Genomic DNA, 137,073 nt, shown 5'->3' with positions numbered 1-137,073 from the left:
GAATAAATATTAATTTAACTATTAGCAATAATTATTTTAAAAAAAAACTTGACCATCTTATAGGTATTTTCAAAAATTGTTTTCTAATAAATTTTTGAAAAATGCCTGTTTTCACGTTACAATTTGTGTTTTCTTTTTAAAAATGTCATCTGAAAATAGGCTCTAGGTGCTGAATATATATATTTATTATTTGTCTAAGTTTTTGAGAAATACAAGACTTAATTTTTAAAAAGCCTTCTTTTATTCGAGTTATTACCAAACTGACACCTAGAAAATTACTTACAGTTTTATGTTCATTATATCAAGTTAATATTGCCGTAGGATTTGACAGAAAGCATATTTAAGTTTCTGATTATTACTGCTTGAAACTACCGTAATTTTCCAGGAATTACTGCTGGAATTTTTTTAGAATCCACCGGAAGCCACTCCCGAAGAGACAACTCAAATATACTCAGCAATCGTTTCACGTTGGTATAGAATTAGAAAAAGGGCCAAGCCTATATTATATATTAAACAGCGAAGAAATATTCTCTTCATAAGGGTTTATTCTAGACAATAAAATAAATAAGAAAATATTTTTGATTCGTAATCATCGACCCTAAACACCTCCGAGAAAGGATTTTAAAAAAAATTTAATTACTTAGCCATGTTTTCAGCATTTGGAACCATTTGTGATTTGGTAAATATAATGGAAAATATTTTATTTCTTTATTATTTTTACTATTATTAAGATTATTTAAAAGTTTTGAAAGCTTATTTTCATCATTTTACTCATTTTGAACCTACTTTTAGAATTTTACTTATTTTTAGATAATTAAATTTTATTTTAACAATAAGGTAAGTTAACATGTGCCATAATGGGAAGTTAAAACTAATAAGTTGTCTATCCAGTGATTTAGTTTATTAAATTTACAAAAAAAATTATTTTTATCTAGCGGCAGGATATTTTACGCACCAAAATAGCCAAAATATTGGTTGGTGTACAGTTTTTCTAAAACTTTTTTTTCTAATAATGGTGAATTTCTAAAAAAAATTTTTCCAATGAAGGTGATTTTCTACTTTACTTTCTTCTAATAAAGATCATTTTCTAAAAATTTCTTTTTCTAATAAAGGCAATTTTCAAATTTCTTTTTCTTCTAACAATGTTTAATTTATGTAATGTCGATCAATAGGCATATGATTAAAAAAAAAGAGATTTATGAAAATTTTTTAATTCTTTAAAAAAATATTTGAGATTTCGTAACTTAAATATTAACTTGTAAATTATTTATACGCTATTTCTATCAGGACGTAACAAGATTCTGAGAACCAATACAAATCAGAGCAAAATTAATGACGAAATAAATCGATTCAAAGAAAGACTAACATGTTCTGTCATATAAACTATAAATTGAACATTGCGAATTTAGAGAAGAATCAAGGAAATAATTTAAACTGAAAAAACATTGTTAAATTTAGTTATAAAGAAGTTATATTAGTTATTAATCAAGAATCAATTGAAACCGAATTATTGAATTATTTGACATGGTGCAATCAAGCATCTCATCTATACAGAAACACCTTTCCCGCTCACTTGGCGGGGAAGGAGATGCGAAACTTCTTTTGATTTCACTCTCCTTTAGTCTTCGGAAAGAACTCAGAACGTTAGAAGGCTTTGAGAATTCGAAAGGTGCATATAGGCAAGGCCCTCGCAATGAGGGGACAGAGAACACGTTATCGAAATGTGTATGTTTTGACAGTTCATTGAAATGTTATTTAATGCGTTAAAAAATGAGGATGTAATTGACAACTTAATTTTTTTCAATTTGTCATATTTTCTCGTTTATATTTTAATGAATGTGGTTTTTTTTTTGACTGATTGTGGATTGATTAATTTTGTGCAAATAGTATTTTTTTTATCGTGCAGTGCTTAAAAAAGTGAAAGTTGGTAAACAAGATCAGATTATAAGTAGTTGCATTGTACAAGAAATGCTATACCAATTAGTTTTTTTGGTGGAAAATAAAAAATTATGAAAAATGCGAAATACATCTTCGATCTATTGGAATTCGTCGATAGACTCACAACGGTCATCGGGTGACAGTTCCGGTGAGGCCAACTACGGAAATGGACGGAGCTATGTAGATCCTTGGGATTTGGAGAATTATGCCTATCTTAGGCGACATAATGTACCGCAGCCTATTTATCAATCACCATCGCGATTTGGACAGAGTCGCTCATCATATTACTCACGTGTCGAGCCTGATTATTGGTAAATAAATAAATTATATTTTATAAGTAATTTTCAGTTAAAACCTTTTGGCCTCTTTTATTTTACCTAAGTTTAATTATTGTGTCATTCATAATTATTAACCCCTTCACTGTTTACGACCCATACGTTGGGTCGTTAGCATCTTATCTAAAAATAAATATAATTTGTATATAGATCGAAAGATTTTTGTCTGTTTATTAATATTTTAAGACTAAGCTTCACTGATGCTATTTTTTGTAATAATTAAGTAATTAGTTAGTATTTAAATATGTTATTTGATTTTTAAAGAGCATGAAATTTTGTTGAACAGATTTTGCTGGCCATTTTTGAACAAACATGAAAATTTCTCTCAAACAGTGAAGAGTTTAATTATGCATAGTAAAACTTAATTAAATTCATTTAAAACTAGTATTAAGGGGTTGGGCCACCGTGAACTTTTATATAAATCAATCCTTCTTTTTCATATTACAAAAGTAGGTCTCAAAAATATGAAACTTGGCAGTCTATTATAGATATTAATGTAACTTAAAATCTTAGCCATATTTGGTTAAGAAATATTAAACTAAACGAAAATTATGATTATTTTTCAAAAAAATTTAAAAAATTGCAAATTTTTTATTTTTTGGCAGAATGATGCGACATTAACCGTTTTAGATAAATACAACCCATTTTTACTAACATGTATTTAAAAACCACAAATTTGAATGTCTAAGTCAAAATCAAATTTTTGATTTTTAGAAATTAAAAAAAATTGTTTTCCAGTTAAATATTGTTTAATTCTTTACTTTAAGGTATGTTTGTCAGTAATAGGAAGCTGGTTTTCTCATAAGTTTCAAAAGAAATTTATAAAAAAAGAGGCAAAAAAAAGATCTTAAAATTTTTAATATGTTATAAAATTTAGACCTGATAAAATTTGAATGTATATTAAAATATAAATTGATTAAATTATAATTTATATATAAATTGAAAATTATATAATATTATAGATAGATTAATAAATAATCTAATTATGCCTAAATTTAAGGTATTAATAGATTTAGTAAATAATTATATAAATAAATTAAACATATAAATAAAATTTTTCTCTGAAAAGACACTTTATAAATAAATTTAAATAACTTTTTAAAATATTTTCAAAAATTTTAGTTTAAAACCTTCCGAAGCTAAATTATTTCTGAAAATTGCAACAGTTTTTAATTAAAATCTTTTCTATTAGACAATAATTATAATTTATTTAAATATTTAGTAAATAATTTATTTAAAGTTATTCTAGAATTTAATTATTTAAGATGAATTTAATAATTTTGGTACAGAAATAAAAAAAGGTCAAGGTGTTATTTAAAATTCACTGTCATTTAAAAGTTTTTATGATGAAAAAAATTCAAGGAGATTTCCTTAACTATTCCTTGACTTTGTGACAACCCTGTTTTTTATTTTGTTGAGAAATATTATTTTTAAATTTTATTTATATAAAATTAAAAATTTATGAATTATCTTTAAGGTATTCTTCCTGTAAAAGAGAACCTGGTTACGATACTCCAGCTTCTGTGGAAGAAATATACTTTGGAACATCAAGCAGACCCAGTAATGGCTATCAACCCATCTATGAAGATGAAGTTTCATATGCCGCACCAATTTCCATCTATTCTCCATTCTCTGGTATGTCACTTAATATTATCATTTTTATTTACCGTTAAAATACTTTTTTGTCCCATTGCAACTTTATTTTGTAATAGTTAAAATAACTTTTAATTAAAATTCCTTTCTTTCTAAACTATTTTCCACTTTTTATATAGGTATAAAAACTGGGAAATAGTTTCAATTATCTTAACCTACGAAATTATTTAATGTTTTTAAATTTATAAAATATTTTCACATAGAGTTGTTTCACAAGCTGCTGGGGGACATTAAAGATGGCACAAAAAATGTGATTAGTTTTTATATTTCTGATACAATTATTATTTCAAAATTTATAAAACTTATAAAAATTGCATTTCTCAATGGTAAAGTACTTAATTAATGTCCTTTTAAGCTATTAAACACATTAAATTTTTTACATTTATTTCAAAAAGGAATTAAGTGTGATGTCAATTTCCTCTAAGCCACTTTCATTCGAAGAAATTAGTTTGACATATTTTCATGTTACATAGCAGTTAGTGATTAAAGACACAAATTTTGAGCACTTAACTTAAATTGTTCGAAAAAAATTATTCAAAGTTACTTGTAAAGATAAATTCAGTTAGATTGAAATTAATATTTCCTGTAAATTCTTTTGAAACAATTGAAAAAATATTTAAATGAATATGATTCCTATATTTAAACCAATATTTTGCGTATGTAAAATCTTTGAATTCAGTAGCTTAATCAAATGATTTTCTGTTAAGAATTTGAAAGTTCTTCCAAATCGAAAGTATATTTAAGCAAACCTATCTCTAAAATTATGTGAGGCGGTGACATTTGACTTTGATGTTTTATATGTGCTCGTTAAATCGTACCCCAACTTTTCTTTTCGATTGACCAACATTCGAAGCAGCAAAATTTTATTTTTAATTTATTCCACAAATCGCATTTGCAAATTTTATCTTTTTGATGACATTCTTAACAAAATTATAATTTTTTGTTGTCAAATTATAATTCTGTTTTAAGACTTTTATCAAATAAGAATATGATACACTAAATATCGACAAATAAGGAGTTGTTTAAAATTAGTATTTTACCAAATATAAATTTAATTATATAAAAGTTCTGCTAATTTTAAATTGTATTAAATAATAGTATTGAATAATAATATTCGTACATTAAATTTCGTAAGACTTGCCATTATCATAAAAGATAAGGTTACTTTGTTTAATGTAATTTTGGCATAAACATACTCTCTTTGATCGAGAATAAATTAAAGAAGTGAATTTTTTATTAATATTATCATTTAAAGTGCAACCGTTCCGGTGAATACGCACACAAGAAGGTGTGGACTAAATAAACAATAAAAATTTTCGCTCACTGCTTGTCTACTTTTCTTTCTCGGATAATTATTACTATTCACTTTTCTAATTATTAAAACGTTTGTCAGGGAATTGAAGTGAAATCTCAAATTTAAAATGTCCTGCTCTGTTTCTAAATATCATCATTACTGCACATTGCGAACACATTCAGAATAATTAAATGAAAGCGAAAATTACACAGCGACACAAAACAAAATTCAATTATTTTCAAAAATTTATCGAAAAATTTAATTATTTTCAGTGTCTATTTTCATAAAATTTTCCAAAAGAATTCAATTATTTAAAAGAATTTTATAATTAAATTCTTGACAAACATTCAATTATTTTAATAAAATTTCCCAAAAGAAGTCAATTATTTGAAACAATTTTAGTTAAACTTTTGGTAAACATTCAATTATTTTTATAACATTTCCCAATAGAATTCAATTATTTAAAAGAATTTTAATTAAATTTTTGGTAAACATTCAATTATTTTCATAAATAATAATAATATATTTTTACAGGCATTCAATTATTTAAAATACAATTTTCATTAACTGTTTTCGAAAAAAAACAATTATTTAAAAGAATTTTTGTAAAATTCTTCACGGGAATTGAATTATTTTTAATGCAATTTTCATAAAATTTCTTGAAAGAATTTAATTAATTAAAAAAAATTTTAATGCAATTCTTCGCAGAAATTCAATTATTTAATTATTTTGAATAAAATTTTTATTAAATTCGTCGAAAAAAATGTGTAAGAATTCAATTATTCTCATAAATAATAAAATTCTTTGCAGGAATTAAATTATTTTCAAAAGTAATTACATTCTCATATAGGAATTGAATTATTTAAAATTCAATTTTCATAAAATTATTGCGAAAAATCAGTTTTTTTACGATTTTGAAAATTATTCAAAACTTAAAAATTTTCGTTTATTTTCTATAAAAAATTTCAAAAGCGTAAAATTCATCAATTTTTTACAGAAAATTAGATTAAATTTTATGCAAAAATTCAGTCTTTGAACGATTTTGAAAATTTTTCAATAATTAAAATTTGTCGATTTTTTTTCTACAGAAAATTTAAAAATCTTGAAATTCGACTAAATTCATGAAATTTTCCATTTTCCAACTAAATTATACGCAAAAAATCAGTTTTTAAACGATTTTGAAAATTTTTCAAAATATAAAAATCGTCTTTTTTGGTTTTTTTTCTATAGAAAATTTCAAAATCGTGAAATTCGTCGATTTTTTCAATTTTTTTTTCTACACAGTATGTATTAAAAATATTGTAACTCCTATGAAAAAATAAATAAGTATTTAAATATTTATTGAACAAAAGTTATTGGAGTTTTGTATATATAATTTAATTTGTACTTTATGAAAAAAATTTTAAAAAATTTAGTAAACTATAAAATGTAAATTTCCCATGTAATTTCAAAGTATTTAGATAAATTTGATTTTATAAAAAATTATTGAATCCGTCATTTTGAATTTTTAAAAACTGTTGTCAGATTCGTAATCAGGCAAAAAATTTCAAGCCAATCCGGTTAATTTTTTATTTTGCAGTCCGACATATTGGATCCGTTATTTACAATTTTGAAAAGCTGATGTCAAATTCGTAATTAGCGACCCCAAAAATCTCCGAGTAGCCAATTTCAGGATTTTTTTAACTTCTTAAATTTGTAATATTCTATATAATTGAAAAAGACCCAAGGTAACAAAACAAACTGCGTGAATGATACAGAAAGAATTTATTCTAATCAATTCTCAACCTGAATGTCTACAAAAAGCAGTGACAAAAAGCTTTAAAACCAATTGTTCAGAGTTTAGAGCCTTGAAAAGTCTTAAAATCCAGGGTATGTCATCCTCGACACAAAGGAAGAAGTTTCTTATGTCTACATTTATATACGCGTGAGTTGCATGGCACAGAGAATAACAAGTTAATTCGTGGGAGTGTTTCGAATCCCTACGAAGGTGATTGTTTGGTCTCTTTCTCTCTCTCTCTCTCTTGGTGTTTGCCATTGTTTTCAGAGTGTGAGTTTCCGAGTAAAGAATACAAGATAAAATTAGATATGTATACAAAAATGTTAGATTCCTAAAAACAGACGCAAGTACAGAGAAAGAAACGTGTGTGATGTTATTTTCCGTTTCTTTTGATAAAAATCTTGTCCCAACCTATCTCTGGTTGAAAGTATATTCAAATAAACTTTTAAGTACCGAGAGTCTTTTGTTTTTGTGCAACTGGTGCAAGATCATCTAATCTACACTGTCATAAAGATGTCACACGTCAGCTTTTGTTAGCTTGAAATTTCCGACAATTTCAAACAGTCACTGACACAAATAAAAAAAAATTTGCTGCAAAAAGTTAAAGCTGAAATCTTTGTGTTCATTTTGTTAAAAATGAATTTTATATTTTACATGTGAAAAAAAAATCTGAAACCGACTGGCGCCTAAAATCATCTTTCGTAGGTAATCTTTTATTATTTTAGAAAAATATTAAGGTTTCACCGTATTAATAATATACTTTCTAGTACTTTATAAGCTTTATAATATTCATTTCTTCGCTTTGAAATAATTTTTTTCAGACCAACAAAAGTATATTCCACGAATATCCGCAGGATATACTGACATAAGAGTAGAATTACGATTTCTATTAAAATTTATTATTTTGCAATAAAACTTTTTTGTCAGGAAAATTTTCCCAATTTTGTTTTATATTTCTTTAAATTTCTAACTATATAGTTAGAAATTTCGGAAGTACATCCGAAGTTATATATTATTATAATTATCCATTTTTTAAATATTATAAAAATACACATTTTAGTTTCATAATAAAACTATATACTATAATGTCATTAACATTTAAAATTTCAAAAGGATTCGTAACATTATTATCATTCATCTGAACTCTGTTTACAACATGCTTTCTGAACAAGCAAAAAAGAAGGGAGCGCGTATAGCGTATATTGGTTTGTTCCAGTAATACTAATTTAATGTCAGATTGTTTTAACTCTCCAAGGCACAGTTACATTTATAGAGAATTACATTTCACTTACGTTTAATAATACGAAGAGATATACAAGTCTACTTATTAGGACAGAGAAATTGTAAGAGAAATCTCACTTGCGTATTTATTATATCGTGTATTCATATAAATATATGCGTAATTTTATTAAATAACTGATAATGATACGTGTAATTACATTTGATATAACTATATAGAACTAGGGCGTATAATAAATTGTTATTAATTTATTCTAAAATTAATTTAACATAAATGCAGGCCTCGGATTGACTTTTAGACACAAAAAAAGTCGCTGCAGTCGATTAAAAATACAAAAAAATCGAAATAGTCGTTTATTTAATTCAGTGTTGTCACAAAAATTTTATTTTGTATGTCCCTGACCTTTCACTGATTTCTAAATTTAGTTATTTTAAACTGTAATAATGTTGTTAAATTAATATTTAAATACTTATTTGTATTTTCCCTGAAAATAAAATTTTTAAAATTTCAATTTATTAAGATCTTTTGAAATTTAATAATTTCTAATAATTACAACTGTTAATAACTCTTCCAAACTTAAATTATTTTCTACAATTTTTAACTAAACTTCATCCCTAAATTAATTATTTTTAATAATTTTCTGAAAGTTCTTCGAGAATTCAATTATTTAAATTCAAAAATTCAGTTTTTTATAATAATTGTAATTGTAACTATATTTTTTTAAAAAGTTATTAAGATATAATAATTTCAAAAAATTATATTAAAGAAATTCTTAAAATTAATTTTTTAAAAGTATTTTTAAAATAATTTTTGAAAGATAATAGATTTTCAATTATAGGATACTTACAAAAATTTCCAATTAATTAAAATTTGGTAAAACCTTTTAAAAATAATTAACATTTGCATAATTTCAATTAGAAATATGAACTTGATTTCTCAAAAATTTTAAAATGTCTAAAAAAGTATGTAAATTTAAAAAAAAATTTAATTTACCTTGTTCGAAGATAATTGAATCTTAAAAAATTGTGATAAAATAATTTTAAGAATTAGTTTTTTAAAAATATTGTAATGTAACTTTTCAAAAATAATTGAATTTCTTAAAATAATTTTTGTATAATATTTTGTTGCAATATTTGGAGGAAAAGGCGAAAAATTCGCAATTTATGAAAATTATTCGAAAAAAGTAGAAAAAGTCATAATATCCGAGGGCTGTAAATCTTTTGCATTTTGTCATGTTCTGTATTGTTAAAATTGTTCACAAATGTTAATAAAAATAGAAAATACTATTTCCGCAAAGTTCCATATTTTTAATTTAGTTAAAAATTTTAATTAAAAATTATTCAATCTAAATTTGTCTATAAAGAGAATATTTTCTAAACTATTCTAAAATAATTTATAAATTTCTCATTTTAGTGAAAATATTTTCTAAAATACGACCTAAATAATTTTTTGAAATAAATTACTATGTCAATAAAAAGTAACTTCCCTATTAAGATTATATATAATACTGTTTTCACCTTATAAGAAAATGCTCTATTGTACATTAAAGAAACTATGATTAATGGATTTATCACACTTATTTAATGGTTGAAAAATAATATTTCGCTTTCCTTGTGGCTTTTTTGTTATTATTACACGCTTCACGTTTATAGGAACACAATAATGTTTTTCCAGGTAATAAAGTAAAACTCATCACTTTCTGCAATAATCAGGCGAGAGTGACAGATGTTTTACTTTGCGGGTTTCTCCGTAATTAATTATAAACGATATCTTGTTAGAAGAAAGTATTGCTATTTTACTTTTTAAATAATGCGTACTAAAAAAAAGTTTTTTTTAAAAATAGGTCTTAATTATTTTCGTCAAAATATAACACACTAAAAATATATGAATATTTCAAAATTAATGTAATATGGAAATTTTTATCGAAAATGTAAAGTAGGAAAGAATAAATGAAAACCTGATTTGGTACCAAATTTTCGAATCGATATAGGGCTAATTTTTTCAAGATATTTTTAGTGCATGGAAAGAAATTTTATTCAAAAATTTAACAAACCCGCAGGTTTAATAATAACCTGCTTTATTAAATTTTAAAATAAAATTTCTTTCCATGTGGCTAGAAATTTTGAATTTAAACAAGAAAACTAGTCACAAAAATTAATCGACTGAAATTTTTTCGATATACATAAATTTATACTTCAGTTATTATTCGGTAGCACTGAAAATGACATTTTAAATTTAATCACCGATTCCTCTTTATCGGACGTAACTGAAATCGCTAAGTTTGTGCCTTTGGAATAAAAAGTATCGTAACCATCACGAGAATTAATTGAGTCTATTAAATTTATGTAGATTTTTCTATCTTTAACTGAAGGACTTTCTAGAAACATCAACATAATTAATAAATTACTATTAGCCCTTTGTTGCTTAATAGGTAAACAATTTTCGTAAATTTAGTACCAAATTATAAAAGTTTAAAAAAACTGTTTTTTTCCTTCTGTCTTTATTAGTTAATTCTATAGAACTTAATGAATCTATTAGTATAATATATACTTTAGTATTAATATATACTGTCCACTTGAGATGTTTTAACGTGAAAGTGGGAAAAATGTGAAAGGAAGACGTATATTATTCGCAATTAAGAAACTTTTCCAAACCACTTTTGACGATGACACATGAGAGTATATGCGTGGATTGAATTCTTTCATTGAGATTTCTGTTGTACAAAGTTGATTGAATTTTTTCATTTGTGAATGTCTAGGTCACGGTCTCTATGTATTATTACACAGTAAGCGTCACCTAAACAAAAAGTAAAAGAGAAATCCGAATGCTATAGAGAATTCAAAATGCACGTCGCACACAGTTGTGCGAGACGTGTGGAAAGGAAATGTGCGAGAGGAAATGTGAAATTTTTTTTAAAAAGTGAAATGTGACGGGAATGACTGGATTTATCAATTACCATATAAGCCGGTGTGATAACACATTAGAATTTCTAACAAGTGCAATCCAATCATTCCTATCATATTTATAAGCCAACTGCTGTACTCGCGTCTCCGACCGCCGACGGATATAATATTGGGATTTTCTAATTTTTAAAATTTATGATTACACCCAATATTATACGTGTTTTTGTGTATTGAATTATTCTCTGATTAATTTGGAATTATTCTTTAGCCAATTTCAAGTAAACTTACACTATCTATAAAAATTCAATCTATAAACAATTATATGTATTAATTAAGATTTTTTCCCTTGTGATGACCCAGATAGTCTTATCTTTTTTTTAATGAATAAGTTGTTCTTTTATCCGAGTTCATTCCCCGAGCGCATTCAAATTCGCGCGCCAAAGTAGCGCGCATGACTGCACTTAGCAGACGACTCGCACAACGCCGGCGAGACTTGTTGCTCTCGTCAGATAGATGCGACCCTTTGCGAGATTACATTATAATTACCGCGTTGTAATTATCGCTATTACGATATTGTATTCGCGCCTTTTCTTGGTATTAATAATTAATAAACGTATCGTTAAATAATTCTTAATGAACTGTTCATTTTTTTGGATTACTAATCGACGTTGTCTAGGATTAGCCGCCACGAGGACCATCCGTCGACCGGTAAGTTCGCTCGCTGTACCATTCGCTCTTTCTTCTGGACGATTGGAACTTTCGCTCAAGCTTTGTGTCTCGAGTCGTTCCCATACCCGAGAACTCTTTAATTAATATTGCTCTAAACTCAATTCTCGCGACCGGGTTGTCACACCCTCTAAGTCACTAAAATTTATTAGAACTTTTTAAAAATTAAACCACAAACAAAAAAATTTAATCAATTGTCTAGAAACATGAATACAATTTTTGAGTTTGCCCTGTTTTATAAAAATCAAAAGAATTATGTTATTTTCAAAAATTTTAATGAAACATACTTTGAAAGAATTCAATTATTTTTATAAACAGTAAAATTTATTGCAGAAATTCAATTATTTTTAAAACAATTTTAATAAAATTTCACGAAAAGATTCAATTATTTTAAAACATTCTTGATAAGAATTAAATTATTTTCAAAAATTTTACTATCATTAAGCATTAAACATTAATTAAATTTTCTCGAAAGAATTCAATTATTTAAAACAATGTTAATAAAAGTCAAATTTAAAAAAATCAAAATTTCAAAATATTGTTCAACCATGAAGGATCATTCATTTTATACTTTTCCTATTATCAAAATTTGGATCTGTTCTTTCAACATTTTATAAACTTGACATCAAAGTCGGATTCATCGACCCCAAAAACCAGAAAGAAAGTAACCCCTAAGAAATAAGTTTCAAGGAAATGTGTTCAATTTTTAAAATGTTTGATTACCATATTGAATTCACCATTTAATTTAAAATCAAATATGGTTAATATTTTAAGTCAGTAGACTAATACCTAAAAGGAATGTAAAGTTTCACTTCAACGGTTTCAAAGCCGTTTTTCCATATCCACGAGGAAAAACTTGCAGACATACATACTGACGCAAAATTTTTTTAACTGTCATTTCTGAATTCTCTTTTTGTTCAAAAAATCAAAACGATAAATTATTCAAGAAAAAATTAATTTGAGCAATGTACAAACAAATGTCTGATTTTATTAATATATAAATAAGAAATTTCTTCTTTAGAATGAATTGAATGATCTTTAATTTTATTGGATTCGCACTACTTCTAAACTGGACATTAACCTTATAATCATATATATTATTGTAATTATTAAGCTCATAAATATTTTTTTTGATGATTTGTCCTTGCGTTCCTGCACTAATGATCGTTTTAGAATACATACCTTAACTAATGATATGATATAATAATAATCGAAAAAAAGACGCGTAACTCTTACATCACAGTTTGCATCAAGAATAAATAATATATATTAGACTTAAGGTGACATAAATAGTTTCGAAAACTAATAGTATAGAAAAATAAATATACCCTTGTTATTTGTGTATAATTTACTGTTTTTCATTTGAGAAGATCAGTAATGAACGTTATTATACATACATAAAAGAAATATTTTTATGCTAATTGGAACAAGAACTGTGAAGAGGAATGTAAAATACAAGGTAACGATCGAATCAAAGTAAGAAAGAAATATTGTGACACTGTTATTACATTTAAATTTATTCAAATGAACTTCAAATGTGCACTGATGAAAGAATCAAAAGAATGCAATTAAAAAATGAAAGTTGCTCTCATTTCCTAATAAATCGACTCATATTGTGGATGATTTGTGTTGCACGCTTTTTAGTTTATTCTAAATAGGAATTTTTCATTTTATAAGATATTCTACTTTATGAATTCAGCTTCATTACCTACATCGCTTAATGAAAATTAAGGTAGACTATAAAATTGTATTTATGGAATCCCTTGAAACTAATTAAATTGAGTCTTTTTGGGGTCACTGTGAGGTGAAAATGATTCGTACGATATTTATTTGGATATCTTTCGGAATTCGTATAAAAAATTTGTCTTAAATACATATTTATTTTAATAAAGCTGCAGTTTAAAACATGAAGATATTTATCACTCCGAGTCTTCGACTCGGAGTAGTTAGTATATAGAATACTAAATATTAGTTCTCAATATCTTTATGTTTTACAATATTCTTAAAAGTTATTGAATTACGAATCTGATGTCAGATTTTAAAATTCAAAATGGCGGATAATTTTAAAATTGATGCGTTTCGAACGAAATTCATTTCTCAGGGGCTTTCGGGGTCGCTGATTACGAATCTGATGTCAGATTTTCAAAATTCATAAAGACGGATCCAATCGAACAAATTTTGTCTAAAACTATTTGCTCAGGAGTTTTTAAAGTTACGGAATTCTTTGCTAAATAAGCAAAGTTTATCTCTTTCTCAAGATAGTAGGTAAGCTAATTAAGAAAAGTAATTAAGTCCAACGGATTTACATTGTCCGACTAGTAGAAATCAAATAGAATCATCTGGTAATAAGTTCATATACAAAAACTGATAATATCTTGAAATTGCAGTAATTCTCTTTAACCTTCATGCATATATAGAAAATAAACCTACTTTGTCTTATTATCAAGATTACTTGAATTATTTTAAAATAAAATAGAATAGGAGGGAAATTTTGAAGAATAAAAAGTGGGGGGGGGGGTAAAATCTTAAAAATTAAAAAATAATAAAATAGAATAAGATAAAATTGAATTAGATTTAAGAGAAATAATATTATTTTGATAATAAATATCTTGATAAATATCTAAACTATGCTAGTTGCTAATTAAGAATATGGTGCGTATGTTTATAAAGTCTATCTGGATTTTGTTGTTATTAAGATAACATGTTTGCTTTATTTATCTCCGTAATAAGTTTTTGTAGATGCATAATTGAATAATTGTAATCTGCATTTAAATTTAATTACAAACACGTTTCTTATACAATCTGAAGTTGCTTCTAATTCGCAAAGCGAACTTTTCTGTTCGTTTTAACTTGATAAAATGCGTATGAAATGAAAGAAAGTATATATATATATATATATATATATATATATATACATCTAACACTAGAATTTACCTCATGAAGAGTTGTTTCCCTCCAATCTCAGTCTCCCTTCTGGCTATTTATTGGTAATAGTTCCAAATATGGAAGTACCAGGTTTCAACTATTACTTAATCTTTTATAAAAATCATTGCAAATTCAACATTTTTTTTTGTTACATCTTAGTTAAAAATTAAACCAGTCATTTCGTTTGGAGCTAATTTGTTGCGTAATGTTACTAATTTTTAATAACATAACTTTAAAAATTTTTTTAAATTAACGATTTTTTGTTGATAACTCTGGCTTGTAAAATTGTCTAGCACAACAGGATTTTGAGAAAAGTAGGTGTAAAGACCAAGATTCATATAAGACAAAAATAAAAATGGAAGATTTGGAAAAAAATGTGTGCAAATATTCCAAAAACGTGTTTTTAGGGATTTTCAAGATACTTTTTTCTATTTTTGATAAATAAATTTTTCCTATTTCTAATAATAAATTAAATAACTTAATTCTCAAATAACTTTAATTATAAAATTATTACTTGTAAAATATTTCATGAATAATTTTACTTAAATATATTTCAAAATTAATTGAATTTTAAAAAAAGGGAGTTTACAATATTCATAAATAGATGAACTTTAAAAGATTTCAATTTGAAATTTTATAAAATTTCAATTTTGATTGAATTTAATAAGAAATTTTAAAGAACTTGAATTTTTGAAAAATTTTATTAAATTCAAATTCTTCTTTAGAATTTCTTAGTTAAAAACACTAAAAAAAAGTGAATTTTTGAGAAGTTGCAAATGATTGCAGATAAATTCAATGATTTTCAAAATTAATAAAATTCTTCTCCAAAATTCAATTATTTTTAAAGATTTTGATAAAATTCTTGGCAAAATTTCAATCATTTTCAAAAATTTCCCTCAATTCAATGATTTTTAATATCTATTTAATAAAATTTTTCAAAATAATTCAATTATTATTTTAAAAAAATTGAATAAAATTCTATACAAACATTTAATTAGTTTCATAAATAATAACATTCTTTTTAGGAATTCAATTATTTTTAATAAAATTTTTATCGAATTTTTCAAAAACGGAAAAATTCTTTATAAGAATAATTTAGTTTTAAGAAACATTAGATTATTCAATAAATTACATATTTATTTTTGTATTTAAATCATTGAATTCTCGTAGAATTTTTAAATAAAAATTGATCTAAAAATTGATTTTGGTTAAAATTTTAGATATTAATAATTTAGTAACTAACAAGTCTATAGAACTAATTTTTTTGAAAAAGTTTGATTTAATTTTTTTTTAAATTATTTGAAGTTTTTTATTTTCTAATATTATTTAATTGAAAAATTTCCAAAATTGAATTGTAAAAGAGTGTATTTGAAAATCCTAAAAGGATTTCGTCGAAAATTATTTAAAAAATAATAAATTTAAAGAAGAATTTTAGTTAAAAATCCCAGAAAAGAATATAACTGAATATCACTCAGAGTTTCGAAATTTTATTTTTTGAAAAAATTACATTTTTTCAAAATCTATATACGATTGATTGTTCAGAATCATTATAAAAGTCTATAAAAAATTCGGTAACGAAAAGTAATAAAATTACTTACACTATAAAAAATTTATTATTTAAAATAGTGAAAAAAATTTCAAACAAAAGTAATTTTTAACTGATTTCCAATTTTTTTTATTTTCCAAAAAATTTGATTTTTTAAAAAAATTAAAATTTTGGAATATCTATACGATTGATTGTTCAGAATCATTATATAAGTGTAGAGAAATCGTCAGCGAAAATTAATAAAAATTACGAGAATTGTTCAAATTTTTGGTTTTTGAAAAATTTGATATTTGTTTTTAAAAAGTTATTATCAAATTAATTTTTTTTAATTTTTTGAAGCATATTATAATTTTAAATACTAAAATTTATCAGAAAAAACATTGACCACCCATAAACAATAAAAAATTTAGATGAGTTGAAATTTAGCGATCCCTCCAAATATAGAAATTATTAATGTTTTCGATTCATTTTAAAATTAAAGAAATTCGTAAATAAATGTAATAGAACATTTTTTTTGAGTATCTAATAATTTTTAGAGTAAATCAGAATATTCTTAAGAGTCAGGGAAAAAGTCCAAATTTTCTCTGGAAATCAAGGAAAAACAAAATTAAATTTTTGTGGCAACCCTGTTGTCGACCTATTGTACATCTGATTTTTTAAATTCAAGAATTTATAAATTTATAAATTTCTTTAAACGTTAAAATTATTGCATTATTATTAAGAAGAGTGAAATTTATTTCACTATTAACTTAAAAGTATCAAATTGCAACGAAATGATTCCAAAAATGCTAATCAAATTAAAAAATTAATCCCAATTTTTGGCATCAATTTGATCCACTTTAGTATTAATTTGATACTTTCAAGAAAACTGTGAATTCTTAAGAATTTGAGTAAAGGAGAGAAATTTTGAAAAGCGTATAATTGATTGTAAATAAATTTGTTGCACGTACGAGAAAGGCCTGACTTTTAATGGACGGAACTAAACCAAAACAACTCTAGAAGGAAATTCATTACAAAGTCGGCTTATTACTCGTTTGATATGCTTGCAACTAGAAAGAAAGTACTTTCAAATGTTACTCGATCACGGTCATGTAAGCGAAAAAAAAATGCAAATATTATATTATAAAGAGAAATTTGCATTTCAAATGATACCTCGTAAGCGCCTCATTTGCAAACTAACAATTTTCAAATTTAAAATGAAAATATCTTTAAACTTCCTATTTTCTATACTTCCTTACGATCCAAAATAATTACAATTATATATTAATTTATCTTCTAGAAAATCTTTTACCGCTAAATTAGTATATTTGAAAAATATAAAAAAATGAATTTTAATTTTATCTACAACTTAATATTTACTTTAAAAAAGATTTCACAAAACTATGTGTTCAATTTTTAAGGAATGTCCGCTTTTTTCTTGCCTATTATAAATTTATATTTTTTTATATACCGGCGTTAATACTACAGAGCAAAACTTGTTATTAATTCGATTCTGAATTGATTTATACCAGATTATTGCGAAATTTCTTAAAATCTTGTCCTTGTTGCGCAAACTTATTTCGCAAATTTTCAAATTCCCAGAGTTACTTTCTTGTATGTCAATTTGAATATTCATCAAAATAAATTGAAATCGTAGTTAATATTCCCAACGATGACCAAATTACTGAAACGGTTTTTCGAAATTGATTAATTTTTATAATTGTATTTTGAAATTACTTTTTCATAAATATTAATAAGTAAAATATATTAAGGGCATCCGGGAAAAATCGAGCCCAAAAAGTGTTTTACCGCGTGTCGTCTCACTCCTAAATAATTAGAGATATTTAGTTCGGATTTATCATGATAATTAGGGGAATTCATGATGATAAAGAATATTCTCGAAATTTGCAAGTAATTTTTGAAATAAATATTGAAAAACGAAATTACAAAAGTTGGATTTTTGGCGAAAGTGAGAGACAATATGGCGGCGAGCACACAGACAAGTGGATCTATGTGTCAGTGGTCAAGGAGGTGGCGCCAATTCTCGGAAGTGGTCGCGAGTTGAACTGAGGGAAATGTATTAACCTCAAAATACTCCACTTTCAATCGTTAATAAAATAATTTCCTCGCAAAATTATTGCAAAAACGGAGAGGGCCGCTCCTCGGAGAGTCTTCCTCTATCACCCCTCCAAATATGAACCCGAAATATTTTATCCTTTCAAAATGAGACGTCTATACTGAGCCGTGAAAAACCCCCTTTTTCCGTATATTTCAACAATTTTTTTCAATAATTATTTATTAAAATTTTTTTAAATTCCGAGAGGACCGCTGGTCCCAGAGCATTTCTCTATATTTACCAAAAATTCCCGACTCAAAATATTCTTTTCTTTTTAAATGAGACGTCTATCACGAAACCAGTATTTTTTCCCGGATGCCCTTAACAAATATATTTTTTGGTATATTTTTCTTCTTTAATTGTATTAATGTATTTTTAATTAATTTTCATTTGATGTTTCAGAACTTGGATATGGCAAGTCTATTGAAGAGTATCGGATGAATGAAATCCAAAGACGTAGGTTGAGAATAGAACGTGCCAGAGGTCGTCGGCGAATAAGGCAAAATAACATGTAATTAATTAATTATTATTATTATTATTATTATATAGTAAGGAACGACGATTTCATTATACTATTCAATTATCTCACTTTCAAAATTTATTATTGTTCATTAATTTTGTTGATTGTAGTGTTTCAAAATTTTTTTTCAAGCATTTAACTAAGGTAATTTTTATAATTACTATTATTATTATTATTATTATTATTATTATTATTATTATTATTATTATTATTATTATTATTATTATTATTATTTTATTTACTATTGGATTTAAATAAAGTTTGATACAAGAAAAAAGTACAGATTTCGCACTCGATAATTAATTTTAAAAAAGTAGCAAAAAGAAGCTTTCAAACCAAAAAAAGTAGTAAAAAAGTAGCTATCGAAAAATTAAACTTGACGACCAAAAAAAACTCGTTTTAGACACTTCACGAAACTGACAAAAATTCAATTCTATATTTTTTATTTTCCGGACTTTTTCCTAATTTTCATCAAAATATTAATTTTTTTCTTATCCTACTAATAAATTGAATACCTGCAACGAATTTTATTATTCACCATAAAGAATTTCAATATTTATAAAAATAATTTAATTCTTGCCAAGAATTTTATAAAAATTTCTAAATAATTCATTTCTTTCGACTCATTTTAAGCAAATTCTAATTTAAATAATTCAATTCTTGAGAAATTTTTATTATTCATAAAACATGAAAATAATTCAATTCTTACGGAGATTTTTACAAAAATTTTTTTAAAAAATTGAATTCTGTTTGAAAATTTTATGAAAATAGTAGATATTGAAAATCATTGAATTGAGAAAAGTTTTTAAAAATAATTAAATTTTACAAAGAATTCTATTAAAATATTTACCAACAATTGAATATCTGTGTGGTATTTTATTACATTCTTTTGAAAATAATTGAATTTTAAAAAAGCATTTTATTATTTATGAAAATAATTGAATTCTTGCGAACGATTTTATTAGAATTCTTAAAAATAATTGAATTTCCAAAAAGAAATGTTTTTTAAAAATAATTTAATTCTTGTCCTGAATATTGTTATTTATGAAAATAATTGAATTTTGCAAAGAATTTTATTAAAATGCCTCAAAATAATGGAATTTACAGGAATAATTTTGTTATTTATCGTTATAATTGAATTTTTTTTAAGAATTGATTTCTTTTTTGAAATTTTATTATTTATGAAAATAATTGAATTCTTGCGAACGATTTTATTAGAATTTTTAAAAATAATTGAATTTACAAGAAGAAATGTTTTTAAAAATAATTGAATTCTTGTGATGAATATTGTTATTTATGAAAATAATAGAATTTTGCAAAAAATTTTATTAAAATGCTTCAAAATAAGTGAATTCTCAGGAATCGTTTTGATATTTATCGACGTAATTGAATTCTTTCGAAGAATTGTTTATGTAAATAATTGGATTTTTGGAAAGAACTTTATTAAAATCGAAAAGAATAATTGAAATATTTTTAAAAAATTCAATTTAACTTGTATTTAAAGTAATTGATTAATCGAACAATATTATTAAAATATTTGAAAATAATTGAATTTCTGTGAAAAATTCTAATTTTTTTTTAATAATTGAATTCTTCCAAAGAATTGAAAAAAACCTTTTTTTAAATAATTGATTTTTACGAGGAATTGGAATTAAATTTTTAAGAATAATTACTATTTTCGATCAATTCTTGCAAAATTGTATTAAAAATAATTGAAATCCCGCGATGAATTTTATTATTCATAAAAATAATTGAATAGTTGCAGAGAATTTTATTAAAATTTTACAAATTAATTAAATTCCTGAGAAGAATGTTATTATTTATGAAAATAATTGAATTATTGCTAAAAATTTTATTAAAATGTTTAAAAAGAAAAAAGAATTGAATTTCTGTTAAAAAAAGTTAAATTGAATTCTCGTGGAAAATTTTATTTGTGAAAATAATTGAATTTTTCTATTAATTATTTTAAAATAGTATTAAAAATAATTGAAATTCTTCGATGAGTTTTATTATTTATGAAAATAATTGAATTCTTGCTTAGAATTTTATCAAAAATGTTTTTAAATAATTGAATTTCCATGAAAAATGTTATTATTAGTGAAAGTACAATGAATTATTGGAAAATTTCGAAATTTTTTTTGAAAATGCTATTCTAAATTGATTGAATTTTGGATGAATTTTATCAAAAATTTGATAAAAATACCAGATATTGAAAATAATTGAATTTGAAATATTTTTTGAAAATATTTGAATCGTTTTAAAGATTTTGATTATAATTTTTGAGAATAGTTTTTTCATTTCTAGTATTAACGAATTTAAAGTAGTGGGACTTCTAAAAAAAGCAGAAATAGTAGCTTTTAGTAGCTGAAATCTAAAAAAAAGTACATTTCTGTAATACATTTCTGTAATACAGAAAATCGGTCCAATGGAATTTGATGATTTTTATTCGTTAAATTAAATTTCTTGATAGCTTCTTTTTAGCTACTTTTCTTCAGCCTTAGATCCAAGTGTTTTTCTTACTATTTAACGAGTGCGAAGTCTGACCCCTGTCACTACCGAATTTATTGAATAAAATGATTCTAATCGTTATTTTATTTTGACAGAGACGAATGCCTCTATCATGGTTTCGCAATTGAAGCGCCACGACGCCAGCACATTGAAGTGATGGTTCCCTCTCGGAAAACGAAGGTCGAGGATAAGAGATACATTGAAGTGATACCGCCAAACCGTCTCGGATTGAACACATACGGACATCTCAAGATCGATTACACAAATAGTTGGAACTCACTGTGCAGCATGATTAGCAAATGAGGACAGAAACGTGGGGTTTCGAAGTAACACTATAGACTGTAACAACGGTGGGCGTCGTGATTTTCTAATTAATGTACTTCTTTGAACATCACTCGAATCCTCTTTCCGATCTTGTCTCTAATAGACATTACAATCACTACAATTATACATAGTTGTACAGAAATCTTACCTCTTCGAATAACAAAAAAAAAATCTCTATTTATAGTTCAATGCATTTCAATTTATAAGTTTGTTTAACATTATAAATAAGTAAACTGTATATATCGTTGCATTTTATAAATTTGTATTATACTTTTAAATAATAAATATTTCGTTAGGATAATTAATATTTTTTATAAAAAAAAACGTGCCGCTCCAAAGTTTCTACACTTATAAGGATTCAAAATCCTTAAATTCACTCGGAGTGATCGATTTCTTCGTTTTATAATAATTGTTATTTTCAAGAATTTTTAACTAAAATTCTCCTTTAAATCGATTATTTTCAATAATATTCAAAAAAGTTCTATGACAATTTTCAAATTCATTTGTTTACAATTCAGTTTTACAAAATTTCAATTATTCTAAAGTTCTTCAATTAAATGTATAATAGAAAATAAAAACTTCAAACAATATAAAAAAATTCAATTAAACTTTTTCAAAAAAATTAATTTCAAAATTCAAATATTATTCTACAATTTTAACTGAAATTCATTTTTCAATCAATTTTTATTAGAAAATTCTACAAAAATTCAATTATTTAAATTTTTCTTAAAATTTAATTTACATAAAAAATTGTATCAACAAATTTTCAAATAATTGAATTCTATCGACGAATTTTAATAAAATTTTTAATAATAATTACATTTTTTGAGAAATTTGATTAAAACAATATTAAAAATAATTGAATTCCTGAGATGAATTTTAATATTTGTGAAAATTATTAAATTAGTTCGAAAAATTTTATTAAATAGTTGAAATTAAAATTTTTTTTGGAAGTACAATAAATTTTAATATTTGTGAAAATTATTAAATTAGTTCGAAAAATTTTATTAAATAGTTGAAATTAAAATTTTTTTTGGAAGTACAATAAATATTATGAAAATTTTATTTTAAATTATTGAATTTTTGTGGAAAATTTTATTTGCGAAAATAATTGAATATTTCTATTTAAAATAGTATTAAAAATAATTAAAATTCTTCGATGAGTTTTATTATTTAAGAAAATAATTAAATCCCTGAAAAGAATTTTTATTCTTATGAAAAGAATTGAATTATTGCAAAGAATTTTCTAAAATTTTGTTGAATAATTGATTTTTTTGAAAAAATGTATACAAATCTTCTTTAAATAATTGAATTTTCAGTGAAATTTTTATTATTTATGAAAATAATTAAATATTTACGTAAAATTATATTACATTTTTTTTTACAAAATTGAATTCTTTTGGGGATTTTTTTTAAATTGTATGTAAATATCGAAAATCATTGAATTGAGAAAAAAGTTTTTTTGAATAATTGAAATGTTGCCAAAGAATTTTATTAAAATTTTTTAAAATAATTGAATTTCGACGAAGAATATTGCTATTTTTAAAAATAATTGACATCTTAAAGAGAACTTTTAAAAAAATTTTGAAAATAAATTAAATTGTTGCAAAGAATTTGTTAGGTACTTTTGAAAATAATTGAAATTTGCATTAAAATTTATTAAAATTCCTGACAATAATTGAATTTCTGTGAAGAATTTTGATATTTGTCGAAAGATAATTGATTGAAAATAAATGAAATCCCTGAAAGGAATTTTAATACCTATGAAAATAATGTTTGTGTAGAATTTTCTGTAAATTTTTTCTTGAAATAAAATTGAATTCTTTCGGGACATTTTATGAAAATAGTAGATATTGAAAATTATTGAATTCTACAAATCTTTTTGAAAATAATTGAAATTTTGACAAGAATTTTATTATTTATTAAGATAATTGAAATTTGCCAAGAATTTTATAAAAATGTTTAAAAAGAATGGAGTTTCTGTGAAAAATTTTGCTATTTTTGAAAATAATTGAATTTTTTATAAGAATTTTATAAACATTCTTTTAAATAATTAATTTTTTCAAAATATATTTATTATGAAATTTTTTTTTTCTTTTAAATTAAATTCTCGTGGAAAATTTTATTTGTGAAAATAATTGAATTTTTAGATGAATTAATAAAAAAGAATTAAAAATAAATAAAATTCTTCGATGAGTTTTATTATTTTTGAAAATAATTGAATTTTGCAAAGAATTTTATTAAAATGCCTTAAAATAATTGAATTTACGGGAATAATAATTGAATTTTTTCAGAGAATTATTTATGTAAATAATTTAATTCTTTGAAAGAATTTTATTAAAATCTAAAAAAATAATTGAATTATTTCAAAAAAATTTAATGAAAATTGTATTTAAAAAAATTTTATTTCTTTCGAACAATTTTATTAAAATATTTGCAAATAATTAAATTCCTGTGAAAAATTCTAATTTTTTTTGAATAATTGAATTCTTCTAAAGAATTGAAAAAAACATTTTTTTAAATACAATTGATTTTTACGAGGAATTGAAATTAAATTTTTAAGAATAATAATAATAATTATTTAAAAATTTTTGTGCTTATAAAAATTTTAGTTTTCACTGAACAGGAAAAATAAATGAGATGTAAAACTTCTATTAAAACTTCTATAAAAGTGGGAAATTCAAATGAACAAACAGAATAAATGTTTTCGTAATATAAAAATATATTATGTAACGTGTTAAATAATACAATATTTTTTTAAAAAAATTAACACTTAAAATTCGCATAATACTATGCAGGCAAAGCAAGTTAACTACTCTTTAGAAAAATGATTTTGAAGTTATCTTAATTCTTCATATATTCATTAATCAAAGTCTTAATGTTTATAACTAAAAATTTCTTAATGCTCAGCACTAGTAGTTTTGTTAACTTGATTCTTTTGGTAACGGTAACATTTAAAATACGAATTCTATAAAACAGAATATTTACTGTGTTTCCAAATCTACAATTGTATCATTATCGAGTAGAAAAAGTTTCTTTCTTTTCATAGGTTGCTCTGGAGTTTTAAGTGTTTCCTCTCCTTTTATTGAAGTTATGTTTAACTTAGGCCATCTAAAAATCGATTTCAATTATTATTCATTTAAATTTCTTCTTTAGTTCACGAAATTTTTAATTGTAAAAAATAATTTACCTATTATCCAGACTTTTTCTCTTCTTAACTGAAAACTTTTTTTGAGGAGTGTCATTTTCATTGTCGCTCAAAGCTGGATGATTACTGTATGATTTTCTGCTTTTGTTCTTCAACTCTATTTCTTGATTCAATTGTTCCTTCAGTTTTTCGATCTTGAAAATTTGAATTTTATTATCAACGAAAATTTTCTAATTTACTTTAATTTCAGGCAAATTTTATTTAAAAAAAATTTTTCCTATAGTGTAAGTGTACTGATTGCTGAGAGTTTAGCGTGAAAACAACTTTTGAAAATAAAATGCTGAATTTATTTGGAAGAAAGTCAACTTTACTTAATAATTCTATTTAATAGGAAAAGGGAAAAAGGAGACTAACTGTGATCTCTGTACATAATTCAGTTTTAAGAATAAAAATAAGTAATAAAAAATGTTAGTTTCCAAAGAAGCTAAATAAGACTTTCCAGACAATTATTTTATTTTACTTTAATTTAATTAATTAAAATAAAGTTGAGCAATTCCATGTGAAATGATCGATGATTTTTCTATATTGTTAGCAATTTTCTTGAAACTTTTTTTCCTTGTAGCTATATGGATTTTATAGATTATAATTTTATAAAAAAAATTGTTATTTACCTCGGCATTTGCAGAATCAAGTTTAACTTGATATTGAGCGATTTCTCTATTTTTCTCAATTCGGTTGCGATTTAAAATATTTTCAACGTCCTTCTTGTGATTATCAGCTTGTAAATCAAACTTGGCTCTTAGTATTTCCATCTCTTCTTCCATATTAGTAACTATATGATAAAAATTAAATAAAATAAATTATATTACATATTTTATTGTTTACTTATAATTAGACTGAAACAAAAAATGTATTTCATTCAAATTACCGATTACTAGTCTATTATCAAAGAAATATTTACTTGAATCAAAGAAATATTTACTTGAATCAAATAAAATTTGCTGAAATCAAATAAATTGTATTTGAACTAATAATTTCAATACCTATATTTGAAGCAAATGCAATTTAATTGATTATATTTAAATAAAAATTATTTGACTCAATTTTTTTAGAAGCAAGGAAAGAGTTTATTGATGAAAAGAACAGGCCTCGGATGTAAACTACTTTAAAATTATAACGGTTAAATTTGAAAAAATGAAATAAAATTAGATTAATTATAAATAAATACTCACAGAGATTCTCTTTATTTTTCATCTCGGAAGTTTGACTAGTAAGCTGTGTTTGCAAATCTTCAACGACTTGTCGCAAATAATTTAATTCACTATTTAAACCAGAGTTGTTTTCCATAATACTTTTATATTTTGCAGTAAATAGATCCATTAATTTTTGGCAACGATTTTTGGATTTGTCTAATTGTAATTTTTGTTTCTCCGATTGTTTAAATAGAGTTGCATGTTCAATTTTCAAATTGACAAATGCCTAAAATACAAAATATAATAAAAAAAACTTTGTAAAAATTAAAATTGGTTTTATTTTAAACTTTATAAATTCGTTTATGCATCATTCGCAGTGATACTTTAAACAAAAGAACATCTTGTATAAATGAATTTTAGAATATGAAAATACCTTAAGATTTTACCCTTGTGTACCTTTGGATTTGTTTACACAAAGTAAAAATAATAGAAAATTGTAAAACTTTGTCTACAATGTCAGAATATAGTTTTTAATTCTAATGGGAGAAATAGAAAGTTTGAAATTCCATATTGACAAATAAAAGTAACTCACCTTTCGCAGTTTGCTCATTTCACTAAAGATAATTTTCAAATCCGGCGAAAATTGATCCATTTTGGAAGATATTCTGTTTTTATTTATTATAAAATTGACATGTGAAATAATAAATTAAATACTGTTTCAGGTAGATTTTTGATTACTATCATAATAGTATTTTTCAATATTTCTCTTATCTATGTAAATAACAACTTTTTAAAAAAAATTTTATTATTTATAAATAAATAATACAACATATTAAAACATTATGTATTTTTGATTAGTAAAATTTAATCTATTTTTTTGTTATTTGTTCTTTGAGGAAAATGTAAATAACAACAGATGAGAAAAATTGTGGGGCAAAGGAATAACTTCATAATAAACTAAGGCTGCGGTTACACCTCTGCAGGCAGCCTGCCTGCCTGCAGGTTGTCATGGTAACGTACAAGAGTAAGAGAGTCAGTGACTTCAAACTTCTCCCTTACTCTCGTTGCTCCTGCCTGCGCAGGCAGGCAGCCTGCAGAGGTGTAACCGCAGCCTTAAGGTGTTTACACAAGAGTTTTTGCAGTTCCATGTGAGCAGAAAACGTAAACACAAAGGCCAGAAAAACCGAACTGCAAGAGAGATAAAGATAATGCTACCTAACTATCTCTCTTGCACTCATGAAATTCTGCTCACATATGATCGCACCCTACTGGAGCATTTACATTTTCGGTAAAAATTGTCCAGAACCGAAAATTTACATTGGAGTAAGAGAGACAGATACATAGTCTGTCTCTCTTACTCCAATATAAATTTTCCATTCTGCACAATTTTTACCATTTTTACCGAAGATGTAAGGGTGCAGTCACATGCTAACGTTTTTCGTTGCGTTTTGTAACTAGTCCATGAGTGCAAATTTAGCAAACATATATTTCCATCTCTCTCACACTCATGGCCTAGTTTACAAAATGCAACGCAAAACGGTGAGTAAAGGTACCGTCCCATGACGGCGTAAAGCAGAAATCGTGCGATAGAAAGAGATGAACAGATATCACGTTCTCACTCTCTCACATGGTTTACGCTTTACGCCGACGCTTTCACGCCATCATGGGACGGTACCTTAACTTTTGCAAATCCATTGTGCGATGGTCTTTATCAGTCTTTATAGAGAATTCCAGTTTATAGTGCTTTATTGCTACTATACATACTATACAACAGACAGAAAATAGTTGAAAAAGAAATACATAATCAGAGACAATTTTAACATTTTTATTTAGAAAAAGAAAATTAACTATAAGCTTAAGGTATGAATCAGTTTATATAAATGTTTGACATCTTGCAATATTTCAATTTATTAGAAATAAGTAAAAGAAAATTGCATATATATTTCTATTTTTTAATCACGATTTTTAACAAAATTCTATTTGCTTTGAATAAATGAAAAGAGTTAGCATAATTTTTATTTTATAATCCAATGTGTCCAGCGGTCAGAGAAGTCAGGGCAGTCAGGGAATTTTATTTAAAGTCAGGGAAATTTCTAGAAATTTATAAAATAAAAATTTTTTTTTAATTAAGTCAGTATTCATATTTTTGTCTCATGAAAGCAGAAATAAGGTTAGTAAATAGTCAAGGAAAAGTCAGGGAATTTTTTCTCAATCAGCAAGATCTTACGAACAATAGAAAAAAATGGCGCTAATGTATATGTAAAATATTTTACGAGAGGGAGAGGGAGGGTCAAGTTTTCCAAAAAAATGTCTAACGTTATTTATAGACAGTCCCTATAAGGTCGAAAATATTTTAAACATTGCACATCAATTAAAATTATTATTTTCTTATTACATAATATTTATTATAATTATTATTGTTGCAGGTTATATTAATTTCAAAAAGAATATATTTTTTGAAATTATGGCAACGGTTGTTAATATTTCAAGCTTGGACAGGAAAATCAATTCTAATTCATTAAATTCTAATGAACATGATAATGAATGTACTTCTCTTTTAATAACAATTCCAGACGAAACTTTGTGTAATTCCAATGAATTTGAAGTTAGCTCAATTCTACAAGAAAGTCCAATGATTTCTTGTGTTTTAAGGTTTCAGAAAATATATGATAGTTCATTGCAAGGACAAATAATATTTTCAGAGCAATCATTAAGTCGACAATTTGTAGTATCCCTTTACTACTTAAATTCAGAGTGTAAAATTGCTTTATTTGAAACAATTTATCTAACTTCAGATAGCCAAAAGAGTGCTCACTTTCAAAAAACTTATCAAATTTGGATTCGACGAGGGATGTTTGATATTGCTGAAAAATTTTTTAACAAAAATTTATACATATACTGCAAAATAGTAATAAAAAATATTTCACCTGCAAAACTGAATGTTCCAGAAACTAAAAAGCCAACAAAACTCGTCTCAATTTACAAAGAGAAGCTGTTCACTGATTTCAAGATTATTTGCAAAAATAAGGAATTTTTGGTTCATAAAGCAATTCTTGCATGTTCATCGCCAGTTTTTCGAAAGATGCTCGAAATTCCAATGAAGGAATCAGAAGAAAATCAGGTCGAAATTGACGGTTTTGAATCCGCAGTTATTGAATTAATGATAGATTACTTGTACTCTGAAGAAATTAAAAAAAATTTATCTCAAGAAATATTAAAACAACTTTTTAGGATCGCACACATGTATGAATTGGAGAGTTTAAAAAAGTCTTGCTTAGATGATTTGTGTAAATCCGCAAATGATACCAGCAGTATAGTAGATGTTATTTCATTCGCTGGATCCGAATGTAAAGAGGAGATGACAAAATTCTTAGATGATATTTTTCAAAAGTTATCATTACACAAATAGTTAATGTAATGTTAGCTTTTTCCAAGATTTTGATAAAAATCTTAATTCTATTTACTATTTTTTAAGATTGTTATAAAAATCATAATTCTCTTATTTACTATTATGTATCTACATTATCTTAATGTTTAAAATTTAATGTTAATACAGTTATCATTTACAAATTATTTTTCGTTCTAAAAATATTTTTGTAAATATTACTAATAAAATTATTGCTCTTTAATTTGCAATTTGAGTATTATTTATTTTATTGCCTAAACAAAGAGAAAATATTCTTTTCATTCATAATTCTATATATCTCCCGCTTATATGCATCTAAGATCGAAGTGTGGATTCCCCATAAGAATGAGTTAAAGAAGGATAGGTATATTGTTTATCCTTCTCTAACCCATTCTTACGCTTACGGTTTCGATTGCGGTTCCGGTTAAAGATTCTATTCTGCGTTGGCCTTAAGGTCATGTTATTCAGTGGATTCAGTGTGACGTACTCCTAACCTTAATTAAAAGGATAAATATCGTTGTCGTTGTTTGAAGGAGTCTGAAAATTTGTTGTTCGTTGAATTGAGAAATATACTGGAGATGTGAGCAGAATGTGGAGGGCACCTTTACGTTGCGTTATGTGCTATGAGTGCAAATATAGCGAACATATATCTCCATCTCTCTCATATTTATGGCCTAGTTACACAATGCAACGCAATATGTTGAAAAATGTTGTAGAAACACCTTTACAGAACAACCAACCAGACAGAAGAGAGAACAAGAGAGAAAAAAAGATTTGTGTCATTTTCTATAAGCGCCTTTTTGTAAGAAATGTTAATTTAGTATTTATAAAATGAAGCAGAAGTAAAAAATCATTCAATTTACATAATTTATCTCTTTACAATTTATATTTATGAGTTGAATGTTTTCTCTCGACGATTTATAAATCAGTTATTCTACTTTGAATCTATTCGTGCAATGGTTTGTGTTATTTTTATCCTAATTAAAATTAAGTTTATGTATTTACTCGCGTGTAAAACTAGAATCAGTTTTTATTAATTATTTTAAATGCATCTAAGACTTAAAAAATTAACAATTTATAATGAGAGAGGATCCTCTTTGTGTATTAAAAAATTACAGACATAACCTAAAATTGCAAAAAATTAATTCCTTTCTATTTCAAAATATGCATCTGATTCCATTAAAGGAATATTTTATAAATTTTTAATCTCAAAAACTTTGTTAAATAATTTATAAAAATAGACGACTTAGACTAAAAGTAAAAAAATTTTTTCATATTCTTCAATAAGTTACACAAGCCTGCAAAAAATAAAAATTTCCGTTGTCTGAGATCGAGAAGTCATTTCCCGCAGTATTTGGTGCACTGAATCCGAATCTGGCAACGAAAACCTCCCATCACGTCAGGATTTTGAAAAAGTGGGGGTAAATTACCAAAAATCATGTTTTTCGCTGTTTTTGTAAATTTCTACCGGGTAAATCCGACGTGCTAGAGACTTGTCATAGGTTGAGTCAAATTAAAACCTGAACCCTGTACTTTATGAAAATAAAGCGATATTGCTGACACAACAAATTAAATTAGCCGTCAAAAATGATTTTTTTAACAGTTAGCAATCATAAAAATTGACTGACACAGTCAGTAAATACAACTATTTCAAAAAATTATTGGATTCGTTTAGAATTTATTGCTTTGGGGTTTTCGGGGTCGTTGCTTACAAATATTGGGAACCGCAGAGCTGCGTAGGCCCTCTGGTGTCGACCCACTTGCGGTAGTTGTCTTTTCATTTCGTCTCTCTCTAACATATGTAAAAAAAAGAGATAAAAAACCAAGATGTCGGACGCAAGTGGGTACAGGGGTGGGTCAGTTTCACATGATTTCGGATCCCAATGATGTCAAAATAAAAAATCTGTATAAAATACCTTTTAATGATGTAATGAAGAAATTTACTTTCATATATTTAGTCTCACTGAATTTTCAAATTCCATTCAGTTCCAGTCTTTTTACCGGGTAATAAAAAACAAAAATCTAACGTAAAAATTTTATTTAATCAAAGTTATTATAGACATTTTATTCACTTATGACATTTATTTTAAAAACAAAGTGTTTTCACCAAAAAGATAATACAGTTTTTTATAATTTTTGTTACAGAATTTATAATCGAGTCAAACACTTGTAATCTATCTTTTTGCGATTATGGATAACACGAAGGATTGCAGTAATAACCCTTCTGAGAAGGACCCACTGGTTTTTCCTGATCAGGATCACAAATTAAATCTTATTCAAACTTTTCTCAAGCAGTATTCAGACAAGGAGACAATAAGGGAAAGTACGTCAATGCATATAGCCGAGGGACAGAAGGAAATAGTTCTCTTCATTGCAAAACGAGACAGTGATGGAAACACTCTACTACACCTTGCGATACAGGAAAACCAGACGAAGGTATTCAATCAAATTATCAAAGAATGTAACGTAAACGCGAAAAATAACAAGGGTGAAAGTCCCCTCCATTATGCTGCCGCTAATAATAGAGTTGAATTTACAAAAGCTCTTGTGGAAAATGGTGCCATAGTTAACGTAGAAGACAATGATGGAAAAACACCACTTCACCTTGCTTTGACAAATCAAAACGTTCAGTTATCAGAAATTCTGTTTGAGAATCGCGCTGTTGTTAGTAAGAAATATTCTAAAGAATCTGGACCTCTTTATGATGCTGCTAAAAGCGGGAATTTAGAAATGGTTAAATTGCTAATGATGAACGGATTCAAAACAGTCGATGGTAATGGAGACTCTAATTGTCCTCTTGTGGCAGCAGTATGGAACGGTCACTTAGAAGTTGTAAAATATCTAATGAGGAAAGGCAATAAGCACATTAAAACCATTACTGTAGATCGTTTTGAATTACTTAAATATTGTGTGAAACCAGATCGAGCCGATATATTTAAATATTTAGTCGATGTGGGTGTGAAAACAACAATAATCAATCTGTTAACTTATGCTAGACAATATTGCTGCTATAACGTTTGGAAATATTTATTGACGTCTGGCTCTAAAGTGAATGCAAATACATGTTCTCAAGAGACAGAGCTTCATTGGGCTTTACGTGCAGGACAAATGGAAACTGTTAAAATAATAGTGAATAGTCCAGCAAACTATTTTGAAAATGACTCTCTAGTTTGCAAATTAGCCGTTCATATTGCTGTTGAAAATGGCAATGAAGATATTCTAGAGCTTCTTCTAAATGAGGGTTTTTCATTTGAGGGTTGTTTTGAAAATATAAAACCTATTCACGTTGCTGCAACATTCGAGAGCACGAGGTTAGTAGAGTTACTCTTGAAAGCTGGAGCTGACATTAATTCAATAGTTGATCATAGTCTCACCCCATTGCATTTCGCAGCAAGTACAGTACAGCCCACTGTTGTTAAGTTTCTATTAGAAAAGGGTGCAGATCCTCACAAGACGTGTGATTATGATTCCTCACCATTAACACATGCGTTAGATATGCTTAAAGGACTATATGGAAACCATCCGACTATTAGTACTCTAATGTACAAAAATATTTTAAAAATTATGGAAATGCTTATCCCGAAAGTAGCAGTAACACCAGATTACTGGAATTACGCAATTGAAATAGAGGTTTCGAGAGACAAAAGTGACGCAAAATCAGAGCAAGATATTAATAATTCAAAATTTCAACTTGCAATGATTAAAATCGTATTTAATTACCTAAAACAAGATGAAGTGACAAGTTTATCCCTATGCGCTTTAAATGGAAAGAAGGATAAATTAATAGATTCTCCTGAACTCTTACATATTGTTATGGAATACAATGACTTAAAATCTTGTTCTGATATCGAAATTCGACTTTGGAAAAATACCTACGAGTGTAATTTACTTCTAATCAGTTACGCCGACAGTGTTAAAAATCTTACGAACATAGAAATTGAATTTAAGGACGACGCATCTTATCAACTACACGGAAAAGATAAAACCGTCTTCTTGAAACTAATAATCGCACGTCTAGTATTGATAGTCACTAATTATAACTCGAAAGTCGTCAAATTTTGCAAGAAACACAATTTAAATGATTGGAGAAAAGAATGCAGAAAACAGAAATTTAGCTTGCAAGAGACAAAAGTTGATGATAATTTAAACTTAACTTTCTACGATGTATTAACTTTACCTGTCGGTAAATTCGCAAAGTGCACAAGGAACGAGAGCTTTCTTCAAAACATAGCATCTTCCCACAGTAAGTTTCCAGCGTATGCTGAATTTTTGAGAGTCAGTATCGAAAAAGGACAGAGAAGAAATGATTTAATAAACGATTGTGTGAATCATATAATCAGTCTGGTTGACAGAAGCTACAAAATTCGAATTTCAAAATCCGATATCCATGAAATCTTTCACTATCTTTCCGTATTTGATTTACGAAGATTTTCAGCAGCGTGCTCAACAAATTTTTTCAGATTGTAAAAAAATTATTTTTCTATATGTAATTTGTAGTTATGAATCTACAAATCTCATTATGCTATATTGTTTAAGCAAAATTTAATGTCAGAATGAAAATATTTTGTTAAAAAACAAATAAAATGTATTGAAAACATCGTGAAAAAATTTAATTTTATTACAAGAACTAAAAAAAAGTTCTTATATACTATATATGGGTGATTCTTCTGAAAGTGTCATTTTTGATGTCTCGATTAATTTTTACAAAATCTACTCTCTAATAATTATTATCAATTTCAGTAGTAAAAATTTAGCACTTATCATTTTAAAAAAAAAATTAAACAATTTTATTCATTTGCATTTATGCGCAGTAACTAAAATAATTTCATCTCCGAAGCCTTTTTAGCTTGGTTCCAATAGAGGACTTCTATAAGAAAACTAAATTTTTATAGTTTTTTTCGAACTCTTAAAAACTTTTTAAAAACAGTGTCAGAAAGTAAAATGTTTTTTCTATGATTATTTATAAATTTAAAAGAATTTTAGACCTCAGTTTTATTTTTCATAAAAATGTTTCAACTTTGTCTTCAGTTTTAGGTTAAAAATTACTTCACGAATGATTCATGATATTTTTATACACTAAAAATATCCTAAACAAAATTTTAATGCACATTAAAATAAAGCTGAGAATCTGATGTTTAATTTCCCTATATAGGTATTATTTATAAAAAGTAGGAAAATTAATGCTTTTATAAATAATCAAATCAAATTTCAATCAGTCTTCCTAATATATTTTTTATAGTACTTGAACATATAAAAATCTCAACTAAATTTGAGAAATTTTTTTTTTTATTAATAACAATTCATAATTTTATTAAAATTATCAAGTTTATAACTTGAATGTTTTGTTAATTGTTGATTAGTAAAATATTTATAAAATAAAATTAAAGCACATGAAGGGCTACATAAAATAAGTGTAGAAATTTCCCCATTTGTCCCTATCTCTAGTAGGGACCTCGCTAGATTCTGACTAGAATCTCTAGTCTAGAAAAACTAGTCGGGCTTCAATCAAATTCTAGTTAGATAATTCAGACTGGAAAAAACTCACTAGGACCTTATCGATTTCAAACTAGACAAACTAGTGTACAAGTATGACATACATAAATTATCTTTCTATAGATATAAATAATTCAGATTAATAGATAGAAAAACTTACTAGCATTATTTATTAAAAAATTTTGCATATTATTTAATTATTTAATTTTTTAACATTTTTTAAACAAAATTTTAAATATTGTAGAATATTTTTACAAAAAATTCCAATAAAGCAATTTTATTAAATAAAAATCTTTTATTTAATATGTAAATTAAAAGAATAAAACATAAATAAATATTAATTATGTGGGTATAACTAATTTTTATTACCTAAATATTGTAATATTATTCGTAAAAATAATTTTTTTTTAAAAAGATATGTATGTGCAATTATACTTTAAAATGTTTTTCACAATTAATGCAAGTATTTAATAATAATTAAAAAGATGCTATAATATTATAATTACAATAATAAATTGAATAATATAATTATAATAATTATAGTAAATATAAAAAGCACTGCAATTAGTAATGTTTAATTTTTCAATAATGTCATAATTAATTATTATTAACTATCATTAGGAATGCAGAGTTAAATAAGAGTGATGAATAATAACTCCCTAAAATTCAAAATATTATGAATTAATTATATCTATAACGTTATTGAAAAATTAAACATAACTAATTTATTACATTAATTTTTATATTTTTATATTTACTATAATTGTTTTAATAAATAATAATAATAATAATAAATAATATATTACAATATTTAGTTAATAAAAATTAATTATATCCACATAATTAATATTTATTTATGGTTTATTCTTTTTTAATTTACTTAATAAATAAAAGATTTTGTTTAAATAATTAAAAAATTAAGTAATCAAATAATATGCAAACTTTTTTAATAAATAATGCTTGTAAGAATCATCTAACTAGAATTAGATTGGAACCCGACTAGTTTTTCTCGACTAGAGATTCTAGTCAGAATCTAGCGAGAGCCCTACTAGAGATAGGGACAAATGGCGGAATTTCCAAACGGGATGTACTTTAAGCGGAAGTCCATCCAACCTATCATGGCCGAGAGGTATGTGTATCCGTCTGGTGTCCCCAAGGTCCAAGGTTCGAACCCTCATAGGCACGAGATTTTTCGTGTGCAACAATCATTAATAATGTTAATATGAATGGAGAATTCAATTATAAATAAGTTAAGTTGAAAAATAATAATTTTTAAAACCGGTAGAAGTGAACTAGAACTTCTAGTCGGGGCCCTATCAACTAGAGCGTGACAAAATCGACTAGAACCCCACCAGTTTCTCTAGTTGGAGCCTTTTTTCAAATGGGGTAAACTGGTGAGGTCCCCACTAGAACCCGACCTCCATTTCTACACGGGAGGGGACGAACGCGAGGCTTGGAAGGGATAGTACCAGTCGGGTAGCAGTGACAAGCCTTGAGCCGCTCGCTGCTACCTGACTGATATTATCCCTTTCAACCACGCGTTCGTTCCCTTATTTTATGTAGCCCTTCACATTTACACTGGTGGTCCAAAAATGTTGTTGGTTTGTTGACTGCATCGTATAAAAGTGGCACGTCGAGGTAATTCTTTAAGACGTTCGGCACCCACATAAGTGCACGCTGAACGTAAACCGCCAAATATATCGAAAAGTGTATGTTCAACAGATCCTCGATAAGTAATGTCCACAGATTTTCCCTCCACGGCTCTAAAAATTTAATTCGATTTGAAATTAAATTTTAACTAAAATTACATCACATTCTTGTTTTAAAACTATTTTCTTAAAACAGAAGTTTTTATTTTTATATAAATCAAAATTATCATCATCAATAAAAATGAATAACGATAATAAATAATTTATTATCGTTATTCATTTTTATTGAGGATGATAATTTTGATTTATATATAAAAATAAATTTGACAATATAGGTATGTATTGTTTTACCTGTACTTAGCAACTCCTCCAAAGCGTTTCTCCATTGAAATCCTTGATGAATTGCCATAAAATAATTTCACCATTTTACCATCTTTTTCGGTTAGTTCACCGTGACATTCATCATGTCCTGCCATCAAGCCACCAATCATGACAAAGTCAGCACCGGCACCGAAAGCTTTTGCAATGTCACCAGAACATGTACAGCCGCCATCCTTTAAAAATTACAACTTTATTTTACATTACATTATTATTATTATTCTGAAATATTAAACTTATTATTATGCAAATTACAAAATTTTTTTGTAATTCGCAAGCGAATCAATTAAAATTCGCTAGCAAATTTAATTGATATTTTTAAAAATAATTGTATTCTTTCGAGAAATTTTATTTAAATTGTATATTGAAAATAATTAAATTGCTCTAAAGAATTTCATTATTCATGTGAGAATAATAAAATTCTTGCTTAAAATTTTATCAAAATTTTTGAAAAATAATAAACAAAAATATTTATTATCATGTACTTAATAAGTGAATTTAAAAAATTTTAAATCTCTAATAATTCAAAAATTGATGTTTATTCTTGAAAATATAAAATTTATGAATTTACAAAATAATATCATTTGCTAGTTAATTAAGATTAAATAGAAAAAGATTGAGAAAAAGATGAAACTTACTGAAATAATGTGACCATTCAAGCCATGAGCAGCATCGGCACATTCAATTACACAACTTAATTGTGGATACCCAACGCCAGCTTTCAATCGTGTTGTACAAACGGATCCACCACCAATGCCAACTTTAACAATATCGGCTCCTGAGAGAATTAATTCCTCCACCATTTCGCGTGTGCAAACATTTCCTGCCTTATAAATATAAATGAATAATTTTTATTCCCACACTAATTTTTACCAAAAAAAATTATCATTGTCACTTGTTTATTAAAAATAAAAAAATAGTTATCCCGAATTATAATTACTAAATAGTAATTGAAAACAATTATTTATTAATTATTATATATGGGGCATTCCACGCCAAGTCGGACACCTTTTGACTTTTGCATCTCCGATTTTTTTCAAATATTTTTTTTCTTTTAGTGCTCGTTGAAATGAGCTACCATGATTTTTTTCAAATTTTTTCATCAAGCGGTTTAAGAGATACAGGTTTTTGAAAAATCACGTTTTTTACGTAAATTTTTTTCTGAAATGCTTAAACTCGGACAAAAATTGATCAATTTTGACGTTCGATATATGAAAATTTTTGTTTTTACACGTAGTTTTTGATAAAAATATTAAAAAATTTTTTTTTTAAATTTACCAAAAAAATTTTAAATTTTAAAAATAAAATTTAATTTTTAAGAATGTATGTATCGATCGATTTTTTTCAAAATTTTTTGTAAGAAACTGGTACTAAATTAAGAATTTTTAAGCCTAGTCTGATGATGGGCAAACGATGGGATCTATTTCCCAGTAAAAAAAAACTAATTCAAATGAATTGAAACGAATTAACATTTTTGGTAGGCTCCAATTCGTATTTGTCACAAAGCGGGATTCACTCAAGCTCTTTGTATATTCAATTGAATTTAATTCAATATGTACCAATTTGTCCAAACGAATTCGCATTCGAAAGAAATGGCCAAGGAATGCATTGAATTCGTGCTAACGAATTGAAAAAAATTAAAGGCTCAAAACTTGTCCAGTGAATTGGTACGGATAGAAGGTTCGGAAGTTCAATACAGTTTCACGAATTCGGGAAAATTGCATCATTGCTCCAATTCGTATTTGTCACAAAGCGGGATTCACGAAAGCTCTTTGTGAATTCTTTTTAATTCATTTCAATTTGTTTTCGTTTACTGGGTTGTTTCTGATTTTTCAATTTTTATATTTATAGCTAAAAGTATGAAAAATGAATTACAAGACGTTCAGGATATTAATTACTTTATTGTAATTTTGAGAAAGCATATTCATATGTAGAAAAACATTTAATTTCGTGACCGTTTAAATATTTTAAAGGTTTGAGATGTAGCGGATGAACGCAGCGCGTAAAATAGAAAAAGGCCAACGCACAATGAAATCTTAAGACGTGAACTTATAACAAAACAATGAGATAGAAGAGGACAGGAGCTTTGTCTGTCCTTCTCTATCGCATTCTTACGATAATTCATTCATTTTTCATACTTTTAGCTATAAATATAAAAATTGAAAAATCAGAAACAAATAGATCCCATCGTTTGCCCATCATCAGACTATGCTTAAAAATTCTTAATTTAGTACCAGTTTCTCACAAAAAATTTTGAAAAAAATCGATCGATACATACATTCTTAAAAATTAAATTTTATTTTTAAAATTTAAATTTTTTTTGGTAAATTTAAAAAAAAAATTTTTTAATATTTTTATCAAAAACTACGTGTAAAAACAAAAATTTTCATATATCGAACGTCAAAATTGATCAATTTTTGTCCGAGTTTAAGCATTTCAGAAAAAAATTTACGTAAAAAACGTGATTTTTCAAAAACCTGTATCTCTTAAACCGCTTGATGAAAAAATTTGAAAAAAATCATGGTAGCTCATTTCAACGAGCACTAAAAGAAAAAAAATATTTGAAAAAAATCGGAGATGCAAAAGTCAAAAGGTGTCCGACTTGGCGTGGAATGCCCCATATATAAATTCAGATAATTTTAATTTTTTAAAAATAGACTTACTATTATTGTATGATTAGGATATTCTTCCCTGAGGTTCTTCACACTTTCAACGAAATATTGCGAGTAGCCGTTGGCGACATCAGCCACTATATACGAAATCTCCGGCACTGCTTGTAAAATAGATGACAAACGTCTATTATCTTCTTCAGTAATTCCTGTACAAACGGCAACATAGTCCAAGCAATTCGGATGATCTACAGCAAAATTTTTCCAATCCACAACTGTGTAATATTTATGCACAGCTGTAAAAACTCCATGCTGAAACAAATTTTTGAAAATTCAAATTTTATAGTAAAGTCTTTTAACGTCCGAGTGCTTTTTCTGTCTTAGTATAAATTTTAGTTTTCAATAAATTATTTCGCTTAAATTGTAAAATTTCTAATCTATCAATCAATATTAATAATAATCGTTGTAAGTTTTTTTTAAATAATAGAGTTTTTTCAATAATTTTAAGTAAAATGTTTTAAAATAATTGAATTTTATGAACAATTTCTTTAAAGTTTTTAAAATAATCGTGTTTGTTAATATCTGAAATTTAAACATTTAATTATTGAATTTTATTAAAATTTTATTTTTATTTATTTATTTTTATTTTTTAATTTTTTTAAAATTTTTTTTATTTTTTTGAATGCTTTCGAAAAATATTATTAAAAATTAAAAAAATGAATTCTTTCTTGAAATTTTATTAAAATTGTATTTAAAAATAATTAAATTTCTGCAAAGAATTTTACCATTTATAAATATGTATAATTGAATTGTTTTGAAGAATTTAATAAAATTTTAGAAAATAATTAAAATTTTCCATAAATTTATTAAAATTTTTTGAAAATAATTGAATTTTTTATTCTTTTTGAAGTATTTTATAATTGAATTTTTTTAAAATTTGAATCTGAAATTATTTGAAAATAAAGAATTTTGTAATTTGCATAATAATAATAATAAAATTTTCTAGTTAATTAATAAATTTATTTAATTATAAATTATAAATTTCTTTAATTAATAAATTTTTTTTATTTATTAATTTTGAAAAAATAATAAAAAAATAGTGAATTTAACATTTATTTAATAATTAATTGATTTCATTTCGGATTAAACTTTTTTTTTAATTTTAAAAAATCGTTAATTTTCTTTAATTTTATAAATTTTTTTTTCTCTTTACAAAAGAAATTATTTTTTATTTTAAATTAAAAAAATAAATTTTTAATTATTTCATCAATTTACGTTTATCTAGAAAAAATAATAATGGTGAGAATTTGTATTTTGTTTGAATTTATATAATAGAAAATTCAATTTTTAAACGAGTGGAATGAATTATTTTGTAGAAAAAATAATCAAAATATGTATTTACTAACCTTTGCCAAAGCAACGGCCATTTCAAATGTTCCAACGCTGTCCATGTTTGCGACCATCAATGGTACTCCTTTAAATGTTCTTTTTGAATGCCTAAATGTCATCTCTCTTTGCAAATGCACCTGGAAAGAATAAATATATTTTGTTTCTTTCAGTAAAATTCTATAAAATTTCAATTATTTTCAAAATTTACAATATTTAATTTAATAAAAAATGTAAAAGATGAAGAAAATAAAATTTTAATTAATACTTACATCAGCTCTGCTTTTTATTGTACTTCTTTTAGGAAGGAGAAAAACGTCTTTAAAATCTAGTTTCTCTTCATTTATTATGTTCGGCATTTTTACTATTAAAATTAATGCTTCTACTTGTGTTATTATTTTTTTATTTATTATTATTATTATTGTTATTTATTTTATTATATTTATTTATTGATTTATTATATTTTATTTATTTATTATTTTTATTATTATTATTTTTTTATTTTTTTTCTATTTTTTTTCCTTCTTCTTTGGCCTGTATTAACTAAAAATTTTTATAAACATTAAAATATTATTTGACTTATATACTGTGTTTTATTATTTTCATTTTATTACTATTATTAATATAAGTAATTTTATTTAAATTACTAATTTTAATAATAAGATTTTTAATTTATTTTTTCTAGATAAATTAAACAACGAAATAAATTATTTAAGAAAATGAGTTAAAAATGTTTATTTATGAATTTATTATGTGTCAGTGGATAAATAAATTTATCGTTGTGAAGAAAATAATATCGTTAAATTCTGTCATAAAAGCAAAATTTGTAAATGTAATTTAATAAACGCAATATGTACAATCGCTAATTATCTCGTTACCTTATGTTTTGTTTTTATTATTTCTTCTACCTTTCTTGTAGGCATGCAAAATGAATATGAAATAAGAAAATTTTTTGATAAAAATTAAATTAAGATTGAGTAACTCTTTCAAAATATCACGTTTCTCATAAATATTATCTTTTATTTAGAGTTTATGAAATGTATAAAAGGATTATAAAATTGGAAAAACGAATTATAGAATCCTTATTTTTATTACTGTCATTTTATTTGTAACATAAAAGTAAATTTTTCCTGCGTAAAATAATGTTGTTCACAATGTTAATTGTTTTTATAACTCTTTCAAATATTCGAGGAGTTCCTCTAGAAGATCATTATAGAAATGTAAGTTCAAATATTTATATTTTTCTATTTCATTTCTTTAAATATTGTTTCCTCGTGGAAGAAGTATTTTAATACCAAAATTTTTAGAATTCGATTTTTGAAATTTTAATTTTATATAATAAAAAAAAAATAAATTGATTGAAAAATATTTTGCCTCCCTATTATAAGCCTTTTTTAATTTTTTAGCCAGAAATGAATCATTTCATTATAATAGTTATCAACAACAACAAACAAAAATAAAATCAACAATGTCAAACAAAAAATTTTCGTATTACAAAATCAATTATTTATCAACAATATTTTTATTTTCCAGAGTACATTAAACTTATTGAGACAAAAACGACATCCTTGTCATATTGATGAACCTAGTTGTGAAGGTGAATTGATTTTTGATGAAATAGAATTTTGTATTTTTCTTTTTAGTAGACTTTGGGTTCATATTACTTAATTTTTTATTTTTCACAGTGAAATTAGTAGTGGAAATTAATGTGGAAATTGACGATTGCAAACCAGAAATTTGCAGCTCCTTATGCAAATGTCATGACGACTGTGTATTGGAAATTGAAATTAGGTACCTACACGGAGAGAAAAATCAAGCGTTTGTAGTATGGAGACTTCCTATGCTAATTTTGTATGAACGTCCTGCTAAAGAGGCATGTTTTTATACCTCAGTTGCATGAAACATATACTAAAAAAGCATGGATCTCTTGCAATCGTAGTATACTGACGTCCCATACGTTACAGGTAGAACTTTTATGCTGATAACGTAGAAATTTATACAAATACAGCAGAAGTTTTACGCATATTGCGCATGTGCATTCTTTTACGAAATAAGCTTAACTGTCCATACTACAAACGCTTGATTTTTCTCTCCGTGTATAATAAAAAATTGTTTTCCATCCTAATATAATTTAATTATACTAAGTAAATTTATAAATTTAATAACAAATTTATAATTAAATAATTATTAACTATTAAATTGAGTTTTTCTAGGATGAAAAATATTGTTTTATAAAATTAAACTATATTTAGTAATTTTAACTTAATTTTATAATTTTTTTTATTTCAGTGATAACAGTGATAGCCAAGCAGTGAATGCAGCAAAAAGTGCTCCAACTGCCATTGCAACAGAAAGTGTGAATGTGCAACATTATTTGTAGAATGTTGATTAATTGTATTAACTATATTATTAATAATGATGATAATTATTTATTTAAATTTAAGAATGAAATATTATTACAAATATGTAGTAAGCATTTTAGCAATTTTTTTTTCATGTAAACAGTTGATTTTTCAGATTAAATTAAAGATAAAAGATAAAATTCAATTAGACAATATTTTAACCTTAGCTCACCTGAAAGAAGTTCTGAGTATTGTCAATATTTTGTTTTGACAATTGCTCAATTAAAACAAAATAGATTAAAACTCTGCGTGTTAAGTCAAAATTAAAACTGAACTCCAAACACTATTATATATTATAACTATTATATTTTTTTGAAATTTATATATTTTTTAAATTTTATAATTTTTTTGAGTATATATTTTTTTGTATATTATTTTATATTTTTTTGTATATTATTTTATTTTATATTTGTTGTATATTAATTTATATATATTTTTTGTATATTATTTGCATATTATTGTTATTATTTTGTTGTACATTATTTTTATTTTTTTGTATATTATTTTATATTTTTATAGACTCCCTGAAGAGGAAATCATTTAGATTTCGAAACGTTGGAGTAAACTAATTTTTAAAAACTATTTGTTCATCGAATGTTTTCGTTTTATTCTCCTTCACTATAATTACTATTTCTCGGACGTAAAAGATTGATTAATGAAAGTAATTGAATTTTTGCGAAAAATTTTATTACTTTTAAATGTAATTGAATTTCTGCAATCATTTATAACTTCGACAAAATTAATTGCTTTTAACTAAAATCCCTCTATAAATTCATTATTTTGAATAATTAATTAAATTTATATCAAAGATTTTAACTAATTTCATAAGAATTTGAATTATTACCATTTAGAAAAAAAAAATTTCAAAATTTCTATAAATAAATTCATTTAAAATTGAGATTTTATAAAATTTCAAATTGAAACCTTTACAATTTCAATTATTTTTAAAAGTTTAAATCAATTTTTATTAGAATATTCTACGAGAATTAAATTATTTAAAAAAAATTTTATTATTTATAAAAATATAATTAAATCCCAGTAAAGAAAATGATTATTTATTAAAATAATTGAATTATTGCATATGGAAATTTATAAAAAAAAATTTTAAATACTTGAAATTATGTGAAATTTTGATTATTTATGAAAATAATTAAATGTTTGCGTAGAATTTTATCAACATTTTTTTAAGTAATTGAATTCATTAAAAAATTTTTATTTAAATAGTAGATATTGAAAATATGAAAATTATTGAATTCAGAAAAATTTTTGAAAATAATTCCAATTTTGCAAAGAATTTTATTTTTAATGAAAATAATTGAATTTCAGATGAAGAATTTTGTTATTTTTATAAAGATAATTGGATTTTTAAAAATTTTTGAATATATGTAATTGAATTTCTGCGAAGAATTTTATTATTTTTGAAAATAATTGAATTTCTGCAACCATTTATAACTTCGACAAAAGCAAATTTATTTTAGTGTTTTTAACTAACATCCCAAGATAAATCCATTATTTTTAATAATTAGTTTTAAAAAATTAATTAATTCCAGAAGAATTTTAATTATTAAAATTTTTCTAAAGTGTAAGCTTTTAAAATTTCTAATTAAATTAATACTGAAATTTTATAAACATTTAAATTGAAGATATGTGGACAAGAAATTTTTTAATCCAGGAGAATGTATATTGAGAATTTTCCCATGAATATTATTTTTAATTTTAGTCTAGAAGATATTCAACGCCATCTGTATTATTAGTCAACATTAATGACACTTTTAACTCAAGAGAACCAATGGGAGCGCGTCACAAATATTAAAACATTTGTACTGGTTTTCTTCTGAATTAATTAATGAAATTAATTAATTAATTAAACAATATATTTAATTTTTTCCACAGGGAAATTAATCGACAACTTTTGAATTCATTAGAAAATTTATTGAAATTAACTCTTATTATTTAGGTACAGTAAAAAGAACAAAAAACAGTCGTTTATAAAAAAGAAACGGATAAAATTGATTCATTTTCTGTCGTATTGTTGTAATTGTGCATTTGTTTTTTTTTTCACTAGCCGCGATTGCATGTTACGAAACGATATTACAATTCCCTTCCTTTTTTTCTCATCTTCAAATAAATGCTTAGAGCAGGGAAGAAAAGTTGAAAACTTTTACATCCACAAATTGCCTTTTTTTTCTTTCTTTATAAATGGGTCCCTATGTACAAAAAGAAAATTATAAATATTTACAAGCAAAAATTATTGTCAAACAAATTTGAAATTATAAGCGATTTTAAATTTTGTCCTGTTAAAAAAATGAAATTTGTATATATCTTGTAACAAAATTTTTTTTTTAATTACTATTTTACTGTAGATTGCATTTAGGCAGTAGTTTTCAATTTTATTTAACAAAGACGATAATCTATTTTCTAGAAATGTGGCAGTAGAAAATTTTCCTACGGGAAAAGTGGTGTAAATGACAATTTTACGTCTTTGGTTTTTCCCATAGCCTGCTACAGAGAAATGAACCTGAGTTTGTGAGAATTTTTATTTACAGTAAATTTCCTGTTGTACAAAGACGGAATGATTGTGCGCGGCATTAATAATACTTTTATCTTGAGAATACTTGTATTATTAATTTAATATTATTCTACTTAAATTTATCCAAAAAAAAACTATTTTTATTATTAGATATCAGTATCATATTCTCGTAAATTTAATTGCTCTTCCTTACAAAATTAAATGCCTAAATTTAAATTCCCTCTTGGTTCGCTTTTTTATAGCGATAATTTCTGTTAAATTAATTTTATTAAAAATAGTTTATTTTTCGAAAAACCCGGGGGGGGGGAGGAAATTAGCTTTCATCATAAAGGGGGGTTTGGTCTCCACTCATAACCATATCGCGAGGTGATTTTGCACTTGTGAACGGATTATCGGATTTGTCATTATCATATCTGTTGGTGTCGCTCGAGGAACCGATTGCAAATGGATTGTCATCGTCTAGAGGTGCAGAGCTACCGAAACGAGGATTCGAATTCCCTTTGGAATGAAAGCCGGAACCGCGATTGCCTCTTCCACCACCTCTGTTGAAAGATCTGTTGCCTGAGAAATCATTGTCGTCGCTGCGACTGCGATCGTTGGATGATCCGATAGCGAACGGATTGTCATCGTCCAATGGAGCGGGACCGGAATCGTAGTTCCCTTTATTGAAGTTTCCACCTCTTCCTCCTCCTCGTCCTCCACCTCTTTCTCCTCTTCCTCTCCCACCTCTTCCTCCCCTTCCACCGCGATTATTGAACCTGTTGTCATCGTTCCCGGACTTGAACGGATTGTCCCCGTCCCTAGAGTCGTCGTTTCTACCGCGATTGTACCTGTTGTCATCATTTCCGGACTTGAATGGATTGTCCCCGTCGTCGTTTCTGCTGCGATCGTTGGAGGACCCGACCGAGAACGGATTGTCATCGTCCGCAGGTGCGTCGTATCTAGAAGTTCTTGGCGGAAATTCTTTGTTTCGGAAATTCGAACCGCGATTTCCGCCTCGGCCTCCTCTGCCGCCTTTGAACGATCTGTTGTCATCATTGGAGAAGGGATTACTGTCGGTGTCCATCGCCTCGTCCTCGTGTCTGCTGCGATCGTTCGAGGACCCGATCGCGAACGGATTGTCCTCGTCCATAGGCGGGGCACTCTGCCTAGGACCGGAATCGTAACCTCCTCTTCCTCCTCGTCCTCCACCTCTTTCTCCTCTTCCTCTCCCACCTCTTCCTCCCCTTCCACCGCGATTATTGAACCTGTCATCATTTCCGGACTTGTAGGAACTGTCCCCGTCCCTAGAGTCTTCGTTTCTACTCCGATCGTTCGAAGATCCGACCGAGAAGGGATTATCCTCATCCATTGGAGTGTCGTATCTAGAACCGGAGTCGCCTCCCTTGGGCCGGAAGTTGCCGCCTCTTCCTCCTCCTCTCCCTCCCCTTCCGCCCCTGCGGTCCCCATTGAAGGACCTATTCGTCCCACTCGAGTATGTCGAACTATTATCTTCGTCGTCATTTCTACTCCGATCGTTCGACGATCCAACCGAGAAGGGATTATCATTATCAGGTGGAGCAGAATCGCGACGCGAATTCGAATAGTTGTCTCTATTGTACCCACCACGCCCCCTTCCTCTCTTGTTAAACGAACCGCTCGAATTTGACGAGAAGGAATTATCGTTCCTACTCCGTTCGTTCGAGGACCCGACCGAAAATGGATTATCATCATCCGGAGGGTTGAAACTATTATCCCGATTCGAATTCTGGTTTCTGCCCCGACCTCTATTATTAAACCCCCTACTTCCGGTATCCCGTTCCCTGGACGCTTCCCTGGATGATCCGACACTGAACGGATTATCGTCCATATCACTCGGTTCGTTCTGCGGAGTTCTGTTCTTGTACCGTCCGTTTCTGTCCTGCGGCGTGGAAGTATACTTATGACCGCGGTGACTCCCGTTCAATTGGGACTGATCGGAAGGAGTGTAAGGCGTCATAGACTGCATTCCATCGTAAGTAGTCGCCGGAGTATGCGGATAAGTTTGGTTCGCCACCTGCGACAGGGAGCTCAACATATGATGGGGCATGCTCTGAGCCACTCGCTGAATCGCCTCCTGGGTCATCGTAATAGGTCCGGGTGTCGTCGGCATGTAGGGAGTCCTGAAGATCATTCCATGCGGCGTGCCCGGAGTGGTGTGTCCGGTCATTGGACTCGGCACCTGTGACATCGAGCTCATCATCGGATGAGGCATCGTCTGAGCAAACGTTCCATTCATCGTTCCCGGTGTCGCCATGTACGGGGTTCTTGCACTCATCATTCCGCGTGGGGTGCTAGGCGTCGCTTGTCCGGGAATCGGGTCACGGAAATGCTCCTTGAACCACTTGACAGTGTCCGGTAGTCTGCTGAACATTTGTCCTCTGAATTTGAAACCCTCCGGAGTGACGGTCACGTATTCGTGTCTGCATTGCGCTCGCGGGAGGTATGATAATAGAAATTTGCCCGGATAGTTTTTAGCCGCTGATAAAATGTACGGAATACCGGATGGATTCGCCTTCTTCTGGGCTTTGATGATTTCCTCAGCTTTGTCTTTCATACCGTCGATTCCGGCTTTGTAGTATTTGAAGTCGAGAATTTCGGATACGTACGCGGCCATTGGATTTATATGTCTGGCTAGAATTTCGTCGAGGTCTTCAAACTCCTCGCCGCCGATCCAAAGGCGAGATCCGAGGGAGAAATCGTTCGCTTTTCCCTCCTCCTTGACGTCGATATGCTGATGGATGTTGTCCACAACTTTCCAGGTGACGGTCAAATGGTCCGCGCCTTTACTACTCGGACGGATGATAGCGTCCCCTTGTTTCACGTCTTTCATCAGTTTCTCCGCGTCTACGAATCCGACGTTATGAAAAGAGGGATGAACAATAACTCTCTTGATGTAAATCTGCTTTTGTTTCGTTTTCTTAGCATCCTCTTCTTCTCTGTAGTCCTTCTCCTCAGCCTCATTGTCATAGAACGGATCTTTCTGAGGTCTGAATTCATGATTCTTATCCGCTAGATCGCTACTCTTGCTCGTACATTCGACGGAAAATTTCTCCACCTCTATCTTTGTGATGCGACAATGAATCGGTTGGTTGATAGCAACTCGTTCTTTAGGATTAGCGACATGTTTATCGGACAAGTTCTTTATGTGTATGTAACCCGAAACTCCATTGTCGAGTCGTAGTCTTATCCCGGTCGCTTTTCCCGGACACGATCCAGCGTCAAAGTGATTCCACACTTCCGAAAGTTCGGGAAAATCGTTCTTCAAGCAGAAGGGACACTGCCAAAGTCCGGTTTCGTCATTACGAACCGGATTTGCCTGATCGAGTTGTTCCCCCTGCGGTTTCTTGTGAGTGATGCCGACTACTTTGGCCAAAACCAACTTACCAGTGTGGAAAGTTTCCATCGTTTCCTTAGTCAGCATATCGAATAGAGTCTCGGGATTAGGGGACTGATACGGAGCTCTCAAGTCTTTGTATCTAGAATTAAGTTCCGCTCTGATGTCATAAAGAGTGATACTCTTGTTACCAAAACCCTGCCTATCGAGCTCTTCCGCAAATGCATCTAAATCGAGATCTTTTAATCGTTCGGGAGCTTCTAAAATTTCTTCCAAAGCGCCCGCGGGATTCGCGTCTTCATCGTCGTATTCCAAAGCGTCGACTGCCATTTTTCGGGCCCATTCGTAAGTTTCGGGATGGACCCTAGAACCGTCTAAAACCTCCACATAGGCTTCGGTACTATCACCCAGACTGTTCGTGTCAATTTTTATAAAACCGGCACAATTGATAAAAACCTTAGGTCCCATATGACAAACAGTAACCAGTTGAGTTCTATTCTCCAGTCTCTGATTCGTCTGTTTCATTATTTTGAGCAAAGCCTGTCCCTTTCTAGCACCCAGACCACAAACAAACTGTACGATATTACTAAAATAAGCCTGTTGAACTGCCTTATTTATATCAACCCCCACTTCATTGACTCGATTAACAAATTCTAAATAAAGATTCTCCAATAAATCCTCAGGAGGAAACTGATCTTGCAAAGGATGGTATTTCAAACAAAGTATTTCATTATCAGGAGTACAGAGCTGAGAAAATTCCAAAAGTGGATCTTGCATTCTCCGCGCGAGAGATATGGCTTGACGCAATTGAAGGGAATAGTCACGAAAATCTGTGATGCCTTTATTACTATTCGCGTAAACTTTCGAGAATTCGTTATCACAAATCTCGACCTGAATATTAGGGAATTGTTCTTCATCAACGAGGTTTAAAATTATATCGCGAAGATCGGCTTGAATCATTTGGGAGTCTCTTGTTTCGCCACCAATTACAATGAGATGAGGTTTCTTCGTTGCTATAAAATTACGAACCGCTAGGAGATCAGCCTCCTTCATTACCTTTTCACTTTCTCTTAAGCTATTTTTACGTTTAAGTATATGAGGTATTTTCAAGAAGTCTGTACATTCACCGTCAGGCGCTACTATGCAAGCGAATGGAGCTTCGGATTCGTCGGGAATGTAAGCCACGCCCATAACTCGCAAACCTTTAGTTGTATCCCAATCGTCATCTTCTTCATCGGGAAACTCGCAAGTGTAGGGTGCAATTTTTAACCAATTGTACATCTTACGACAACATGCACGCATAACGCATTCTTTTGCTTCGGCGATAAGTGTTATCTTGAGTTCTTTCTTCAAATCGGGTATGACCTGGAAAATAAAAATTAATTGCAATCAAATAAAGGCAAGTGGATTCTCAACTCTATAATTCGCCTGAAAAGGGAGGAGGGAATTTTTAAAAATCAAACATGTTAGGGACGCTGATTATGAATTCAAGGAGTTTCTTAAAATTCAAAATAACGAAAATTTTTTTTTTGAGTAATTGAATTAGTTTGAAATTTAATATTTGGGAGTTTTTAGGGTCGCTGATTATGAATAAGATGTTGGTTTTTGAATCCGTGATTTTGAATTTTAAAAAAGTAGCATCAGCAACGAGTTTCATGCGAATCCAAAATATTTTAAAAATTCGGAAATTTTAACAATGGTTTATACATTTTTTTAAACAATAGCAAATTTTAGATACTTTCTGGTCAATATATCTTTAAAGCCCTCTTTTTGCCGAAGAAAACGCACCGAATTTGAATGAAAAATATTAATTTCGTTTATAAATATTGAGCTTTTTGTAAGTGGGACATTAATGTCCCAGATGCGTTAAACAGTTAAATTTCAAATAAAATTTAGGTTCAACGACTCTTAAAAGTCTCTAAATAATATTTCAAGCAAATCGAATTAAAAAAGTACAGTTTAGACATTGTGGTAATTACTATAATGTTAACAAAAAGTTTCCAGTGACAAAGGTAAATAAGGGGGTTCAATTTAAAAATGAAAATTCTTCAAATTAACTAAAATCTTAGTAGTGGATTTTTCTGAAGTAAATTTCAGTCAAATTAGTAATATCTCCCATATTCAATTTTTAAAAACTGATATTAAATTCATAATCAACCTCAAAAAGAAATCGTCAATAATTTTTAAGAAAAAACGGGACATTTATTTTATTAATTTTTTTGAAAAGGGCTACGAATAATTTCCAATAATTTAGTTCAAAATTAGATGTCTCAATCGTACTAGGACCCTCCCCCCTCCTTAAATTTTCTACGATTTTATCATTTTTTAATTTTGCAGGAAATAAATTTATAATTTTGTTAAAATTAATTTTGATTATTTTAGTTTTACTTTGATATTATAAATACAACTATATATTTTAAATATTTATGTAGGTTCTCTAGTTTATCATTTTAGTCGATAGCGAAAATATTATTTTCAACCAACGCTCATTTCACGCTGGGTGCACCGGTTCTCGTTGAGTACCTTTCTAACTATTGAAGGGATAAGTTGTACCTTGGAGCAGGTAGAGCCAGCTCACCGATCCCAAGTTTTCAAAAATTCTAAAATACGAAATTTAAAATAACCCGCCATCACGGCGGCCCATAGGCCGAGTTTCGCGCCCGCGCGAATGATAACAGCCGATATACCGCGTAATTCAAATTCAAAAAGTGATAGTGATAAAATAAAAAATACTGACAGTGAAAAGTGGAGTAAAATCTATCATAAATCAGTGAGTGAAAATGGACCAACATTTTTCTTACAAAATACTATCATGGTGAAAAATGAAGCAATGCCAAAACCACCTAAAAAAGAATCAAAAGCAACGACACTAAAGGCGCAAAAAATAACCCCGAAGAAGACGGAGACTCAGAAACCGTATGTTAAACCAAACATTAGCCCAGATAAAAAATCATCACTTGATTCCTCTGCAAAAGATTCTCTGATAGTACCAATCAATGCAGCAAAAATGACGAATAACACGCAAATATCAAGTCAAGAATATCAGGAGATGTTTAACAACAATATAACCCAACAAAAAATTATTGATGAATTATTACAAACAATTCATCAACAATCTCAAAGAATAGAAAAATTGGAAAAAATGCAGAACAAAAACTTCAACACTGAAATGGAAACAGATGTGGGACAAATAAAATCAGCCAACGATCCAGTGACGGGTTTTCCCCAACCTCATAAAAATCAAGAAAGTGAAAAAAATGGAAATAAAAATTCCCCATCATCCTCAACCAAGGCCACTGCGACCAGCAACAATAAGCAGATCAACAACCCTCAGGACAATACATCCAATAAACCAATTTCGACCAGCAGCAGCAAGGATTCATCAGCAGGTAAACCACCACCGATCATTATCTACGGACAAGATCAGACAACAACGGTAAGCCTCATAAAAGAACATTTAAAAACAGACAAATTTCACATCAAAAGAATAAACAAAGATAAACACTCTTTATACACAGAAAACATTGTAGATTTCAAAAATGCCAAAGTACAACTCGAAGCTACGAGTTCAAAATTCTTTACCTACACAATAAAAGACGAAAAAATAAAATCCTTTCTCTTGAAAGGTTTAGATTCAAGTACAGATCCCGCGGACATACTTGAAAATCTTAAACAATTTGAATCAGAAAATATTCAATTTTTTAAAGTTACTAGATTCACAACTCCTAGATCTCAAAAAGAAAATAAAATCTTACCCTTGTTTTTAGTACAATTGACTCCAAACAGTCAGACAAACTTGCTTCATAAAATTAAATATGTTAACTACCAAACTATCAGGTGGGAAAAATTGAAAAAGAGAGATAGCATACAGTGTAAAAAGTGTCAAAGATTGGGGCACGTAGCTTCGAATTGTAACTTAGATTATAGATGCGTAAAATGCAGCGAAAATCATGAACCGGGTAATTGTAAACTACCGGAGCCCACGAATGCAATAGAAAGAGAAAAAGTATATTGTGTATCATGTAAAAAATATGGTCATCCAGCTTCTTATAGGGGATGTGAAAAACAAATAGAATTAAAACAAAGAATGCATGAGAAATTGGAAACAATTAGAAAAAATAGGATTGCAAAAGATAGAATGTACAACAATTTTACAACAAAAGAAACAAGCTTCTCAAACATCTTACAAAAAAAACACTTCACAACACAGAAAATAACTACCCACATATAGAACAACAAATAAACAATAAACAACATACATTAAATAATGCACAAAACCTACAAGAAACCTTAAACAACTTAACAAAACAGATACTTCAAATTACACAATTAGTAGAAAAAAATAGCAAAAGAATAGACGATTTATTTGAACTACTAACTGATTCTAATTCTGTTCAAAATGGATAGTAAATTAAATCCTAACCTAAAAAATACTATTACTGTCAAAAATTTAAAAATAATATCAATAAACGTCAATTCAATTGTAACAAATGAAAGGCGAAATAATCTTTTAAACTTCATAAAAAAACATAATCCAGATATAATTACTTTAAGTGAAACAAAACTAAATCCTATACATAAACTAGATTTCCAAAATTTCACTTTAATTAGAAGAGATAGACCAAATACAATATTAGGCGGAGGAGTTGCAATACTCATAAGAAAAGACCTTAAATTTAAACAAATAATTCTATCGGAAATAGAACAGTTTCAGAACTTAGAAACTGTTATCATAAAAATCCCTTTACCAAACAATCAAAGGCTTTTTGTCATATCTGCTTACGCTGCATACGGAAACAGATTAAATTTTAATCAAGAAATTGATAAATTATTTCAAATTCTCAATTTAGACGATCCTGACAACTTTTTTATAATGACAGGTGACTTAAATGCTAAACACACTAGTTGGTTAAATGAAAATTTCAACACAAGAGGAACTTTTTTACGAAAATGGATAGATGACAATGAAATAAATTATAAACTAAAATTATACACTCCAAGTCTCCCCTCCTTCCCCCGAGGAAATTCATATCTTGACTTAGGAATATTAGACTCCAGACTTAAGGTACAAAAATACAATAACACAGACAAACTTGAAACTTTACAATATGACAGCGATCACAACGCAATTCTATTGAATGTTTCTTACAACACACAAATAGATTTTATTTTAGAAAAAGCTACACATAACCACAATTTTAATTATAGACGAGCAAATTGGGAAAAATTTGAAAATAATTTAGACCAAATTTCTGACATTAGAATACCATCCAATAAAAATCTATCAAATGATGAAATTGATAATTATTTAAAGGATATTAATGAATGTATAACAATAGCAATGAGTAACTCATTACCAAAAATTAAAAGTAAAAACTCTATGGAAATTTACCAAACACCCGTTATAAAAAGAATTCAAAAAGCAAAAAGTAAAATAATAACACAAATAAATATTATCTATAGAAATTTTCAAAATCAGAATAAAATAAGAGAATTAAACTCTCTAAAAAACAAACTAATAGCATTAAAAGCTCTCCTCAAACAAGAATTCATTAAATCCATAAATAATTATTGGTCAGAAAAAATAAAAAATATTCCTGCAAACGATCCAAAAAACATGTTTCCTCAAGTGAATAAATTATTCAGAACCAAAGGTAAAGTTGCCATACCCCAACTTAAAATTGATAATCAAAATGCAACCCTACTACTAGAGTCGGGAATACCTGCACAAAACTTACCAATTGACAACAATAACAAATACATAATTTCCAATAATAAAGATAAACTCAAAATAATCGGTACACACTTTAAAAATACACACACAAAATTTTCCAACTACGGAAGAGAAGGACTAAATAAAATCATTAAACAAAAAATTACCACTTTAGAACAAGAAATTGAAAATGATAAAATAAATAATAACTCAATAGTTAACTTTGATAATAACTTGAAAGCAAATGACATTCAGTTACTTGACGAAAAACTTCCAAATTATTTTACATCAGGATACAAATTATCAAAAATTTTTAGAAACTTAAATAATAAAAAATCATCAGGCATTGATGGAATTCCTAATATTGTATTAAAGCATTTAACACCAAAAATAATAGAGAATTATTGCATTCTTTTCAATAATATACTTAACAACAGTCATTTTCCAACTGACTGGAAAAAGTCAAAAATTATTCCTATCCCCAAGAAAGGAAAAAACAGTATACAACCGAGTGACTTTAGACCTATAAGCCTTCTTCCCAATATAAGTAAAGTTTTCGAAAAAATTGTTAAAGACCCTTTAATACAAATATGTAGAGAAAAAAAACATTATCCCTGAACAACAATATGGCTTTAGACACAAGCACTCCACAATCCATGCTATTAACAAATTAACGTCAGACATTTCTCAAGCTCTTAACAATAAAAAATGTGTAGGAGCTTGTTTAATTGATCTTGAAAAGGCCTTTGACACTGTTTGGACAGATGGATTAATATTTAAGTTATTAAAAAATTCTTTCCCTAAACATCTAATAAAATTATTAAAAAATATGATAACAAACAAAAGTTTTATAGTAACGGACGGTACCACAACATTAAATAAAGAGTTCTTAGATAAAAACGGTTTACAACAGGGAACAGTTCTATCTCCGATATTATTTAACATCTTTATTTACGAAATACTAAAAATGTATGACATAAATATAGATGAAAACAAAAAAGGTATCGCATTTGCAGACGATATGATAATATACGTCGTTGGAAAAAAAGTCTCAGAAATACAAGAAACATTACAACAACTTTTTGAAAATGTACAATATTACCTTTACACGTGGAAATTAAAAGTTAACGTCTCCAAATGCGAAACTATTTTGTTTAGAGGTCCCCTCTCCGAAGCCAATCGAAACGTAAAAAAATGCTGGAAAAACTTTCAAATAAAAGAAAGAAAAGATGATGGCGAACCAGTGCCTAATAAGAAAATTGTAAAATATTTAGGACTAAACATAGACCAAACACTCTACTTTATAAAACACATAGACACACAAATAGAACATGCAAAACAAGTTTTCAATAAATTAAGAAGATTAATGTATAGTAAACATTTAAATTATAAAATAAAAATCAACTGTTACATGTTATTCATAAGACCCATATTACTATATGCATGTCCTATTTGGTACAATTTAAGTGCATCCATTGTAGAAAGAATAAGAGTATTCGAAAGAAAATGCCTAAGAGTATGTCTAGGAAAATATAGATCAGCTGAGTCGAATTTCCAAAAATACATATCGAGTAAAGTTATTTACAACCTAGCTAATATTAATAAAATTGACACACAAATAATTAAAATAACAAGGAATTATTTTGCGAGTATAAGAAATGTAACTGACAATAGCTTAATTTATTCTATGTACTATCCAAATGACAACTATTTTGAAAACGTAATAAAAACCAATTTTGTCCCTCCAGAAGCGTTTCCTTACCTGGACAAAAATGGTTATATACAGGACACCCACGGTGCCCCAGTAATATACCATTACAAAAGAAATGCTAGGAAGAAATCGTTTCTGTACGACAAACACTTAGACACTACTATACCAAATGATGAATGGCGATATACCACTTTCATCACAAACAAGGAAATTAAAGACAAACACAGACAAAACATCAAAAAATATTTTTGGTTAGACGAATAGCTAATTAAAATCCCATTCTTAAAATCAAAAACAAAAAATTAAATTTATAACTATTAAGATATTGTAAATAGTTATTATTCTAAGTAAAACTGTAAATAAGAATTAGAAACAATATAAATCTACCCTTATACTTCTAATTATTGTAAATATTATCCATTATGTAAAATATGTATTAACTATTAGCCAACCAATTATATTAATTGTATCTTATTAAAAGAAAATCATCGATTAACATTGTAAATATTCTTAGTTCATAAATTAGTTTAATTATTTATCTCATTTTTTTCTTATTCATTGTTATTGTTAAATTTAATTATTATAATATAGTTTATTCAGGTTATTTTCTTTCATTATTATCCATAAAATAAAAACAAAAATAGCGAAATGATCAGTTTTCTTAAGCCCTTTCTGATCGATAAAAAGCAAATTGAATATTTCTCCTGGGAATTAGAAAAAATATCTTTAATATAGAATAAAAATATTAACTAATATATGCATTCGTGGGCATAAAATATTGTACGCGACTTCGAGAGCTTTGTATTAGCCAGTAAGTCCTTTATAATAATGTAAAAATGATTTCATCGTTTATTGTGAAACCTTGTATTATTATTAATTTTGGCAATAAATAAACAATTACAAATGCAAAAAATGCACCGGTTCTCGTTCGATCACCGAAGTTAAGCAGCGTTGAGCGCGGTTAGTACTTGGATGGGTGACCGCTTGGGAATACCGCGTAGTGTTGGTTTCATTTTTTTTCTTTTTATTAACATTTTTCCCAATGAATTACTTGTGAATCGTAATTCAAATCAAATCAAATATTTTTACTAATTCTTGAAAAAATTCTTTGAGAAATTTCAATTTAATTTATTTACAATTCAATTTTACGAAATTTCATCGATTATTCGAAAATTCTTCAATTAAATAATATAATAGAAAATAAAAACTTCAAATAATTTCAAGAATAATTCAATTAAATTTTTTCTAAAATATAATTTTACAGAATTGTTTGTTAAAAGTGTATAGAAAAATTCAGATTTTCATAGATTATAATTTGAAACCTTTTCAAAATTCAGTTATTTCTAAAAATTCACGCTATAATGCGCTATAATTATTTTAAATAATTGAATTCCTTAGAAAATTTTATTATTTATGAAAATAGTAGAATTATTGCGAAGAAATTTATAATTGAATTCTTTTGGAAAATTTTATAAAAATAGTAGAGCATTAAAAATTATGGAATTATGAAAAATTTTTGTAAATAATTGAAATTTTGCAATATTATTAAAATTTTTGAAAATAATTGAATTCTTATGATGAATATTATTATTTATGAAAATAATTGAATTTTGCAATGAATTTTATTATAAAGTTTTTGAAAATAATTAAATGTTGACGACAATTTTTTTCAGATTTTTTGAAAATAATTGAATTTTTGCGAAGAATTTTATTAATTTTGAAAATAATTGAATTTTCTGGTGGGAAATTTTATTAAAATAGTAAAAATATTGAAAATAATTTGAAAGAAGAAAATTTTTTGAAAATAAAATTGAAATTTTGCAAGGAATTTTATTAAAATTTTTGAAAATAATTTACTTTTATTACTACTTTTAAAAATAATTGAATTTTTGTGATGAATATTGTTATTTATGAAAATAATTGAATTTTGCAAAGAATTTTATTAAATTGACTCAAAATAATTGAATTTTCAGGAATAATTTTGTTATTTATCTTTAATAATTGAATTCTTTCAAAGAATTAAAAAAAATATTTTTTTAAATAATTGATTTTTTCGGGGAATTGAATTTTTATAAAGGAAATGTTTAATGTTACACCAACGTTTCGAAATCGAAACATTAAATATGAATCTTTGTCTAAATGTCTTCGTTTTTCTGTCTTATTATCAAAACTACTCGGACGTTAAAGACTTTATTATATAATTTTGGAAAGGAATTTTTTTTTAGCAATTCCTGTATAAAATTGAATTACAAATAATTGACATCCGTCGATGAATTTTATTTATTATTATTTATGAAAATAATTGAATTATTGGGAAAAATTTTCATAAAATTTGTCAAAAGAATTCAATTATTCAAAAAACAATTAATAAAATTTATTCAAAATTCAATTATTTTTACAAATAAAGTTTTCCACAAGAATTCAATTATTTAAAATAAAATCTTCATAAAAGTATATTTCAAAAAAAATAATTATTTAAAACAATGTTTATAAAATTCTCATGAATAATTCAATTATTTTCAAAAATAACAAAATTTAAAAAGAATTTAATTTCTATGAAAACTTTTGTAATTTTTGAGAATAATTGAATTCTTCATAAGAAATTTATAAACATTGTTTTAAATAATTATTTTTTTTGAAATATACTTTTATGAAGATTTTATTTTAAATAATTGAATTCTTGTGGAAAACTTTATTTGTGAAAATAATTGTATTTTATTAATTATTTTTGAATAATTGAATTCTTTTGAGAAATTTAATGAAAATACTAGATATTGAAAATAGAATTTCGAATATTTTTTGAAAATAATTGAATAGCTTTAAACTTTAAAGAATTTGATTATAATTTTTGAGAATAGTTTTTTGATTTCTAGTATTAACGAATTTAAAGCAGTGGAAATTATAAAAAAAAAACAGAAATAGTAGCTTTTAGTGGCTGAAATCTAAAAAAAGTACCTAAATAGTAACGTAAAAAAAGTAGTAAATAGTAGATTTTAGTAGATGAGTACGACACCTGCAACTAACATTCTTCCCTTTTTTAAAAATGTTAATTTGAACTGTAGAAAAATGAAAAAACTTACCATTTTTGTCAAAGCCATTTCCACACTGCCGACTCGAAGTGTATTCCAGTCTTGAACAGTTTTACTGAACTCGTCTCTGTAGTAAAGTTGTTTAACTTCATCAATATAATTACTGGTGGTATTGCCTTCAAACGAATCACTAAATGACATGGTTATCAACTTATCTTGCTCAGCAATGACAAGTTTAAGAAACTGATCACCAACAAAATCTCTGACCGGTTTATCCTTCAAGTATTTCATACTATAAACCGGATGATTCTCGTCAATCTCCTTAATTCCCTTCTTCGTCGGTCGTACGGACAATTTCGCCCTCTCCATGTACATATCCCTCACGGATTTACGAACCAACGGTTCGCGAGCCAATTGAATTGCGACCATTAACTGTGCAGCTTTTATCGTTTCCTCGGGAGTTGTGAATTTTTGTCCACAATATTCACCGGCAACTGTCAATGGATCTGCAATTTCCTGATCGACCTCGTGACGCTGATAATTATCACGTAGATTTTCGGCAAAGTGCTCTGGAGTGAGACCAAATCTTTTCGAAAGTGAATGTAGACCCGCTTTCTTACAAACCGAATAAGGATCATTTCTCACTGGTTTCTTGATGACATCGTCAACTTCATTCTCCTCTTCATCTGCGTCTTCCTCCGGAGGTGGATCCTCGCCGTTCTCTTCGGCTTCGGCTATGAGTTGCTTTCGTCTTTCGAGCTTCTCTTGCCTTCGCATCTCGCGCTCCTTTATTCTCACCGATTCTTGCATCAATTCAATGTCCTCACTGTAGTACAATTTGAAGTGACGATACATGTCGTTGAGCTCCTCGGGAGTTTGAGCATTTTCAAGACGATCGATATCATCGTCTTTGATGATTCTTATTCCGTCCGGTAAGGGCGCGTCGGGATTTTTCATTATCTCCTCCAGTTGGTAGTTCTTCATTTTATCGAAAAGCTTTATTAGATCTTCTTTACGCTGTCTCAGCTGACACCATTTTGCATTGAATTTATAGACCTTCCACAAGTCGTTGATGTTCAGTTCGGGTAAAACGTATTCCTTTCGATAGAATGAAATAAAAGGCACTTCAAAGTGTTGATTTCTCATGAAATCGAGAGCTTTCTTGATTTTTCCAATTGTCTGCGGTCCATTACTTGCTCGTTCCCTAGCACGCTCCTTGGCTTCATCGTTCAAGTGCGCATCTTGAACGGAAAGTGTCGGTTTGCAGAAGGCTTGCTCGTAAATCCACTTCGCCTCATTATCTAATTCGTCTGAACCTTCTGGCACCGAAGTCACTGGCACTGAACGAAGTTGCATTCGCTCTGGAATGTCAGTAATCCGAACCTTTAAAAGAAAGTGTAGTTTAAAAAATCTTAAAAGTAAAAGAAAAGTAAAAGAAAGTAAGTAAAAAAATCTTGAAACATAATCACTTGAACATAATTAACTTGAAAACTTTATCAAAATTAAAATGAATACCTCATTATCTTGATCGGTAAAGTGTCCACGTCTAAGTTCACTGGGTTCGTAAATTTCGAAAATACTCTTTCTAGTTGTCTTCTTTTTCGGTTGTTTCTTTGATCTTCTCGGTCTCTCAACATCGCCTTCTTCTTCATACTCATCCTCCTCTTCCTCTTCTTCGTCTTCGTCGCCATATTTTTCAAATTCATCATAATCAAAGTCCACGCCGAAAATATCTTGAGCTTCTTGAAGTGCCCTATAATAAAAATATTTAATTGTTGTTTAATTAAGTTTATAGAAAATTACAAAAATATTTAATATCAAGAATCGCCGACAAGCAAAAAGTAATAACCGCGAATTCTCAAAAATTTTTACTTGGCGGAACTTTTTTATCAAAGATGTTTTTGTTGGGATTTGTCAAAAATAAAAAAATTATTTTAACTTGAATAGAAAATAATTTTTTCAAAAATAAATTTTACTTACGAGTCAGTGAAAATATGTTTCTTTTTCCGCTTTTCTCTAATTGGTCTACCATCATCATCGACAATGAAATCATCAGCATCAGAAGAATCTCCTTCACTCACTTCATCGATTCTAGACTCTACGACGCGGTGACTTCGCTCAGATCTTAAATCATCCTCCTGCGTTTCAAAAATATTTTTTTTTTAATGTTATTTGCTGTTAGTACTAACTACCAGTATTCTTATTAATAAGCTTTCAAAATCTTTCATAATCTCTTTTCAGTGCAACTCAACTTAAGAATTAAACAACAGGGTTGCCACAAAAATTTAATTTCTTTCCCTGACTTTTCCCTGGACAACAAATTATTGATTTTCATAATTTTTGAAGCATTTCTTTAAAAAAAAAAACAAAATTTCTAATTGATGAAAGAATTAATTTTCATAATTTTTTAAGTATTTTTTTCGAAAAAAAAACAAAGTTAATGAAAAATATGATTTTCATAATTTTTGAAGCATTTATTTGAAAAAAAAACAAAATTTCTAAATGAAAAAATTGTTTTTTATAATTTTTGAAGCATTTTTTTGAAAAAGAACAAAATTTCTAAATAAAAAATTTAATTTACATAATTTTTTAAACATTTTTTTGAAAAAAAAAATTTCTAATTGAAACAATTGATTTTCATAATTTTTTAAACATTTATTTGAAAGAGAACAAAGTTTCTAAATAAAAAATTTGATTATCATAATTTTTTAAACATTTTTTTGAAAAAAAAACCAAAATTTCTAAAAGAAACAATTTATTTTCATACGATTTTCATACTTTTTGAAGCATTTTTTTGAAACTTTGTTTTTAGGCTGAAAATGGTAGAAAATATCATTATTATTCAATTTTCTTACATAAAAATTCATTTGTTTACTTTTTAATTAATTTCAGATCCGAATTTTTATATATGAAAAATAAAAAGTATTTAAAAATATGATAAAATTATGGTCTGAAATTAGTTAGAAAAATTAACTTAATAATTTTCAAAATAAAAAAATTGAATAATAATGTTATTTTTGAGAATTTCGAGAATTTTCAAATCCATTTGTTTACAATTCAATTTGACGAAATTTCGATTCTTCAAAAATTCTTCAATCAAATATATATTAGAAAACAAAAATTTTAAATAATTTAAAAAAAATTCAATTAAACTTTTACAAAAAAATTAATTCTACAGAATATTGTTAGTTAAAAATTGTAATTTAAAAACCTTTATAAAATCCAATTATTTCGAAAAATTCATGCCATAATGCTTTTAAGATTCAGTTATTATCGAAAATTTTAACTGAAATTCATTTTTATGAAATGAAAATCAATTTTTATTAGAAAATTCTACGAGAACTCAATTATTTAAATCCAAAAATGAATAATTTATTGAATAATAATTAAATGCTTCGTAAAATTGAATTTTTATAAAGAACTTTATCAACAAATTTTTAAATAATTGAATTCTTTTTACGAATTTTCATAAAATTTTTCAGAATAATTACATTATTCGAGGAATTCGATTAAAATTTTATTAAAAATAATTGAAATTCTGCGATGAGTTTTATTGTTTAAGGAAATATTTGAATTCCTAAAAAGAAATTTATTATTTATAAAAATAATCGAATCCCTGTAAAAAAAATTTATTATTTATGAAAACTAATTAAATTATTGGGAAGAAAATTATAAAATAAATTCTAAATAATTGAATTCCTGTGAAATTTTTATTATTCATGAAAATAATTAAATGTTTGCGTAGAATTTTATTCAATTATTTTTTTTAAATAATTGAATTCTTTTGAAAAATTTTATTAAAATGGTAAATATTGAAAATCATTAAATTGAACATGTTTGAAAATAATTGAAATTTTAGAAAATAATTAAACTTCGGAGAAGAATTTTATTCTTTATAAAAATAATTGAAATTTTGACAAGATTTAAAAAAAAATTATTATTAAAACACTTGAATTTTTTTTGAAGAATTTTATTACTTTTGAAAATAATATTGAATTTCTGCAATAATTTTTAACTTCTCCAAAATTCAATTGTTTATAGTGTTTTTCATGAAATAATTTATAAGTAATAATTTGAAAATAGCTTTTCAAGAAATAAGTTATTTAGAAAGAAATTATTGTCAGAAATAGAAAAAAATGTGACTTTCCTGACCTGTGGTAATCTTGTTAAAACTCTATGATAAATTCAACAAATTTTTTAAATAATTGTCATAATTTTTCAATTTTTACTAAATTTAGGGATAATTGAGCACTAGTTTGTAATTAAAACGTAATAATGTGATATTTAAGTAAATAAGTGACTTTAATTTAGTACTACGAAGTAAAAAAGAAAAATACTAACGTCACCAGATCCTTCGAACAGTTCATTGGCAATTGCATCCCTCTCTTCCTCCTGCACTGCTTCTTCTTCCGACTCTTCATCATCAATTTTTTGCACACGTTTAAAACGTTTCTAAAAATATTCACAAAAATTAATTAGTTACGAAAAATTAATGAAAGCAAATGGCCAAAAAGTTGGAAAAGTAGATACTTACTCTATCTACTTTAACGCCTAAATTTTCCTCAATTAAATCATAATCATCGTCTTCAAGTCGATCATCAAAATCATTATCACTTCTCTTGCGTTTCTTGGATCTCTGTGATGTGTCGCTATCATCTCCGTCTTCTTCGATTGGACCATCGTCTATTAAATCTTTCAATTCCTCACGCATCCGCTCTTCGTCTTCTAAATTGAAAATTTACATTGCAAACATTAGTTGAGAAATTTGTTTAGAAATATTATTTATTTAAACAAGTTACGAGTGATTCCGTTTGTGATTTCAAACCTAACTGTAAAAAATCGCCCACATACGAGTCGTATGCAAAGTTTAAAAAAAAGTAAAAATAAATTTTTTCATTTCAATTAAGGGAACATGGTCAAGGTTGGCCCATCGCGATTTTTTAGACAAAATCACTAGCGTCAATCAAGAAAATTTCCAAAAGAATATTCTGATTCACTCTAGAAATTATTAGATACTTTTAGAAAAATGTTATAATATATTTATTTAAAAATTTCTTTCATTGTAAAATTATTCGAAAACATCAATAACTTCGTTTTTAAATAAATATTTAATCATTAGGTAATATTTTTATAGAAATTAAGATTTTCAAAAACTTCAAATTCAAACTTTTATGAAATTTAAAAACTTCAAATTCAAACCTTTTTGAAATTTAAAAACTTAAAAGTAAATTATTAGAAAACATGAAGAAATTGATCACTCCGAGTCTTCGACTCGAAGTAATCGATTTCTTCATGTTTTATACCAATTAAAGATGAAAGAGTGACAAAATTATTATTTTATATTATAAGAACATTATTACTCTATCTTCTTCAAAATTATTTTTATCATTTCAATTCAATTAACATTTTCTAGAATTTAGAACTAAAATTCTTTTTTATATCAATTATTTTTAATCATTTTTGAAAAAGTTCTTTGAAAATTTTCAAATCTTGTTCACAATTTAATTTTACAAAAATTCGATTATTTAAAAATTCTTCAGTTAAATATATATTAGAAAATAAAAACATCTAATAATTCCAAAAACAAAATTCAATTAAACTTTTTTAAAAAATTAATTCTACAGAATTGTTAGTTAAAAGTATGAAAAATTCAGATTTTCAAAGATTTGAATTTGAAACTTTCTCAAAATTCAATTGTTTCTAAGAATTCATGCTATAATGCTTTTAATATTTAATTATTTAAAATTTTAATCAAAATTCATTTTTAAATCAATTTTTATTAAAAAAATTCTACGAGAATTCAATTATTTAAATAAATAAATAATTTATTCAATAATTGAATGTTTCTTATAATTTATTTTTTACGAATAATTCTATTAACAACTTTTGAAAATATTTAATTTCTTTTAAGGAATTTAAATAAAATTTTATTATAATTTATTATATTAAAGAATTTTATAAGCAGTTTTGAAAATAATTGAAATATTTTTAAGGATTTTATTAAATATTTTTAAAAATAATTCAATTCCTGAGAAGAATTTTAATAATAATTTATGAAAATAATTGAATTCATGAGAAGAATTTTATTAAATTTTCTTTAAATAATTGAAATTTAGCCAAGAATGTTAAGTATTAAAATTTTTGACAATAATTTAATTCTTGGGAAGAATTTCGCTATCTATTTATAAAGATGACAAAATTATTATTGACGAGAATTTTTAAAAATATTTGAAAATAATTTATTTTCTGCAAAGTACTTTATTACTTCTCAAAAGAATTCAATTCTTGTGATGAATTTTGATATTTATCAAAATAGTTGAATTTTGGAAAAGAATTTTATTAAAATTCCTTAGAATAATTGATTTTAAGGGAAGAATTTATGCGATTTTGTCGTTTATCAAGATAATTGAATTTTTTGCAAAATTACTTAAAAAATTTTTAAAAACAATTGACTTTCTGCGACGAATTAAAATTTTATTTATGAAAATTTTTGAATTATTGCAACGAATTTTATTATTTAATTCAATAATTGAATGTTTCTTGAAATTATGAAAATAATTGAAATTTTGCAAAGAATTTTATCTAAATTTTTAAAAGTAATTGAATTTTTTGTGAAAAATTTTGCTATATTTATAAAGATAATTGAATTCTTGACGAGATATTCGTTAAAATTTTTTATAATTGAATTTCTACAAAGAATTTTATTACTTTTAAAAATAATTCAATTCTTGTCATGAATATTGTTCTTTATGAAAATAATTGAATTTTACAAAGAGTTTTATTAAAATTTCTAAAGATAATTGGATTTTAGTGAAGAACTTTTATTTTATGAAAATAATTGCGTGTTAACTTTTTGAAAATAGTTTATTTTTTGACAAAAAATTTTGTTATATTTGTAAAGATAATTGAATTCTTGAAGAGATATTCGTTAAAATTTTTTAAAATAATTGGATTTTTTTGAAGAATTTTATTACTTTTGAAAATAATTGAATTCTTGTGATGAATATTTTTATTTATTAAAATAATTGAATTTTGCAAAGAATTTTTGAAAATTTCCTAAAAATAATTAAATTTCTGTGAAGAATTTTGTTATTTTTTAAGATAATTGCGTTAAAACTTTTTAAATTAAAGGCAAAATATGTTTCAATTAAAAACAATTTTTTACAGCTGGATTTTCAGCAGAAATAGATAAAAATTAAATTTACCTTCATCTTCTTCCTCACTTTCTTCCATTGCTTTAAGTCTCTTAAGTTTCTTCCTGTCATGGTGGTCTAATTCTTCTTCATCCTAAAAGAAAGAAAAATGGACTTTCATAAAAATTTTTTTTTTATTAAGGGGAGAGACCGGTGAAATTTCAACTTAATTAAATTTTTATTGTTTATGGGAGAACAATGTATTTTCTGACAAATTTTAATATTCAAAATTATAATATGCTTTGAAAAATTTAAAAAAAATTTAATTAATTAATAATTTTTTAAATAAATATTCATATTTTCGAAAAATAAAAATATGAACTACTCTCGTAATTTTTAGTAATTTTCACTGTCAATTTTTTTATACACTTATAATTTCTCAAAAAAATTCAACTCTTTAAAGAAAATTTAATAAAAATCGTTGAAAGAATTCAATTATTTTTATAAATTGTATCAAAAATAATTAAAATCCGGCAATGAGTTTTATTATTTATAAAAATAATTAAAATTTTCCGAAAAATTTTATTATAATTTTTCTAAAATAATTGAATTTTGGAGAAGAATATTATTATTTATAAAGATACTTGAAATAATTTTGACAAGAATTTTTTTTTAATTTTTGAACATAATTGAATTTCTCCGAAGAATTTTATTACTTTTGAAAATAATTTAATTCTTCAAATGAATTTTATTCAAGTTTATAAAAATAACTGAAATTCAATGAAGAATTTTATTATTTATAAAAATAATTGAATTCTTGAAAAGAACTTTGTTAAATTGTTCTTAAATAATTAAATCCTTGCGATGAATTTTATAACAATTTTTTTAAATAATTATTTTTCGAAAAATTATATAAAATTTTGTATATTAAATAATTTTATTCCTGTAAAAATTTTATTACTTATGAAAACAATTGAATTATTTCGAAGAAATTTATTAAAAATTTTGTAAATATTCTCAATATTGTAACAATCGTTTACATTAAAAACAATATTTTTCCATTATTTTGAACCTAAAAACAATATAAGATGATCAAAAATATTTAAATTTAATAATTTTGAAGAGGTTGCAATTTTTTTTTACCAATTGCATATTATTGCAAATACATACGAGAAGTTGCTTAAAATTTTTAAAATTGTGAAAAGAAAAAAATTCCAACCTCATCAAAAATTAAATATTTTTTACCATCTTATTTGTTTTTCGGTGATGTCTTCCCTTCATTTTTTTTTTAAATATTATTTAAAACTGGTGATTTTTAAAATATATAGAGAGAAATTTACAGTTTAATATTATTTTTCTTAATGGAAAATAATTGAATTGCACAAAATATAATAGTGGAGTTAATTTTTTTTAAATTAAAAAGAAATTGTTTAAAAAAATTTAAGTTTATTTTTATTTACAATTTTATCAAATTCGGCAGAACACAAATAATAAAAATAAGTCATAAAGGTGTAAAATATTATAGTTTGAATGCGTCATAGTTTGTATTAACTGAAAGAATTTGATATCATAAACAGAAGTCTCGGAATTTCATGAGAAAAATATTCCTTGAAGGTGAGAAAAATTCCATTTTCAACAGTTAATAAAATTATTTTAATATAAAAAAAATTGTTGAAAACGTCTATAAATTTTTTAATTCTCTAATATATGTATGAAGATATTTTCTTAGAATAATTAACGATAAATTCATTTTTATAACTGTCGTTGCTTTCACATAAAGAGAAAAATGAAAATAAACAAATATATTTCAAGGTTAGTTTAATAGAAATAATAAAAGACTTGAATTGTGATTGTCAAAAAAAAGATGATAGCTGTAAATAAATTACGGTAAATACAATGACGAAATGAGAAAACAATTCTCCTTTTCACCGGCTTCTATAAATTTAAAGTTGTGGCATGGTTAGAGTTTAGAAACCTACCTCACTTTCCTCTGCTTCGGAGTGAATAAAATCAGCCATTATTGGAAATTTTTATTTTTTGATAACTATATTATAAACGTTTAAAAATACCTGCTTCTAAACGTTTTTTTTTTATTCTTAAACTTATTAATATACTATCTACTTCTATTGTTAAGATAGCAAAAATGATGCCATATTTATTACAGAGAAAAAGGCAGGTGTTCATGAACTGTAGTGAATGTTCGAAATGTGAAAAAATATGGTAGAAGATCTAAAATATGAAAGTTCTGTTAAATGTGACTAAGGGTGTATTCACAACACTGTCGGTGACTCGGTGTAGAAATTTTTACGGAAAGAATCGGAATTGCGTTCACATTGGCGCTATCGAAACAATACGCGCGTACATCTATTTTAAGGTTAGACATGTTTTAGTTTCAATAATTAATTAATTAAGAACAGTAAACTAATTTTTAAGTAATTATTTATTAGATTTAATTAATTACTTAAAAGAAAGGTAAAGGCCCATGCACAACTGCTTCGCGAACGCAAAGTATGTGTTAGAAAAGGACAGCGATATATTTGTCCTTTTCTATTTCTTGCATCTCGTTTCTCGTTTACGAACGACTTTTGTGAACGAACCTATTGTGCGTTGGTCTTAACTAACCGTCTTAACCATAGATATCACTGATATCAATGTTGTTCCGCGATAGCTGATAGCTCCATAACCTAGAAATTTTATGAACCTTCCAACATTCTTAATAAGTGTTATAAAAAAATATGGATAATTTAACTGAATCAATGCAAAGACATCTCTCAAATTATTGCGAGACTCTACATGTGGACATAACAGATTTGATAAATAATGAAAAATCACATTACTATCCAAATATGTGCCATATTTGTCGCTGTTACGGTGAAAATGTCGATTTAAAAAGATGCGGTGCTTGCAATATGATTTCGTACTGCAGTAAAGAACACCAGAAACAAGACTGGCCGAATCATAAGCAATTTTGCAGAGTTTTGTGTCAAATTAAAAAGGATTGGAAAGTGGATAATCTTTTTCAATCATTGAAAGTAAACACTGTGGAAGAAAGAACGGCTGTTTTTAATCGGCTTTATAATAATGGAGAAGGTGACATATTAATTGTAAGTATAAATACAAGATTTCAGAATATGGGCTATTCCACGTGAAATTTTTCTCTGGCATTTTAAAATCGGTTAAACATATTTTCTTCTCATTCTATTTATAGAAAAATATGGTATAAATAAGTATTTTAAAAATAAGTATCTTAAAATTTAATTAGTTTATATTCTAAACAATCATTAAAATAAATTTGTTATTGTAGGAATGTTTGAAGGTAAAAGCAGCTAAATTACTGAAGAGAAAGTTAAATTTATGGGAAATGCATATGATCCAGTTTCCAAGAATTTGTTCAATTTGTTACGAAAGTAGACATGAAATTCTTGTGAATTGCAAAAAATGCCCACAAACTACATTTTGCAAGGAACACTTAAATAATCCCCTTCATGAAGAGGAATGTCATAAATTTATCATCAGTACCATGATTGTACCGACTTCAGTATATACAACTACAACTGCTGTAAAATTGAGTGCACAAATAAAAACTGACAAATTACCGTCCTCAATTATTGAATTTACGAAGACTTACGTAACAAAGAATTCAGTTGATTCATATTCCGAGGAAACAAGAGATTTATGGAATATATCATTTTCAGACGAATATTCCAGACCACTGTCAATAATTTTCGCCATGGAGAAATTGGACTTTCATAATAATTCAGAAAATTTAGTGATTCATGTTGTAGGCGCCGCTCTGGCAGAGCTACAGTATAACGACTGGGAAATATTATTGCACTATTTTAAATCTGCGCAAAAACTTTCAGTAATTCTCATCGGAGACGAATTTATGTTTCCTGAAAATCGTGTCGAAGTACTTTGCGAAACCTGCAAACAAGAAAACAAAGAACTAACAATTGAAATGCATTCTTTATTGTATGATGCATACTGTGGACAAATGGATTTTAAAAAGCCAGATATTATTGCTTGTCTCAATGCTGGTTTGCATTATTATCCTACATGGGAAAAATCTATTCAAGTGTTTAATAAAGGACAGTGTCCTTTGGTAGTTACAGCTTATAGTAAAAATGAAAGTCTTGAAGACGAAAAAATGGTCAAATCTACATTTCCTTCTGCTAATTGTGTCTACAGTGGTTGCAACCCATTTGGAAGTTTAATTTATTTTAGACAGAAAATTGGATTACCTGTGGGTTGCTCAAATAATTTTATGTCTATCTACAAACATCTTGGCTGAGAAAATATATCGAAGTAATATTTTAAATTACACGAACAAATTATTATGAATATTTCTAAAATAATTAAAGTGTAAGATTAACAAATAAAGAATTTTGAAATTCTTAATAATATTTCATAAAATCAATATGGTCCCTTTGGGTCTCAGAAGTGATATATTGAAAGATTATGGTCAGAAGAAATTCGGAAATAGTTAATTTTCAAAGTTTTGTGCGCAGCTTACTAATTATCTGTCCGCCGGTGCCGTTTTCGCCGAAAACTACAGTAGATTCAAAATTTAAAGATTTCAATTTTTTAAAAAATCAAAATTTTTAACTGCATATCATTTTAGATTAGGAAAAATCAAACGACTTTTCTCTAGAACTTTTTTTGATAAAAAGTTTGCAAATTTCTAGGTTTATAGTCTCTTCTCAAAAATCTCAAATTAACGCTAAAAATCAAAATTTTTTTAAAGTACCTAATGAAAATCTTTCTATCGATTTCAACATAATTCTAATCCCAAAACACTCAAAAAACATACTTGTATACAAAAACAGTCAGTTTCCAGAAAAAACACTATATTTTTTAGCGTTTTTTTTTCATTTTTAACTTTCTGTCCTATTTCGCGGAAAATGATTTATTTTTTTCCACTAATTGGAAGAAAATTATTATTAGAAATGTTCTTATTTTCTTACTTCAAATATTTTTTTGTGCTGTGAAGAGAATAAATTTCAAAAAGTTTCAATTTTGAATCAATTTAATTAAAAATTTTAAAGAACATAGTTTTTTTGAAAAATTTTAATAATTCAACTTCTTCTGAATTATAGTTAAATTTTTTAATATAAAATTTAATTAGTTATTAAAAATAATGGATTTACAGAAGAATTTTAGGTAAAAACACTTAAAAAATTTAATTTTTTAGAAGTTACTAATTATTACAGAAATTCAATTATTTTCAAAAGTAATAAAATTCTTCGCAAAAAATCGATTATGTTCCAAAATTTTTTAATAATTCTCATGAAAATTTCAATTATCTTTATAAAAAATAAAATTCTTATTCGAAATTCAATTATTTCAAAAAAATTTAATAAAATTCCTATAGCGAAATTTCAATTAATTAATCGCAATCATATTATTTCAGTTTTGATATTTTTCCTCTACAAAAATTTCCCTTCTTTTCTTCAATTCTAAAATTTTCGTGACCGCAAAGGTTTTTATAGGCTTTATAGTGTAAGATGTTTGTAGAGGGGGGAGGCGTTTGTGCAATTAACGTGTGGAGAAATCCTTGAAAGATTCATTTTCATTTGTTAACCGCGAAATTAACTTATCGTGAATTCTTAACACTGCGGTTTAGATTATAAATCTTTAATTAAAATGCTTTGAGAAATAAAATGATTTCGAATATGTAATTGCAAATTGAAAAAATATTGATTAGAAATTGTAAATGAATCGAATATAATTTTTAAAGGCGAATAGAAAATTTTACTCACTGGTGGAAATGCTGGATTCAGTTTATTATTATTATTATTATTATTATTATTATTATTATTATTATTATTATTACTATGCAAAATTACAAATTTTTAAAAATAATTCTTTTTGTTCTTATATAAAATGTTTATTTTTAAATATTAACAATAATTTCTGCACAATTTGATATTCAAAATTAATTTAAACTAGAAAAATATACAGTAATATTTCTTATTTTTTCTTGATTTATAACAGAAAATCTAATTAAATTATTTCAATTCGGGAATACTTTGAGAAATCCAAGTTGGGGGACAAGATGGAAACTTGGAACTTGGAAACTTTGCCCAGGGACACTAAAGAAAAAAAATCTTTTGTCGCTTTTTTGTCCAGCATTTTATTTTTAAATAATAATTTGAATAATAATAAATTTAAATAATAATTAATTAAATAATTTTATTTCTTTATTTTACAAATTTTGGAAACCTAAGTTTGGCCCAGACTGGCACTCAATCTCAGATTGGTCGACTCAGTACTAGACTTGTTTTAGACTTAATCCGGGAGCGCCTATAAATATGTTTAGTTTACATTCAAGTCATGATCCTGAACCGATACTAAAGATCCAAGTGGGTTTAGGTCATGCATTTCTCCTACGATATTATATCCTCCATTATGAGGTTCGTTCTGTGATGGCTGCAGTTCGAATGGAAATTCTTCTAATTTCTCACTTGGATAAGGTTGTCGTCGAAATCGTTCTGGACTAGTTACAAAATAAGTTTTCATTATTTATTTAAATATAAAATCACCTTTTTTTAAATTAAATAAAAATATAAATTATCAACTTCATTTTTCTGTAACACGAAAATGATGTATATAACTAGCAAATGATATGTTAAGCAAATTACAAAATTTGTTATTTTCAAATATAAATTTTAAAATAATTTCATAATCAAAATTTAAAAAATTCACTTATTTAAGTACAAAAGTAATTATTATTGTTTATATTTTCAAAAATTTTAATATAATTCTTCGCAAGAATTTAATTATTTTTATAAATAGTAAAATTTTTTGCAAAAATTCAATTATTTTAAACAAAATTTTGATAAAATTTCACTAAAAAATTCAATTATTTTCGAAAATTTTAATAAGTCCTTCTAAACAATTCAATTATTTTTTAAATAGTAAAATCTTTTCAAAAATTCAATTATTTTCAATACTTGAAAATTGAAAATAGTTAAAAAGAAAAATTTTATAAAAAAAGTTAGGAAAACAAAAAAGCATTCAACAAACTAACAGATTACTGGAATACAACGTTTATTAATATAGATATTGTTTACACTTACACAAATCTTCTAAAAAATTGTTTTCTATTTTCATTAGATTCTTCTGTAATTGAACTACTTTCAGATGATTCTTCTGTTTCTGAACTAGAACTTTCTGAATCACCTGTAATTTTACAAAATTTTAAATCTATTTTAATAAATTTATAGAGCAATTCCACGTGGAAAAATCAAGTATAAATTTTAATTTTTTGGGAATGGCTTAAAACTCTGGTAAATTGTTTTTCTACACGAAAGTAATAAAATCCTAAAATATTAACTTTTTCAAAAATTAATTACGTAAATTTTGAGGATTGTAATTATGCCGTTTAGCGAAATTGTTAAATTCAAATCAGCATAATTTCAACAAAACTTGACATATTTCAATTTTTTATGTATGTGAATTTTAAAATATATTTTGGGTACTTTTCAATTTAAAAACTCTTTTTTCGAAAAAAACTTTTAACCCCTCTTTTTTTAAAAGTTAAACCTTATTTTCAATTATTCACAAAAACTACCTCTTTTTTTATATTTTATCATTTTATTAATAAAAGTTAAGAATTTTGCCAATAAATTATGTAAATTTAAAAATTGGGAAAACAACAAATGGGTTGTCAAGAAACTTAAAAAGAAGTTTTTTAAACATTAAAAACACCAACTTTTAAAAAACTTTTTGTTTATTTTATTGAAAACCTATTGTTGTTTTCCCAATTTTTAAATTTACATAATTTACTGAAAAAAAATCTCAGCTTTCCATTAAAAATTATAAATTTAAAAAAGGAGTATTATATTTGTAAAAATTTAAAACTAGGGTTTATTTTTGTAAAAGATGGGTTAAATAATTTCCTATATTTTTTAAAAGAGTTTTGGAATTGAAAAATACCAAAAAATTGCTTTAAAATTCACTACCTATATTAAAATTAAAATCACTCAATTTTTCTAAAAGTTATGTGAATTTTAATAAAACAATGTCATTTAAAATCTAATTTTTTATTGGATCAGTTCACGTGGAATTGCTCTTTAGAAATTCAGACCTTAAAAAAATATTCAATTAATTTTTACAAATTTAAAATTTTATTATTTGTTCTTTTAGGAAATACTATTAATAATATTTAAATATTTATCCGTCGAGGGAATTAAAAAGACAGTCAATTCAAGTTAGTTTTAAATATAAAATTTTTTTTAAGTGATCAAAAAAAGAAATTTAATTTTTTGAGAAATTAAATTTATCGAAAGTTTATTTATCGAGAGTTGACTGTAATAAAAATCATACATACTAGAAGATGTAGATGAAGATGACGACTCAGAAGAGTCTTCTTCGGAAGAATAAGAAACTCCTTGTGCTGTTTGCAAATAAATAATCAGCATGACTGCTAAAATCGGTAATATCATGGACTTTCTTTTCGCAATCATATTGTTTGTTTTGATATTTTTTTCTACAAAAATTTCTCCTACTTTTTTCAATTTAAAAATTTTTCTCTCAATTTTGTTTTGCTTTATCAAAAATAATTGGTCAAATATTACAGTGACCGCAAAGGTTTTTATAGGCTACATTAGTGTAAGGCGCATGTAGAGGGGAATCGTTTATTTATTCATGAAAAATTCATTTCCATGTGTTAACCGCGAAATTAACTAGTCGTGAATTTTTAACACTGGCTTAGATTATAAATCTTTAAAATGCTTTGAGAAATAAAATGATTTCGAATAATTACAAATTGAAGAAATATTGATTATAAATTGGCAGTAAATGAATCGAATTTTGCGCCTATGAGCAAATTGCTAAAGAAAAAAAATTTTTTTTTGAGCTTTTTACAGTTGCACTTTATTATTTATTTGTCCATAGCATATATATGTAGACAGATTAAAGTGTTTTTATTTAATATCAGTTACACATAGCATTTATAATGAGATTAGGAACTCGAAAGTAAATGTATTAACTATATAAACTGTAGCATAGGGGTATAAAACTCATTTTCGGTAATTCTTCTACTGTTCTTGATTATCACTAAACAATCAATTTTAATTATATTAGAAATATTGGTTTTGTAAATTACAGGTAAAAATTCACTAATGTAATAAATACAATAAAATTTAATTAATTTTAACCATCAATGTTGATTATTATTGAAAATAAATAAAAAAAAGTTTTTTTCTGAAACTGTATGACAGCTTTATTGTTTACTGGAAAGCAATGATTCATTTTTTATATATCATACGATTATGAAGCACGCCGCGTGAACGACATATAAGTAGAATATAATATATCAAGATATATTTTATGGAAAAACTTATTACCAATTTCCTAAAAAATTAAGTTAATTTATATTGAAAAAATAAATTTTCATATAAAATATCAAAATTACTTTATGGTATTATTTAGGAAATTGTTGATAATTTTTTCCATCTAATACATCCTGATATTATATTCTAATTTCATGTTGTCCACGGCGTGCATATGTTACCGGTAAAACCCAAAGTCCAGGGGTCGTCCATATACCACGTGGACACTTTTTGGGGGAGGGGGTGGGGTTAAAAAAAGTTTGAAAATGTCCACGATCCCATGTATTTTTGTGTCCACAAGGGGGGAGGGGGGGGGGGTCAATAATCTTTGAAAATCTGTCCACGTGGTATATGGACGACTCCCCAGGCATTTTGCGAAATGCCTAGGCAAATCGGGAAATACCTAAAATCTTAGGTATTACTCGAATTTCCTGGACATTTTTAGGTATTTTCCGAATTGCCTAGGCATTTTCGTAAATTTCCTAGGCATTTCGCGAAATGCCGAAGTCGATTTAGGCAAATTGAGAAATTTATTGAAACCTTAATTGTGAACATATATTTTTTGCTGGTTATTTGTTGCAGCATGTCAAACTTACAGGATTTTTGCCGTATATTACGAATCTGTAAGTGAAATTGTCCCATCACGTCTCAATTTTGAGAAAAACGGGGTCAAAGTGTCAAAATATCCCATTTTTGGCACTTTTTGAAGCACTATAAAAAAGAACGCGACGTCATAGAAAGCTCAAATATGTCTTAAATGAGAGCTCGACCCCTCAACTTTAACATCCAAAATCAAAAAACTATGTAGAAGTAACTCAAAATTGTGGGGAACAACTTTTTACCGCGTGCGCGCCCATCAGCTAATATTTTAGTTAGCGATCATATAGGGTAAATTAATAAAATGTTGTTTCCCACAATTTTGAGTTATTTCTACATGGTTTTTTGCTTTTGGATGTTAAAGTTGAGGGTCCGAGCTCTCATTTAAGACATATTTGAGCTTTCTATCACGTTCGCGAAATGCCTATACACTGAGAGAAATGGATAGTCAGATTTTGATGTTAAAAAGATGATGTTACACGATACTATCATTATGCTACTGCCAACCATCACAGATGCTAAAAAAAATATAGTTATGCTACCCCTTACTACCAAGATGTTACTCCTGATGATATTGATGGTAACGGTGACTATCTAGATAGCTGTCTGTATACGTAGCATTAAAGATGGTCACCCTAACCACAATTATGTTACCCACTACTATAAATTTCTCTCCGTGTAGGCAATTTGAGAAATGCCTAAAATTTCTAGGTAAAACTCGAATTTCCTGGCCACTTTTAGGTATTTCCCGATTTGCCTAGGCATTTCGTAAAATTCCTGGACTTCGGGTTTTACCGGTAACACATACATAATATTGTAGGTATAATAATAATCATTGCCTTCTAGTAAACAATAGAGCTCTCATAACGTTTTAAAAAAATTTTATTTATTGGTCGAAATTCGTTAATTATTAAAATTGAATATTTTTACTTTAGGGATTTTCATAAAAATAACATTTCTTATAAGTAATATTCACAGTAATGATGATATAGCAAAGCAACAATATTTTTAAAAAAGATGATTTGTAAACCTTATCTCGATGGTTGTTTTACCCCAAAAAAATTTAGACAAATTAAACTATATCAAAACAGCCTTACACGTGTATTTTTTGTCTTACTTTTCGAGAATACTTTATACGTCAATAAGTTTTCAAAAATATTTTTTAATAGACTACTGCTTTCAAACTTTCTATAATTGGGTATTACATGTCTCAATTTTGCAAAAAAATACTATTAAATACATAAATACATATATTTATACATATATATTTCTAAAAGAATCAATTTTTTTTAAATTAGGCTGCAACGACTTTATTCGAAATATATAAATGGTTTGAACCAGTTACAAAATTTTTAAAAATGAAACTTAGATTTGTTTCTTTTATCCAAAAACTATGGATTATCTGTAGCACTAAACATGGTTCCTGTCACAATCATTATATATTGTACTGATTTCAAAGGTTTTAGTTGTAAGCAATAATTCGTTTTCAAAATTTGCTTTATGAAATATATATGTGCTTAGAGAAAAACTTGTTCGAAAATGATGATTGCGATTTTATACGTTTAAAAGAAAATATTAAAAAAACACTATCTCTATGCTAAAAATAATAACAAAATAAACTTAGTTCATCTATTCGTTATAATCTCGGTTAAAAGAGTAAAAATATATAAGTTAAATACAATTTATTTTTCAATTATACGGTTTGTTATATTTCACATATTTATAAACTTACATTGAAAAAAATAATTAACTTGAATTAAAATAATGAGACTTCAGATACTAATAATATATTGTGAATGAATATTCTCAACATTTTTTGAAACAAAAAGTCTCTCAGTGTTTTCTACTTTCCGAAAATGATTGACTTTTTCATGTGTACAAAAAGTTTAATTTTGTTGAATAGCACAATGTTAATGTTAAAAAAAGTTGATAACTTATTTAAAAAATTAATATTTATTAATGTTGGGTAAACCAGAGGTAATCAGACAGAGTAATTAGAGATTGGTCGAATATACAAATGACCAAAAAACGCGGGTCTTTATATTTGAATTTAAAGTTCTTTTGAGACTAAAACTCGAATAATTAAATAATAATTAACTTTATAGTCTGACAGTATTAAAAATAAAAATAATAACACATAATTGTAAAAATATAAATCCTTGAAATAGTAGTAAACACATTATCGTACATATTTTACAGTTGACCATATAAAGGAAATATAAATTTTTTTGATAAAGCATATTACGCCACTAAATTTTTATATTCAGTAAATTTTTATTGTGTCAGTTTTCTGTAACACATTCTTGCAGTTAAGACGTGAAGTTATTTGTTCGCCTAAACAAATCTATCAACATGTACATGGTATAAAATTTTATATTTCGTTTTAAGTAAAAATTTTTGTATTATTACATAAACTTTGAAGCTTGAATATATAAAACTTATGAATCTGTTGAATTAACTTTTATTTATTCATTATTGTTATTTATTAAGCACTTCTGGAATAAGGGCCAATTCAGCCAATCCTAATTAAAAGTTATTCACTGCTTAAAGCCAGTTTTACCGCTCACGATTTGTTGGTTAACAATTTAATCATTGATAAACTTTTAATTGGTGATGGTGGAGCCGCAATGGCCCTATAAATAGGGTAAAAGATACAACAGTCGGCCACCTCTGAATTTTGAAAACTATAAAACCATATGAGATAGAATCAATCGGTTTATTACTAAATGTTATAGTCGATTATAGGAATCCATGTGGAATTCTATAAAAAAAACCACATTGGGGAATTGAAACAGGATTTTTATATGAATTAATATAGAAATTTGCATTTGTGTTAATGTAGATACTCCTAAACCTGAAAATTCCTACTTCAAATCTTGTGCCAATTTCACATGTGTTTTTTATATAGAATTCCATGTGGATTCTTACATTGATTCTAGGGATTTATATGAATTTTTGAATAAGAACCCATATAAAATCTAATACTAATAATAAAGAAGTAATGGATTAAATATTGGATTAAGTACTGAAGAATCAGTTTTAAATTTACCAAATAATGTTAAAAAAACGGCTTTTTTAATAATGCAGTATTTCTGAAGATATCTGAAAGTTATTGTTGATAAAATTAAAGAGTAGAAATTAAGAAGAAATTAACTTTTAAGCTTTTCTAACCAAAGAAAAATATTATATAATGTATATAAATATTAAAAACCCTACCCTCTATGGGGCACGGAAACGTTTTTGTTCTAGAAACGTTCATAATACAATGTACGTTTTATGCTCTAAAATCGTTTTTAGAACATTTGGACGTTCTTAAGCCGTTATTATGTAGTAGACATGAAACGTTCTAAAAACGTTTTAGGAACGTTTCTAGAACAATGAAGTTTCCATGCTCAGAGGGTAAGACTCTATTTAAAAAAATACGAGAAAAAATATTGTAAACACCTACAAAAAAGTATTGTAGATATTTTACTTTGATTATATTGATTATAATTTAAGAAAAATCCACGCTAAGTGATCTCAAAAATTTTGGTGGCTTCAATAAATTTTTATGACAGTGATTATTTGGGTATTATATTTACAGTTGAAATAATATAAAATGATTTAAAAATCAATTGATTGATCATATTACATGGAGAACAATTTTCATGCTATTCATAGAATCCTGTTTTTAAAAAGAAACCTATAAGGATTAGATAGACTCCATTTGTATTCACAAAGGGTTATAGGTATTATATTTTTATTTTATCATAACTTTTGCTATTTTCAAAATAGTGATAATAATTTTTTTTAAATATTATTTTTAAAATTGTTTATTTTTTCAATGTACCCTATAAACAATTATATCTCTGCTTTTAAAAAAAATGATAAACATAGTCTATAATATTCTTTAAAATTTAAGCCATTAAACAATGTGGTATCTCTAGTTATTTATGAGGAAAAATAGTTATTTAAATTATTTCTGGCAGGCACATGCTAACGCTTTGAGTCTATGCATAATATATAATATATAGATATACCTTATTGCATACTTTTTTTTCGCAAACTATTAGAAATACAATATTTTTTATTTGCTTAAATTTTTAATGGACATTATGTGCTATGTTCATAAATTTTTTCAAATAAAAATTATCAATAGAGTCAGGCTTTGCCAAACGGATCAGTTAGAAATGAAATAATTTTTTTTCAATTCAAACTTGAAAATGATGTCATAAAATTTTTAGAATAATAAAAAATTGTTTATTATAGGTAATGTTATAAACATATAAACAATTTTAATATTTAACTGTACCAAATGAATAATATATTTTTTTCTCGGGTCTATATAAATAAAAAGGAAATGAATTGTATTTTGCAATTAAAATATCTTAATAAATTTTTACAGAATATACTAACTTATTTAATTTAATATTTATTATTCAAATATACATCATTAGATTTATATTAATTAATTTTTATTCTGAAAGATTTCAGAAATTTTACAATAGGACTAATTAATAATAATTAATAATTTTAAAAAGATTTATGGCTTTAAAGATAACTTTTAGATAACTTCATAAAAAGACGGCGGTATTGATCTGAATGTAAAATCTAATTTATTAATTTAAAAAGAATCTTAAGTTAAAGTAAAAAAATTAAAGTCAAGAGCAAGGCTCTATTTACATTATGAAAATTTTCAGTTTTTTCCTGTTTGTCACTGCATTACCATTTTTGGTATGATCCTTTACGAGAAGGGCTTAATCACACTGGAAAAGCGGACTGAAACTGTTCCTGTACTAAACACTTTCTTCGAATATCTTAATAAATCTAAAAATGAATCCGAAACAAAACTTCAGTTTCTGCAAAATGTGATAAATCAAAGTGGCCCCTACGTCGGTAAAAATCGATCTCATGATACAAAGAACGTAAAGGAAATTTATCAGCACATCATTAGCACAACTCTGTTTTCTTCCTATGGTAACATTAACGGATATTTGGCCGAAATAATCAGCAAGAAAAGAGGAAACACTTATGCATCTCTCAAGAAAACTGTATTTCAGAACCTTTTGCAAAACTACACCAGTAAAGACTACTGTTCGCCTCAAAGGAAAAGTGCTAAACTTACTTATTTGACAGCATCAAAAATATTTACAGATCACATCTGGCCAATTTTTAGAGAGAAAAAATTAGGAATTTTCAATGCGCACAGAATTTTACGAAGAAGTTTGCCAAATGATACTTTTTCTGTAACTTCGACAGAATCAAAAGATTTAATTAGAAGCAATGAATATTTTCTCTCTACTTTGGGGGAACGTGTTTATAATGAAGGCGTAGAAGCATTTGTTGTGTTTAAAGAAAAGGGACTGTCTTTTATAAAAGAAAACAATTTGTTAAAGTTTTTTCGATTAAATGTCGAATATGTAAATAGCATACAAATTTTTGAAACAGAGGAAAATAATTCAATTGACCTATGGTTTAGTCACACAATAAATAGACCATTTTTTGTTGAATATTTAAAGAATTTGAAAGAAAAGGAGTTTTATTTTAACGATATTACTCTTTTAGTAGATATTCAACCTGACGAGATTATCCCTAAGAAATCATCAAAATTTTCTTTACAAACGGAAGTTCGTTATCACATGAAATTTAAGTCTCGTTATGGACTTGTTGATTTAGCAAAATTTCATCATAGTTTTAAAAATCAATACATTGTATTTCCAGAAATCACATTTTTTGTTAATGATGCTCAATATTTTAATGGAAAGGAAATTTTAGTTTTAGAATTGCATGAAAAGCCGATTGAAAAAGATGTGTGGATGAATATTAGAGACATGGAATACCATTTAATTCAAAATGAAAAAATTGAATCTAAAAGATGCGAAATTATTAAGAATGTTGCATTTGATATATCCCTAAGAACACCTCTGCACAGATTTCGTAAATCAGTGGATATTTTAAAACAGTATATTTTAAAAATTGATGAGGAAACAAGTCGTGTTCCCAGTTATGATATGTTGGCACAAGATATTTATTCAGCAATTACAATTCCTGAAAAATATGACGAATGGAAAATAACAAATAACATTTATATTAATGATGTTCTGTGTAAAAGTGAAACGTATGAGGTCATGGATATGAAATATGCAACGAAAAGAGTTAGCGAAATATATAATGATACTTTTGAATGGAAAGTAGAACCTGTGTGGAAAAACTATATGTTAACTCCTGAAGTTAACAATATTCTATTTGAGGATTACTACGTGTTATATTCAGAAATTAACGGAGAAGCAGAGAAGTTTTCAAATTTGCAATATCCTGCTTCAGTATACAAACTGGCCTTAAGACAATGTGATGAGGAATGGATCCAGAGTCCAATCACCCTTTATTATGCAATAAATATGCCTATTGAAATTTTTAGAAATTTTGTAACAGCTAAAGGAGTTTTTATTAGTAGTAAACTTTTAAGTCCATTTCATTTAACTGAAGAAGCAGCTTTAAAAAATTGTGCAAGCACTAAATCCTCAGAAAGACTTGTACTGTATAGTTTGGAAGTTAAGAATCAAGTTGGAATAGTGGATGTTGGTCGTATATTTCATAAGCAAGATTTACCACTCTATGTTACAAATGTAATAAAATTGAAAAGGGATACGATTGTTCATAAAATTATTGAAGGAAGAGATGTTTTCGTCCAAATACTGAGCGTCATTGAAACACCAAAAGAGACTGCAATGGTTTCATTAATAAAAGAGTTGAATAATCTTCTTATGAAAATGAAAAAATAATTTATGCGCAAAAACTTTCTATAGTTTTTACCGATACGCAATGCATTGTTTTAAACTAAACGCTTGATGTGTATGCTTTATGACAAAAATAAATCACTTAAAAAAAGTATTTTGTTTAAAGACTTGTTTTTGTATAATTATATTAACAGATTACAGTTTATCGTCTAATTGATAGTGGTGCTCTATTCCTTAAGGTCTGATGAAATTCTGTTGATTATCGCCCTTGTTTTTCTAATTGCCAGAAAAGTGAAATTTTTCGCAGTATTAAAAAAAATCAGCTAGAATATTATCATTATCGCCCAATAGAAATGGTATTGACTGGATTATATATGATACGAAATTGACAAACAAACATTTTCCAATAAGTTTTTCTTCACACACAGATACTTTTTACAGTCAATGCGCAGTTTATGTTAGGCAATAATCGGAGGTCTTATATAATTATAAGAAATTTAAGAGACCTTCGTACACTCTTAAACATAATTCTTTAAAAAAATTTAATTTTTCTGTAGATTAAAAATAGTTAATTTCTTAATCAACATTACGTAAGAGCACCAATCTCAAATGCGTGCTAAACATCCTCCATGGATGGCGAATTATACTGATCGAAAGGTCTACGTGCGTGACTCTTCTTTGAACGCATTGCGTCATGTTACTACTTCATTATCTGAAATGAATAAAAGAAAAAATTAATATTTACAATAAATTTATTGTAGAGAATATTTTAACTATTTCAACTATAATCTTACCTTTACATTTTGCATCAGGAAGTACTATTTTAGTCTCTTCTTCCGAATTGAATCTTTGCCTTGTGTAAAATCCTGTTTCCAAACTTCGCTTTAATTACTTCAAGAAGAAAAACTATTATAGAGAGAGAGTATCCAATGGCTAGTACACTTAAGAGTATAGGTAGTAGTTTATTCTTCATAATCAATTCTGGTTTTACAGAATGTGTTAACAATTTTTCACTGCTTGAATAGGATTTAATTAATCCAGCTTCTGAAGCTTTTTGAATTATTTCATTGTAGCGATCATTATAGGGTGAGTATTTTCTTCCCATGAAACTTTCGAATCCATGTACAATTTTTTCTGGTAGTATTTTCACATTTAAGTCACCAAATTCAGATTCATATTCTTTAATGGACTCTACAGCATTGCTAAAGATACAGCTGACGTTTTGATAATCAGCCAAAGTGTACAAACAATCCATAACATATTCTGTTACAGTAGACTTATCTATTAATTGTTGAATATCAGGATTTGAATGGTTCTCAAACATATAGGTGAACCAAAAGTCTATATTTGATGACAAATTCGATTTAATCAGTTCTGCTACAGATGAAATTTCAGGAGCCGGTCGAAAACTGACATCAAGTATTATAGAGTAAAAGTAACTTGTGTAGACAATGCACGCAATGAGAAGTGAGCCAAAAACTATTCTTTCCGACCAATGCTCAGGTTCTTCAGGAAGTGCCATTCCTATTATAAATTGACTGATATGCAACGTTTGCCATGTTCTTCTTCTGAATTTTAATAAAAATGCTATAAATTTTATAATAGCAATGATACAAACTGATGCTGAAACCATGTACCAAAATTCTGGTGAAACTCTAATTGCTCCAGTAGGTTTTACTTTCTTTGGAACAACAATATCAGCACTAAAAAACCCCATGATTCGTAAGTTCTGGATGTCAGTATAATCTGAGTTTTGAATAGCATAAGTTAGCGAAATTTCAGACTTTATTTCAACTAGATCAGTAGTCCATTTGTTAAAAACTTGCATATATTCACTATCGTTTCTTCCCATCATTAGGTGCTCCGTATCCAATGTAAATGGTATTACATTAGGACAAAAATTCATCAACTTTTGTAAAATTTCTAAAAACCTTTTTCCCTGTATTTCCACATCATTGCTTGAATAATTAAGAGGTTGTACTGTGAAGTTTAATTTATATCCATTTAGATCGACCAGTTTATTTGGAAACCAAGGAGTTTCATATGATACCACGCTGGATGAATATTTGTTAAAGAACGGATTTAATTGACTTAACAGAGGAAATCCGTTAGCACTTGGTTCGATTGTTACTTTCGAATCATCATTGTATGTCAAGAAAGTAACGTCTAAATAATCTTTTTCCCAGAAAGAATGCAAGGTTCTGTTGATGTACTCATGAGTTGAGTTAAATAAGTTGACAACCAAACATCTCGGTAGTGATGACCATAATAATAATTTTTCATCCCTGACCAAAAAATCATTAAATATATCCATCGTGCTATCGTCAATCCACTGTAAAACAAACAGTGTAGTACTTCTAGGTCGATAAAGCCTCTGGAAATGAAGTTTTGTGAGATTTGAGCTGATTTCACTGTAGCTGAGACTAAAAGATGGAAAATGCGAATTGACTACTGCCATAATGGAATTCATTATAGGGTCCACATTATCCGCCAAATCGTCGACAATGAACACTACTTGATGCAATTTAGACTTTTCATTCAAATACTTTATCAGTCCCTCAAAATAATTAACTTTTGAAGACCCGACTCTCCAGAAAATGTAAATTAAAAAATATATTCTTATAAGTTTCATTGTGCACAACCACTTTCTTCAAAGAACTAAAACAAACTGATAAAGAACTAACAATTCAAGTAAAACATTCTTTTTAATTTTCTATAATAATAAAATCAATAAATGACAAAATTTTGAAATTGATATGTATAAGTGCAATCTAATGATATTGGATAATATATCGGAAGACTAATGATATAGCAATATCAATAGTTTATTTTTAAGTGTATGTAGGTATATAATAGAATTTAAATAAAGTTAATCAACTATATAAAGTAATATCGTATAAAGCATTCTCGAAAAGTAAGACAAAAAATACACGTGTAAGGCTGGTTCCATTGGCTTTTAGTACAATGATGAATCGAAAGTAGCAATCGAACCAAGTGCTAACGGATTACCTCTTTTAAGTCAAATAAATCCGTTCTTTAACAAATATTCATCCAGCGTGGTATCATATGAAACTCCTTGGTTTCCAAATAAACTGGTCGATCTAAATGGATATAAATTAAACTTCACAATACAACTCCGTAATTATTCATCCGAGAGATCGGATAGAGATGGAAGAAGGTTTTTAGAAATGTTACAAAATGTGATGAATTTTAGTTCTAACGTAATACCATTTACATTGGATTTACAGCACCTAATAATGGGAAGAAAACAAAGTGAACATATGGAAATTGCTAAGAAATGGAAAGCTGCCCTATTATATGAAATAAAGTCTGAAATGTCGCTAACTTTGGTTATTTTGGGTCCAAGTTACAATGGCATCCAGAACATACGAATTCTAGCATTTTATAGTGATGATATTGCTATTCCAAAGAAAGTAAAACCTACTGGAGCAATTAGAGTTTCACCAGAATTTTGGTACATGGTTTCAGCATCAGTTTGTATCATTGCTATTATAAAATTTATAGCATTTTTATTAAAATTCAGAAGAAGAACATGGCAAACGTTGCATATCAGTCAATTTATAATAGGAATGGCACTTCCTGAAGAACCTGAGCATTGGTCGGAAAGAATAGTTTTTGGCTCACTTCTCATTGCGTGCATTGTCTACACAAGTTACTTTTACTCTATAATACTTGATGTCAGTTTTCGACCGGCTCCTGAAATTTCATCTGTAGCAGAACTGATTAAATCGAATTTGTCATCAAATATAGACTTTGGGTTCCACATTGGGTTTAAGCATTCAAATCCTGATATTCAACAATTAATTGATAAGTCTACTAAGGCATATAGTCCTATGGATTGTTTGCACACTTTGGCTGATTATCGAAACGTCAGCTGTATCTTTAGAAATGCTGCAATGTTCATTAGATATTATGAATCTAAATATGGTGACTTAAATGTGAAAATACTACCAGAAAAAATTACACATGGATTAGAAAGTTATATGAGAAGAAAATATTCACCCTATAATGATCGCTACAATGAAATAATTCTAAAATTCTGGAAGCTGGATTAATTCAATCCTATTCAAGCAGCAAACAGTTGCTTACACATCCTTTAAAACCAGAATTTATTAAGAAAAACAAACTACTACCTATACTCTTAGGTGTGCTAGCCACTGGATACTCTCTCTCTCTCTCTATAATAGTTTTTCTCCTTGAAGTAATTACAGCGAAGTTTGGAAACAGGATTTTACACAAGGCAAAGATTCAATTAAGAAATTTGAAGAGACTAAAATAGTACTTCATGATGCAAAATGTAAGGGTAAGATTATAGTTGAAATAGTTAAAATATTCTCTACAATAATTTTATTGTAAATATTAATTTTTCCATTCATTCATTCCAGATAATTAAGAAGTAACAAGACGCAATGCGTTCAAAGAAGAGTCACGCACGTAGACCCTTCGATCACTATAATTCGATACCCATGGAGAATGTTCAGCACGCATTTGAGATTGGTGCTCTTTACGTAGTGTGTTCGTTATGTTTGAATAATTTTTGCATTCAACAAAATAGACTTATACAAACTATAAAATTGATTTTCTATTAACCTCTTTAGACCGCTGAAAAGAGCTAAAATATCATGTAGAGCCTAAATATAGGCCCTACATGTAATTAGTATTTTTTATGGGATAAATTTAAGTTACAAAAACATTATTTTACGATTTAATAAGAAGAAGAAGATATATATTTAGGGATTTGTGTGGAAATTAAATAAACAGTACAGCAGAACGTAATGTATAGATAAATTTATTTTACACTTTGGTGACTTATATTACTGATGATTTTAAGCGGAAAAAGTCGTCACTTAACATTAGATTCATTCATGCAAGTTTTCCAAACACCATCTTCGTTAACTAATTATTATCACACATTTACAAATTAGCTAATCCTAGAACCTTCTAACTTTTTACCTTGTTTCAAGTCATTTTAAATCATTCGCATCTGGCGGTTTAGAGAGGAAATAAAAGTTCTAAGCAAAGAGTTGTTGTGGACTTTTCCTCGTGACACGCTTCACGGCAAAGTTCACGACATTCATCATGATGCGTAAAACTCCGATGTTGGGACTCTTTTTTATTAGCCCTTTAATAAATAAACTTTAACATTATAGATATTTAGAAAATAGTTCAACTTCTCGTCAAGTTACTGTAATAGTAGCATTTTCTCTATTCTGACGACAAGTGTTTAAATGTGAAGAAACTGAAAAATTAGTAGATACTCGTAAAACGAATAACAAGAATAACAAGACCCAACATCAAAGTTACATATCTTACCTCATTTGTGCATCCACTTATAGTTCTGCTTACTTGATATTTTGTCTTTTATTGTCCGATATTATGTTTTCTAGTAATCTACAGTCTTAAATAAAGTTACAATTATCGCCCTAAAAATTATATGCGAGTCATGAGGAATAATCTTTACCAGCTCCCCAGTGAATTAATTTAACAAAAAAAAATGTCATATGCAATCTCCGTTTGTTATTCTAATTAAATGTCAGACACATATATGAAGTAATTATGTTATCAAAAATTCCTGATAATGCCAGTAAAAAATTGTAAAATTAGGGACAAATACAACTTCTGTTAGAAGGCTATAAACCGCGAACAAAATGTCGCAAAAATTTTTTGTCTAAAATAATAAAAATGAAACTCTAGTACGTCGCGCATCCCCTTTGGCCCTTCGGGCCATACCAAATTGTCAGACGGACGAATCGCTGCCAGGAGCTGAACCAGACTTAGAGCCATCTCCACCTGCTCCGCTGCCATCGCCATCTCCGGAGCCATCTCCTCGATACATTGAGCCGGATCCTCGCGTTGACAATCCTCTAAAGTCTAAGTTGTACTGGAAATACAAACAAAAATATGCTTTAAACTTTTAACTTTTGTCAACAAAAAAACTATATTATAATAATATTCATTCTTAATAATTGTAGAAAACAATTGTGCAAAACAAATAATTTTTCAACAAATCTAATTTCAGATTTGTAATAATTTATTTACAATTTGGCCAAGTTGAAAGATTGCCTGGAATTCTTGCGAAATGTCCTGATTAGTTAGGGCTGATGTCAAACAGAAATGAAACTGACAACTGTTTGATCGTATTATAATATAAAAATATGGAAAAATGATGCGTTACGGAATTACCAATGTTCTACTATATTATTTTCCAAACTATTTTCAAATTAATCTTTCTTCATGCGTGATATTATTCAAAGAAGTACATTTATAATTCTGATCTCTCTTTTAAATTTAACTTCAACTTCGAAATAAGATATTCAACTTTTATCGCTAGACACATTCATTTCGTTTTACATCGTCTCGGATACGCAGAATTCGACTCTACTTTTCTTATTGGATTCGTGTCGAGTTATCAAAGCTGAATATATTGGTAAAAGTAAAGGAGATAAAAATAAAAAGTGAAAACAGAATTACTTTATGACCTCTCCTCGTATTACTAGAAAATATAGCAGAACATCATACAAAAGTTTAAATTATATCAATCGAACCTTGCTTGTTGACAAGAAATTGAAGAATGTTGTTCCTTGCATAAAAATAAAAAAATTGTGTACGTGTAGTATTGTATGATGTTGATTACGATTACAGAAGTGCAATGTATTTTGAGTGTAGTATCTTCGAAATTGGCATCACTGTTTACTATAGTCGTTTGATGAGTGTAACTGCATTTGTTGTCCCGTTGACTTGTTTTTTGGATTATATGGAGAAGACATAAGGAAAGAATGATAATATTTTATATTGTTGTATAAATGACTTGCTGTTAAAGGGTGGGGTTGAATATATGGACTTGATGGTGGTAGTAATTTGGGACTAATGGGATATAAGCACTCTTCGTCTTCAACACCAGGTAACGGTATTTTATTGGTGTCCGTGTATAGTGGCATTACCACATTGTGCTAATATGAAAACAAACAAAATAAATGGATGTATCAATTTCATTAAGAAATAAAGATAAACTTATATGTGACGATTCCCACTGAAAGGTACATGACGCAAGTGATTTAATATTAATATACTCTTCAGTTTAGTGGAAATTCTACATGTGGGTTCACAGGTTCTTCCTTTCTTTGGAAATTGTCACACATGACTTGAAAGTTCATAAGAAATAAATTAAAAATATTAAATGTAGATATCTACAACATCTGAAAATTGTATAAAAAAAAACTGTACATTAAATAAATCCTTTTATTAAGAATTTAGATGAAATTAATAGTAACTTGTGATTCCGCACATCTCAGTGTAGATTAACAAAAAAGTATTTTATATTTAAAATGGTTTCTGCGTTTAACACCGAATAACTATTAACCATTAAAGCGCACACATCCTTAACTCAAAAACTCATATTTTAAAATAACTTTATTAGAACGAAAGTTTGACTAATGTCATTCATGGAACGTAAAGTTAGTTACCAAAGGAAATGCCTGATAGGGCCACATGTTCAATTTTCACGAATTTGAACGAGATATTAGAATGTGAGTGTCCAACACCCATGATGCGCTTTAAGGGTTAAAGATTCTTTATAAATTCAGGATTTATGATGATTTCATCATCTGTTAAAAATCTGAATATCCGTCAAGTTAGCGGATCTTCTTGTCTTACTCTTCTTCTTTCAAATATTCTATAAATGATTCCGTTGGCTTGAAGAGGACGACTGATGAACCATTCCAGGTAAGATTTGTCGACGTTAATAATCGAATCAATGTCGATTTGATACCGAAATTTAATATTCAGATCGACTTTAGGATATTATGTATAAGATATATGTCAAAGCAATGAAAATATTCCGTACTATTTTACGACATTAAATCAAGAATCAGTACTGGATTTAAATCGAAAATTCAGTACTGGTTTACCGACGTTAAATTAATTTCGAGTCTCCACTATAGACTAACGTTGGGAATTGAATTGTATAAATCAATTTAATCCCCATACTGCTTTGTCGAAATAAAATCGACGTTGTATTTATGGAGTAATTGGATTCGAATATTGTAAGGTCAGTGTCGATTTCAAAAATGTCGTTAAAAAATACTATGACAGCATGAACCTGACCATAAACACTTGTAGGACGAATGTTATTAACAAAGATAATTATAGCTTGAGTAAAAATTAAATTTTTATTGACACACTCTAAATTACTGATAAATTTTTCCGTAAATTAATATTTGTTAACTAAACTAATTTATCTACAACTGAAACGTTGAACAGATAAAATTTGAATTTGTAAAGTGAAAAAGATGTTGTACATTTATAAATAATTAAAATTGCAATGATACATACTTTTGAAGCACAGACGAAACACGTTGTAACAACTTTTGATATTACATTCATAAGATTTTTTGTTTCTTGAATTACATTGTCAACTTTGATAAAGGTTGCCGATTTTCCAACTGTGGGATTTTTTACAGTAAATTGAAGTTGTTGGACATAAGTTGGCACACGATCTAAGTTTTCGAGTAATTCTTTTTTATGATTTCCGCCGGGTACCTGAAATTAATGAGAAGCAATCAATTTAATTACGTAACATTTTTCGAATATTTCACAATCTTTGGAAACTATTCTATTTTCGCATCTCCCCAGTGGACACCAAATTATTTGGAAATCAATTTAAAAATATCTACCTGGTAACTGAATTGTCGCACAACTTTGTACAATCGATTTGCTTCTTCTGCGAAATATTCAGCTTGTGTGAAAAGGTCTTGGGTAGTTTTTAGTGCCCCTTCACCCCTTGTAAACTGGTACATCGCAAAGGCCATCGAAGACATATTTTTTGCTCTTTTCACAATATCATTGTTCTCTTCAAAAGCTGAACCACTTTCTTGCCATTTTTCAGTTTCTGCATTCATTTCGGATGTTATCAGTTTCATCTCAAGACCAGATTTTGCTATTTTTGCTTGTTCTTCACTGTCAAGACTAACTGGTTTTAAAGGTTTACTTGTTGTCCCATGTTTCTAAAGAAAATGGTATTGATAATTAAACAAAAAGAAAATTTTACACTTTATTATCTCTATTTGTGAACCCCTCTTTGGTTTATTGATCTCTTACCCCTGGACGTGGTAATGACATATAAACTTGCTTTTCAGGTCGACTTTGTCCCAATTCCAAAACATCTTTAGCTACAGTTGTTATATCAGTCATCAACCACTGCCACATGTCGGCAAACACTATAAGAATTAAAATATCTTCTTACAGTAGACATAGTTGGCTTTCAAAAGCCAAGGAATTGCAGAAAAATAAACTCTTTCTTAGTAACCACTTTCAACATTCACTTACTTTTATCGATTATAAAAGAAATTCTAGGTTTAGGATCAGATTATCCTATTCTTTTATACTAAAGACGCTGAACACAATTTGAATGTCCCTTTTGTTGCATTACGTCAGGAATTTTTCTTAATTTAAAAAAAGTGGGAGTTTTTATTTTTCAGGTAATCTTATTTGAAAAACTACAAAATTTACTGGAGTCTTGATACTTGGAGATTTTTATAGTCGCTAATACCGAATCTAAAATTTGATTTTCCAATATAAAAATGTTGACCTGACCTGATGGAACAAAATTCACGTTCAGCGTCTCAAAATATATTTATAGCGAGAATACTCTGCATCTACTAACCTTGACACTTTTTGGCGTAGGGACAAAAAGTGTCGTCAGAAATTAATTGTAAAGTTATTTCTTCTTTTACTTTTTATCGTTATTTATACTAAGGTAAAAACCCTACAAGATACATAACGGAACTTTCAGTACCTTCAAGGTTTTCTTTAGCAATTTTGCTGGTAGGATGTCTAGACAGTGTGTAAGCCGCAGTTACAACTTGTGGCCCATATATCCTCAAGTTAATTTCAGTAAACTTTGCCGACACTTGTAAAGACTCAGTGCGTGCAACGTGTCTTAGCAGTTTACAAACCTAAAAATCAAAGATGATAACAAACAAAAACGAGGACTGAATTGCTATTCTCGTTACATTTCCCTAAACTTGTATAAAATTTACTAAATTATTCCTACGTTCTTTTTAATTTATTGAAGTAATTCATTGGTTATTTGGTAACAGATTATTTATTTCAGGGACTTGGAGAAACTTGGAGCAAATTTCTTTAATGTCGTTCCTATTTACCAATCACGATGTACATTCGTTAAGAAATACAAAATTTTTAAGTGACTAATGAACAAATAAATATTGCAACTTACTTCAAGAATGTGATCGATGTATTCCTGAAACCTGTCGCTACTCTCCTTCAATCCATCAATGTCGCTCGATGCAGCAAGGTTTTTAATTGATGATACCAATTCATGTAAAGCCTTTGTCACTGATCCAAGGTCTCCAGCTTGATCTAGTGTAGTTGCACATAGGTGTTGCTTCAAATCTTTTGTGGCTCTTAGTAAGCGGTCTAGAGCTTCTTCAACTTCTAACTTCGGTGATCCACATCCGCTGCCGGTGATTGTCTGGGATAAGGATATTACTTGTTTGTAAATTTATGCACCAAACTCTGTTGAAGTATAGGCGTGTCCCAAGTGGGCCATCCTGAAAATTTAATGTTGTCGACTTTGGTACACTACCGACCACTTTCATTAGACCAATAGCGTATTTTTGTGAATATATTTGTTTCTAATATTAGGCCAAAGAAAATTGAAATATTTCTTGACAAAAGTCAGGTCTTCTGCGATAGTGTAATATTTCTGATTTTTTTAACAAACCCAAACCTTCCAATTAATAAACAACTTATAAGGGCATTTTGAAAGTTATTAGGAAGGTCAAGTACACTCGTAATGAGTTTATCTCATTTTCGGAGGATGAATTTAAATTTTATGCTAATGTAAGAAGTATCGAAGTCCAAGTAATCTGTAAATTTACAGGCTACTTGGGATTGGAAGTTAATGGAAAGAGTATCAACAAGCAACAAAAAAAGTAATTTTACGGACACACCATACTTGCTCATAAAGAATTAAGTTAGTAAAAAATATATTACATTAATATTTGTCATCATTATATTATAAATATTGCATAAAGCTTAAGTAGGCAGAACAGTGTCGCCAGGACCAATTTGTCCAGTATATTTCTCACGTGGTTTTTTCTTTTCAAATGTAATTCACTAATTCAGTTTCTTTTTCTCGTCTATGCATAGAAATCTACGATCCTGAATTAAGCTCTTCTTAATTCAACAGCCAGAAATAAGAGATCTAATCTGGGATTGTAGGCGTTGGTCTTTTCATTCACTGGTACTAGTTTTAATAAGGAGTAAACAGGACCTTTTATCAAAGGACTCTTCTTGGGCTATCCAGATTGTCTTCAACTAGAAATCCTAATCATCAGCAAATAGTATTGCTATACTTTAAATTGCGCATCAGCTATAATAGCAGAGAAGGCACAGACACCAAATTTTTCTATTTTGCTTACTTAAAAGAATTGTTACAAAAAAGTTTAAATTGTATAAAATGTATATCAAATTACACCAAGCGATTGAATGATGAATAAAATAAACCCAGCTGTAGCCGACTTGTTATAGTGACTCGGGTTGTTTATTTATCTGACTCAGAGGAAGTTGACTAAAACAGGTCATGGGTAGTAACACTTTAAGATCTTAGAAGTAAGTAAGGTGTTCAATTTCGAAACCTGACGCTGAACATTAAATAGTTTAAAAATGTTTCTACTTTCTTTGTAGTCGGAAGTAGAAAATCCGTAGATTCAGATACACGGATTAAATCCAAGGTTATGTGGGGCTAACCTCTCTTGCTCAGGTCGACCCATTAAAAACCACTCCCGTTTTTGGCTGGAATTGTCTTTTACAACAGAACTACTGTCTGGCTTAGAACATCATAGGGAAAAGTCCCTGGGACTTCGCTCACACACCCTAAGCTGTTACCAATCTATCTTAAAGAGATGTCAAAGTTGATTGGATCCCCTGAGCCTACTTGTTGTTGGTTCTTGCGAGAGTCTTATTTGCTTCGTCGAGGGCTGACCTGAAGACTTTAGATACTTCACTTTCGGTGACATAGTTTGTGTTCACCTTGTTGACAAACTTTTCTTTGCATAAAAACAGCTTATGCCCTTTTGATAAGCTATGAATTTATTAGTGACTTCTCCACACTTGAAGCACGTAGTCGGCCGGTCTGCAATTTTGCAATTCTTGCTCACGTAACCAAATCCGAGATTGCATTCCTCGTTGGTTTGATCCTAGGACCACCTTTCCGAGGGTTTCTGACAACACTTCTTTCTTCCGACCGCCTGAACAACTTGAGCGGTAAAAGCCTTCTTATCAGAGTTACCTCCAATTTTGATCAAAAGGTCTCTCTTTTATAAAACTGTTGCTTGTACAACCTTTGTGTGGTTGACGTCTGGATTAACTCCTTTACGAATTTTACCTAAAACGCTGGCATACGCCTTTCCTTGAGCGACACGAATGACCACAGTCGATTCACTCATCACTGCCTTGACAGTTTTTGTACGTGGTGGTTTAGGTGCATCCGTTGCATCTACATCCATTTTAAATATGTTTATTTTGTATTTACAGTAAGATTTATGAGACAAAAACCAAATTCACAAGCGGCGGGGCTGTAAGGAACACAATTTTTTTCTTCCGAATTGTTAATGTGTGTTGTCAAAACGTAAGTTTTTCGTAATTTCTTTTGTTTTTTATCACCTAATTTGGTAATAGCCGCATTTTGTAATTTCGAAAAAATGCTTCTTTTTTGCTTAAAATTCCAGCTTTGATCAAATCAATTCTTTAACCCTTCAAAGTGCTCGCCAAGATCAATAAAAGAAAAGAAAATTAAGGCAATATTTCAATACACAAAAAAGTTACAAGTCTTTAAAGTTGAAATCTGTTCCTAATAGCCCCAAGTTTACGGTACGCTATTAGGGAATAGACATTTAAAATTCACTTGTCGAATATTTTATTTTGCAACGTACGTTGTCGATTCAAAAGAATAGGGTTCCGTATTTTTTTGAAACGTCAGAAAACAAGGAAATGTGCAAATTTAGATAAATAGAAACCCTAATTTCTTTTCTGTTGTTTTATTCCAGTTAAGAATAGATAATAATTGATTTTGCTTATAATTTTTGATTCAAAGAGGTACACGATTTAGAAAAATGTTATTCCGCACAAAAATATTAGTATGAAATAAGAATCACTTTGCATTATTCCTTCAACAAGAATTATATTAATAGAAGTCATATGCATATATTAACATAGTTATAATATGAATTTATATAAATATGATGCTCCAAAGTGAAAGAGACCTTAGCTGCAAAAAATATTGGGATATGTTTACAATAGTTTTTGGTTCTTGAAGATTTATGTTTGATTATTTAACATTAAAAATACTTTTTACTGAATACTTTACATAAAAATTATGAATTAAACATTAATATAGTTTATACAAAGAATAAACAATTTTCATTTATTTTCACTTCTCACTTTAGTTATTTAAAAAAATCTATGGTCTCTTTCACAGTGGAGCTTCAGAAAACAATATGGGTTTATATACAATCATCAAATTCTGAAGGGAATAGTTACAAATTGTTTCAAAGCATTTAAATAGAGAGAGGTTTTCTAAAATGCATCAACCATTCTCGTAAATTTGTTCGCCATATTGGATCCGACATTTTGAATTTAGAAAAACCGATCTCGAATTCATAATTATATGATATTTTCATGACCAAATGGGATTCGGTTAATACTCTGTTTATACAATACTATTTTTTAAATCTGTAACTTCTGTTCTAGTAATCTGATTTAAATTTTAAATACCGTAAATACTTCTAAATTTGCAAGTAAATCTTTAATAAATTTTTAGGAAAGTTTTGGTGCTGTGTGGGATATTTTGTTCACACTTTCAGATATTGAAAATTTAAATCGGATTATCAGAACAGAAGTTACAAATTTCTTAAAAATAAGTACCAAAAAAATCAGAGTCTTGTATCTCCGCCATTTTTTATTTTTTTTAAAAAACATTTAAAGGGTTTTTTTCATCACCCAAGGAGCGTATAAACAGTAAGGCTTAAAACAAGTGTATAAACAAAGAAATAATAATATTAGCAATGAAACCGTAGCGTCTTACATTGTAATTAAGTAATCTAAAATTAATTTAAGAATCGTTGTGATTGCATGTAAACCCTTAATATAAAACTAAAATTACGATATGATAACTTACCTTGCTATTTACAAGTCTGAATAAGGCATTTAGTTCTAATCTTGCTCTATCACAAAGAAGAAGAATGTTTTCTCTATGTTCGTGTGTTGTATAAGCACTATCGGTAAAATCCTGAGTTCTTTCTACAACTGTTTCAAGGGAACTTATTAATGTGTCTCTATAATTTGGTCCCAAAAGTGACTTTCTACATTTATCAATAAACCTTTCAAAATGATTTAAAGCCGAAAAGACAGTACTACTATCCCAGTCTTCTTGTTGTGGACTCTGTAAATAATACATATTGTCTTAAAATAGTATTTTATTATAATCATTGTAAATAATTAAATGATATGGTACGAAATCATGAGAATACTTTATATACCTGAGGATTGGTATACGACTCATTGCATTCAATAACTCCATCTTTCACAACATAATGAATCAAGTCCATCGCTCTTCTCATTTGACAAAAAACTGTGTCCCTGTTTTCTTTAGCCGATAAACAATCTGGATGCCTTAAGCATGCTTTACTTGAAGTAAGGAGCATCATTGTGCTTCTTTCTAAAACTTGTCGTGCAGCTGCCATTTGTGCTCTTCGTCTTTCATCTTTAAGATCATTCTGTAATTATTTGTCAAAAAGTTCATTGATATGCAATGATCTGAATGTTAATCATTTTTCAAAATTTAGGAGTTTTACTTATGTGTAACAGTACCAAACACTAAATATTTGTATTCAATTAAAAATATTCTTAGAAACAAATGTACCTGTCGATCACCAGTCAGGTGGGCGAGTTCAACCATTTCCGCGCCAAATTGACTGAAAGCTTTAACAAATTCCGTGAAATTCGACACACTTTCTAGACGACCAAGACTACGTGCAACTTTATCTTTTGCTAACAAAAGTTGCTTCACTACAACAATATCTGCCAATAAAAGAACTCTTGTCACTGATACTAGAAGACATCTCGCAGCACGAACTACTGCCCCTCTGTCGTCAACATTGTCTTCCATTGCACATTCACATAACTTTTCTATTGCTGAGCCTGGAATAAATCCATTTTCAATTTTATGGTAATAATTTTCAAACGAATTGTCACATAAAATGTTATCAATGCGTATCACACAGCATCGAAACTTTTCTAAAGGTTGAAATTAGCTTGACTGCAATCTTAGGAATCTTTAGTTACAAAGCTCATTACAGTTTAAATAATTCTTTAAATTTCGACTGTTTTTCAATGTTTAAAGCAAAAGCTGACTGAACATTGCATGAACGTTTAAAATTTCTTCAACTCTCATGCAATGTTCAGTCAACTTTTACGTCAAACATTGAATAACATCGGGCATTTAAAGAACAACTTCAAGTTTCATGATCTTCGCAGCTAAAGATTCCGAAGGTTGCAGTCAAGTTAATTTTAACTTTCAGGAAATTTTTAGTGCTATTTGGAACAACTCTTATTTAAACTTCATACATTGTGTTAAATAATAATACATTGTATTAAATGTTAAGTAGATATTTATAATTTTTACCTGCCACTCTAGCTTCTTTGCAGGCTTCGTACATGCCTTGATTAATTTCTGGATTATCATCTGCAATTGTTTCCCCTACCGTAACAAATCGATCTACTGCTAAATTAACAGCTTGACCAACTCTTGCAACGGCCCTTAAACTCTGGTCCGAACATAAAGAATATTCTCCCTGCGACATTAACGCAGAAATCTAAAAAATTCATTAAATTTATATTATCATTCTTACGTACACTCCAAAATGTTACAATTCTAGTATGCAAATTTTGGAAATTTTGAAACAAATCAAAAGCATGCGTTTAATAAATAACTTCTTAATTCAATTCACGATTTTAAAACAAATAAATAATTTACACATAAACTATGGGGCTTTTTCTCAAAATTGTGTCCAAAATTCAAATTTTTCTATATATTTAAAAATTATTTTTTCCATTGGAAGTTGATTGTCTATATATCACAATAATAGAAACCGAGTTTTATTTTGAAAAAAGCAACTATTTCTGTTATTATGTTTGTATAGTCAGAATTCTAAAAAAATTACTTCGGATTCATAATCGCAGCGACACCAAAAACCGCAAGTGACAAGATTTAATCATTTCGTGCCTCCGGGACATATAATGTATATTTTTACAAGAATTACATAAAATTTTCTAAGTGGGACACATTATGTCCCACGTCCCACCTTAGGTCCCACTTAGAAAAATTTATGTAATTCTTATAAAAATCAACCAATTAATTTGATGTAAATTTCTTTCTATTCCGAATGGATCCTACTACAATTAAAAAAATAATAAATTACAAAAAGTAGTAATATTTATTTTAAACCAAGGTGAACATTGACTGCTTTAAAAAAACAGTTATGTAACAAACTATTTATTTCATTAACATTTAGTGAATAATTTTAAACAACACTTCGTTTTACTATGTTTTTGGAGACGCTGATTACGAATTTGAAGTCAGATTTAAAAAAAATCAAAAAATTCAAAATGGTGGACATTTTTTTCAAAATTGCTCAAATTTGCTTGAAACTTAATAATCTGGGGTTTTCAGGATTGCCATTTTGAATTTAAAAAATCTCACTTCAGATTCGTAATCAGTAACCCTGAAAACCCCCGAGTAACAAATTTTATGCAAATTTAAGCAATTTCAAAAAAATGGCCGCCATATTGGATCCGCCATTTTGAATTTTGAAAATCTGACTTTAGTTTCGTAATCAGCGACCCCAAAAACCCCTGAGTAACAAGTTTCAATAAAATCGTTTTCAATGTCGCTGACTACAAATATGAAGTTAGATTTATAAATATTCAAAATTGCAGACTAAATATGGTGTAAGTTAATAATCGAAATATCATAAATGAAAAAATTCAAAAACTCCCCACTGCTTGATAGTAAATATTTCAGAATGTGAGTCTATTCACGTAATTAATTAACAAGCATAACTAGTTAATAAATTTTATCATTATTGGGCATAATTAAATTACGTGACGCTAATAGGGATGGAGGGGAAAAATATTCGGTACCATCAGCATAAAAATTGCATTATCTATCTAAAAGTCTGTTACATATGTGGAGAGGGGTGTAAACCTAAAAAAAAGCATGACGTAATTAAAGTATGGCCTCTTAGTTGTATATTATTAGTTTTGTAATGTAAAACATATTTAAATCAGTTTATAATTTTTTAAAAATAAACATTAAAATCCATCCCTTGCATTAAATATACTTACTCTAGTGAAAAATAATTTTTATTGAATTATCAGTGTGAGACAATTTCTATTCAAAGTTGCGTGCAAAACAATACCTATTGAAATTAAGGTACAATGTGCCTTATTCAATATATTCATTCAAGATAATTCCTTTACAAAATTGAGTCCTAAAGTAATTTTTACTGTTAAGTTCTAATCTATTAAAGGTATTTAGGGCAAATTATTCATTTCAAGAATTAAGGATATACAACTAAAGAATATAAATCTCTGCTTTTGGATAAGATTTTCTTCCCTCCATCAAATAGGGCACTATACAAGAAAAGCCATTAATATATAAATCAATTACTCTGAAACATTCCAGTGTGTATTTGGCCTAATTTGAAATAATCAATTTCCTGATCTGAGAAATATTTGAAGAAGATAAAATATAAGTATATGAGACATTGCTTTGATTGGCCAAAAATACTTTTGGCATCGAAATGATGAATGTTTGCAATGTGCTACAATTTAAAGAATTTAGTCATATTAACACACACACAGTGCCAAGAATTTACTGAAAATTTATTTGGCAAGGAGTATAAAGATTGTATATAAATATAAGAAAGTTCTCAAAAATGAAAAATATTTAACGCGAAAGTTGTCAAAAATTTTATTAACGGGGGGTAAGGGTTGTCACTTTCAGAGAAATTAAAAATTTTAAACCATTAACTATCAATCATAAATTTTATTTATTTAATTAAAAAAAATTTTATTTACTGCATCAGATTTTATCTTCTTGAAGCAGTTTAACTAAACAACCACCTGAAAAATTCTATTAAAATATTTATTCGTTGTTTTCAATTTTTTACGACAATTTTCAAAAATTAATTAAGGGGAATATTTTGTTATAATGTTGTGTATTAATGAATATTTTTTTTATAATGTTGTGTATTATTGAGGTACTTCGACTACAAAAAGATATTATGCATTAAATTTGAATTTTCGAATCAATAATACGAAGCATTTGGGGAATTGTGAGTCACTGTATTTATTACTTGTTTTCGCCGACTTAATGGCACTATTGTATCAATGCAGTTATTTATCATTGAAATCACTCATAGCTATAGTAATTTTTTTCTTGAAAGTTACAAATCTGACATCAGATTTTAAAAATTCAAAATGGCGAATCTAATATGGCGGAAGTAAAAAATTTAAATTCTTATTAATTCATTTGAATCTTGTTACTCGGGGGTTTTCAGGGCTGCTGATTACGAATCTAACATCAAATCTTAAAAATTTTAAATGTCGGACAAAGAAATTTAAAATCTATCGAATTTTCCCTGAATCTTGTTGCTCGGGGTTTTTTTAAACGTAACTGATTACGAATCTAGCTGAAAATATTTAAAATTTAAAATGTCGGAAGAAATTTTATAAATTGATAGGATTTAGTTTAAAGTTAATAAAAAAAATTCTAATATAAGGATGATTTTTCTGTATGAAAAATGAACCAAAAGAATTCTATTTATTGCCATTCGGGCAGCAGAACTGTTTCATTTAAAATGTGTAACTAATGTAGAGGCTAATTTACTCGTCCAATTTGTGATTCCGATTAATTTAATTTCCTAAAATTTTAAATTAATATTTAAAACATTTACAACTATTTAATAAATATTTGTTTGTTACTTTTTATTTTAAAACCTAATTTATGCGATGTCACACAATTCTTCAACATTTTTATAAAAATTATAAAAATGCACTTTTAAATAAAATTCAAATATCTTTTAGTTACCAAATTTGAAAAACCAAAAATTTTTTAACGAGTTAATAATTTTTACATTCGTTCCCCGTTTATATTTCAATATGTTTTACATGGCCTTTAAACAATAATTAAAATAAGTACAACAACATGTTTCATAATTTTATTATGATTTATTTTAATAATTAATATCACCTTTTAAACATCAAAATATCGCTTTTAAAAGATCTTAAAGATAATGAGGATACCTAGTTGAATTGAAACATGTTGTTGTACTTATTTTAATTATCCTTTAAAAGACATGTAAAAAAATATTAATATAAAAATTTTAAAAATTACTTTTATAATAATTTTAAATTATTTAAGTTTTATTTCTTGTTAATTAATGTAAAAAGTGCAAAAATCGTCTACTTTAAAATGTTATTAGAAAAAAGTTTTCTTTGCCAAAAGAAACCCGAAACACAATGTGAGATAAAATTTTAATCTCTTTCATTCAGTATCACTCGTGACACAATTATGAGAAAAACTATCATTTATGCTATACTATTAGTAAATATAAATTAAGACTACATATATAGAAACTCTTCACAATAACAGACTTAATGTTACAACAGTTTTATTTTACTTATAAATAATTGTTATTTTATACTTTTTGTACTATATTGTCCTTTCTGAACCTACCTCTTGTCCAACTGACATACTTTCTTCGTACATCTTTAGAGCTTATATCCTTCTTTTAAAAAGTGTACATTCGTCCATTCCTACTGTACATCATCATAATATGTATTTTACGTTGTGTAATAGCATAATAGTAATACAATCAAAAAAATGAATCTTATATTTGCCTTCAATGTTATTGATTTATAATTTAAGAGTGTCAATGATATAACGAAACAAAAAAAAATGTGTCTCTGTCAAAATTTTATTTCTATTTGCTTTACCTTTTTCTATTATACGTTAATTTACTCTCTTGTTTTTATAATGTATAGAAAAATTTTAAAAATCAGATTTTTATCTCACAAATCTTGAAATAAATAAATTTGAATTTTTTTTTTTTGGAATATATTTTAATAGTTTAGTGTATTATTTGTAAATTGATTTTGTTTTTAGAAAACAGGTGGCGGATAAATCGCGTCATGAGCTATGAATTTTTTCTTAATTAGTAATACGTATATTCATAATATATGCGAGTCACTTGCTAAAAAGCAATAAACACAGGAAATTTAGATTTATTAACTACTCAAATTAGAGTGATCCTAGTATGTTAAATGCCTACAAGAAACTGGACTGAATGTGGGAGTTAAACGGGTGAATTCTGTGAGGCTGCTATGTGCGTGTATATCACAGTAGGTGATATACGCAACGCGCACCCTCAGTAAGCAATCAATATTTCTAGAGCACACATAGATTTCACTTCATCAGTATTAAGATTTTGCAAAGAAAATACATTCACCCAGCGATGAGAGAAGAGAAGTGACACAAAAAAAATGCCACTCATCTTAAACTTCACCATTTCATGATTCAGATTTATTATACCAAGAAATAAGAATCATGTTAATGGAACATTATCTTTGAGTAAAGTTACGATTTTTTTATCCCTGTGATAACCAATAATTGCGAACGGCAGGTTGTACAATTTAGAATTTTTTAAATTTAAATTTATCATAACTTTAAAATGTATTTGTTATCTTAAAAAATATTGAAAGTATGTATTTTCTTACAATTAAAAATACTCCATCTGCGATTAAAATAACAATTTTAATTGTAGGTTTGAAGAAACGAACAACCAAGAAATGAAAAGTGGTAGTTTTCCTAACACTTTAGAGAAAAAAAATTCTAGATTTTTATCAAACATCCTGAGACACATTGCACCCGACATGCGACCTGGAATATAGAGCGCAATAGAGAAAATTAATTTCAATTAATATCTTAATCTTTCTCATTTTGTAACTCTGCGTAAAGAACAGAAAATCATTTTCTTTTAATTTCACACAAATAAAATAAATTAATATCTGATGATTATATCATATTTGGACACTAAAGTATAATCTCTAATATGGTTAACCCTATTTTTTAAAACACAGTTACTTGGGGGCTTTTGGAGTAGCTAAATATAAATCTGAGGTCAGTTTTCGAAAATTCAAAATGGCGGATACAAGATGGCAGACATAAAAAAATTAAAAATCGGCTTTAAATAATTATAATATAATATATTATTATATAATGTAATAAAAATAAATAATTATAATTACATTTTCTTGAAAAAATTAATACAAATGCGCAAATTTAAACATTTAAATGTTAGCTTGTAATAACAAGTTTAAAAGCAGTATTATCTTAAAAAATGATTAAAATTTATAATTTACTAACAACATATTCCTCGTTCGCTAACACTCGCTCGGTTGTAGGTAGTTATCATATTATAGATAAGTATTTACTGCAGGTGATAAATGTATATATTTTCTTATATAAATTTATTATTATACTAATATAAAATTATTATTTATCTTTATATTATTTAATTATTAAAAGTGACATTTTTTAAATTAAATTAGGTACTAATATACATTTAATGGTTTATAAATGCAGAACCTTTCTCAATTTTATTTATATTTCCAAATAAATGTTTATTTATAAAATATTGTACTTTCTACGTAGTTAAAATTCTTAGAATAAATTATTGATAAAAATTGAGTATTTGTTTCTTCATTTTCCTTCTGTTTTAAGATTAGTGATAGATAGCAACTTTTAAATATAATATATATTTAAGAAACCTGTTATTCAGTTTTAAAAAAAGATAACTCTTGAATATTAAACAAAGATAATGCAAGTAAATAAACAATTGTCAGCTTTTTGCGACTATATAAACCGTGATACATTTTTATTAAACGTAAATTACAAAAGCTTTGTTTCAAAGAAGACAATCGACCTGAGTATTAATAAGAAAAGGTAAAATTATGAAATTATGAATAATGAAAAATTCCACGAGGAAGCAAAAATTAAATTATAATTTTTTGTATAAGAAATATCTTCTCATTAGTGATAAGAATGTGATTATGAATTTTAAATAAAATAAAATATTCACAATGATTTTAGATGAAGCTTTACACTGTTTTGCTAGTGTGCGTTACAGTTTGCATCTTGAGTGTCAATGGGCAATGTGGAAATGCAAATCAAGGTGTAAGTTATTAATTATTGTAAATATTAATCTATTATGATTTGTACTGTATGAAAGTTTTCAGTTTTTACCATGCCAATTTAAAAAGAATTAATGTTTTTTACTTTTGCAAACAAGTTAAAATTATACCAAATAATAAACATTACCTCTAGTAATTTTTTCGTAAAATAATAATTTATTAAAAACATTTTATTTCTGATTTTCAGTGTAATTTCAGAAGTCCTTGCTGTCCTTTTCTCAATTGCGTTGGTGGAATATGCAGATAAGGTGGTTAATCTGATGAAAATTTTAAATCTATGTAACAATATTTGATGTGAACTAAAATTGGATAAATTTTTTTCTCTTTAAATTTCTACTTTATTGTAATAAAGTAATAAATTATATATATTCATATATAAGAGGGCTTCGCTTCATTCTCTTGAAAATTTATATGGAAAACTCATCTAATTTCCCATAAGGGTTCATATAAGTACCTACAGAGGGTCCTATGTGGTGTTAACTTGGGTTCCCATATATATATATATATTCCTATGTGGGTTCCCCTTTTTATTTTTTGTAAATTATACTGTTATACACCAAATATAATAATATTAAACGATATAGAATGTGGTATTAATTACGAAGATTTAAAAAATTAAAAAATGTTAATATGAAATAAAAACTTTACTCTAATTGCAGTGAACTACTATCTACCGATGGTTAATAAAATGGAGTACAGAATCGCATCGTATACTTTAGTATATTGAAAGGTATTATTTGCAAAATAAAAGGACAATCAATCAAACCTCTAATAATCTTAAAAAGAAATAAAATATTTCTCAAGCGATCAAACACCAAATGTAGCTTGTAAAATCTTGAATTCAGTTCCTCTATATACTGTGTATATTGTGTATATTTTTTAGTGTACATATTTCTCAGGACGTTGAACGAAGAAAATATTAAATATAACATAACATAAGATAAATAACTAAAAAGTAATACTGTACGAAAAAAAATACTGTATATAGAATATATTTAATTCATTTTTTGCCCTTTTTCTTTGTACTGTGGACCACTTTACCTCCCCATTTAGACACGAACTGAGCTACATCGAATTTTCTCTGACAGCCTTGATAGTTCATGTATCGTATCTTTCCAAAAATTGGCCTTTCCTTCCAGCCCTGATCATGAATTCCACATATTGACCACATGCAACCTAATACAAAATATTATTCTTTAAATATTGATAGTGGTTAGTGGTGTACATGTAAATACTTGTTGTACTATACCGATGATTAATTTGGAAAATATACACAATTACTTATACCAAATTAAAACAATGAGTACTGTTTGTATCTCCTATCATATTTAGTGTGTACATTCTGCTTTATTTAATTAATAAAACTTTGATTGTGGACCAAATGGTCCATAATCAATAAAACTTTGATTCTGGACCAAATGATCCATTAATCTAAGATTTGTAATTTTTTATATTTTTCCTTTCCAACTAAAGATAGACACTTGTCGTTCTAAAATTAATACTGTCTTATCAAAATAAAACATAAAAAATTAAGTAAAAATTTCAAATCGACTCGTTTTGCAGTTCTAAAGTTATTTATACAATTCTTCATTGCAATGTGGACCAAATGGTCTCAATCTAGCAGGCTGGGTTTAAATTAAAAGAAAGAGAACTAACCAACATATCCATTGGGATCGCGACCATCCATGCTGTATTTATCATTTAAATAAATGGACCATTTTAAGGCATCTTCTGGTGTTCCAGTCCATTCAAGAATTTTCTTAGCCCAATACATTCTTAAAAATCCATGCATTTTTCCTTCTTGCACTAACTGATTTTGAGCTGCATTCCATAAATCGTCATGAGTCTGAGAATGTTCTAACTCTTTTAAGTCGTACAAGTATTCACGTTTATCTTTTCTATAAAAAATAAATCCCACTTTATTAAATTATTTTAACTACATTACAGATTATTTGATAATTTAGAAAGCTATAAAGGGCATTGGAAGTTCTTCAAAACTTTGTGGCCCTTGCTCAATGTTCGTTGATCTTTTTATGTGGTTATGCTTTTATTCCCAGGTTTCTAATCTTTTCTATGGTTTGTCGACTGCCAACTTCATTTCTCTAGTAAGTAGAAATATTCTTTTTTTTCCTTATGTATTTTTTGTTTATTCAAAGGTATTTAATAAAAAGAATAAAGAACATGGCGATGAACAGATTTTCTTATATCTACAAATAAACAATTTGTTCTAAAACCCACAATAAAAAATTTAATTTTCTGGAAAGTATTTTAGTAAATATTTAAACCATATATTCTTAATTTAATCATTGCTTAAAAATTAGGTCAAATAGAAGCATTCCCAATTTAATAATTCCCAATATAAACATTGATTTAATCAGTGACGCGAAATTAAAATCTGCAGATTATATTCAAATGGATAACAACTTCGCAACAACGGATCAAACAAACAAGCGAAATGTATTGAGTGCACAATCCGTAAAAGCAAATAACATAAATAGAGGATCAAAAAAAGCGCTAAATAGAATAAGTATCAATACAAATGCAAAATTTAACACAGATAGAAAAATGCCTAGAGGCTTTTAGGGTCGCTAATTAAAGAATGTTTAAAGAGGATTATAACATGATGATAAATATTAAATATTAAGATTCCCATATGTTCTACTGACAAACATACCTTTCTTTGGGCGTTACTTTAAGAATAAAAATTATGTTTTCTGTCTTATTCTTAAAAATATATTTTAGTCCGATATGTTCTAGTGATAAGCATACCCTTTCCAGAGAGATAGATTATTAAATTAAAACATTAGTAATTTAAAAAATTTATAAAATCAGAAAGAACTATTCATCTAAATTGTGATTTCGATATGTTCTAGCGACAAGCATATATACCTTCCTTTGGGTGCTACTTAAAGAATAATTATGTTTTCTGTCTTATTCTTAAAAATACATTTTAGTCCGATATGTTCTAGTGACAAGCATACCTTTCTCTGGGTGTTACTTTAAGAATAAAAATGTTTTCTGTCTTAGTCTTAAAAATACATTTTAGTCCGATATGTTCTAGTGATAAGCATACCCTTTCCAGAGAGATAGATTATTATTAAATTAAAACATTAGTAATTTAAAAAATTTATAAAATCAGAAAGAACTATTCATCTAAATTGTGATTTCGATATGTTCTAGTGACAAGCATACCTTCCTTTGGGTGTTACTTAAACAATAATTATGTTTTTTGTCTTATTTTTAAAAATACATTTTAGTCCGATATGTTCTAAGTGACAAGCATACCTTCCTTTGGGTGTTACTTAAAGAATAATGTTTTCTGTCTTATTCTTAAAAATACATTTTAGTCCGATATGTTCTAGTGACAAGCATACCTTTTCCAGATAGCTAGATTATTAAATTAAGACATTAGTAACTGACAAAATAAATAAAATTTTAAAGAAAAAATAATTAATAATTATTAAAGTAAATTATAATTCTTATATGCTGTACCGATAAGCATATCTTTCTTCGGGTATTATATCCTGAATTTTCCCCAACAATTTTCACCTTATTTTTGAATTCTTTTACTAAAATTTATGTTATCCGATCAGGAGGATCGTCAAAAGCTTTGGGTTTTAAATAATTACTCATCTCTTCCTCTTTTTACAACAAATAACAAAAAATAATTAATAACTAGAAGATAACTATTAATAACTATTAAACCTTTAAACTACCCTTTATTAATTAGCAATTCTAAAAAAATGATTTAAAATTCTTACCTATGAGCTTCGAGAGTGTCTATCGCCCACTGATAAGCTCCCTTCATGGAATCATAATTTTCATTGTAAAAACAAAAATTATCTGATAACTCTCTTCTGATAATAGCTTCCTCCATAAATGCTTCTACTGATGGTTTGTACTCTTTCTTATACTTCTGCACTTCCAGTATACATCTTTGAACGGATATCATTCCAAAATGAAACCACGGTGATAAATTGCTAACAGCATCAGCCACTGGATCATTTCGTTTAGAAGAGTAAGTTTTTAAACGATTTTTGAAAAATGATTCAAGTTCCAAAATGCCTCCCTCGTATCCTGGCGTCGCCCATAATATTTCATCTACAGTTTTATCAATTTTAACATCTTTTAAAGCTGTTTTCCAATCGTTGTCTTTTAACTGTTGTTTACTTGAATACGGATGCTTTATAACAGGCGGGAAAGGAGTTAAGAACTCTTCTAACTTTGAATTTATTTTATTACGAATTGTACGCGCTGCATATTCTTGCTTATCTGAAGTAACCCAGCAAGGAACTATATTATGTGCGTCGACCTAATAATTTTAATGATATGAGAAAAAATTATAAATATTTTTATATAGAAAACATGAAGATATAAAATAAGAGGACGTGAGTCTGTACGAATTCTATAGGTGGAAGCGTCAGACCTTTGTTTATAAATTTAAAATCTGCAGATTAAAAAATAATAACTACCTGACAAAAAGGTACATCTTCGGGAAGTTTCTTTTTCAAATCATCGACCCAAAACATCGGTAACCTTAAGGGGAAGAAGTCAGTAATGACTGCTCCCATTTTATACTTTAAAACAAAGTCCAAAATTGCTGAATTAGGTTCGCCGTGTAAGAGGCTAAAATTAATATTTAAAGATTTGCACTCTTCTTCAACCTCTTGTAAATTTTTTAGAAGAAATTTATAATGTCGAATGGTTGCATCTAAAAACTTTGGTAGAATGCAAAAACAGACATGAAGAGGCACTTGATTTTTTAAAGCTATTTTTTGTGCAAACAGAAATGCCCAGTTATCTGTAAAATTAATTAATTTTAAATTATTGAAAAACTGTTTTTTCGTCATTGCTAACTGAGGGGTAAGCGGACATTTATAAGGGATAATAAGTCCATTTTTTAAAAAAATTTAACTTTATATTTTCCATTAATGGTAATTAAATAAATTTATAGAAAATCACAATTAAATTTAAATATTGATGTCTAAGTCCAAATATTTTTAAATTAATATTATTAATTTAAAAATATTTGGACTTAGACATCAATATTTAAAATTTTAATTCTTTTTATATAAAAAAAGTGCCTAAAACTATAAAATTCATTATTTATGGTCCACTTTAATTAATAATGACTTAGTAAATGGGAGAAGGTTAATTAAAAACATTCGCTAATGAGTAAGTACAGTAAAATCTAGAAATAAAAGTATTTAAATATACCCTGCACTCTGGCATCTCGAAACATCCAATAAACGACTCCATTACAATTCTCTGCCACCTCATCTAGCTTTGTTAAAATTCTTATTCTTTTTTTATTAAACTTAAATTCTAGAACTGATGCGGCCGTCTGCAAATAAAATATAACTTATTATATTTTTATTTATCTCATTGAATGTTGTAAAATTTTAAGTTTAAAGCTTGCATACGTTTTCTCGTTCTTCTTTTATTTTATCCATCAAGCTTAGAGTACGAGCTTTTTTTGCAGACTTTGATTTTTCCATTTTTGAATCTATAATTAAAAAAAGTACTTATATCTGCTACATTAGATTCATTAGATTCAAAATTTAACTGATTTTTCTCAAAACAAAAAATAATTTTTACCCTTTTTTTAAAAAAAAGCCGATTTCTATTCTTTTCTTCCTTCAAAATAATATGTTCAGGAAGTTAGACTCAGCAAAGTTAAAATTTTCAAAAACAAATATTGTGCTGAATTGTGCTCGATTTCTGCTCTTTGTGTCACAATTCCGGGCACAAAAACAAAAAAACTTTTTTTTATCTGAAAATTTAAATTTACAGAAAAAAATATTGTCCTGAATTGTGCTGTTTTGTGTCACAATTCTTTTTTTGAAAGATTCAAAATTCCGGGCTCAAAAACAAAAACACTTTTTTAATTTAAAAACTCAAAATTTTCAAAAAAATATTGTGCTCAACATACATATATATAATATGAGGCAATTTACGTGAAATGTCCTAAGTTGAAATTTCAACTTTTTGAAAAAAATTGAAACTCAGGGAATTTGTTGTTCTATCAAATAGAAATGTGCCCCAAAAAACATTTTTGATTTTTTCGAAAATTTGGAGGGGGTAGAGGGGGGTCAATTTGACCAATTTTGCTAACACCGGCTACTTTGTGAATTTTTTCTGAACATACTTTTAATGGGAACAATTTTGTAAAATATGTTTCTGAAACGTTTTTTCGTCCTCTTTCCAATGGTGAATTTTATTTTTTATGATTTTAAAAATTGACCCAAATTTTTGACAATTAATATTTAATTTTCAATTTCCCAAAAATCGGTCCGTTTTATTTGAAAATAAATTATTGCAAACGAAAGCTGAGGTTTTTTCCTATCGGCATGTAAATTTGCAGAATGCCCTTTTTTTTGATTTTGAGTTATTAAATTTCAAAAAATAAATTGATGAAAGACAAAATTTCTCAATTTAATTATAAAATGTAATAGAAAAGTATATAAATTAATAATATATTCTAATAATCGTTGACAAACAATTTTGACTTAAAATTAAAAATGACAAAATTTCGTAATAAGTAAAAAAATTTTGTGTAAATTTATCCTGTATTAAAAATAATATCGTGTAATTACTTTTATTAGGGTTAAATTTTGCTTTTAAAAGCAATCGACTGAAAAGTAATTACTTTAACTATATTATTCTCCTTCTGGCTTAAAGTATTTCATACAAATTTTTGAAAATTTAAGTTTGAAGAATTTTTATTGCAAATTCTAAAAATAATTAATTTCTCAAAAATTTTAATGAAAAATCTTGAAACAAGAATTTGAAAATAAAAAATTTAATGAAAATTATCTTTGAAAAATTAATTTCTGAAAAATATTATCGTCAAATTGATGTCAAAAAAATGGTCCAAATTCTTTGACACATTTTCGTCAATTTTACATCAAATTGGTGAACTATTATTTCTCTTTGGGATTTTTGACAAGTCCCTCCAATGTATATTTTCCAAAAAAGAATTGTGCGCTATTTTCATTGTGCAATGTGCAATTATAGGCGGACGAATTATATTTTAAGGTTATTCATCCATCTAGACGGACGTTTAGCTACTTCTAATTGTTATTTTGTACAAAACTTATAAGATATTAAATAAATTTTTAAATATATATCTTCCAAACCGTAAATGAAATATAAAAATTTTAATTTTGTGTTTATTTTTTCACAGGATACTTTTTTATAGCTTGTTAATAATATACTTTAAATAAGAATTTAAAACCAACAAAACTGTCATATTATAAACATTCCTTTTATATTTTTTATATTTCAATTTTTTATGTTTACTCACATTCTTTACAAACCTGATAGAAGAGGTTATGAAATTTGGAGGCAAAAGCACGATTTACGATTTTCATCCAAATTTACATTGCAGCCATTGCAGATGTAAACACGATTTCAGACTATTTTAAACTTGTAAATTACATTCCAAAAGTAAAAAATCCTAACCACAATAAAATGTATGATCATTTATGTATATATTTACATTTGCAATGTCAACTAATGGAATTTTACACTAAATAATTAAAAACCTAAGGGTACGATCACACCTCACCGTGCGACAGTCTCCAGGGTTCGGAAGTTACGTATGGCGTGAGAAATATTAGGCTACATTTACTCTTTTTAAGGTGCTTGCACACCTCCAAATTTTTTGACGAGCGTTCAATTTTCACGGCCGTTAAAATTGCTGCTGCTGCTCATGCGCTCTATTTGAAAAATCAATTCCATTCTGTGAGCTGCCGACTTAAGGTACATTCACAATGTTAATAATGGAGAACTTGCCCCACTAAAGATTCTCATTGCTACATACTTCATGGAAAGAAGTAAAAGTTCACTCTAGGAGCTTCCGTACTATTATGTCACATCTCTATGGTTGCTCAGCAAGTGGTTGTGATCGTTGTGATCGTCTGTAAAGTTCATCAACAAAAAAGATACAAGGAATCATGTATACAATTAATAAAAATTTGAGATGAAAAATTAAAATATGATAAATAGTTCTTGTTTTTGGATATTTTTACAATATACTTCCAGTGCAATTTAATCACATGTGGCATTAAGTGCTTCCGAATTTTTATTTTTTATTTACAAAATTATAGAAACATGTCGCTGAGTGCGAGTGCAGAAAATTTGTCATCGGATGCACAAGTGAGTGAATCATTTTTAACAAGAATTAATTAAAATTTAGTGCGTCAAATATGTATTTTTTATTTCTTAGACAAAAATTATTTTAAAAAATCATCTTAATATTGTAGCGTATTATAATTATTGAAATATGAAGGTAAATATTTTTTTCTTAAAATTGCACTGCCGAGAGAAATATATTTTTTAAATATTGACTACAATAATTGATCCAAAACATCTGACAATCAATCTTAAGTATTGTAAAATTAATACATTCGAGGATTTTTTTAGTAACTAAAACATTTTGTAAGTGAATATAGAAAGTGTTTGATAATAAAATACTTTTTTTTGCAATATTCCCGTTAATTTAATTTTTAAACGAATATTTCAAAAATATTTATTTTTGAACAGTTTTTTTATAATTTGCGTAAATCATAATTTAAAATTTTATAACTGTGAATATACGGAAACTATTCAATTTAATTAGTTTGTTGAAAAATTAAATTTTACACTCAGATAATTCATAATATTTTTATCCACTTCAACTTTTTTTAACTTTATATTTTATTAATTAAATTTAAATCATATAATAAGTTCATAATTTTAGGCGTGGTTTCTTATAATTTATACATCAAGCATAGAAAATTTTTTTTTTTTTAATAAAAATTTAATATTTCACGAATAAACTTGGTATTTAACGAAAATTATCCAGAATAAAACTTACGTTTGAAACAAGATTTAATTTACTTATTTGTATTTTAAACCATAAAATAAATCTTTATTTTAAGTAAAAATACTATTTTTTAAAAAATTTAATTTTTTAAGGAAAAATTGTTTTGGAGAAAACATTTTTTTTAATTGCACTGAAAATATTTCGCCCTTTAAAAAATTATTTAATGAATGATTTATTAAAATTATGATTAAAATGAATTATTTCGACCGCTTCGAAATATATGTGGGTGTGGAAAAACGAGCCTAATTGGAGCAATATATTGCTTCGCTCGTTTCAAGTTTTATGTCTTTAACTGACAGAATTAATGTAAACCATTAATAAATATTTTTAATTGATTATTAAAAATAATGGATTTATAGAAGAATTTTAATTAAAAACATTAAAAGAAACTGAATTTTGAAGCAATTACAAATGATTGCAGAAATTCAATTATTTTCAACAATTTTAATAAAATTTATGGAAAAATTTGAATTATTTTAAAAAACTTTCCGCAATTCAATAATTTTTAATAAATCTACTACTTTAATAAAATTGTCCAAAAGAATTCAATTATTTAAAAAAATTTGAATAAAATTCTAAGCAAACATTTAATTATTTTCATAAATAATAACATTTTTTACAGGAATTCAATTATTTCCATAAATAATAAAACTCATCGCAGACTTTCAATTATTTTTAATACAATTTTAATGGAATTCCTCGAAAAATGAAATTATTCTTAAAAATTTTATTAAAATTCATCAAAGAAATTCAATTATTTTAAAAACCTTTGCTACAATTTATTTATTAGAATTTAAGTATTATTTTCTATAAAGTTTTAATTAAATTTCTTGAAAAAATTAAATTATTTACAAAAATTTTAATGAAATTCTTTGTAACAATTCAATTTTTTTTCAAAATAATTTTAATAAAATTCTTCGTAGAAATTTAAATAATTTCGAAAATTTGTCAAAATTCAATTATTTTCAATGTCTACTATTTCAATAAAATTTCATAAAAGAATTCAATTATTCAAAAAGACATTTTAATAAAATTCGTCTCAAGAATTCAATTATTTTCAAAAATTAATATAATTCTTCGCAGAAATTTAATTGTATTCAATAATTTACAAAAATTCTCGTCAAAATTTCAATTATCTTTATAAATTTTCCTCTGGAATTTAATTATTTTCAAAAATTTTAATAAAATTCTTGTCAAAATTTCAATTATTTTCAAAAACTTTTAAAAAATTCTTTGGAGAAATTCAATTATTTTTAATTAAAATTTTAATCAAATTTCCGAAAAATGAACTTATTTTTAAAAATTTTATTAATATTTGTCGAGAGAAATAAATTATTTGAAAATTTGTTGAGAAAATTCTTTCTGAGAGTTCAATTTTACGAAATATTCAATTAATTCCATAAATTATTCATTTTTGTATTTTAATAATTGAATTCTCGTGGATTTTTTTTTTTTTTTTGTAAATATTGATTTAAAAATTAATTTCAGTTAAAATTTTACATTATCATTGAATATTGGAAGCTAATAGCGTAAATTTTTAGAAATAATTGAATTTTGAAAAGATTTCAATAATTAAAATCTTTGAAAACTTTAACTTTTCGTACTTTCTGATTAACTTTAGTTCTGATTAACTAAGTACTTTCTATAGAATTAATTTTTTTAAAAAAAGTTTAATTGAATTTTTCTTTAATTCTTCAAGTTTTTATTTTCCAATATATATTTAATTGAAGAATGTCAGAATAATCGAAATTACGTAAATTGTAAACAAAAGGATTTGGAAATTCTCAAAGAACTTTTTCAAAAATTATTAAAAAAAATTGAGTCCAAGAAGAAGAATCTTAATTTCTGTAAAAAAATAATAATGATTAAATATTCATTTAAAAACGAAGTTATTGATGTTTTCGGGAAATTTTACAATTAAAGAAATTCGTAAATCCTGTCGTTTTGTCTGGAAATCAGAGAGTTTGTTAAAATTAAAAATTAAATTAAAAATTAAATTAAAATTAAAATTTAGTAAAAAATAAATGTAGTTTTAAAAACCTGGAAAAATTCTGTTTTTTAACCTAGAAACCAATAATTTTTTCTTCATCTAACAGACTGCCGAATATCTCATCATTTTTAGTTACTTTTCTTGTTTCGAAATAATTTTGAAATTTTACTACTTTTTTATCGATAAAATTGTTGATATTTTCACCTTTGTTAGTCCTTAGTTATCTGAATCCAAAAGATTTTTTTATTTCATGCAGAAACGTGGTTTCTATTTTATGAAGTTTTATCAAAAACCATGTGTTAGAAACTTTATCTCTAAATTTAGAGGTGATGCAACCAACAACTTGCAGTTAGTTTTTTTTTTAATTTTAAACGAATTCAGTAAGAATTATTTTCAAAAATAACCGAAATAAGTAATGTTCAATTGTTGACAACAGATAATAGAATAAAGTTCAGTTAAAAACTGTTCGTTTTTTTAAAATTAGAATGGAGGTGGAAATGACAGCAATATGTGTCTGGAATTGGCGCTGGAGGGTGAACGACTTTGCAAAGCGGGGGATTGTAAATCTGGAGTGGCGTTTTTTCAAGCTGCCATTCAAGCCGGTACTGATGATTTAAGGACCTTAAGTGCTATTTACAGCCAATTGGGAAATGCCTATTTTTACCTGGGTGACTACGTGAAAGCAATGAATTATCACAAACTTGATTTGACTCTTGCAAGATCAATGGGCGATAAATTGGGCGAAGCAAAGTCGAGTGGTAATCTTGGGAATACACTGAAAGTAATGGGAAAATTCGACGAAGCTATGATATGCTGCAAGAGGCATTTGGCAATTTCCAAGGAAATGGGCGACAAGATGAGCGAAGGCAGAGCTTTGTACAATCTAGGCAATGTTTATCACGCGAAAGGAAAGCAGGGAAGAATAGGTTATCAAAATCCTGGTGAATTCTCAGAAGAAGTAAGACAGTGTCTTCAACAAGCGGTATTTTATTATGAGGAAAACTTGAAATTGATGAGAGAATTTTGTGACTCTGCAGCCCAGGGAAGAGCTTGTGGGAATTTAGGAAACACCTTCTATTTATTGGGAGACTTTCAGCAAGCAATTTTTTATCACAACGAAAGATTAAAGATAGCGCGTGAATTTGGCGATAAAGCGGCGGAACGACGAGCGAATAGTAATTTGGGAAATTGCCATATATTTTTAGGGGAATTTGAAAAAGCTGCTCAGCATTATAAACGAACTTTAGTTTTGGCGAAGGAATTAGGAGATCGAGCTGTTGAGGCACAAGCATGCGACTCACTGGGGAATACGTATACATTGCTTCGTGATTATCCAACAGCCGTCGAATATCATCTTCGTCATCTTGAGATTGCTCAACAATTGAAGGATAGAGTCGGCGAGGGTCGAGCTTGCTGGTCATTGGGAAACGCTTACTCGGCGATGGGGAATCATGAGAAGGCTCTTCATTTTGCCAATCAGCACTTGAATCTTTCCAAAGAATTGGGAGACGAAATGGGACAGGCCACAGCTCAAATGAATGTGGAGGATCTTCAGAAAATTCTCGGCATCGATAAAATTATTCCAAAGGATGAGAAAGGCAAAACACAATCTATTAAGGCAGCTGTTACCAATATTGCTGCTTCGTCTCCGGGAAGATATAGACTTCGTAGGGAAAGCATGGACAATCTTCATCTTATCAAGGTAAGCATAAGAACCAATTCGCTAACACCATCCATGTGAAGCTGACACTAATACCAACTTAATTTTATAAATCAAATTTTAAAGTTTATTTTTTTCTTTAATACCAACATCAAAGAGTGTGCTGATAACTGTCTGCTAGTTACAGCATTTTAAAAAATATTTACCTTTGAAATCAAAGTATCAAAAAAGTTTATGGTTTTTCTATTTTTAGTTAACACCTGAAGGAAAGAAAAGGGAAATAAGCGAATGTCCTCCACCAGCAAGAGCCGGAATTGCGCCCCAACCCTCACAGGAGGAAGATGAAAATAACTTCTTCGAACTACTCTCCCGATTTCAGTCTGGTAGAATGGATGACCAACGCTGTGCTCTTCGTACAAATATAAAGCCAAATATTAAAGTTACTGCTAAGGAGAATAAAAAGTCAGTATTTTATGATAAAAATAATAAATATTATTTTCTACCCAATAGTCAAAATTAAAGAAAGATCAAGATTTGTTTCATTCTTTTCTCAGCAATAATAAAAAATTTTCTTTTCTGCACTTTCCAATAAGTCAAAATTTAATCTTTGAACCAAAATCAACTAAATTTATTTTTATAATTATAGAAAGTAAATAAATAAATTTAATAATAATAAATAAATAATAATAATAATAAATTTATTTTTCTAGTTCTAGTTGAAAACTTTCTTTTAAAAAAACGAATCTGTTACAGAGACGAGGATGATTTACTGGAATTAATAGCAGGTATGCAGAGTAAACGAATGGATGAACAACGAGTAGTGCTTCCATTTTTACCTGGCCTAAACGCCAACAGTGCCAATCAATCAAAAATGCATTCTCCACAAGATAATGATGACTCATTTATTGAAATGCTTGTACGCTGTCAGGTTATTATCAACTAATTTACATTAGAATTAATAAGTGAATCATTCCACTATTTTGAATTTTTAAAAATCGGATTTATACTCACAGGTTTCACAGTCTGTCCCCTATTTCCCTAAAAGTCCCCTTTTTTTTAATTTTGGCCCCTAAACGTACCCTATTTTCAAAATTTGACCTATTTTTTTCGTCGCAGGAAATCAATTATTTTCATTAATTTTTAGTAATTCTGCAAAAGAATTCAATTATCTTGATAACCAACAAAATTCTCCCCATAAAATCAATTATTTTAAGGATTTTTAATTAAATTCTTTTCCAAAATTCAATTATTTTGATAAATATCAAAATTCTTCTCAAGAATTCAATTATTTTTAAAAATTTTACTTAAATTCTTGACAAAATTATTTCAATTATTTAAACATAATTTAATAAAATACTTTGCACGAATGCAATTATTTTTATCAATTTTAATGAATATCTCGTCAAGAATTCAATTATTTTTATAAATAGCAAAATTTCTCGCCAAAAATTCAATTATTTTCAAAAATTTAAATAAAATTCTTTGGAAATTCTAGTTATTTCACAAAAGTTTTTTTGCAATTCAATAATTTTCAATATTTATTATTTTCATAAAATTTATCAACAGATTTAATTATAGAAAAAACTTTTTAATACAATTCTACGAAAAGATTCAATTATTTTCATAAATAATAAAATTTCATTTACAAATTCAATTATTTTCATCGCAAAATTTCAAATATTTTTAATACAATTTTAAATAAATTCCTGGGAAAATGCAATTATTCTTAAAAATTTTATTAAAACTTGAGAAAAGAAGTCAATTTTTAGGAATATTCAATTATTCAATAAGACAATAAAATTCGTTGCAATAATTCAAATATTTTTATAAATAACATTTAATTCCTCGCAAAAAATTAATTATTTTCTAAAATTTTTAATTAATTTTGCAAAAGAATTCAATTAACTTGAGAAACAACAAAATCGCATAAATTCTTCTCATAAAATCAATTATTTTAAGGAATTTTAATAAAATTCTTTTCCAAAATTCAATTATTTTGATAAATATTAAAATTCATTACAAGAATTCAATTCTTTTGAAAAGTAATAAAATACTTTGTAGAAATTAAATTATTTTCATAATTTTTTAAAAATTTGCGTCAAGAATTAAATTATATTTATAAATAGATAGAGAAATTCTTCTCAAGAATTAAATTATTGGCAAAAATTTTTGAAAAATTCTTCTCAAGAAGTCAATTATTTTCAAAAATTTTAATAAAATTCTTCTCAAGAATCCATTTGTTTTCAAAAATTATTATTTAAATTTTTCTGAGGAATTCAATTATTTTTAAAAAATTTAATAAAATTTTTCAAAATGTTTTCAATTATTTTCAAAAATTGTAATAAAATTCTTTAAAAAAAAAAATTCATTAAAATTTGAATTAAATTTCTTTAAAGAAATTAAATATTTTCAAAAGTTGGTAATATAATTCTTCGTAAAAATTAAAATTTAAGAAACATTCGATATTATTTATTTTTGTATTTAAATAATTGATTTCTCGTAGAATTAAATTATTGTTTTTCGTACTTTTAACTAACAATTGTGTAGAATTAATTTTTTTTGAAAAAGTTTAATTGAATAATAATTGATGTTATTGATTTAAAGTAGAATTTCAGTTAAAAATTCTAGAAAATGTTAATTGAATTGAAATGATACAAATAATTTTGAAGAAATTACAGTAATAATATTCTTGTAATAATAAAATAATGATTTTGTCAGTCGGTCATCTTTAATTATTATAAATATAAAGAAATGGATTACTCCGAGTCGAAGACTCGGAGTGATCCATTTCTTTATGTTTTATAATAATATTCTTATGAGTTGTTCAATTTGAAAAGGTTTTGAATTTAAAATTTTTGAACATCTTAATTCCAATGAAAAAAAATGATTAAATTTTTATTTTAAATAAAACTATTGATGTTTTCGAATAATTTTACTTTTGAAGAAATTTGTAAATAAATGTAATAGAACATTTTTTTGACTATCTAATAATTTTTAGAGTGAAACAGAATATTCTTGAGGGTCAGGGAAAAAGTTAAAGTTGTGTTTGGAAATCAGGGAAAAGTCAGGGAAAAATAAAGTTAAATTTTTGTGTCAACCCTGAATAAATAAATGATATTTTTATCTTTATTTGACCAATTTTTATGGTCCCCAAAAAGTCCCCTATTTTTTAATTTTTAGTCCCCTATTTCTATATTTCTATTAATATTAAGAAATAAGAAGCTCTCTTTGCTTTAAATTTTGATGATTTTGATTTGTTATGCAGCAAGATTCGCGAATAGATGATCAGCGCAGCATATTACCAATGTCTGCGAATCTACAAGATCCTGAAGACGCCGAGAACCAAAGAACAAATGAGAATGTTCAAGCAGGTGCCACAGTTCCCGAGGAAGACCTTTTCGCTCTAATTCAAAGGCTTCAAGCGGGACGCATGGAAGATCAACGGGCTTCGGGTCCAGGAAAAACTTAGTATTGTACTAACTTCCAATATTAACATTAACTGATGTTTATCTAACCTAAAGATTAGATATCTTTGATCACATAGTTTGCCCAGAGTTTTATTTGGCGCTAAACCTATGATCTATTTCATTTATATCATACAAATTGTACATCATAATTATTTTATCATTTAAGGTATACAACTTTTTTACTTGTATTATTATATTTGAAAATGTAACACAATTTCCAAAACACGTTACACATTCCAAAAGAAACTGTTATACTTCCCTTTTCTTCATTACTAGATGAAATACATTATTTTTCCCTAGTATTAAAACTAGTTTGCTTATTCCTTATTTCTTTTTTTTTTAATCTACTTTAATAAGATCTATAACTTTTGGTGAAAGAAAAGAACAGGATTGCCACGCAACCTGGAAACCCTGGAATTTCTGACAATAATTTATCTTTAAATAACTTCATTCTTTAAGAACTATCATAAAATTACTGTTTAAAAATAATTTAATGAATAATTTTACTTAATTAATTTTTAAAGAGTTGCGTTTATAATTTTCATAAATAGACGACCTTCAAAAATTTTTAATATGAGACTTTATAAAATTTCAATTTTCAATTAATTTGATTAGAAATTTTTAAAAATTTTGGATTTTTGAAAAATAAAAAACTGAATGCAAAATTACAATTATTTTTAATATGTTGTTAAATTTCAAAAAAAAAAAAAAAAAAAAAAAAAAAAATGGAGCTACGTAGTTTATAGACGACCCCTAACATCTGATGTTTGAACAGAAGTAAAATACCAAGACACTGTCAAAGGTGAATGAATATATGAATAAACAAAGAAAAAACAAGAATATGTAAAATCAACAAAAAGAACTACTTAAATTTATTAGGTAAGAGTATTTTCACTAAAGTATTAATTTATTAGTTTACAAATTTATGATCACTTAAAATTGAGCCACGGGAAACAATACTATGCAGAGCTCTTATTTCTTCTGCCGTTAAATCCGGCGATCCAAACAAAAAATTTTTAGAACAAGCAGAATTTTGAAGAATGTCATTTTTCTCTTGTTTCGACAGTACAAGTGAGTGTAGTGACACTTGAGTTAAATTAACTTTCCTAGCTATGGTTCCAGTGATATGCACATCATCTATCCAAAAATAAGGTTCTTTTTGAGCTTCGCGGTATAATAGAAACGCAGTATCAGGAGAGTAAAAAATACCCCATCCAGCGCAATAAAGGGGGTAATGTCTTCCAGGGTACTCTCGAGGAGATACTCGCCATTTTGATCGGTACGATCTTTTCACTTTCGCGTTAATTGGATCACAAATCATGAGACGTCTCGCGCCCCATGGAGACAAATGATGCTTCAAGAAGTCCAACACTGCAGTGATATGCACGAATACATCATCATCCAATTTTAATATGTATTTGGCACCTGCAAGATAACAATGGTCAATTATAATAATCGTTCTATTTATTTGTATGTCATTCGTCTACTTCATTGGAATTTATAATTCGACGCATTCTGTTCTTAAAATGCTAATGCATTTCAAGGCTTCACACTCATATATACTAAAACCTACTATTTACTACTTTTTTTACATTATGCTACTATTTGGGTACTTTTTTTAGATTTTACCCACTAAAAGCTACTATTTCTGTTTTTTTCGAGAATTTACTTTAAATTCGCTATTACTAGAAATAAAAAAAACTATTAAAATTATTCTCAAAAATTATAATCAAATTCTTTAAAACGATTCAATTATTTTCAAAAAATATTCCAAATTCTATTCTCATAAAATTTCGCGAAAGAATTCAATTATTTAAAAAAAAAAAATTGATAAAATTCATCCTCATATCAATTATTTTTATAAATAACTAAATTTCCACAGGAATTCAATTAATTTAGAATAGTATTTTCAAAAAAAATTCGAAATTTCAAAATAATTCAATTACTTTCACTAATAATAACATTTTTCATGGAAATTCAATTATTTAAAAACATTTTTGATAAAATTCTAAGTAAGAATTCAATTATTTTCATAAATAATAAAACTCATCGAAGAATTTTAATTATTTTCAATACTATTTTAAATTAATTAATCGAAAAATTCAATTATTTTCACAAATAAAATTTTTCACAAGAATTCAATTATTTAAAATAAAATTTTCATAATATTTATTATATTTCGCAAAAATAAATTATTTAAAACAATATTTATAAAATTCTTATAAAGAATTACGATATTTTAAAAAATTACAATATCTTTTACAGAAATTATTATATATATATATATTATTATTATTATAATAAAATTGTTCGAAGGAAATCAATTATTTAAAAAGGAATATTAATTAAATTTTTAAAAAAATAATTCAATTATTCTTTTAGATTTGAATAAAATTCTTCCTAAGAAATTAATTATTTTCATAAATAATTCTCCGAAAGAATTCAATTATTAAAGATAAATAACAAGATTATTCCAAAAAATTCAATTATTTTGAGGCATTTTAATAAAATTCTTTGCAAAATTCAATTATTTTCATAATTAAATTATTTTTAAAAAATTCTGATAAAATCGTTTGCAAGAATTAAATAATTTTCATAAATAATATAATGTTTCTCCAAAATTCAATTATTTTCAAAAAAATTTATTAAAATACCACACAGACATTAAATTATTTTCAAACATTTAAATAGAATTCTTTATAAAATTTAATTATTTTTAAAAACTTTTCGCAATTCAATAATTTTCAATATCAACTATTTTCATAAAATTTCCAAACAGAATTCAATTATTTAAACAATTTTTTGTAAAAATCTTCGCAAGAAGTAAATTATTTTTATAAATATTTAAATTCTTTCATTAATAATAATAATTCGCTGCAGGAATTCAAATATTTTTGAAAATTTTAATAATATTCTTTAATAATATTCTTTTTAATAACTATTCAATTATTTTCATGAATAATAAAATTCATAGAAGGATTTCAATTATTTTTAAGACAATTTTACAGGAATTACTTGAAAAATGTTATTATTCTTGTATCAAAAATTTAATTTCAATTCTTCGAAAATATCAATTATATTAAAAAAATGTTTTTTCTTATTCTTTGGAAGAATTCAAATATTTACAAAAATATTCAATTATTCTTTTAGATTTTAATAAAATATTTTTTCTACAAATTCAATTATTTAGAAAAATAATTCTTTGAAAGAAATCAATTATTAAAGATAAATAACAAAATTATTCTTGAAAATTCAATTATTTAAAAAAATTCTAATAAAATCGTTCACAAGAATTCAATTATTTTCATAAATAATAAAATGCTTTTTAAGAAATCAATTATTTGCAAAAAATTTTAATAAAAATTTAAAATTTTAATAGAATTGTTTGTAAAATTTAATTATTTTTATAAACTTTTCGCAATTATTTTTATAAATATTGAAATTCTTTGATGAATAATAAAATTCGTTGCAGGAATTCAATTATTTATTAGCAGAATTAGAAAGAAGTACATATTTTTGATGAAAATTAGAAAATAGTCAGAAAAATAAAATATAGAATGGAATTTTTGTCAGTTTTATGAAGTTTCTAAAACGATTTTTTGTATCGTCAAGTTTAATTTTTCAATAGATACTTTTTTACTACTTTTTTAAGATTGAAAGCTACTTTCTGCTACTTTTTTAAAATTAATTATCGAGTGCGAAGTCTGCATTTCAAATAGTGTTGAAAATGCAATTTTTTGACACTATCTCGTTTTTTTATAAATTTAACCGAAGCTTCAGTCGATTTAAAATAGAAAAAAAGTCGAAAAAGTCGTTTATTTAATTCAGTGTCGTCAGAAAAATTTTATTTTGTACTCTTCTGATATTTCACTGATTTCTAAATTTAATTATTTAAAACTTGAATAATTTCGTTAAATAAATATTTAAATACTTAAATTAAATTAAATTTCTATTTAAAACCTTCTGAAATTTAATAACTTCTAAAAATTACATCTTTAATTCTCTTAAAATTCAATTATTTTCTACAATTTTTTATCAAACTTCTTCTCGAAATCAATTATTTTTAATAATTTTCCGAAAGTTCTTAGAGAATTCAATTATTTAAATACAACTTAGAATGTTTTCAGAACCTTAATTTTTGTCAAATAAATCTGTTCATATTGTGATCTATAGACCACAATATAAACAGATTTATTATTTAAATAAAAAAATTCAGTTCTTTATAAAGATTCTAACTGTCCATGTTTTTTAAGTTATTAATTAATTTTCAAAAAATTATAATAAAAAAATTCTTAACATTAATTTTTCAAAAATATTTTAAAAATAATTTATGAAAGATAAGTTTTTTAATTATATATTGTAATTGAAAAATTTCCAAATAATTGCAATTTGGTAAATTCTATTAAAAAAATAATTGAATTCTTAAAGAATTTTAATTATTAATATAAACGCGATTTCTCCAAAATTTTAATAAATCTTAAAAAAGTCATATGTTGTTAAAATGTTAAAATTAATTGTAAAAAAATTTTAATGTTATTATTTTTTGTATGTATTTGAATCTTTGGAAATTTGTATTTGAAAATATTGAAAATAATTGAATTTTAAAAAATTAGAATGCAAAAAATTCTAAGAATTATTTTTTTCAAAAATTTTTTTTGAAGCTAATTCTCATTAATTACCATTTTTAAATTTACACTTGAAGATTTTTCATTAAAATTTTTGAGAAATCAATTATTTTCAAAATTTACAATTAAAATTCTTTTAAAGTTTATTTTCAAAAATTTTTATCAAACACTTTGAAAAAAATCAATTATTTTCAATTAAATTTGACAAAATTTCAATTATTGAAACTCTTTTTTTATTGTAAATTTTGAAAATTTATTTATAAAAAATAGTTAAATTATTTCGAAGAAATTATTAAAATTTTAGGAAATAATTGAATTTTATAGAAATATTTGAAAATATTTAAATTCTTCCGAGAAATTCAATTATTTATTTATTTATTTATTTACAACATAAGATCCCGCGATCCAAAGTGGATCATAAATGGGTAACGAGAAGTCGTACAATCTAATCGTAAATCTAATCGTAACTATATATATATATTTTTTTAAAAAAAAGATTAAACAATATAAGTATGAATATATGTATAAATTTTTCTTTTTCTTAAAAGATTAAACAACATTAGATTTTGCGTAATTCTATGATTAATTTTAAATATATTTAAATTAAATATTATAATTAAAATATTAATTAAAATTTATAATTAAATTGAATATAATTGTGAATTCGTTAATAGACGAATTTGATGTGGGAGTTAAAAGGTAAAACGGTGCGAAGGTACGTGAAGCTAATCTGGGAATTTTTAAGTTAAGTTTTAAGATGTTTTGAAAATAATTGAATTCCTGCAATGAATTTGACTATTTTTAAAAAATAATTGAATTCTTGCGAAGAATTTTTCCATTTATAAAAATAATTGAATTGTTTCGAAGGATTTATTAAGATTTTAGAAAATAATTAAATTTATTCGAAATATATTAAAATTTTTTTTAAAAATTAAATTCTTCCGAGGAATTTAATTTCAATTATTTTCAAAATTATTATATATAATAATCGTCGTGATTCCAGATTTCCGGATCTCTGTCCACACTTGAAGTTAGTTATAGTTATTCTTTTGTTTTTTATACGTTTTGATAGAAAATAGAAATATACATATACATATACATACATTATAATAATCGTAAGTTTCCTTTCCGTTAGCAAATTATCTGCATTCATTTGTTTGTTTTGAAAATTTAATTTTGTGGGTTAAGTATTGGCATTTTTTATATATTTTTTAATGTCAAACTTTTTAATGTGGAAAATACTTTACTTATTAAATTGTCTCGACTCTTTGGTAAAAAATCTAAAATTATCAAAAATTCAAAAAATTTCAAAAATCCGTTTTTCTTAAAATTCAACATTTTTTCCTCTCTTTTATGGGATTTAGCTTCATTATTTTTGTGCTTTTGGAAAATACTTTACTTATTAAATTGTCTCGACTCTTTGGTAAAAAATTTAAAATTATCGAAAATGATCAAAAATTCAAAAATTCGAATTTCTTAAAATTTAACATTTTTTCCTCTTTTTTATGGGATTTAGCTTAATTATTTTTGTGCTTTTGGAAAATACTTTACTTATTAAATTGTCTCGACTCTTTGATAAAAAATGTGAAATTATAGAAAATTATCAAAAATTCAAAAATCCGAATTTCTTAAAATTCAACATTTTTTCCTTTCTTTTATAGGATTTAGCTTTATTATTTTTGTGCTTTTGGAAAACACTTTACTTATTAAATTGTCTCGACTCTTTGGTAAAAAATCTAAAATTATCAAAAATTCGAAAAAATTCAAAAATTCGATTTTCTTAAAATTCAACATTTTTTCTTCTCTTTTATGGGATTTAGCTTCATTATTTTTGTGCTTTTGGAAAATACTTTACTTATTCAATAGTCTCGACTCTTTGGTAAAAAATCTAAAATTATCAAAAATTCGAAAAAATTCAAAAATCCGATTTTCTTAAAATTCAACATTTTTTCTTCTCTTTTATGGGATTTAGCTTCATTATTTTTGTGCTTTTGGAAAATACTTTACTTATTAAATTGTCTCGACTCTTTGGAAAAAAAATAAAAAATTATTATAAATTATCAAAAATCTGAAAAATTGAATTTCTTAAAATTCAACAATTTTTTTCTCTTTTATACCATTTAGCTTTATTATTATTTGAATTTTTATTCAAGAGAAAAAATGGAAAACTGAAAAAATTTAGAATTTTTTAAAAATTACAGGCCTTTTCCATGATTTCCCTGATTTCCAGATTCTGTAGGAACCCTGCTTTTGTCTGACTTTCTTCTAAATTATCGAATTCAGTGATTTCTGGGGTGAATTTGGTTAAGTTGTAAAATGATTAATTTCTATTTGAATTCGTTTTTTTTTGAATGTAGAAAATCTGATGTTAATTTAATTCTTTTTTCGTTATGCACGGCAAAAAATATTTAGCTGGATGAACTACAGATTTCACTTTAGTAGCGAAATTATTCAGTGCTTCAATTAATAGTTTCGTTATTCTAGAGAAACTTATCGCTATTTCAAGTAAAACTTTTTTCAGTGTGTAATAACTATTATTTCTTTAAAAAGTATTTAATTTAAAATGGCTTTATAAAATAAGCAATGCAAAAGATGACCCAGATACTAATTGTAATTGTTCTAGCCATAGTTTAAGTCTAGTAATGTAAATTCTATTTAAATTGAGACCATTGAGTGAAATTATTTGAATTTTATTTAGTTAAATCTCTTTGTTAGGTTATAATAATTATTTCTTTAAAATTTTTTAAATTGTTTAAAATAAGCAGCCCCATACAACATTCCCGCGCGCTTGCGCGCGGATAGTTTGGCTAGTTTGCAATTAATATTCTTCAAATGTTGATTTTCAAAAAATTTGGATAAAACACTTTAAAAAAAATCAATTATTTTCAATTAAATTTGACAAAATTTCAATATTTATTGAAACTCTTTTCAATTGTAAATTTCGAAAATAAGTTGCATTTTATACTAAAAATTATTGCAATATTCGGAAGAAAAGTCGAAAAAGTCGCATTTTTTTAAAATAGTTGAAAAAAGTCGAAAATGTGATAATGTCCGAGGCCTGACTTTTGGAACCAAATGGCTAAAAAATGGCGTAAAAAATAAAAATTGAATACTACTCACTCGGACAATGATATGTGGCCCATTTTAGAGCCATGACGTGTTTATAAGTCATATTCCTATAGGCATCAAGAAAATTCCCTTGTATTAAATCACCATACTTGAGATCTTCTGTTTCAAGCTCTGCTTGATATTCCTCAGACCATCCAACAAGGAAAATTGTTGTTACCGATGATGATGATGATGATGAAGCTCGACCCCATGTTTCGCGAATGACATTTCTCTTATCGAAATTTTTCGGAGCAGAATGAACCATCATTAAAAGAAGTGGTTGTGTCTTGTTACACATATCGTGATTTAAAAGAAATTTAAAATTTTTTAAATCAATAAGCGTATTTTCATCGCCATTAGAAAGTTCGCTTACTTTAAACGAATGTGAGTATTCGGTACTGTTTCCTGGAGGGACTAATACATAAGTTGGTGTTGTCATTACATTAGCCGGCAACACAATGAAAACTTGGTAAGCGCTGCGACACCAGAAGAAAGCGCATCCAGTGAAGGTGAGAGCGAGTACAAAGATAAAGTAACATGATGAAGATCCAAAGGCAGGTAACCGCCTCTTATCGAGCATACTGACGAAAACGTTGCATTATCATTCCAGCTCTACTAAAACAGAAACAAAAATTTATTATTGCAAACACTCTTCGTTTTATATTCCCCCATCATTTTACTCATCGATAATTAAAAACCAAACTAGCAAACAATTCTGATTTCTCACTCACTTTTTTTCAAAATAAAATTAGTAATTTTAAAAATAATAGAACGTAAAAATTTTTAATTCAAATTTATTTTTTATAAAAATAAAACATGAATTGGAATATAAAATTTTAATATTATTATAATTATGATAATCATATATACTGACATAGGGAATTCAGGGAAAAGTCAGGAATTTTTATTAAAAATACTGAAAAAAATAAAATTTTTAGAATTCATAAAAAAATTCTGCATTTTTGTGTCTTTTTTGTATGACTCATAAACTATAAAATTACCACGAATTCTAATACAAACCCTTCAGTTTTTTCAATTTCTGACAAAAATTTCTTTTTAAATAACTTAAATCTTGAACAACTATCATAAAATAAATAAATTATTTAATGAATAATTTTACTTGAATATTTCGAAATTAATTCAATTTTAAAAGAGTTGCGTTTACAATTTTCATAAATAAATTAACTTCAAACGGTTTCAATTTAAAATTTTATAAAACTTCAATGTTGAATGAATTTAATTAAAAATTTTAATAAACTTAGATTTTTGAAAAATTTTAATAATTCAAAATCTTCTAAAATTAGTTAAATTTGTCAATATGTAATTAATTAATTATTAAAAATAATGGATTTATAATTAAGAATTTTAGTTAAAAACACTAAAAAAATTGAATTTTGAAGAAGTTACAAATGATTGCAAAAATTCACCCCAATTATTATCTTTATGAATAAAAAAATTCTTCTTCAAAATTCAATTATTTTCAAAAATTTTCCTCATTTCAATGACTTTCAATATTTACTGTTTTAATGAAATTACCCAAAAGAATTCAATTAATTTAAAAACAATTTTAATAAAATTGTACGCAAACATTTAATTATTTTCATAAATAATAAAAATTTCCCAGGAATTCAAATATTTACAAATTTTTTATAAGTTTCTTCTCAATAATTCAATTTTTTTCATAAATAGTAAAACTCATTTTAAAATTTCAATTACTTTTAATACAATTTAAATCAAATTCCACAAAAAATGTAATTATTTTTTAAAATTTTATTAAAAATTGACACAAAAATTCAATTATTTAAAAATTTAATCATATATTTCTTTATCGGAATTCAATCTTAAGAAACATTTAACTATTAATTTTTGTATTCAAATAATTAAATTCTTGTAGAATTTTCTAATAAAAATTGATTTCAAAATTAATTTCAGTTAAAATTTTAGATTATGTTCAACATTTAAAAAAATTCTCTTCAAAATTTCAATTTTCTTTAGAAATAATAAAACTCTTCTCCAAAATTCAATTATTTTCAAGAATTTTCCAAAAAACTTCAATTATTTAAAAAAAAAATTTGATAAATTTACACACAAACATTTAATTACTTTCATAAATAATAAAAATTTTCCAGAAATTCAATTATTTACAAATTTTTTATAAATTTCTTTGCGACAATTCAATTATTTTTAAAAGTAATAAAATTCTTTGCAAAAATTCAATTATGTTCAAAATTTACAAAAAATTATCATTTACAAAAATCCCAATTATTATCTTTATAAATAAAAAAATTCTTCTTCAAAATTCAATTATTTTCAAAAAATTTAATAAAATTCTTGTCAAAATTTTAATTATTTAAAAAAATTTTCCTCATTTCAATATGACATTCAATATTTACTGTTTTAATAAAATTACCCAAAAGAATTCAATTATTTAAAAATAATTTTAATAAAATTGTACGAAAACATTTAATTATTTTCACAAATAATAAAAATTTCACAGGAATTCAAATATTTACAAAATTTTTTATAAGTTTTTTCTCAATAATTCAATTTTATTATTTTCGGAAATAATAAAACTCATCGCAGAATTTTAATTAGTTTTAATGCAATTTTAATCGAATTCCTTGAAAAATGTAACTATACTAAAAAATTTTATTAAAACTCGTCAAAAGAATACAATTATTTAAAAATTTGTTTATAAAATTCTTTATAAGAATTAAATTTGAAGAAACATTCAATTATTCAATACAAATTTATTTTTCTATTTAAATAATTAAATTATCGTAGAATTTTCTAATGAAAATTGATTTAAAAATTAATTTTAGTTCAAATTTTAGATAAAAAAAGAATATGAAAATAATTTTTAAGAAGTTCCAGTATTCTTAAAATATAAAATAATGATTATAGCACTCGATACTCTTTAATTATTATAAAACATAAAGAAATCGATTACTCCGAGTCGAAGACTCGGAGTAATCGTTATCTTTATGTTTTATAACAATATTTTTAAAGTTGATTAATTTCAAAAAGATTTGAATTTGAAATTTTTCAAAATCTTAATTCCTATGGAAAAATAATAATAATTAAATATTTACAATGTTTAAAAAAGAAATAATTGTTTTTGAATAATTTTACAATTAAAGATATTCGTAAATAAATTTAACAGAACATTTTTTTCAATAAAATTTTTTTCCTTATTTTGTAAAAATTCAAAAATTTTCAGTTTCATTTTCAATGAAATTTTCTAATTTTATTATATACATTATAATTTAGTTATAAACATTTTTTTCCTTTAGTTTTAAAAAAACTTTGAATTTTATTAAAACAATTAACAATATTTTTTAAAGAAAAAAAAAAACAAAAGCATACGCAGAAACTATAAGTTCAAACTGTGGACAGAATGAATGAAAGAATACGTAGATTAATATATATATGTATATAGTTAATAATATTAAGAAAAAATTAATTTATCTTTCTCGAGAAAATATATATAAAATTGGTTCAAGTAAATAGCTTAGAAATCTGTCAGATAATAATACTTTAAATAAATTAAATCATCAACTTTATTATTTCATTGAAGAAGAAAATTCTCCTGATATTCACGCAGTATTTTACAAATTTATAAAATTGACCAGTGAATTTGTAAATATTTTTGTTTCAATTTCACTTTTACTGTTATTTAAAGTAAAAATTAAATAAAAATTGAATTGCACGAAATTAATAAGGCATACGTTCGGATAAATGGTCTTGTAATAGAAATTTGCTCTGTTTCGAAGTCTAAATGATTTCCTTATCAGGAAATTTATCAAATGATAAAATAAACAATAAAAGTTAGCAAAAGATATAAAAATTGCATTTTTTTAGCACATCAACGATCGAATTGGATAAATTATTCAATTATTTACATTCCTCATTCTAGGAGATTAGTGTATAAAAAATAATGTCTCGCGTTAATTTCTCAAGTTCATTAATTCTTCCTTAAAATTAAATATTTATAAACATTATTGCCCTTTAATAATGAATTTGCCCTATCACGACTTCTGATTTTTCAATTAGGTACAATTTTTTTTGAAATAATGAAAAAAATTTGCATAATTTTTGTTTATAATTTTAAAATATTGTTGGGACAAAGCAAAAAAAAATGAATATATAAATAAATAAAAAATTCTTTTTTCAGAAGAAACTGAAAATTTTGTATCAAAAAATTATTATTGACAAATTAAAATTATGAAAATCTTTTTCTATTATTTCACTTTTCACTTGATTCACTTCCCGAGAAATGTCTGATAAATTTATCGCATGAATTTCTTTACGATTAAGTATCTGACAGTTGAAATAATTAAAATGAAATTTGAATCAACTGGCAAAACAGACAAAATTACAATAAGTTAAGAAACAAATAGAATTTAAAAAATATTATTGACTTGTCACAAAAATAAATAAATTACAAAAAAAACTGTTTCACATTTCAAATCAGAAAATTAAATTATAAAAACAACAACAATGTAAAAATATAAATCTTACAAAAATTGACTGGAAGCTCTTTGACAATGAAATATCTCGAACTGTGTGATTATTTAAGTTGTCTTGACATTCACTTATAAATATATGTACCTAGGTATAAATATTTTAATATTTAATAGAAATTCCTCAACTATCTCTATTTACAAATTTTACCAACTATTAACAGTGATTTTGAAATTGAAAACGAATTTTAATTAATATTTAATAGCTTATTGTGCACTTAAATCTAATCACTGAAATAAGGCAATAAATGATTTCAACTCAAACTTATTTCAGAAATGTAAACTTTACTTAATATCAACAGTAATTAAAGAAACAAGGAATAAATCATTTTAAATTAATTTCGAAACAATTCTTCACGTTTTCATTTTTTAAAAAAAAATTAATAGAAAATCAACTTTCTTTTCACTAAAATGTCAAATCCTTGAATTCGAATAAAATGAATAAAATAAATTCAACCTACTGTATTGGAATAGATTTTTTTTTTTGTTGATACTTGTTTCAATGAAACTTTACACACAATAAATAAATAATTGTTCACTAGTCATACTATAGTTTTTAAACAAATCAGAAACTAAGGCTATAAGTTTGAAATTAAATTATTAAGTTTAGAAGAAAAATGATTAAAGCGAAATATTTAGAGAAAAATAATAAAGTAACTTACTCAATTTAATAACATGCTCAGTGCAGAAAAAAACAATTATACACATTTAAAAGAATAACAATGTCATTTAAGATTTAACCTACTTGACGCATGCCTTTTTAAAAGATTCCTTCATCTCAAGAGGTTCAGCTTTGTTCGTTTAATATTCTGTTTATTGCATCGAAACAGAAATTTATTAATTCACTATACAAATATAAATATCTACAGATAATATCACTAGCTATAATTCAATTTAGAATGCTTGGATATTTATTTTAAAAAACATATTTCAAAAAGCATTTCCATTTTTATAATTTAAGAACCTACTACCGACATATCAACACTCACAAGCGAAAAAGCGAAAATTAGACCGGGCATGAAATATGAATTTGTTGAATTCGCACTGAGCAGGCAACGCTTGAGCATTTAGGCTCTGTTCACAAGGGTTTGATCGCTGCGCATAATACGTTGAGCAATGAGTGGAACGAGGTTAGAAGTATATATCTGTCATTCTCTCACTCATTATTCAACGCAAATCACAGCATTTGAAGGTAAACGTGTAAACTTCCGGTTTTTATACTTTTTAGCCTTAGGGTGCATTCACATGTACACCCTGATGCTTCAATGCTTTCCTTCCGGTTTGACGGCGTTTTTAAAAATCGTGACACATCTATCAAAATGTTGTTAGTTCGTGACGTATAAGCTCGTTCCAAGAAGACTAGAGACAGGAGGGATAACTCGGGTAGTGGGGATGGCTTGGTAGATGAGGACAATGGGGGAAGTAGTAATATAGAAATGTAGTTAGTGCAGAAACGCAAAATAGGTTACTGCGCAAGTAGTGGAAAAAGATGAGAGAGAATAGCAGACGTCAAAACATAGAAATGTCATATATTATATTATGAAGAGGTTATTTTAACGATTATGATTCTTTGACTTTGAAATTCATCGACATAATAAGGTAGTAAACTGAAAGAAATTTGATAAATTGCAATCCCAAACTAATGTCGAAAAAATATTAGAAATTATTAATAATTGTATTGATAAAAGTTGGATGTTTATTTCATAACCTCAAAAAAACCTTGGTTTGTATTCATATTATATTGATAGAAGGTGGACGTTTATTTCATAACTTTAAAAAATAACCTTGGAAAATTAGTTGTAATACGTAGTAGGTAATTAAAAACAACTTAAATTGTTTTCATAAAAACTTTGCGGTAAACACAATATCACACAATGACAATGTGCAGCACGTGGAAAAAGATTTCTTTTAGCGCGTGTTTGAATCTGAATCGTTTGAATAATCAGCGTGCGCAGAAACCTAATTTTGGTCTATTGCACAAACTACATTTTCAACTATCCGCCTCCATTGCCCTCACATTTTCTGCCACCGCTCTCTACAGGAATACATCGAAGTTACTCCTCCTGTCTCTAGTCTTCTTCACTGTAAAAAATCTGCTGTAAATTTACTATGTCCGACGTTGGAAAGTTTGGTCACTATGTCCGACGTGGTATTTTTACACGCCGACTGTAATCTACATAACCTGCAAATATTTTTTGAAATAATATTTTCAATCGTAACTTTTTGTATTTATGAAATATAGCCCAAAACTTTTTGTTATATTATTATTTACTTATAAATTAGCATATACTTTCTATAAATGTACATTATATACACTTTTTTAGAGTTATTTATAAAAACTTGAAAATTTTTTGAAAATCTTAAAGGAATAAGAAAATTACATTCGCCATGTAATTGTACAGATCGTGCGACGTAATATTACGTCAAAGTGTAGAAATACACGCAATGTAAAAATACCACGTCGGACATAGTGATCAAATTTTCCTACGTCGGACGTAGTAAATTTACACAAAACTATTAAATTACATAGTCGTATAATGTAAAATTATTAAAAATAGTAAAACTACTTTTGGAACGAAATAAATTTACTACGTACAACCTATAATTTTGATGTGTGAAATTACAAGTTTCGTGTTATTTTACACCAGATTTTTTTACAGTGTTGGCTCGTTCATAGGTCACGAACTAACAAAATTTTGATAGATGTGTCACGATTTTTTAGAATGCCGTCAAACCGGAAGTGTTTTGATTTGCGTTTTTTGCTCAACACAGGACTTTGTGTCCATAGACTTAAAACATTCTTATAGAAAGCAACTTTTCAAAAAGTTGTCCAAACCGGAAGTAAAGCATATTATATGTTATTGAGTGTAATTGCACATTTTGCATATGAATTTACGATAATTTGCTT

The 137,073-nt window shown here is 26.6% G+C and overlaps 14 protein-coding genes, 1 long non-coding RNA gene and 1 pseudogene across 26 annotated transcripts; 9 read left to right on the top strand and 7 right to left on the bottom strand.

Annotated features, from left to right (window-relative positions):
* The first annotated feature begins 1,617 nt into the window (after window positions 1-1,617).
* Window positions 1,618-22,085, top strand: LOC122501468. The gene is made up of 4 exons (XM_043610952.1): window positions 1,618-2,249; window positions 3,751-3,908; window positions 18,835-18,943; window positions 21,556-22,085. The coding sequence occupies exons 1-4, from the start codon at window positions 2,017-2,019 to the stop codon at window positions 21,761-21,763; spliced, it is 708 nt and encodes a 235-aa protein (XP_043466887.1). The 5' UTR covers window positions 1,618-2,016; the 3' UTR covers window positions 21,764-22,085.
* Window positions 22,086-24,486: 2,401 nt separating this feature from the next.
* On the bottom strand, window positions 24,487-27,064 carry LOC122501434 (paramyosin-like). Its single transcript, XM_043610884.1, has 5 exons — window positions 26,718-27,064; window positions 26,165-26,411; window positions 25,604-25,764; window positions 24,975-25,126; window positions 24,487-24,895 (listed from the first exon to the last, which is right to left on the bottom strand). The coding sequence occupies exons 1-5, from the start codon at window positions 26,775-26,777 to the stop codon at window positions 24,769-24,771; spliced, it is 747 nt and encodes a 248-aa protein (XP_043466819.1). The 5' UTR covers window positions 26,778-27,064; the 3' UTR covers window positions 24,487-24,768.
* A 784-nt stretch (window positions 27,065-27,848) lies between these two features.
* Window positions 27,849-29,729, top strand: LOC122501446. Its single transcript, XM_043610904.1, has 2 exons — window positions 27,849-27,985; window positions 28,552-29,729. Exon 2 carries the CDS (start codon window positions 28,590-28,592, stop codon window positions 29,532-29,534), a length of 945 nt encoding a protein of 314 aa, XP_043466839.1. The 5' UTR covers window positions 27,849-27,985; window positions 28,552-28,589; the 3' UTR covers window positions 29,535-29,729.
* A 551-nt stretch (window positions 29,730-30,280) lies between these two features.
* Window positions 30,281-34,122, top strand: LOC122501465 (ankyrin-2-like). Its single transcript, XM_043610948.1, has 2 exons — window positions 30,281-30,490; window positions 31,677-34,122. The coding sequence occupies exon 2, from the start codon at window positions 31,722-31,724 to the stop codon at window positions 33,996-33,998; it is 2,277 nt and encodes a 758-aa protein (XP_043466883.1). The 5' UTR covers window positions 30,281-30,490; window positions 31,677-31,721; the 3' UTR covers window positions 33,999-34,122.
* Window positions 34,123-35,868: 1,746 nt separating this feature from the next.
* LOC122501462 (GMP reductase 1-like) lies at window positions 35,869-43,130 on the bottom strand. Of its 2 annotated transcripts, XM_043610944.1 has the most exons (7): window positions 42,846-43,130; window positions 41,319-41,343; window positions 41,067-41,186; window positions 39,715-39,972; window positions 37,690-37,878; window positions 37,025-37,227; window positions 35,869-36,787 (listed from the first exon to the last, which is right to left on the bottom strand). In XM_043610944.1, the coding sequence occupies exons 3-7, from the start codon at window positions 41,166-41,168 to the stop codon at window positions 36,598-36,600; spliced, it is 942 nt and encodes a 313-aa protein (XP_043466879.1). In that variant the 5' UTR covers window positions 41,169-41,186; window positions 41,319-41,343; window positions 42,846-43,130; the 3' UTR covers window positions 35,869-36,597. The 2 variants fall into 2 exon arrangements, with proteins under 2 accessions (XP_043466879.1, XP_043466878.1); XM_043610943.1 differs by lacking the exon at window positions 42,846-43,130 and having other exon boundaries at window positions 41,319-41,508.
* Window positions 41,804-43,550, top strand: LOC122501463. The gene is made up of 4 exons (XM_043610946.1): window positions 41,804-42,266; window positions 42,580-42,643; window positions 42,732-42,837; window positions 43,336-43,550. The coding sequence occupies exons 1-4, from the start codon at window positions 42,189-42,191 to the stop codon at window positions 43,424-43,426; spliced, it is 339 nt and encodes a 112-aa protein (XP_043466881.1). The 5' UTR covers window positions 41,804-42,188; the 3' UTR covers window positions 43,427-43,550.
* A 1,808-nt stretch (window positions 43,551-45,358) lies between these two features.
* On the bottom strand, window positions 45,359-69,114 carry LOC122501421 (transcription elongation factor SPT6-like). The gene is made up of 8 exons (XM_043610863.1): window positions 68,899-69,114; window positions 66,992-67,073; window positions 64,321-64,511; window positions 64,128-64,238; window positions 61,767-61,924; window positions 61,302-61,539; window positions 59,838-61,169; window positions 45,359-50,698 (listed from the first exon to the last, which is right to left on the bottom strand). Exons 1-8 carry the CDS (start codon window positions 68,935-68,937, stop codon window positions 46,292-46,294), a joined length of 6,558 nt encoding a protein of 2,185 aa, XP_043466798.1. The 5' UTR covers window positions 68,938-69,114; the 3' UTR covers window positions 45,359-46,291.
* Window positions 57,647-57,766, top strand: LOC122501528 (annotated as a pseudogene).
* Window positions 69,115-69,546: 432 nt separating the features above from the next.
* LOC122501422 lies at window positions 69,547-71,317 on the top strand. Its single transcript, XM_043610864.1, has 2 exons — window positions 69,547-70,023; window positions 70,224-71,317. Exons 1-2 carry the CDS (start codon window positions 69,655-69,657, stop codon window positions 71,208-71,210), a joined length of 1,356 nt encoding a protein of 451 aa, XP_043466799.1. The 5' UTR covers window positions 69,547-69,654; the 3' UTR covers window positions 71,211-71,317.
* Window positions 71,318-73,091: 1,774 nt separating this feature from the next.
* LOC122501526 lies at window positions 73,092-75,623 on the bottom strand. Its single transcript, XM_043611061.1, has 3 exons — window positions 75,252-75,623; window positions 73,999-74,101; window positions 73,092-73,415 (listed from the first exon to the last, which is right to left on the bottom strand). The coding sequence occupies exons 1-3, from the start codon at window positions 75,385-75,387 to the stop codon at window positions 73,235-73,237; spliced, it is 420 nt and encodes a 139-aa protein (XP_043466996.1). The 5' UTR covers window positions 75,388-75,623; the 3' UTR covers window positions 73,092-73,234.
* A 3,466-nt stretch (window positions 75,624-79,089) lies between these two features.
* Window positions 79,090-83,713, top strand: LOC122501524. Its single transcript, XM_043611059.1, has 2 exons — window positions 79,090-79,212; window positions 81,531-83,713. The coding sequence occupies exons 1-2, from the start codon at window positions 79,204-79,206 to the stop codon at window positions 83,610-83,612; spliced, it is 2,091 nt and encodes a 696-aa protein (XP_043466994.1). The 5' UTR covers window positions 79,090-79,203; the 3' UTR covers window positions 83,613-83,713.
* Window positions 83,714-88,361: 4,648 nt separating this feature from the next.
* Window positions 88,362-104,063, bottom strand: LOC122501518 (alpha-catulin). Of its 3 annotated transcripts, none has more exons than XM_043611045.1 (12): window positions 103,668-104,063; window positions 103,408-103,490; window positions 99,292-99,481; window positions 98,530-98,807; window positions 98,147-98,383; window positions 97,786-98,049; window positions 93,823-94,077; window positions 93,382-93,541; window positions 92,685-92,803; window positions 92,261-92,590; window positions 91,920-92,126; window positions 88,362-89,469 (listed from the first exon to the last, which is right to left on the bottom strand). In XM_043611045.1, the coding sequence occupies exons 2-12, from the start codon at window positions 103,438-103,440 to the stop codon at window positions 89,326-89,328; spliced, it is 2,217 nt and encodes a 738-aa protein (XP_043466980.1). In that variant the 5' UTR covers window positions 103,441-103,490; window positions 103,668-104,063; the 3' UTR covers window positions 88,362-89,325. The 3 variants fall into 3 exon arrangements, with proteins under 3 accessions (XP_043466980.1, XP_043466981.1, XP_043466979.1); XM_043611046.1 differs by having other exon boundaries at window positions 103,408-103,487; XM_043611044.1 differs by having other exon boundaries at window positions 103,408-104,062.
* Window positions 104,064-104,195: 132 nt separating this feature from the next.
* Window positions 104,196-106,695, top strand: LOC122501523. The gene is made up of 5 exons (XR_006301573.1): window positions 104,196-104,353; window positions 104,495-105,675; window positions 105,823-105,906; window positions 106,111-106,436; window positions 106,583-106,695. It is a non-coding gene; the product is annotated as an uncharacterized LOC122501523 (long non-coding RNA).
* Window positions 106,696-106,778: 83 nt separating this feature from the next.
* LOC122501521 (deoxyribodipyrimidine photo-lyase) lies at window positions 106,779-113,482 on the bottom strand. 5 transcript variants are annotated; one of them, XM_043611050.1, is made up of 8 exons: window positions 113,230-113,481; window positions 111,522-111,696; window positions 111,347-111,429; window positions 111,141-111,267; window positions 110,396-110,724; window positions 109,685-110,235; window positions 107,580-107,821; window positions 106,779-107,099 (listed from the first exon to the last, which is right to left on the bottom strand). In XM_043611050.1, exons 3-8 carry the CDS (start codon window positions 111,419-111,421, stop codon window positions 106,924-106,926), a joined length of 1,500 nt encoding a protein of 499 aa, XP_043466985.1. In that variant the 5' UTR covers window positions 111,422-111,429; window positions 111,522-111,696; window positions 113,230-113,481; the 3' UTR covers window positions 106,779-106,923. The 5 variants fall into 5 exon arrangements, with proteins under 5 accessions (XP_043466985.1, XP_043466989.1, XP_043466987.1 ...); XM_043611054.1 differs by having other exon boundaries at window positions 111,522-111,649; XM_043611052.1 differs by having other exon boundaries at window positions 113,243-113,481.
* A 315-nt stretch (window positions 113,483-113,797) lies between these two features.
* LOC122501520 (G-protein-signaling modulator 2) lies at window positions 113,798-122,211 on the top strand. 2 transcript variants are annotated; one of them, XM_043611048.1, is made up of 5 exons: window positions 113,798-114,083; window positions 117,267-118,484; window positions 118,696-118,904; window positions 119,196-119,358; window positions 121,708-122,211. In XM_043611048.1, the coding sequence occupies exons 1-5, from the start codon at window positions 114,039-114,041 to the stop codon at window positions 121,909-121,911; spliced, it is 1,839 nt and encodes a 612-aa protein (XP_043466983.1). In that variant the 5' UTR covers window positions 113,798-114,038; the 3' UTR covers window positions 121,912-122,211. The 2 variants fall into 2 exon arrangements, with proteins under 2 accessions (XP_043466983.1, XP_043466982.1); XM_043611047.1 differs by having other exon boundaries at window positions 113,799-114,083; window positions 119,196-119,370.
* Window positions 122,212-122,753: 542 nt separating this feature from the next.
* On the bottom strand, window positions 122,754-135,168 carry LOC122501522 (beta-1,3-galactosyltransferase 5). Of its 4 annotated transcripts, none has more exons than XM_043611056.1 (3): window positions 134,911-135,168; window positions 129,655-130,257; window positions 122,754-123,334 (listed from the first exon to the last, which is right to left on the bottom strand). In XM_043611056.1, the coding sequence occupies exons 2-3, from the start codon at window positions 130,220-130,222 to the stop codon at window positions 122,820-122,822; spliced, it is 1,083 nt and encodes a 360-aa protein (XP_043466991.1). In that variant the 5' UTR covers window positions 130,223-130,257; window positions 134,911-135,168; the 3' UTR covers window positions 122,754-122,819. The 4 variants fall into 4 exon arrangements, with proteins under 4 accessions (XP_043466991.1, XP_043466990.1, XP_043466993.1 ...); XM_043611055.1 differs by having other exon boundaries at window positions 129,655-130,254; window positions 134,911-135,167; XM_043611058.1 differs by lacking the exon at window positions 134,911-135,168 and adding an exon at window positions 134,164-134,290 and having other exon boundaries at window positions 129,655-130,254.
* Between the last annotated feature and the right edge of the window lie 1,905 nt (window positions 135,169-137,073).

The sequence above is a fragment of the Leptopilina heterotoma genome, unplaced genomic scaffold (genome assembly GCF_015476425.1).
Source record: "Leptopilina heterotoma isolate Lh14 unplaced genomic scaffold, ASM1547642v1 Lhet_21, whole genome shotgun sequence".
In the NCBI taxonomy this organism is placed as follows: Eukaryota; Metazoa; Arthropoda; class Insecta; order Hymenoptera; family Figitidae; genus Leptopilina; species Leptopilina heterotoma.
The sequence above is the reverse complement of the archived record's forward strand: the minus strand, read 5'-3'. Positions and strand labels throughout refer to the sequence as shown.

Bases quoted from the DNA above. Each gene is read 5' to 3' on its own strand.
- LOC122501468 (XM_043610952.1), top strand. From the start codon at position 2,017: ATGCGAAATACATCTTCGATCTATTGGAATTCGTCGATAGACTCACAA. The intron at 2,250-3,750 runs GTAAATAAATAA...ATTATCTTTAAG, and splicing joins CGTGTCGAGCCTGATTATTG to GTATTCTTCCTGTAAAAGAG. The intron at 18,944-21,555 runs GTAATTAATTAA...TTATTTTGACAG, and splicing joins CGAATAAGGCAAAATAACAT to AGACGAATGCCTCTATCATG.
- LOC122501434 (XM_043610884.1), bottom strand. From the start codon at position 26,777: ATGGATCAATTTTCGCCGGATTTGAAAATTATCTTTAGTGAAATGAGC. The intron at 25,765-26,164 runs GTGAGTATTTAT...TTTATCATATAG, and splicing joins GAAAAATAAAGAGAATCTCT to TTACTAATATGGAAGAAGAG. The intron at 25,127-25,603 runs GTAAATAACAAT...CAAATTTTCAAG, and splicing joins TTGATTCTGCAAATGCCGAG to ATCGAAAAACTGAAGGAACA.
- LOC122501446 (XM_043610904.1), top strand. From the start codon at position 28,590: ATGGCAACGGTTGTTAATATTTCAAGCTTGGACAGGAAAATCAATTCT.
- LOC122501465 (XM_043610948.1), top strand. From the start codon at position 31,722: ATGGATAACACGAAGGATTGCAGTAATAACCCTTCTGAGAAGGACCCA.
- LOC122501462 (XM_043610943.1), bottom strand. From the start codon at position 41,405: ATGCCGAACATAATAAATGAAGAGAAACTAGATTTTAAAGACGTTTTT. The intron at 41,187-41,318 runs GTAAGTATTAAT...TATTCTTTCCAG, and splicing joins CAATAAAAAGCAGAGCTGAT to GTGCATTTGCAAAGAGAGAT. The intron at 36,788-37,024 runs GTAAAACAATAC...TTAAATTTTTAG, and splicing joins GGAGGAGTTGCTAAGTACAG to AGCCGTGGAGGGAAAATCTG.
- LOC122501463 (XM_043610946.1), top strand. From the start codon at position 42,189: ATGTTGTTCACAATGTTAATTGTTTTTATAACTCTTTCAAATATTCGA. The intron at 42,267-42,579 runs GTAAGTTCAAAT...TTTATTTTCCAG, and splicing joins TAGAAGATCATTATAGAAAT to AGTACATTAAACTTATTGAG. The intron at 42,838-43,335 runs GTACCTACACGG...TTTTTATTTCAG, and splicing joins GTATTGGAAATTGAAATTAG to TGATAACAGTGATAGCCAAG.
- LOC122501421 (XM_043610863.1), bottom strand. From the start codon at position 68,937: ATGGCTGATTTTATTCACTCCGAAGCAGAGGAAAGTGAG. The intron at 64,239-64,320 runs GTAAGTATCTAC...GAATATTTTTAG, and splicing joins TAGGCGTTAAAGTAGATAGA to AAACGTTTTAAACGTGTGCA. The intron at 61,540-61,766 runs GTAAGTAAAATT...TTTTTATTATAG, and splicing joins AAACATATTTTCACTGACTC to GGCACTTCAAGAAGCTCAAG.
- LOC122501422 (XM_043610864.1), top strand. From the start codon at position 69,655: ATGGATAATTTAACTGAATCAATGCAAAGACATCTCTCAAATTATTGC. The intron at 70,024-70,223 runs GTAAGTATAAAT...TTGTTATTGTAG, and splicing joins GAGAAGGTGACATATTAATT to GAATGTTTGAAGGTAAAAGC.
- LOC122501526 (XM_043611061.1), bottom strand. From the start codon at position 75,387: ATGATTGCGAAAAGAAAGTCCATGATATTACCGATTTTAGCAGTCATG. The intron at 74,102-75,251 runs GTATGTATGATT...GTAAAATTACAG, and splicing joins ATCTTCATCTACATCTTCTA to GTGATTCAGAAAGTTCTAGT. The intron at 73,416-73,998 runs GTAAGTGTAAAC...TTTTGTAACTAG, and splicing joins CAATTTTTTAGAAGATTTGT to TCCAGAACGATTTCGACGAC.
- LOC122501518 (XM_043611045.1), bottom strand. From the start codon at position 103,440: ATGTACGAAGAAAGTATGTCAGTTGGACAAGAG. The intron at 98,808-99,291 runs GTAAAAATTATA...GATTTATTCCAG, and splicing joins CAAAGAAGCTAGAGTGGCAG to GCTCAGCAATAGAAAAGTTA. The intron at 92,127-92,260 runs GTAGATATTTTT...CATTAATTTCAG, and splicing joins TGCGACAATTCAGTTACCAG to GTACCCGGCGGAAATCATAA.
- LOC122501521 (XM_043611049.1), bottom strand. From the start codon at position 113,296: ATGAAAATCGTAAATCGTGCTTTTGCCTCCAAATTTCATAACCTCTTC. The intron at 110,725-111,140 runs GTATATTTAAAT...TTAATTTTACAG, and splicing joins TCGAGATGCCAGAGTGCAGG to ATAACTGGGCATTTCTGTTT. The intron at 110,236-110,395 runs GTAGTTATTATT...TAAAATTATTAG, and splicing joins AAGATGTACCTTTTTGTCAG to GTCGACGCACATAATATAGT.
- LOC122501520 (XM_043611047.1), top strand. From the start codon at position 114,039: ATGTCGCTGAGTGCGAGTGCAGAAAATTTGTCATCGGATGCACAA. The intron at 114,084-117,266 runs GTGAGTGAATCA...TTTTAAAATTAG, and splicing joins ATTTGTCATCGGATGCACAA to AATGGAGGTGGAAATGACAG. The intron at 119,371-121,707 runs GTTATTATCAAC...TTTGTTATGCAG, and splicing joins AAATGCTTGTACGCTGTCAG to CAAGATTCGCGAATAGATGA.
- LOC122501522 (XM_043611056.1), bottom strand. From the start codon at position 130,222: ATGCTCGATAAGAGGCGGTTACCTGCCTTTGGATCTTCATCATGTTAC. The intron at 123,335-129,654 runs GTGAGTAGTATT...GTTATCTTGCAG, and splicing joins GGCCACATATCATTGTCCGA to GTGCCAAATACATATTAAAA.